Source organism: Manis javanica, chromosome 1, assembly GCF_040802235.1.
Source record: "Manis javanica isolate MJ-LG chromosome 1, MJ_LKY, whole genome shotgun sequence".
In the NCBI taxonomy this organism is placed as follows: domain Eukaryota; kingdom Metazoa; phylum Chordata; class Mammalia; order Pholidota; family Manidae; genus Manis; species Manis javanica.
Window position 1 is genome coordinate 22,812,527 of NC_133156.1, and position 142,690 is coordinate 22,955,216.

The window sequence follows — 142,690 nt, forward strand, 5'->3', positions numbered from 1 at the left end:
AGGTATGTAAAAGATCCTATCTCATAAATGATATATTGACCTATATTTTCCTTTGAACTGTGAAGTATAAAATGAGATGTAACATATATTTATTGTTAGTCTTACATTCTCTGTGAAGTTGGCTACCTCTGTAATGAAAAAGTGAACAGATATGGACAATAGGTTTATGCATTTTAGGCTGTAACAATTATACTCATTCTCACCCATTTCTTTCAAAGGGGGCATTTTCCAGGTATGTGGTTAGTCAGTTCCACAAGTGTATTTTCAAAATTATGTGGAATTTAAATGTCTGCATGGAATTTACATGTCCTGTGACAAGTGCTCATTTAAAAAAAAATTATCTAAAAAGAAACATGAATTATCCTTGTGCAGCCTTGAAATTTCATACTGGGGAGATTTTCTTAGTTTGGGAATTCTGCTGTGATGGCACACCTGGTGATCAGATTTTACCTTGTTTGTAGCTTCAAAATTATCTAGATCTTAGGGATTAAGGGCATATTAATTTATGGTTCAAACAGTTGGCATGAAGGAGAACATTATCTCACATAGATAATTCTGAGAGAGACACAGTTATAATGCACAATCACTGCAACTGGTTTTTTTTTTATAGTGGGAGAAAGTCTTCTGTTTTCTTTTTCATAAATTTTAGCATTATGAAATATAATTTATGTATAAAAATTATGGAATTTGTCACAAAGTTGGGTGTCATCCCTTATGCAGGGGCCACGCTAGTCTCTGTGTCATTCCAATTTTAGTGTATGTAGTGCCAGAGCGAGCACTCCTTCAATTGCTTTTTAAAAGAGGCTCACTGGGAGTCCTTTTTCCTTGGAGTTGGGTTCCAGGTGTTTGCGCAGGCTTGCTAGGGACCTTTTGGGGAGCACCTTGGACTGAAACCAGTAAATAAAAATGACCTCTGTAGTTACTGCGTTTATCTTTCCCTGGACCCTTCATAATCTTTGAGGGGACCCCGGGGTGGTGTTTTTATTCCAGAGTTCACTCAATATTTATTGTTAGGCTTTCAAAGTTTCATTTCTGTCATTTGTAAACTAAAATGCACCTTGACATCAAAAGTGCTTGAGGTGGAGCTAAGCAAAGACACACTGAAGGCATCTTGGAGGGTCCCAGCGCTCCTCAACCTATGAAAAGCCCCGAGATGTCTTGCAGTCTAGAAATTTGTTTTACTGTATTTAAGTCAGCACTTTCCAAATGTATCCAACCAAGGAACACTTCATTTTTATTTTTCCTTCATACCTATTAACATGCTTCAGTGTTGGTGTTCTGTGGGAGTGATGACCTGTAGGAGAGTCTATGTCACGGGTACTAGGCCATCCCACAGATGTGAGCAGCGGCACCTGGCCCTGGCATTCTTGAACTCCCCAGGAAGATCTACCAGCCGTTTCTGCATAGGACGACTACCAGCAGTTCACTGCAACTTCAAACTTCCTAGGCTGGCTGAAGGTAGCGGCTATCCCAGCAGTAACTAGGGGCATGCTCCGGGTTCCTGGGGCTTCTCCAGTAGGTTCAGAGACTGGCCCTCTAGGCCTAGCACTTGGTCTGCCCCAGAGATGATGGAAAACGACTGCAGCCCCCCAAGTCTGAGAATGAGAGTCGTTGATGTGGCCTCCTTTGCCCTTAGATGCTGCTGTGCAGAGATGACGTTCATGCTACTTCTCCCTTCTCCCTCCCCCCTGAGTGGCTTGGACAGGATGGCCTTTGGTAATTAAGTCCATGTCCTTGGAGAGGAAGTCCTTTGACAGCTAATAGTACCGGCAAAATTTTGAGATCCTTGGCATCAAGTTTCAGTGAGTTTTCTTTTCAGGCAATATGATTAGAATTCTATTTAAGACATAATTTAAAAAAGTCAGCGTCTGTTTATATTGCATATAAGTTAGATCTGTTGTGGAGAATTTCATGTTGAATGTTTATCTTAGGAGCCAGCAGAGGCTTTTCAGTAAAAAACTGGAATGCTTCACGTGAGCCTCTCCCTTAGTCGTGGTGGGCCTGGTCGCGTTTATATGTGTGCAGTGGGCGAGTGGCTGGAATAAGCTTTAGTTTCTGTAATTTCTAATGTAATATGCAGTGAAGCTTTACCCCTACATGAGTAACAGTGAGTCTTTAAAGTGTTCCACAGACCCGTAGAATCCTAGTCCAAGGACACGTCGTCACTCAGCGTGCGTAAGCAGCAAAGGGTGACTGTGGGAAGCGGGCAAGCCGTGGGCATTTCAGGGTTGGAGGGACACCGAAATGCATGTGAGAGTGACAGGGGGATAATACTGCTCCAGCTCTAATTTGTTCAGTGATCATCGGCAGGTTCTGATGCTTTAACCAATATGACAGCATGGTTACTTCGTCTATTCATTTCTTTACTCATTCAGTAACAATTTTGGTGCCAAAGGCCTGGGTTCCAGGAAAGCCTTCTTCCTCTGCTCACCTTCCATTTAGCTCAGGTGGAAATGTTCCTGAGCTTGTCAACATAAGCCCGTCACCCTCGCTTCAGGCTGCTTCCTCAGGGAGGGCCTCAGACATGAGGGCGTGCAGAACCTGGCCCCTGGCTCGCCGCTTTCCTGTGTGGCTGTGGAGGAGGTTGCTTGGTGTAAGTTCTGCAGCCCAAAGCATCGACTCGGGCCGGCCTGGGTGCCTGGCGGTGGCCCTGTGAATCCCTGCAGGCTGCTTTGCAGCTCTTTCAAGCCAGGACAGTGCAGGGCGGTTGGGGCAGGGGAGCCCAGGGGACACTGGCAGCGACAACTAAATGCCAACAGGCCCCGTGGATGTTTCCTGCCCAGATGGAGGCCCTGACCCTGAAGGTCAAAGGATAGTAAACACATGGTCACCTGTTGGTGAAACAAAACCCACACCCCTGCAGAATCAAAACATGTCAAAGGCGTGGAGGCAAAGGTCAGGAGACCCGACAAATCGCAGTATTTAGAATCATGCATTCAGGTGTTTGTGTAATCGAGTTAGGGTGCTGGCCCACCAATGTGGGGGCTTCAGAGCAGAGATTTACACCCAGACCCTAGGAAAACCCAACTGCGGGCAGGAGGGGGGCCTCCCCATCTGCTGCTCCTTAATTCTCCTCCCCTCACCTGCCTGCCACAGTGCCCACCTGCAGGCAAGACACAGAACTTTTATTTTCCATCTCTGCCTGCTACCTATCTCTACTTTGCTCTGAAACTTTGGGCGAAACCCTTGACCTCCCCAAGCCTCTGCTGGTTTTCTAGAACATGGGGGCCAAGACGGGAGGCCTGCCCCAGAGTGACCTTGATGGATGAATGAGCAGAGCCAGCCCGACTCCAGCTGGGCTGTCTCAGGGACAGGTGCCTCCATCCTCTCGGCCCCTCAGCCAACAGACATCGGCCGTGACTCCTCTCTAGTGTATTCCCCAGTGTGTCCTCTCTGGTATAACTGTCTGGCACGTCAGCAGATACCCAGTAGGGTAGGGGAAGTGCAAATGGCCAGGGGAGGGAGGGAATGGACAGGTGGCTGGATGGCCTATGTTACCTTGGTTCCAGCGTGCATCAGGGCAGACCTGTTAGCAGTGGGCTCTCTCTTCTACTAGAGTCTTCCTTGCCCCCGCTTGGGCACAAACACATTTCCAGGCTTCAGGCACTTAGCGCCAGGGGCCCTCTAGGCTGAAGCCAGCCCGTGAGGCTACATACCACGGCATGCACCACAGGAGGGGGTTCGACAGTTCCTGGGGCCGGCACACAGACTGGGCGTCTTGGTCCCAGCTTCCCGTACCTCAGGGTGTCCAAGAACACGAGGAGTCCGTACTTGGTCGCTCAAGGCCGGTGCCCTGCCCGGAGTTCAGACATGGGCCCAGAGGGCAGGACAGGTAGCAGCAGGGGAGGTTTCCTTCTCTGAGTTTTAGGGCCCATAGTTGCTTCTGTTCTTGCCTCGCGCCCGCCCCCAGAAGCCACCTGGTGGTGCCTACAGCCGGCTCCAGCTTAGGCAGGCAGTGTCACTCACCCGCATGTCATAGGGAAGCTTAGAAGAGGCAGAAGGGCCAGTGGAGCTCTGCCACCTCATCCTGATAACAAAACCAGAAAAGTACATCACCAGGAAAGAAAACTATGGACCAATATTCTTGGTGAAGACAGATGCAAAAACTCCGAATGAAATACTAGCAAACTGAATTCATCAGCACATTAAAAAGATCATGCGATCGAGTAGCATTTATCCGTGGGATGCACGGATTGTTCGACATCTGCAAATCAATCAGCGTGATGAACCATCAAGCGCTGTGATATATCATATTCTTTGAATGAAAGAAGAGAATCCTATGATCATCTCAACAGATCAGGAAAAGCATTTGACAAACTTCAACACTGACTGATGCTAAAACTTAAAAAATTAGGCATAGAAGGAACACATCTCAACATAATAAAGGCCACATGTGACAAGCCCACAACTAACCCAATGGTGAAAGGTTGAAAGCCTTCCCTCTAAGATCAAGAATAAGACAAGGGTGCCCACACTCACTGCTCATAGTCAACACAGTACTAGAAGCCCTAGTTAGAGCAATCAGGCAAGAAAAAGAAATAAAAGAAAAAAATACATAAAAAATCAGAATTGGAAAGTAAGAAGTAAAATTGTCTCTATTTGCAGATGACATGAATTTATATATAGAAAATCCTAAGGATTCAACCAAAAAATGTTTAGATCTTTTCAACAAATTAAGTAAAGTTGCAGGATACAAACTTAGCATACAAAAATCAGTACTGTTCCTATACACTAACAATGAATTTTCTGAAAAAGAATAAATAAATTGACCCTATTTTACAATAGCCTCAAAAACAGTAAAATACATAGGAATAAATTTAGCTAAGGAGGTGAAAAATCTCTGCTCTGAAAACTGTGAGACACTGATGAAAGAAACTAAAGAAGACACAAGTAAATAGAAAAGTACCCTGTGTTCATGTGTTAGAAGAATTAATGGTGTTAAAAATGTCAATACTACCAAAAGCCATCTACAGATTCAACACAACTTTTATTAAGATTTCAATGGCATTTTTTACAGAGGTAGAAAAACACTCCTAAAATTTATATAGATCTACAAAAGACCTCAAATAGCCAAAGAAATCCTGAGAAAGAAGAATAAAGCAGGAGGCATTACACCTCTTGATTCCAAACCATACTATAAAGCTATAATCATCAAAACAGTATGGCACTGGCATAAACACCACCGAGTAGACCAATGAAACAGAACTGAGAGCTGAGAAATAAACCCAAAGAGACCTAGTCAACTAATATTTGACAAGGGAGCCAAGATTACCCAGTAGAGAAAAGACTGTCTTTTCAATAAATGGATATTTACATATAAAAGAATGAAACTAGAGCCATGTCTCATACCACTCACAGGAAGTAATTCAAAATGGATTAATGACTTAAATATAAGACCCGAAACCATGAAACTCCTAAAAGAAAACACAGGGAAGGACTCCTTGACGTGGGTCTTGGAGATGACTTCATGGATATGACACCAAAGTACAAGCAACGAAGTCAAAACTGAACAAGTGGGATGATGTCAAACTTACAAGCTTCTGCACAGGAAAGGACACCAGCAAAATGGAAAGGCAGCCTACAGCATGAGAAAACATTTTGCAGACCATGTATCTAATAAGGGGTCAATACACCAAACATGAGAAAAACTCACACAACTCAATAACAAAAAACCAAATAACCCATTTAAAAAAAGGGGCTAATGACCTGAAACAGACATCTATGTCTACAAGAAGATAAATGGAAGGGCAACAAGTACATGAAAAGATGCTTCACGTCGCTAATCCTCAGGGAATGCAAATCAAAACCACAATGCCAGGTCGCCTCACACCCGTCAGAAGGGCCACCATCCAGAAGACAAGAAAAGACAGGTGCTGGTGAAGACGTGGAGGAAAGGGTGTCCTTGTCCGCAGTGTGAATGGGTGTGGCCACTGTGGACAGCACTGTGGAGCTTCGTCAAAGAATTAAAAATAGAAATACCATATGACCCAGCAATTCCACTTCTGGGAATATATCCAAAGGAAATGAAAACACTCAGAGAAATCTACACCCCCGTGTTCGCAGCAGCATTATTTATAATAGCCAAGACGTGGGAACAGCTGAAGTGTGCACTGATGGCTGAATGGATAATGAGATTGTGGTATATAAGCGGAATAATAATGAGATATTATTCAGTTATAGAACATGAGGAAATCCTACTCTTTGTGACAACAGGGATGGACCTTGAGGGCATAATGCTCAGTGAAATTAGTCAGAGAGAGGGAGACAAGCACTGTGTGGTCTCCCTCATATGCGGAGTCTGAACACAAGCCCAAATACATAGAAACAGATCAGGTCTGTGGTCGCCAGCGGCAGAGGGCGGCGGAGGGGAAGCAGAAGGCAGGTGCCAGCAGGGACGGACCTCCGGGTGAAGCCCCGCGTGGCCGTGTGCAGCCTGGGGGCCGCTGCTCACGCCGCCGCCCTGCACTGCACAGGCGAGCTGTCAAAAGAGTATGTCCTTGGAGTTCTTATCATAAGGAGAAAATATTTCCTTTTCCTCTTTCTTTCTTTTCCCCTTATTGTTTCTATCTTCTGTAAAAGTTTTCCTGAAGATTCTTACTCACAGGTGACCCTGTTTTTCCCACATGCTGAAGCTCCAGATATGAAAATATGCCTGAAAGAAATGTGGCTCTTATGCCACCGCTTACCGTTGACCGAGTCACGTCTACCTCAAGCCATCTTTCGTGGGGTATTAGTCCCACTAAGGAAGAAAATCTAGGCCAGCCCTGAACCACCGGTGGTGTGGAGCGTCAGACTCACCTTTCTCCCTCGCTGGGCGCCCAGGGCCTGCCTCGCTGTCCTGTGCACGGCCTGCCCCTCGGAGGGCGCGCACTCTGCCGGGCGCTGATGCTGAAGGTTGTTTCTGTCTCTCTGATGCACCACGTCCCAGCTCATCTCCTGTGTCCCGGTCACTCTTAGCAGCCCCAGCTGAGTGCAGGCTCAGTTTGTGCCTCTGTGTGTACCAAACTGAGGCAGCTATACTCCCAGAAATGCAAAAATAAACACACACCAAACAGGGGATGGTTATATTTATCAGAGAGAATTGTCTTCCCAGAGCCGCTGTCCGTGTACTCTCTCCTGCCTGTTTCCCGCCTCACCCTAGAGACGTGCAACTCTAGAAGGCCTCCCACGGTGCCTCCCGCACCCCCCTTGTCCTATGAAAAATGAGAGGTTTGTGTTTTTCACGCACCACAGAAGATGAGAGGGGTCTTCAGGATCGCATTACCTGTGTCAAATGAGGCTGAGTTACAAACCCAGGTCTAATCTGGGAAATGAACTTTGAACTCTTCAATGCACCAAGCATGGACTAAACGTTAAGAAGCCAGACACAGAGCAGAACATACTGTATGATTTAGTGACTGTGAAGGTCAAGAGCAAAACTCATCTATAGAGACAGTGACCAGAAGAGCCCTGGGGGCAGCGGGCCGGCTGACCGGGGCTCGGGCGAACCTTCCGTGGTGATGTAGATGTACGACCCTTTGATCAGGGCGTGAGGTCCACAGGTGCAGGCGCTTGTCCCAGGTCACGGAGCCGCGAGACCAACGAGGGAGCAGCAGGCCCAGCACGGCAGGAAGGCCCCTCACGCCATGGAAGAGAGACGGGAATTCCCATGCCATGAAAGTCCCTCACTCAGATGTCTATGCAGTTGGAAAACAGAGAAAATGTCAGCCAATTTTCCAGACCGTTTCAAAATCCATGCATGTTTTTCTTCATGCACACACTGCCTGTGTCTTATTTACAAAAAGTAGTCCTTGGGGTGGCAGTTGTGATTAGGAAAACTGGCAGTGAAAATTAACACATACCCTAAAAGAGAGATAATTGCTCTGCTGCCATACACAACATTATTACAGAGCGGTATTCACTGAGGAATTCACTTGGTCCGCACACGCTCGGTCTTGTTCTAGGCAAGATCACCCCTTCCTGGTCACCCTGAGGACAAAGATGCCACGGCCTGTGAATGATTTGCCATATGGTGCTTAACACCAGAATCAAAATGAGCTTGTGCTTTTTGTGTGAGAGGCCGAAACTTATTAGAAAATCAGAAAGCCTAATTTTCACCAAGTTCCTGAGACCTGCCATCTGCTACATGAGAAAGAAAATGGATACTTTTTTTTAAACCTTTTACTTATTGTGAAGTGTGAGAGTGCTGGCGTGTTTGCACAATCAGGGCTGGGGGCTGGGGGCACAGAAGAGACAGCAGAGCAGCCCACTTGGCAGGGGAGAGAGAGGCCGCCAGCCGACCGGGGGCTCAGGCTTGGGCAGCGTAATTAGTGCCGTCCCCCATCCTGGAGAGGCCAAACTCTCCATTTCAGAAAGGGAGAGGTGAGGGCTTAAGGACGCCCCAGTCTTTCCGAGGATCAGGGCTCTCCATGCAGGGGGCAGTGCAAGCCAGACCGGAGGGCCGCAGTCACGGAAGCCAAAGGCCTCGATGGGTGGAGGCGGGCGGAGGGGCGCCGGCGCCTCCCAGGGCAGCAAGATGGGAAGGAAGAGTGACCTGGCGGGAAGGGAGAGACTTTCAACGCCGCCTGGGGTCTCACTCTCTGTGCGGGGTGTTGAGGATGGAAAGATAAAAGGCTTTGCACTTTCAGGAGGACACCACAGGCGGCGCCTCGGCCTCTGACATCGTCAGGTCCGTGAGATGCTGCCCTGACCATGAGTCACACCCGAGGGGCTGTCCTGTGCCTCCGGGCAGCCTGGGGGGCTTACCTCTCCCCTCCCCTTGAGTTCATTATGTTTATTTTTCGCTCCTGCACTTAGAGCAAAGCTGGCGTGTCCGGGGAAGTGCTGTAGGCCACACTCATTGGACCTGCTTAGTGTTGGGGGGTGGTTCTGTCCTCTGATCACAGTCCTCAGGAAGCAGGCTGCCAGAGCCTGAGGTGGGGTCATGGGAGGGAGGGGAGGGGAGGTTTGAGGCAACACGAGATTTCACAGAGACCGTTTGGGGTCACGTTCTGGGCCAGGTGGGCCATGCTTGGACCACATCCCAGGAGGGTTGGCCAGAGAGTGAGAAAGACCTCTCAGCAGGCCATCCCATCTGCAGCACAGCCTTCCTGCAGGAGCCTGGTGGCCTCTCCAAGTCCCAGTCTGGGCTTCTAGGGTGCCCTGGGGCCACGGGCACTGAGACTGGCTCCCTGGGAGCTCAGCCCACACGCTTATCACCTGGCATGACCCTGGCACCCTCTGCACCCCCTGAGGGCTCATCACACAGGTAGGGAACAACAGCCATCAGTCTAAGCAGACGAATGGGGACTCAGCCAAAGCTGCCTGGATTTCAGGAGTCGGCCTCCCACTTAAGCCGAACTGGGAGAGAAGGCTTCCTGGAGAACCGGCCACTGGCTGCTCTGAGGGGTGACCAGGTGGGACGGGGATGAAGGAGATTCTGAGTTTGTGGGGAGATCAGATGGGAAGTGAGGGTGAGGCATGCAGGCGGGCTGGGCGCCGCTCCAGGCTGTGTCCCAGCGCAGGGGTGGCTGCCCAGGGCTCTGAGGGCCTGTGACCTCAGGCAGGGCAGAGTGGTGGGGCTGGCGGTGGCCACCTGGGAGAGAAGTTCAGGTTTCAGGCTGCACCCCTCAGGGAAGATGACTCCTTGGAGAAGCAGCCTTACTTTTTTCTCCCCCTGTGACCCAGGGCTGACAGTTAGCTCCCGGCTGAAGGCCCCTGGCACCTCCTGATTTCCCCGGGGGCTGCCCGAGCCACTACAAGATGGGCTTCTTCAGCCAGGTGGCTCTAGAGCTGGTGCCCTGCTGGACCGCCGAGCCAGGAGACGGCTGCTGGGCGACATGGTATGGCCCGGCCCCAGCCCCTGTCCTGACCTCCCCTCGCCTCCCCTTTGTCGAGCACTTACTGCTCAAAATACGGATTGTCTGAAACGGCTGACAATATACCTGTTACCTTATTTACTCCTATTACAACCCTATTACAACAAGAAGGGGGCCATTCTCGTCCCCATTTTCCAGATGAATCAACTGAAGTCGGGAGACTTGGTGCAGGCAGGGCCAGGGTTACGGCTCATAAGATGGGGGTTGGTCAGCAGGTAGGCCATGCAGGTGGACCCCAGAACTGTTACTCTCCACCCCCCAAAACTGTAATTCTAGAAGAATTAGCCCTACTATTTCCAGATTAGGTGTCTCACTGATGCTAGATTCACCGAACATGGGCAACATGTCACCCCACGTGGTGCCCCCAGCAGTGGCCACCGGGTTCCCAGCCTGGGCTTCCTTGGTCACACACTAGGAGCTTTGGCGGGCCGTGCAATGCTCACCTTACACTAGGCCCTCCTTCGCAGGGACCACCAGGGTAGGCAGCTGCTACCTTTGTTAACATTGGGTTGATTTTAAGTGTCTGGAGGTATTTAAAGATTTTCATGAGTTCAAGCTTGAGGGTTCAGTCCAGTACTTGTTTATTCAGTGTTTATTAAGTACCTACTATGTGCCAGGTACCATTTTGGCACATTAGTCAAGTATCGGTAAGTTCCACCTACTTCCTGAACCCGAGGAGCTTGTAATTAGCAAAGGAGAGGGGAAAAATTATATGTAAAAATAATATATACATAATACATACACATACATGTGTGTGTGTGTCAGGGGGCATTGGGTGTGCACATATGCCAGCCAGCTAGCTGAGACATGTGTGTGTGCATGTGATATTTTAAAGCAGTCCTGTGGGGATGAGGATGGGGGGCTGAGGGCTGCATCTGGGCCCCGGGCAGTGCCTGGCCGAGGGTAGGAAGGGCTCTAGACACAGGCCCCCTGCAGCTGCGGCTTGTGCCGTGGGAGGCCTGCCTCCTGTGTTCAGGGCGGGCCAGCGGCAGGTGTGCGCAATAACAGAAACACAAATCAAGACAGTTGTCAAGAGTGTTGGGAGGCCAGGCCAGGGGGCTGTAAAGGGCCACACCTGGGGGGCAGTAGAGCTGGGAAGGATGGAGCAGGTGGAGACGCCTTCCTGACGGCGGGAACCTGGAAGCCCCCCGGGGAGTCCATCCGTTCTGTGCCAAGGAAAGAGCTGCTGGGGTTCAGAGCCTCCCTTTCCCGGCTGCACTGGCCTCTTTCTCCTAAGAAACCGCCACGTGCACAGGGCCAGACTTGCAAACCTCTAGCCTGATTATGAGCTGGGTTCTTCCCTCTATGAAGATACCTTTCCCAAACCCAGCTCCCCGGGTGCTTCCAACTTTCCAACCGTATGAACCGGCCAAGGCCCCGAGCTCAGGCTCCGAACTGTGGAGAGGGGGCGGGGGCGGCCCGCCCTCCCAGCAGAGACATCCCCTTTCACTTATTTTTATTTTCAGCCTGAGGAGGAAGGAAGGACGGCCACAGGTCCGTGAGTGACTTCTCCTCATCCCTGTGTCCTCACTGTCCTCTTTGCCCTCCTGGTATTTCCTTCAATTTCTGGGCACACACACCCCTGGTGCATTTTCATAAAGAAAAGAACAGGTCCTTTCCCTGCCTTTCGGACACGGCAGCAGGCAAGGGCCTTTCCTCCCCACGCCCCTCGCGTTGTCTCCAGCCCCCTACCCCCACCGCCGAACCCCGCTGTGGTTTTGAACTATTCTCACCAAGCAATTCCTTACTTGGGAAATAATCGCGATGAACCCCTTCTAATTCTACCCCGATTTCAAACTGAGCTCTTGTGTTTTCTGTGTGAGCTGGGCGTGAGCAGGGCTGCTAAGGTGAGCCCCCGGAACCCGGGAAGGCGCAGCTCCCATCCCCGGGGCCTGCGGCAGCCCCCTCCCTGCAGAGGCCCCTCCGGCGTCCGGAGGGGATGCTGGGCTCCCTTCCTCACACCCCCCCCTCTGGTCCTGTGTTCCAGTACGGATTCATCAACACCTGTCTGGAGTCGCTTGTGAAGGAGGAGTTTGGTGAAGAGACATGGGAAAGACTGAGGTGAGCACAGGGGAGGCGGCGGCGGGGAGGAGGCCCCGTGCCACGCGCTGACTCCCGTTCTTGCAGGTTGCGGGTTTTCCCTGACCTTTGCATCAAGACAGTTGGTTGTTACTAGGGACGTCAGTCCAGGTACCTTAGGCCTGCCCACTAGATACGGAACAAGCCTGCTGCACCAGAGGGTCCCCAGGGGAGGCATCCATCCCAACTCCCCCAGCCGGCCTTGGGACAGGGTTCCCACGCGAATGATGCCACAGGACTCTACCTTTTAATGGCAGAGGAGGAGCAGCTGCATTGTTTGCACTGCACATAAACGGAGCCTCTGAGACCCCACCGAGTGGGGAGGCCGCCTCTGGGTCTGGCCAGTTGCTCCTTGGAGTTTCCTTAGCTCACGGTCGCAGGTTCTCCTTGCCGCCTCCACCCGGTAAGCCCTGACCCCTGCGTCGGCGTCTCCAGGTAGTGTCCTGTCTGAGTCCTTCAATCTTGGGCTATCCCTCTGCTTTCTTGGAGGCTTGCAGCCTTGAAATGTCAGAGGATTGGGCTGGGAGGGTCTCAGGAATCTCCTGGTTCTGGGAAGAGGGAAGAAGAAAGAGATGGAATGTGATTGGCTTCCTCAGTTGATCAATGTGTGCAAATTAAAACAATTTGTCACTGCTTTGCCCGTTGAATATCCAAAAAATTTAAGTGGTAATAACCAGTTCTGGGTAAGACGGTGCAGAATGAGTAATTGCTGATGGCGTTGTAAATTGATGCAGCCCCTTGGGAAAGCAACTTGACTAGATGTACCAAAAGCTATGCAAATGTTGATATTCTTTAAAGTAGTAATTCCATTCTTGAGAATCTATTCCCTTAGAAACAAACACACCCACAGTACACACACACACACACACACACACACGTACATGCGTGTGCGTGCAAAGAGATGTAAGGTAGCCGTATATTTAAAAAGGAAAAAAGTAAAAAACTGTTTTTAATGTTCAAAAGCAAGCCAACAGACAAGTGGAACAGCAAAAGAATTATGCATCATTATACGTGATCTCAAAGCTCATGAAGCAACCTATACAATTTTACAATAGTCATTAAGTAAAAAAACAAAAACAAAAATAAAGAAACCAGACAGAAACTTACACAGCCTCTGGGTGAATCACACAAATGAAAAGTGAGAAGACCAAACTCATGATAAATCGTGATTGAATTGGGAAGATGACCTGCTGAGTGGCTTTTCTCTAACACCCTAAGTTTCCTTTTTCACTGCTTTTGTAATGTAAAAACAATTGGGGTCGCTTAGTGCAAACTTCCCCTCACCCCCTCCTATTCCCATTTTGCAAATAAAATCCTTAGAGCCGAGCATACAGGGGACTAGGGAGCATGAGGCTAGACTGGGGGGAGCCAGGCCGGCCCCACAACCCGGGGCCCCTGCTCTGCCCCGTGCCACGGTAGCCAACGGCTAGCATGTCCGTGCTGCCCCCTGCTTCCGGAAAGGCAGCCCCAGGCCGTTTCCATAGACCCTCTGGGGTGATTCACTGAGAGTGCAACGAGTCTGGTGAATGGAACCTGGAGCTCTGGCCTCACAGTGGCAAAGTCGCTCATTTCCAGACACCCCAAGGAGGCAGGCACCCTAAGTGGTCATAGCCGACAGAGCTCGCCCAGGGGAGTGCTTGAGAGATGATCTAGCCCAGATCTTCTCATTGCACCGTTGAGAAAATCGAGGTTCCGAGAGGTTCAGGGTCCGGCCCAAGGCTGCACAACAAGTGGGCAACAGGGCCGGGGCGCAGCGTCTGTCCCTTCAGTGCCCTTCTCCCCGCCAAGGCTGCCTGTAGGAGAGAAACATTTGAAGACCACGCTTCAAATGGCTATTATACTGAAAAGGCTCCATCCACTCCTAAGGAGAGGAAGGGACGGCCTCATCTCACGCCCTGTGGGCCAGGTCCGCACTGGTCTCACTAAAGCCCAAGAAGAGATTGAAGGCAGGCAGGCACCCATTTCCCCGCGGAGGAAACTGTGTCCCCGAGAGGAGCTGCTGGCGGCCACACTGCTAAGGAACAGGACCGGGACACGAGCCCAGGCCTAAGGCTGCGCAGGCTCCTCTTTCCAGCAGGTGGCGCTGCCAGGGAGAGGGGAGCCTCTGGGTGGAAAAAGAGGGGCATCTCTTTAAGCGCGACTCCTATAGTGCTTGGTAAACCAAGGATTAAAGATTTAAAGAAGCCGTGTGCCTGTACGGTTTCTAATCTATCAAAACATAACATCTACGCCTGGGGCATAGGTTCACGGCACATGGGAAACTGGGATCATTTGCAGCAAACTGGACAGGAGCAGGTCGCGTGCCAGAGTGTCAGCTGCCCCAACCAGGGTGCAGCCAGCCAGGACGAGGGGAGGAGACGTGGCAGGTGCAGCCAGGCCGTGGGGTGGGTGTTTCAGGTGGGCTGGGCACCAGCTTGGGAAATAAAATATTTGTGCCCTAAGCTGTTGGAGGTGGCTGCCAGTCCCTGGGAATGTGCGGCTGTTCAGCAGGGACCCTGTAGCTGCACCACCTGCAGGCTTGGGACCCCGGGAAGTTCCTTAGCCATTGTGATGTGGGTGTTCCAGCGTAAAATCATCGTTGAAGCAGCTAACCTCCCAGGGGTGGATGCAAGGGCAACGGGAGACACTACAAACAGGGCACTTAGGATAAATGCCTTGCTGGCGGTGGGTGGCCAGCAAATGTAAGCTGTTACTGAGCTAATGCTCACTGTTGGCTTGTCTGTAGGACTCCGGTCCTCCAGCGGGTTGGGAGCAGTGGAGGGGCAGTGAGTCGCGCATCCCACTGGACCGGATGCGAGGCCAGCCTCTGCTGCCTGGGACCGTCTGCTTCACCCCACAGCTGTCCCCCCCAGTGGTAAAGTGGTAATAGGGGAATAATGCGCCTGTCTCCTGGACTGAGGACAGGATCGAGAGGGAGATCCACCCAAGGACATAGTAGCCACTGGGAGTGTCCTTCCCCCTCCAGTATGCAGGTGTGACATCAAGGTCAGGTCCCATTCACCGGCACACTTCGCTGCTGATCAGATAACCAAGGCTTCTGTCTTGTTCCTCAAGGCATCCTCTTCACCCGGAGGAGGCCTGACTTCCTAAAATTTGCATCCCTTGGTGTAGGGCATTGCCCCTGTTCCTCTCTGCAGACCGATCTTGCCAACACCTGCTGTGAGCCATTGGGCAGCCCAGCCCGGAGGAACCCCGCAAACTCCAGTGAGAGGGAGGGAAGACTTGACTTTTGGGGACTGATTTTTGACTCATGATGCTTGTGTCATCTGAATTTCTGGTCAGGATTTTAGCCTCAGTCCAGCTGCTAAACTACAAGAGTCTGTCCTGCCTGGCGGAGGTCAGGGTTCTGGAAGTAACTGGAAATAAGCAGAAATGGCTGCCACAGGCAGACACAGGTGGAGGTAAAACATGTTTTATGACAGGCAACTGAGAAATATTGTGCAAAGGAGGCCTCTTGCCTCCCCTGCACTGTGGAGCAGCTGTGGTATGAGGCTGCCAGAACCCTGATCAGCTGAGATACTCAACCTACCTTTGCAAACCCAAGAGGAATCCAGCTTTCCGTGTGCAGGTGAAAGAGGCTTTTTCCTTTTTGTATCCTTGGTACAACCAAAGGGAAGGTAGCTTTTCTCTTCCTGCCCTAGAAGGGCGGTTCTCATAGCATCCCCCAGTGAACAGGAGGCCCTGGCATCTCCAGGAACTCCCAGGTGACAAGGACATTTGAGTGCAGGTTGCGAAAAAGAGTGTAAGGGAGTCAGAAAAATACGTCTGGGAACAGAGAAGCCAGCAAGGCCATATCCTCAGTTGGTTGACTATGTTTTATCTCTTGAATCGCACAGCACCAGCTCTCTGCTTAGTTGGGCCTCAAAGGATATACCCACATATTCAGCACTAGACACCTTGTGATTACATTGGAAATGCATGTTTAAACCAAAGCAAAGCCTATCTAACAATTCAGCCAGCAATGAAAATTGCATTATATCACAACTTTTTAAACAACAAAAAAGCTATAGTGCAGAAAACTCAAATTAAGGCAAGATTATTTGCTGTATAAGGTATTTGCTTCAGGCTACATTTAAATAACAAATTCCCTGGTGCTTTTAAAATAGAATTTTAGCTGAAAAAGAAAAACCCATCCATTTCCTACATAAATTTTAAGAAGAAATGATTAGGAAATATGAGATATGTCTCCAGACTTTAGGACATAAATTTGATTTTACATGACATAATCAGAAACAGATGTTTCTCCTCCTTTGCTGCATTGTTTATTTCCTCTCATATAAGCTGGACTTCCAGATTTTTAATTAGGAACCACTCTTTTATAACCTCCTGGCTAAAACCTTTATGAAGACTTAACAATGAGAAGCAACTGATAGGTTGGTAGGAGTAAGGCCCCTGGTGTCAGATGAACCTCCACATTTGCCTGGATCATTTATTATTGACCCAGGCAGGCTTATTTATTTAACATGTATTTATTTAGTTTCTGCTATGTGCTGAACAGAATTCCCGCACAGAGGATAGTGGTGGAGGGAAGAGATGATGGCTGGGTTCCCTGGGAACTTGTATTCTGATGTTGAAGGTGTGTGTGTGTTGTGACGGTGGGTCAGACAACAAGTAAATAAAGAATTAAACATAAGTCTTTCAGGTTGTGCTAAGTGCTGTAGAAATATAGGGTACTTGAGAGGGACCGGAGAGAGAAAATGCCAGCTTCCTTGAGGTGGTCAGAAAAAGCTTCTCTGCAAAGGTGGCATTTGAGCTGCAAGGCATGAAGGGGGCGGGGAAGTATGTGTTCTAGGCCGACAGCAAGTGCAAGGGTCCTGAGGTGGGACTGAGTTTAATAATTCGAGGCCCAGAAGAAAATTCAGTTTGACTGGAGTATCATGAGTGAGTGAGTCTGGTAGGAGATGAAAGTGGAGAAGTTGCCAAAGATCAAAATATACAGGTATGTGGAAGGTGGAAAGGAGGTGAAATCTGATTGTGGTGATATCAAGGTCTCTGAGCCTGGGTGTCCTCGCTTGCAAACAGAGCTAATAACAATACTCATCTCACCCGCTTGTGAGGACGGAGGGGCTAATACAGGGCATCTGGCTCCTAGTCTGGGGCTGTGCACGATTCACCACGTGGGCTGATGTTTGAGGAGTCTGAATGGGCCTCCAGGGGTAGAGGACCTATGAAGAGGCTCTGGGTGGAGATGTCATGATCGGCATACTCTCTCTACCATGTGAACAAATGTTCAGAGGCAGGGGAGTGCCCGGATAGTGTGTAAATGTACGGACAGAAGATGAGTGAGTGGCTTTCCGTGTGCAGGTGAAAGAGGCTTTTTCCTTTTTGTATCCTTGGTACAACCAAAGGGAAGGTAGCTTTTCTCTTCCTGCCCTAGAAGGGCAGTTCTCATAGCATCCCCCAGTGAACAGGAGGCCCTGGCACGGTGGGTTTGGGCGGGTGACCACCAAGCGCAAACCCGTCACTTGGCGGGAGGTGGATGGGGCCAGGGACTCCTAACAGGAGGCTGGCAGAGGGCTCGAGAGGGTCTGAGCACCTTTGTGGAAATGTGTGCCTGTGTCTGCACGTGTGCTCTGGGAGGCGGGTCCACGGGATTCATCAGAACTCCCACGAGCTATGACCTAGTATGTTCTAGGATCCCTGCCTGTACATTCTTGGGATTTCTGCTCTTACTATATAAAAAATGGTCCTACCATTCTGACATCTTGGAAAGCACCTTCAGGTACACTGGGAAGTATCTGAACAGAAGCAGTGAGGAGGCCTCCCTCCCGTCCCCTTCTGCTAGGCCGCCTGCTTTCCCCTGACTCACCAAACCTCTTACCCCTTCCTTAGAGAGGAGCGCCCCCTCCCTCTGTCTCCCTCCGTCTCCCTCCCTGTCCCCTAAGCTGCCTCTAGTTCAAATGTAGCTGAAGGCAGAGAGCTCCTGTTTTTAAGCTTTTGTTGAGGAATGCCGTGTCCCTGTTCCTCCTCCATCCCTGGCCAGGAGCGTATTTGTTGACTTATGTGCCACCACAGATGTCAGACCTAGAAGCACCCTGGGGAGTGTCACTTTGGGATTTCTCAACAGAGAGACTTATTCCCCAAAAGGTCATATCAGAATATTCAAGAACTTATTAGCACATTTAAAAAATATACTTAATATTATGACATTATTATATTTAAAAAACAGAAATTGTTTTTCTAATCAAGGCCATTGAAAGTAAAATGAGAAGTATTTTTGTTTAATGGGGATAAATGGAAGATCGGTTTTGCAGGTATTAGGAGGCCTGTAGCTTAAGTAACTTAAAGAGCCTCCTTTGAAAAAGACTCTAAAGCTACAAATAAAAATTTAGCTACAAAAGTGAATACTTCCTTAGAATAAGAAAAACATTTGAAAAGCCAGTAGATAATATAAACATCAAGAGTCCGAAAAGCACCATAAGTCCATTATCACTGTCATGGGTTAACTGCCGACCCACTTTTATAATATCTTCCCTGCATCTTTGGCTTTTGCCCATTTATATGACAAGGATTCACTAAGGTAATTTTCCACAAAGGGAATAGAATGGATATTCCTAGCATGGCTAGCTGAGAACTGTTCTTCCTGTGTTTTATTTTGACTGATCGCTTAGACAAATTTCTTTCTGCACATCTATAGCTTTCTCAGCATTTTCTTGCTGTTTTCCTGGTGCCAAGTCCCAGGAGAATGCCAGTCCCCCATCTCCCTCTACATGTCTCACCCCCTTCCCCCACCTTCCCACGCCGTTTTAGGGCAAGTTCTCTGGGACAAGGTGGCCCCCAGTCAGTTGCCGTTGGGGGGGCACATTCAGATCTGGATGATTTTGAGTCTACTGGGGAAGGTGGCTCTCGGGGCTGGGTGGCCCGCAGTCCTTCCCAGGGGCGCTGGAGATTTCCACCAGGGCATATGGGGGACTCTGCCCCCACCCCGGGCTGGTGGCGGCCCCAAACTGGAGGAGGCTGGGCAGGGCTGCTTCCTTCCCAGGAGCCCGGTCAGAAGGTCCCAAAGCAAGTCCCATCCACTCTGGGCTCCATTAGAACTTCTCATTTTGGTCTTAGGAATCATTTTTACTTTTAAAACTCATTGAAGACTCCAAAGAGCTTTTGTCTCTTGGTATTTACTGTACTGGAAATTAAAACAGAAATTTTAAAAATGGTTATCTATTAATACATCTAAAAATAATATTATATGCCAGCATAAATAACATGTGTTTATGAGGAACGCTATTTACTAAAAAAAATTAGCGAGAAGAGTGACATTGATTGTTTCACATTTTTTGCAACCCTCTTTAATGCTTCTTACTAGAAGATAGCTGGATTTCACCTTCTGCTCTTTGTTGTAATCTGTGTTTTTTTTTTTGTTGAAATATAAAGAAAGTACAGAAGGAGGAGGGACTTTCATACTGTTTTCAGATAATTGCAGAGATTCTTTCAAACCTCAGAAAATTTCCACCTGTGATTTTTCTCCAAGATCAGTTACAATGCTGAGTGTGGAACACCAGTGACCTTCATACTCTGACTTGAAAATCCCTCGGCCTGTGTTCCGCTTTGAAAGAATTCTCTTACCATCACTTTGTGCTGTGGGGTGGTAGTCGTTTGGGAAATAGTAGCTGAGTCGTGCAAATCTTACGAATACTGACATAATGCATTATAAATATCCCATCCGCTTTTGCCATATCACCCCATCAAAGCCTCTGAGAACTGAGAAGCTAAGAGCTCACAATGGCAGATGCAAGTTTTCCAAAATTCCAATTTCCACGTGAAACCTCAAGTTTTATCATTGGCACCAAATTCTGCCAGTTGCTTTCCTAGAAGTGACAGGCTAACTTTGTTCTTTTTAAGAAAATGTGTGTCAAATATCCACGGCTAAGGAACTGTTGTTCGGCTGTCAGGGGCTCCTTCAAGGAGAGATGAGGTTCCGTGGGGACACAGCTAATGCAGCTCATGGAAACGCCCACAGACATGCCCTTCCTTGAGGTGCCCACTCTGCTTCTGTGTAGAGCATGAAGAAATGCTGTATGAGCTCAGTACAAAAGGCAAATAGTCCTAATTTTATTGTGAAAATGGTTTCGACCTCATGGGCCCCTGAAAACATCTTACCCCCCAGGAGTTCCCTGGAACACAGTTTGAGAACTGCTGGCTAAAGTGGCGGGGTGTCTCTCAGTGAATGGCACCATGGGTTGGCTGGGGAGGGCAGAGGGCAGGGCAGGGCAGGTGGACATCAAATCCTCACAGAACACCCGAGTACCCAGCGCTGTCACTGTGACCGTGGGGCAGTGGAGGCGCAGTGAGGTTCGCTCCAAGCCAGCCAGCCCGGGCGGGCAGAGCCGGGGTGAGTCCCCTGGGTCCTGGCTCTGGTACAGCGGGCGTGCAGGCCTCTGCTGCATTAGGTTGCCCACATTTCGTAAATCTCTTATAAATAACGGGTTCCTATTGTGCGCCAGCTGCAGTGCTAGGCACTGAAGATAGGGAACCAAATGACGTTTGCCTGCTCTTGGGAGCTGTCGTCTAGGAGGCCCGTGGGTGGGGACACTGAAGGTTCCAGGGGCAGCCAGTGCAGAGACAGGCGTGTATGGGACTCAGGAGCTCAGAGGAGGGGCCCCGGAATCTGAGTGTGGGTCAGAGTGGCCAGTCAGGAGGGAGGGAGGGAGAACCCGGCAGGGCCTGTTGCGGGAACTGCCCAGTGGCTGGAGGAATGGCCGGGGGTGCGGGGGTCACGCAGGACTGCAGTGCTGCCTCAAGAACAGCAGGCTGACGCCCCTCTGAGTACCGGATGGTCATGGCGCCAGGACAGGCTCCTCCCCCCAGCTGCACGCAGGCCACAGTCACACACGCTGGTCCCATCAGTTCCCTGCCCGCCAGACAGCAGCTCTTGAAGGAACCATCCCCACAGCTTAGAATCAAGCCCGTTTTCTTGGTCTGGAACTTGCTACAAAGCGCTGATCGTTTTTCCTGTGGACCTTGTGGCTCACTCTGGACTCTTAGGACCATTGCATGTTTAGTAACGTCGAGCAACCTAAGAGCTCTAATTCGTAATCGGCTGCCTTCCCAGACTGAATCCTAGACAGTGCTTCTGAGCAGGGGTTTCCCAACCTGGAGAGTAATCTGAGACAGGTGGTTAAAAAAATGCAGATTTCCAGGCACCATCCTCAGGGCCCAGTCTTCTGCATGTTTATTTTGCTTTCTAAATTGTCCTGGAACAGGCAGCCGGGCTCTGGTTTCCTGCCCAGATGTTTTGGGAATCACTAATTGGGACTAACTGACACACATTTAATGGCTGACTATTCCACTTTAATGCTGATTCATCAGACCTGTTGAATATGTGTGTACGTGAGCACCTCTGCGGTCGGCCTTCCCACATTACGTGAAATACACTCCCTGTGTGAGTGGTAGCACTGAACTCTTCATCTCCACATTGCTTTTGCAACCCCTCATCTCTTAAAAATGTTTTTTGATGACCAATTTTCTCCCCTTCTTCTTATCAGAGTTTTGTCATCTCATTACATAGATCAATTGGCTTATTTATTTTCTTTAATCTTTCATAACACTAGTATGCAAGTGTGCTTTCACTCTGGGAAGGGTTCTACGCAAGATCGTGGAGATCAGTAAACAAGGCTGACAGAGCCCGTGCAATCCTAACAGTCTAGGCATGTCTGGCATCCCAGAAACATACAAACCAAATAAATATTTGACACTAAATTATTGTCAGCTCAACTCACAGGAAGGAAGAGGCTGCCAGGCCCAGACAGGGATGAATGTGTGGTCCCACCAGAGAACTGAGGTGAGCCCCAGAATATTAGGTTTCCAAGGGTCCTGGGGGTGATATAATCCCTTTTGAGGCCTTCAGAACAAATTAGGACAATGTGCCAAGTTTAAATTTGGGTCTTACTCATCAAGTTTGTATTTTGCTCATAGGCTTGGAAGCAGGGCACGAATTTTCACAAAGGTTCACAGTCCCTGGAGGGGGGTGGGAAGTGATGCCAGCATGCTGGGGAGCGCCCCACTTGAGGGCGTGGTGATGGCTAACAGCGCCCCTTGTCTGCCAGGCCCAACTCCCAGCTTTTCTGAAGGGCTGTGCTGCGGTGCCTGGAGACTGCTATACGGACCTGGCCCCAATCAGGAAACCTCACAGGCAGAGGGAAATCCAGAGAGCTTCTAGTCTGGCGTTGGCCAACTCTGGGGGCCCCCAGGGCTGTCTGACGATCCCCGGGGAATGTGTGGGCAGGGAGGAACATGCATTTAAAAAAAAGTTTGAGGAACACTGACCTCACCAACCATATCCCTTATTTCTCAGAGGAGGAAATTGAGGTGCTAAGAGGGGGAGTGATTTGTGGCCGAGGGCAGGCTTGGAGCCAGAGTCCCTGACCCCAGCTCAGTCACCACCCGCCACACGGCGCCCCTCGGGTTTTCATGACTCTCTTGCATGTATGCGCAGCTGTGCACGCTCTCCAAGCCCTTTCACCCCAGTTCTCCTTTTTCATCCCCAGTCCTTCTGTCAGAAAGGGCATTAGTGCCCCGCCTTAGTGATTAAGGCAAAGCCCAGATGGATAAAGGGACACTTGCACAGAAAAAAATTAAGATTTAGGAATGAATAAGGATCGCCACATGTTGGAGTCTTGGTGTCTAGAGGCAGGATCCACCCAGTGTGCGTTTCCCCAGAGGGCAGAACGAGTGCCAGTGGGTGAGGTCGCAGTGGGGAGACCTCACTCGCTGGCACTAGGATGCCCAGGACCTTCCCTGTCCCCTGAGTGACGGCGGTGAGCTGTCTCTGAGCATCAGTGTCCTCGACACTAAAGGGGACCATCAGAAATAAGGCATCTCTTTGGCCAAAGGCAGGTGCTCAATAAACAAAAGGTATTATCAGGGTCCAGAAACAGGTTTCGGTTCAGCCTAAGACAGCTTTCTATCGAAGGGAGCAGTGGGTGCATGGAGGGCGCGTCCTCGCAGGGGAGCCAGCCCCTCGTCACTGACGTGCTTGAGAAGGAGCCAGAAGGCCAGATTCATCGGACAGGAAACTGGATTAGGAGATCTCACACCTCTCCCTGTTCCAGGATTCTGGGATGTGCTCTGGGGTAAACTCGGATGTTCTGTTCTCTCCTCGGCTCTCCAGACACTGTCCGTGCTGCCCCCAAGCCCACATCTCTGTCCAGAAGGCTTTTCCTTGCCTGTCGGTCCTCATCTCAGGGAAGCAATCCCTGCTCAGCCTCTTTGCCCTGAACTGCCTGACTTGCTGACCACAGCTTCCGGGTTCACGGAGGCAGCAGGCCCTCTGACTACCAGTGAAGCCTACTCACCAGGTCTGGTAGCTGCTGCAAGACTAGCATCCACCAGGGGCTCAGATGGCCACATTGCAAGACAGTGAGGTTCTGTCTGCTTCAGGGGACGAGGTCCATAACCCTGAACTGCCCTGCGTCAGGTTCTGCACCCGCCCTGGGCACAGAGCTACTGGCTGGGGCTCAAAGGCAAAAATCAGTCACAATGCCCAAGATCTGGGGGTGAGAGTGATGACCTTAAGATCAGCTGGGGAAAACCGGAGCCTCCTGTGGGTGCTTGAGAAGCAGCTGGCATCTCAGGAAGACCTCCTGGAGGCACTCACGAACCCGCCACTGCTTCACGGTCGGGGGGTCTTGCGCCATTCAATCTCGCGGTCGGGCATATATTCTCGAGGCAAAGCTCCAGCTGCTGCTGTTTCACTGTCCCCGTTTACCTTGCAGAGCTTCTGCACAGGTGCAGGAAGGCTTCCTGACCTACACAGTGTATGACGACGTCATCACCATGTCGCTCATCCAGGAGGCCTGCCGGATCCTGGGTAAGTCGGAAAGGACTCTGTAGCTAAGCAAGTGGATCCTCATTGTTCATGACAGTCCTGTTCTAAGGTCTCTGTGGGCCCTGAATCAGCAAACCCTGAGCCATTGCTCCTGGGGCATCTTCAGAAGTAAGTTCCCGAGAGCGTCCGATCACAGCATTTTCCTGAGCAGATAAATGCATGGGCTTGTTGTGTGTGTTTCGGTTTAAAGATACCTGTTTGAATGTGTCCTGGGTCACTGACCCTGGGCTCATGGCCATGTAACACATGCCTGAATGGGCGTTTTCACTGTGTCTCTGAGGCCCGGCAATTGGCCTGCAGTCCTCAGAAGCTGAGGGAAAACCTGGCCTCAGGTGCACAGTGACCAAGCCTGCAGAGATGGGGCTTCTCCGGACTGCAGCAGGGATGTGCAATGTGCCCGTGCCGGGTGAGGCCTTGAGCTTATTCCTCCTTCCTTTGAATTTCAGAGAAATTCTCTGATGAAAATAAACAGTCCCCATGCAGGTGGGGCTGGTACTGTGTGTCTCACGCTCCGGCTCATCTGCTGGACGCCAGAAACCTTCGGGAGTCTGCCTCTGGGAGAAGCCCCAAGTCTCTGAGAAGCTGGGAGTGGGGGGCCACTGAGGCCTGGGGAGGGGAGCATGCGTGAGCAGCACGTGCTCTGCAGCTAGGGGCTGCCTGCTACCTTGCTCCTCTGCTGCACTGGCTGGACTCAGACCCGCAGAGTCAAGCAGGGGCCGGCGGGGTGGCCAAGGTGCGGTGGTGACAACGAGCTGGGGGGAGTCTGGGGCACCGAGGGGTCATCCCTACCACACACACGTGTGTTGCTCCCCTGTCATTTGCCCCCTGCACCTCCAGTAGCCCAGCTGAGCTGTGCCTGAGACAGGACGTAGGCGCTGGAGCGAGAAGCCTGTCTGCTCCATCAGCTCCCGGAGCCCGGCTCTAAGAGAAGCCACGTCTCCCAGGTGCCTGCTAAGCCGGTGTGCAGCCTGTCTCCAGGTGACCCTGGGCTGGGAGGCAGGCCTCCCAGCAATTGCACCATTGCCCCTTCCAAAGAGCTTCCCGGGAGGGTTTCTAGAACCGTGGGCACCTGCTAACCCCACCCTGCCCCGTCCAGCCTGTGCAGGGACTCTCTGACGCAGGTGCCTGGGAGGTGTGTGTGTAGCTTGGTCTGTCAAACAGCTCGTGGACCCAGGCTTTCAGGCCAGGGTCTGACCCCAGCGTGTTGCTCTCACAGCGCCCTGGTGCCTTGGGGGCCGGGGCCTGGACACCTGTGTCCAGACTCGGCTGGTGACCCACTCAGGCTCCTTCTCTACCACAGCTGCCAAAGAGATTTTATGTTTCATTTTCTTAGATGTCAATTTTTAACCTGTTAGTGTATGTGATTACAATTTGGGTATGCCTTTTGAGCCACACAGGCACTATCTTGTTCCGTTTTACATCCACGTATGCAAGGCCCTGGTGTGCCCTGGGCTGGGCAGCCTGTAGGCCTTGGTCCAGAAGGAGATGACAGGGAAGTCATCTATTTCAAAAAACAAAAACACTTTTTAACAGAGTCTTTTACATATGCGTAGAAGTAGACCTGTGCCCTGAAGCCTGCATGCCCCTCACCCAGCTCCAGTAAGCCTTGCTGTTTTGACAATCTTATTTCACCACCACCCTTCTTCTGGTTTCGTTTTTGCTGGAATGTCCTAAAGCAAATCTCAGGTTTCCCATAATTTCACCAGTAAATATTTCAGTATGAGTCTCTAACAGGATAAAGACATTTTAAAACATAATCGTGATGCCCTGATTATACCCAGCAAAATCTGTAGTGTGCCAGGGTCTCAGGGTCCAGCTGTGCCTCACTGGCTGTGGATGGATGTGGTCTTTGAGGTCTTACTGGACTAGATTTCCTGAGGTCTTTTCGGGACAATCAGTGAACACTTCTTACTGTAACAGAATTGCAAACTCACAGAAGGTTTGTGAGAATAGTTACAAAGACTCCCCATGTACTCCTCACCCACAGTCCCCAAGTGTCAGCACCTTCCCACATTAGCTTTATCCTTCTCTCTGTATCTGTAATTTTTCCCCTGAATTGTTAGTGTGTTGCAGATATGATGTCTCTTCATCCCTAAACGTTCTCTACGGCACGACTACCCAACGGGGGAGATGAATGTTGAGATATTGCGACTGCCTGACCTTTAGCGAGGATTTTCCAGTTGTCTCCACGGCCTCCTTCAGAACAAAAGGAAGCCCTTGGTCAAGCCGCTTGTCACATCTGGGCTTCGCCGTCTGGAATAGCCCCTGGGTCCTCGTGTTCTGTGATGCCGATTTCCTTGGAAGGTTCTGGTCAGGCATTTGGAAAGCTATTTGTCGAATGCCCCTCAGCTCAGGATCACCTGGTCCTTCCTCACCATCTAATTTAGGCTCTGCTCCTTCGGCAGGAAGGTCAGCACTTCTGGGGCATGTCCTGCTGTTTGCCCCCGTGGTGGGCGGTGACTGGTCGCTCGGTTAAGGTGGAACCTGCCAGGTCTCTCTGCCGTGAGGTCATTGTCTGTCTCTTTGTGGTTGGTGTCTTGTGAGAAGATACTCCCAGCCTAGGTACGGACCCAGGGGCACCCCAGGTCCCTCCTTTCCCACTGTCACTGTTCCTTGGTGACTCTTGCCTGGAGTGACCATCTTGAGGGTGGTCAAGCAGGGGTCTCCTAAGCGTGCCTTTCCTCCACTGCTTAACGTCTATTCACTGGATTTCTACTTCGCTCCCGCATTTATATACTTAAATCAGTGTGAGCTCTTGATTCTTATTTTTCTAATTGGCTGCACTCTTTACTTTCATTAGTTATCCTGATGCTCAAATTCTCCAAAGTCACCGGCAGGAGCCCCTCCAAACTGGCCCTCGCGTCCTTTAGACGCGTCGCCATCCGTCTGGGCTTGCTCCGCTTTCTGGCATGACAAGGTGTTCCGGATTCCTCTTTTCCTTTCCCTGCTTCAGCCCTAAGATCTGCCATTTCTCCAGGGGAGCCCCAACAGACACGAGCACGTGCTTCACTCTCTGCTGTGTCTGTCTCCCTGTCAGCTCGCCATCTACACCGTGATGCGGTTCGTGGCCCTTTATGGTAGATTTCCTGGTCTCACCCCAGGCTTCCTGCTGCGCTTCCCTGTTCCGTAACTGTAATTCATCCTCACACAGTGAGCAACCTGGTTGCCGTTATCCACAACATACCTGCCTGTATGCTTAATCCTCCAATGTTCAGAAAGTCATTTCAGAATTGCCAACCAGCACCACTGCGGGTTGAGCCTACCAACCACGCTCAAATGGTTGTTAAAGGTGTTTTGTTTTGTCTGTGGTCTGAGGACAAAGCAGTCTAACTGCTGTGTTCACATATCACTGGGCTGACTTTTTCCCGGATACTTCGGTCACTCAAAACTGTCCTGTTGAAATGTTGTTCTGTTACTCTGTTTCTGTATATATTCTTAGTGTTTGCCCTCTCCTTATTGACCTTATTTAAAAAATTTTTAAGTATATGAGTCATTAACATGATTCCCCAAACCAGAGCTGTCCAGAAAGTCAGCTCGGAGCAGAGCCAGGGCCTCTGCTCTGCTGTTCCCTTACCTCCCCCCACTCGCACCAAGGCCTTGTATGTGACCAGCCCCAGCGGTCCTTGGTTTATCCCTCTGGGGCTTAATTCTGCACAAATAAGCAGACAGGTGCATATTTCCAATCATTTGCTACATGAAGGATAGAGCACTGAGCATGCTGCAGGTTCTCCTTTGCAACCTCAGTAAACCTTGGGCTCACTCCCCTTCTGCATTTCCTCACCTTTGGCTATGTAACTCAGACCCTCTGTGACCCAGACTCATGGGGTCCCGGCTTGGCTCACTGAGGCAGGGGAATGACATGATGCAGATGTGGATTTTACAAAGTGACTTTGTCCTCTGGAGCCAAGCGTTCTCAGCCCAGAACCCTAGAAGCACTCCAAACCCAGCCGGATGGAAACCGCCACACCCGACCCCGGGACCTGCGCTGAAGGCCCGTGAGTCTCTGAGCCCACCTGCTGCTCCCACTGACGGAGCTGGGCACCCAGGACCGAACAGCCAGGCTCTGCAACAGGTGATGTCATGGATCTTTGTGGGCTTACAGACTTAGATGAAAAGCCAAGCAGGCAGGCTTTCTGTGCAAGGCTGACCCGGTCATATCACCCTAGCTGCTCAGCCTGTGATGGCCCAGTCCTCCTGAGAGGGGTGCCTGTGAGAAGGGCGGCTCTGAGATCTGTGCCCCCCTGGCAGGTCACAGGACACTGGGGTGCACGGGCACAGCTCTATTTCCTCTGCTCAAACAAGCTGGACTTGGCAGGAAAGGAGGGGTGGAGGGAGGCGGGGAAGGAGCAGCCTGGTCATGTTCTCTTCGCCTCCCAGGACTCACAGGCACTGGAAAGGACTGGAGTGGGATTTATTTCAGTTCCCTTTGGGGGTGAGCAGGTGGCTCTTGATTGCTGCTACAGACAAGCTTGCCGGTGTCCAGCTAGGGTAGGACCGCAGAGGACCGACAGAGGCCAATGACACAGGCTGTTAGACCTCGCCTCCTATCACCCCAAGCTTTGTCTTGATTCAAAAGACCTGGATAATTCACTTTGGGGCTATATGTACTCATCTTTGACAAGATCACCCCACCTCAGTGGGGACTCCATCCTGCTCAGACTGCAGAACAATTAGTTGCCCAATGATACAGCTGTGAACAGTGAACCATAGGGAATCTGCTGCTTAGACCATCTCAGGAAGCAAGCAGAGGCTGGACAGTATCCGCCCGACTCGGTTTGCCTGCCACCCCGGTAGGCATTGGTGGTAGACAGCTCAAGAGATCTGGAACGCCTTTGTGTGAACTGCAGACCCGGCCAATTCCAGGGCATCGTAGGGCCCCTCAAGGATCCAGCCAAGATCCTTGGGGATGGTGAACCTTGTGGGTCTCCAGAAAACCTGGGCATGCCAGGCCTTCCTGCAACCCCAGGACCAACTGTGAGTTACCACACCATTGTAAACCTGAGAATGTTCTCTCACGCAGATGCATGCAGGCCACCAGCATGGATGGGTGCCTGTCTCCTTTGCCCATGGTGAAAACCTGTAAGCAGCCCCACCTTGCAGGAGACCCTTGTTTCTCTGACTGCTTCTCCAGAGGCTAGTGCCGAATTTAGAGTTAGAGTCTCTGCCACCCTGAGCGACTTGGGTCAATTCACAAAGATAACTGTCAGCTTTGACGGGCTCACCTGTAAAGGGGACATGATAGGAAGACCATTTGTTTTTCAAGATGTTGGCAGTGAGTCTAATAACTGCTCACTGCATGTTTCAGGGAGTATAACATATCCTTGCAAACACTTCCGCCTCTCCGGGAAGCGTCCTTCACACACTGTCTGTCCAACCTGAGCACGGCTGGGGCGGGGGTCCAGGGCCCACCCCCAGGCACTCATGGTGCACCAAGTTTGTCTCTAGCACAGGAAACACGTGGAACGAGGTGCCTGCCCTTCAGAACGGTCACACAGTTCAGAAGAAAAGAAAAACGTGGCCCTTAGGAGAACAATTCAGTGGGACCTGGGATATTCAGGCTGTCTTACCAATGGGTTTCAGCCCTGGGCAAGTTCACTATGGATTCAGTGTGACCGAAGAAATGACAGTAGAACGTTCTTGGGGTGAAAGGGTTATACCCAACTTTATTTCCACAGTGGCAGGTCAGTCACTAGAATCCAGTTCACTCAGAGCGAGTCTGCAGGCAGCAAGCCGGTCTCTGCTTCTGGGCCACTCTGTCCATACAGCCGCCCTCTGGGCCTCTGTCCTCAGCTCTGCCATCACTCCAGCCTCTGCTCTGCTCTCCTGCAGCCCTGCAGCCCTGCCACCGTGTCGCCCAGAGCACTGGGCAGGGCTCTTTATACAGAGTCAACAGCGATGTATTGCCTGCAGGTGTGCAGTGAGCTGGTCAACCAGGATCAGGTGAGAATCCTGGCCACAGGAACTCTCATTTTATCCACAAAAAGCCACCTCAGAAATAACTGATCTAGCAACTAAAAACCAATACCAACAAACTTAGATCATCCTGGTTTCCCCCCAAAGATGGTACCAAATGCTTGTGACGACTTCCCCTTTCTGCCTCTCTCATCCTCTCCGCATCCTGACTCCCCTGGGGTGTGGTCTGAAAGACACCGTTTCTAAGTTCAAGTTCAATCCATAGTGAACTTGGATTTCGGGGCTGAAGCCAATTGGCAAGACACTTTTCATCCTGCTTTAAGGCCGTTGTATTTAAAGATATCTAGAGATGGCAGGGAGATTGCCCTGCCCGGAGTGAACCTTGTTCTGGGAGCCGGATTCAACCATCTGACAGCTTCCCGTCCACTTCTGGGCTGCAGAAGAGACTGGGTAGGGTTAGGGGGTCTCGTGTTTCTTGAGCACCTTCCAGGTGCCAGGGCTGCACTGGGCCACTCCCGGTGGCCCCACGATCTAGATGCTGATACTGGCATTCTGCTCTGAAACAGTGAAGCCTTAGAGGGAAGTTCGAGGACCCACCACACTGCCAGGACTGGAGCTCCTTGGAAATAAATGACTGTCCAGGTGAGAACAATCACTCTGTAGGGGCTCTGATCTGGGGGTGTGCTTTGCATCCCACAGGTGTCTCCATGGAGGCCCTCCTGAAGCTCTTTGGACAGCACTTCTTTAAATTCTGCAAGATGTCTGGTTACGACAGGATGTTACGGACCCTGGGAGGAAATCTCACAGAGTTTATCGAAAACCTAGATGCCCTCCACAGCTACCTGGCGCTCTCTTATCAGGTAAGGCTGTCTGAGCCTGGTCTTGATGGCTCTGAGGGGAAGCAAGTGCCCGTAGCAGTCCTGGGCCATGTCCTGCCTCTGCCGAGAGGGAGCAGGTGCAGGCACCTGTGGGCCCCTTGGTGCCAGGTGTCAGGGGTTCCCTGGGGACAGGAATGGGAAAGGGGCCCCTGTTGGCTACATCTATAAGCTGCTTATAGCAGGGCAGCATCCAAGCAGGGCAGATTGGAAAGGTGGGCTTTGTGCAGGGATGGCCTGTTCTGAGAGCGGCTCCTGCGGGTTTGGAATTGAATCTAGAAGATTGATTACAACAGGAACAAAGGCGGGGGGCAATAAGGGCCCTGTGGATTCGCAAAACCTCTCCTCAGGCTCCCTGGCCTGGGAAGAGCTGATAAACAGCTTGTACAGCCAGCTTCATTCATTCACGTATCTGAAGGAAAGACTCAGCAGGGCCAGAATCGGAAACCCGACCCTGAATGACCCGCGGGGGCGCTGCCTGAGGGGTCAGGAGACTGATTCCCCTATTGGGACGCGTCCTTCCAGAGGTCATTCCTTGGCTTTCTGGTTTGTAGAGATCACTGGAAATTCAAATGCCTGACTCCCTTTTCCTTTTTAGAGAAGAAAATGTTTTTTTCTGAAAAGGCAAAGTAGCTTTTACGCATCTCATAATAAGAATTTATTATGTTACACAGAATAGTTTATTTTTAGGGCCCTTAAGAGTTTATCAAGCTCTTTCTCCACCATTTCTAAGTTTAATGCTCACAGCCTCTGCTGAAGGATTGTCATGGGGATAGAGTGGGGTTAGGTTTGCCGACGTGCCCCAAGAGGGTGCACCCTTGTAGGTATTAAATGGGAGGAGCTGGTCTATCCTGATGCTACGGTGCGAACTTCTCAAGAACAAAGGGGGTGGAAAGAGCCCTGGCGCCGGGGTCTGGTGGGCCGATCAGGCTGCAGACCAGCTCTGACATACTGGCCGTGTGATCCTGGGGAAGTCATATGTGCTGTGTTAGGGGATTAGGTGTAATACAAAATTCCCGACATATAGGGGTCAAAACCATGGTAGATTTTATTTTTATGTCTCGGGAGAGAGTGGGAGATGAAATTCTGTGTGGTGTGTTGGGTAAGCTCTGTGGCTTCACCAAGCCTCATAAGCATGACTGAACAACTCATGGGAAAAACCTGCTGTGTCTTTTCATTAGGAGATGAACGCACCGTCGTTCCGTGTGGAGAGAGGAGTAGATGGGAAAACGCTCCTGCACTACTACTCTGACCGGAGGGGTCTGTGCCACATTGTGCCAGGTATGGGAAGGGCATCGCCAGAGCCGTGAGGCCTCAGAGCGAGGTCGATGCCCCGCCGATGCCCCACCGTGGCCGGCAGCCAGCCCCGCTCTTCTGGGGTCTGACTCTTTGGCATCTCGACCGTCACTCCCAAAGTCTTTGAGCCTTACAGTAATTTTCCATAGTGCCAAACAAAGGGATATGTTCCATTTTTATTTCAACATTTTTAATTATGTGAGTTTCTACATAGCTGTGATAACTGCAAATATTATTTTGTATCGACTTGTTTTGTATTCAGCATTGTAGAAAAAACATCCTTCCATGTTTTCATAGTCTTTAAAGTCACACTCAGTGGCTTGCCAACATTTCTTAGTAATTAACTAGCTCACTGCTGGATTTTTAGTTCTCCTTTGCTACTGTAAACAGTGGTGAGACAAACACCTTCATGCAGGCTATTCCCAAGTTCACCGTGTGACCCCGGGACAGATCCCCAAGGGAAACTTTTTAATACACAGTCCTTCCTGTTTTTACAACTGGATTTCACTCAGATTATCTCCAGAGTTCGTTCACTTCCTCGTTTAGTGAGTTAAATATGTTTCTGAAGTGAATAAACAGATAATGAACTAAAAGCAGGAGGCGGGGATATATTTGGAATCCAGCCATGTGCAGCTTAAGCCTCTACCTGAGTCTCACTTTGTTTCTAAACTGGATTCATCTGCCTGTTTGATGCAGGGCTGGGCTGGGTGAGCCCTGGAACATTCACCCGACGTTGTCCCTAGATGGTTTTATGACTTCCGCTCACACAGCTGCCCGGGTCACTCTTACTGAGACACTCACATGTCCTTCTGCTGCAGGCATCCTTGAGGCTGTGGCCAGAGACTTCTTTGACATTGACGTGACCATGGATGTCCTTGGCATGAATCAGGAGGAGGAGAGGACGGGGAAGAAGGAGCACGTTGTGTTTCTGATTGTGCAGAAGCCCCGCAGACAGGTGAGGGGCACAGACAGACAGGCTCCAAGACAGTACATCCAGACACCACGAGGCTGCCACTCTTGGAATAAATTAGCACAATCTGTGCAAAGAGCAGAATCAAATGGACCTTATGGTTACCTAAGGAGGGTTTCTCAGTTTCAGCTCTATTGACATTTTGCACCAGAAAATTCTATGTTACAATGGGCTGTCCTGTGCATGTTTAGTTAACACCCCTGGTCTACCTGCGATGTGCTAACAGCACCTGCCCCCATTCATGGCAATAAAAAAATGTCTCCAGGCATTGCCAAAGGTCCCTAGGGCAAGGGTAGGGGACAAATCTCTCCCATGAGAACCTCTGGGTTAAGATAACTTAGATAAACATTGGCAGAATGTTTTTCTGGGATGGACCTGGCCTGGAACATTTTTACCTATAAAAATATCATTATGCCTGAAATTTGGATCTGGTGCCTTATTTTGCAATCCTCCTAAAATCTACAGACTTTTCAAGTCCTGAGACTCCACCTCTGCAGCTGGTGCCCGTCAGGCCTCTGCAGTCAGCTTAAGATCCTGTGGCTGGCTGCCCCAACTGCAGCCTGCGGAGTGACCACATCTGTTGGGTGCGTGGCTCTCTGTGTCCACGTAGCTTGTACAGATACCAGCTGAGTCTGTGATTCCTGGAGGGCACGATGTTCGTGTCTTAGGGCATTCAAAGCCCCCTCAGGGCGATTCACTGCAGAGACTCCAGCCACGGGAAGAGGAGATATTCATGTATGACCTTCCTGACAGCACCCCCTGACCCCTGAGATTTTGTAAAAAGTTCTTGCTGCCTCTGGCAGAGAAACTGGATGAAAACCTGGGGGCTTACCAGTCTCGCTAAAGGGGATCTTGTGAAGGCCTTGCTGGTCCTCTGGCTCGAGCATCTCTCTCCCTGCCTCTGCAGGCCCTGGAGGCAGCCTTCCTTAGGATGAAGGAGAGGTACTGGAGTGTCTCTGCTGGTCCTGTGAGGAGATCCCGCTGGGAGGCTGTGAGAAGTGCACTCAGGCTTGGGGAAGGTGAGCGGGCTGTTCCCCTGACCTCGGTTTCGCTTCTCAGAGCAGAGCAGCTGCGAGGTGCACACCCAGGGGGCAAAGGCTTTGATGGCTGTGGTGTCATGATTTCTGCACAGCTGGATTGGCAGGCGTGGTTTTTGACTTAGAAATGTCGTTCTCTCCCCTGCCTGCTTTGCCCCTTTTATTCGTGCTGGGCCTCCCCTGTAATCAGGGAACACCCCTGGAGAGGGTCAGTACTGGTCCACTTGGCAAACGTGTACAAGGAAAAGGGGATGGGTGCAGCCACTTACCAAGAACAATGGATTCTCCACAGCGCCTCAGGCCTTCTGGCCCGGGTGCATTTCCAGCCAGCAGTCTGTGAATAACACTCGTGCCCAGTAGTGCAGAGGACACTGGACCAGCAGCCAAGAGAGCAGATTTCAGGCTCTGTCCCTGAGGAGCTGTATGACCATGGACAAGGTCCTCCATCTCCCACCGAAAAGGCAGGCAGCAGGCTCCTGCTAGTGGCCCTGCGGGCCCTGGGCCGGGCTGCGGTTCGGCACACTGAGTCAGAACGAGAGCTCCGGCCCGCTGGGAGAGAGCGCTAGAGGCCTCACCACCCGGGAGGGGCCAGACGACGGAGCCTGGGAGGAAGTTGCAGAGCTCCAGGGCCGCACTGAGCCGCTGGAGCCACCAGGCCATCAAACCTGCAACTGACACCCTTTGTCTATGGGATTTTCATATCAAAACGGCTCTGTTTTGAATCTCTGCCCACCACCAAATAGGGCTGTTAGTTAAACTTTCATGTGCCACCCCAAACTGTCCGTCTAAAAGGCTCCCTGACAAACATCTCTGACGCCGGGCTGGGCACACACGCTCGGCTCGCTGGCTCATTGTCTGGCTGTCACCATCTCAATGCTGGCTGTTTCTGTGGCGAGACCCACTCAGTCGGCCCAGAAACTTTTCAGCAGTGGGCAGAAACTTGGCAGGGTGGGGTGTGGGCAGCGGGCTTCTCAACCTGGTGGTGAGTTTTCTGTTTGTTTTAATTTGAAAGAAAAATTGCTGTGGCCGTCTGGAGATGCGGAGGAGCCCAGGATAGGGGGCAGGGACGGCACTTTGCCTGGGAAGCATTTAAGGTACCGCCCAGAGCTCTGCTCTGTGCCAGGTTGAGGGTGTGAGTTGCCTGTGAACTTGACCCTCTTTTACTACATCCAGGACGTCTCGTGAACACCTTCATGCCGATTTATCCCGAGCGGCTCTGGATTGATGAGAAGACCTTCTGCAGCGCAGTTCCTTTCCACATTGTCTTTGATGAATCCGTAAGAGGCTCTTTCCCTCTGTAGTTTGGACTGGGGACAGGCTTGGGGGAGGCCACATTCTATAGTCCTTAAGGGCTGGCAGGGACTTTCAGGTCCCTGAGGAGTCTGCAGGGTCTGCGAGGCTAGGATTTAGCCTGGCACCACTTCCTTTCCATTGTGGCAGCCTCCATAAACAGAGTGCAGGATCTTGGCAGGTGTGGAAGGCTCCGGACCATGGACTTTGAGTGAGGGAGCGCATGAGAAAGTCTGTCATTAGCTAAAAAGGGAGTGACCCTAAAATTCCCTACACCCCGAGACAAAAGATGCCAACAGGGACATCAGGGTGGAATTCTAAACGAGACCACTCACTGCCCTGTGCTGTCTCGCTCCCACCACACTCCACCCTCTGCCCCTTGAAGGTGGGCAGAGGCCTGTGCCCACTCGGATGGGCTGGCAGGGGGCCCACAGCAGGTGCCATCAGATCATTATCATTTCCTTGGATAAAAAATACATGTCAACTGCATTGATTATGAATTCGCTGAAAGGACAATTTGGCTGGAAAATCAGTTAAAATGCCTTCAGCCCTCGTGATTTTCTCTGATGTTTACTTGAACGCAGAGACATGCTGAATCAATGCTGACCAGTTGGCTGCTGGGTACAGATTCAGCAGCATCATTTCTCATATAAGGTCCTCTCTGCTTGCCATGAGCTGACCTGAGAAATCAAACAGCCCTGCAAGAAACAACCAGAGCATTTGAAAGCGGTGCACCTCGACTTTTCCACAATGCCAGGAGCATATCGTTATTGCTACAATAATATTTAAAATTCTAATCTACTCCTTTTTCAGTTTTGGGCCTAACCTAACAGGGAGCTTAATGATACTTATTCTGTAAAGTTAGGTTGTTTTCTATAGCTTAGCAGAGTCCACATGGCTGCAAAGTTAAGTCCTGGACAGCCTGTGCTGGCTTTGGACACTGGGCAGAGGAAACTCATTCTGCCCTTCCTTCTGTGTGTTCCCTGGGGATGGTGGTAAGGCCTCCTCGCCTCCATGGTGGACTCCCTCACCCAGGCCTGGTGCATTTGCTGGTTTCTTTGCTGATTAATTCTCAAGAGTGGGAGGAGGACCAGGGGCAGAGAGAGCGGGCAGTCTCAGAGCTGGGGAGGAGCTAGTTAGCCCAAGTGGGAAGTCTGACCTGTTCCTTGTCAACTGTATTGATTATGCAGAGAGATGGCTTTTCTCCTTCGGAGGTGAGCCACAGCTTCGGTTTGTAACGTAATTCTTCCACAGTGTTTATTCCATTGCCGGTCCCTCCCTCTCCCCCTGCAGTGAGTCACCCAGCAAGGCCAGGATAGTATTTCCAAGGGAAAGTTGATGGGCAGGTTGCTCCCTAGGCCCCGGTCTTACGCCTGTCCCCTGTGGATAGCTAAGGATCAAGCAAGCTGGAGTGAATATCCAGAAGTATGTCCCAGGACTCCTAACCCAGAAGATCCGATTAGACGAGTGTTTCTCCATCATTCATCCCCAAGTCACCTTCGACATATTCAGCATCTGCAAATTTATCAACAGCCAGTTTGTCCTGAAGGCACGAAGAGAAATGATGCCTAAAGCTTGGAAAAGCCAGCCCACGCTCAAACTCCGAGGTAGTGACGTGCCCTGTCCCATTGCTCAACCATTTGGGTAGCTGGTCAGAAAGGGAAGAGGTGGTTTTCCGATTTCCTCAAGAAACTGGAAGTTAGTTTTTGCGTAGAGTGTAAGGGGCACACATCCGTTAGATGGACAGTTCAGTATTTCAGGTGTAAACACGGGCAGAGGCACCATAGAAGAAAATGCTGTGTTCTGGGAACCCGGGTGAGTCGTAGAAGGGGTGGTGGGGGGTGACACTGGCAGATGAGGATTCAGGCTGCAGACATGGAGGGTCTGAGTAATTCCACTTCTGAGATTATATCCTTTAACAAAATAGTCACATTTATACACAATGACTTACCTGGAGCTTGGCCATTGCAACATTGTTCATAAAAATGACAAAAAACGCATGGTATAATCAATGCTAGCTTATTGCTTTAATAAGATTTAACATAATCAATGTGGCCAGTAAAACATACAGTGCATATCTACACTTAATGCTATGGAAGATTATATCTATTATAAACCTGAAGGGGAAAGTCCAGGTCACAGAGTGAAGACGCCCGGTAACCATATTTTTTGGTAATTGTGGGGTGTGATTACAGGTCATTTTATTATTTTCTTCCACTTTTTCATTGTTTTGCAATGAATGTGTGCTGCTTTTATGGTAGGATAACAAACATACCTACTTTTAAAGAAACATGCACCTGGGTCCATGCAAGCCAAGTTTCTCTGGCAATTCAGATTCACCGCTAGCATGGTGTGGATGCCACCATGGACTGCGGAAGGGGAGAACACCACGACAGATCCCTGGGGAACACTGACATTTAAGGAGAACATTTAAAGAAAATGAGCAGACAAAACTATAGGAAAAATGGGAAGAAGTGGGGGAAATCTCAGAGAGAAAGCAGCGTCAGGGAGGAGGGTCTGCTGAATGTCCTCAAACGGCAGAAGGGCTGGCACGGAAGGGGCTGGCAGACGTGTGTTGGGTAGGGAGCTGAGCGGCCACGGATGGGGGCTGCCTGGAAGCAAGAAAAGCTGCTGTGGAGAGAGGGGGAGATGGCAGCACAGATAAGTCTCAGGAAGTCTGGCCAAACGGAAGGAGGGGGGCCGGGCAGTGGGCACTAGAGCTTGGCGATCTGCTCCGCCGCCTCCTGCTGCTGACGCGCCCCAATGTCGACTTCTCTCCCGGACGGGAAGGCCAGATGATCTGGATGGCGCCCACGCGGTGCATGGTGTACATGTGCTCCCCGAAGCTCCGCAGCCTGCGCGAGCTGGAGGAGCACGGGATGCATCTGTCCGACATCGCCCCTCACGACACCACCAGGGACCTCATCCTCCTGAACCAGCAGCGGCTGGCCGAGATGGAGCTGTCCACCCAGCTGGAGCGGAAAAAGGAGGAGCTGCGGGTCCTCTCCAGGCACCTGGCCGCCGAAAAGAAGAAGACGGAGACCCTGCTTTATGCCATGCTGCCCGAGCACGTGGCCAACCAGCTGAAGGAAGGACAAAAGGTCGCTGCAGGTGGGGCCCTCCTCCCGGGGACCAAGAGGTCAGGGGCTCGGCTCTGAAACCAGGAGGGGCTGGGTTTGAACTCTGGCGCCATCGCTTGTTGGCCACGTGGTCTTGGGCTGATTACTTATGCTGCACATCTTCAGTCTTCTCTCTTCATTGAGAGAAACAGAAAATACCAGAAAGAAATACGGATTAAATAGAAATGCCTGTCAGCCATTTCCACATACATTACGTTCTCTAAGGGTGGAGAGCTGTGTCCTGAGACGGCCTCTGCTCAGCTCTTACAGTGATCAGGTTTCTTCACCGTGAGTGGGACCAACACACCCACATGTCAGCTGAATCACGGGGTGCCCTACAGACCATGCAGGGAGAGCAACAGCCATTTCTGGAGGGAGGGCGGCCTGTTTGGCTGTGCGCTCATTCCCTGTTTGTCATGGTGGAACATTCAGTAGCCAGACGTGCACCGTGAACGTAGAGGCACCATGCTGTCCCAGGTCCCGGGCACCCAAGGGGTTCACAGTCTTGTGTGTCTGACAGATATAAACAGGGTAAATTAACGGGCGGGGTGGACAGAGGGGAGGGAGCCCACATGCAGCAGGGGTGATTATTGTGCTGGGATCTGTGTTAGACATGTCGCATATGCTGTTTTGTTTAATGTTCTGACCATTTCTGTGAGGGAGGTGTTATTATCCAGAACAGCTGAGTGAATTTATGTTTGCGCCAGTTTATGAGTAAAAGGGCAGAAAACCAATCAGAAGTCCGTCTAGCTCCAAAATCCACATTTTTTTCCCCTGCATAAGAAATACAGATGATAGGGAAATTTACAATAAAGAGGTGTCAGGAGAGAAAGGGCCGGGGGCAGGGTGGGGCTATGAAGGCTCATGTAAAATGTACAGCACTTGAGCCAGGCTTTGAGTCTGTATTCCAGAAAAAAAAGGAAGGAACAGGCATCTCAGGAAAATGGTCTAGCAGAGCAGAGGCAGGCAACGCGAGGTGAACATTTTGAGGTGTCGTCCCAGAACATGGGGTACATAGCACAGTGGTGCCTGCAGCTGGGCAGGCAGATGGGATGAGGTGATTAGTGCTGAATATTATCATGGAAAAGAAGTTGCCTTTTATTACAGATGTGGGGATTCACTGAAGTTCCTTGTTTCTTATAATGCAAGTGACATGATTAGTTTTATAAATAAGATTTCGGCTGCAGCAGGGTGGATGCCTGAGAGGGAGGCAGACACCCCTCAAACCCCATAGAGTCACGGTGAAGCCTGAGTTCAGGCGGCATGAGGCAGCATCGGCAGGGTTTCACGACTGCTAAGACGGGGGAGGCAGAGGTGACTGTCAGCAAGGACTGCGAGGCTGCGGGTATGGGAAGACATGGCCCCTCTCCTCAGGCAGAACCAGACAGCAGGTTCGAGGGGAGGGTGGTAAGGTCAGCTTCAGAGCTGCTGAATTTGGAGTGCCTCTGGAGTCCCCACAGTGCTGGCCAACAGGCAGGTGGGGACTGCGGGGACGGCTCCATGGAGCCTTCTAGGCGAGCTGCCGATCTGGGAGGCATTCCAGGGTCGTTGGTTAATCACGGCGTCTAAGAATGATGGATAAGATCCTGTAGGGGTGAGAAGAGGAGAGGGTTAAAGCTTAGGGAACACATATTATTTAAAAAGAAAAAAAAGCCAGTGAAATATATAAAATGAGGAGATCAGAAAGGTAGGGAGAATACGGAGAGAGAATGGTGGGCAGAAGCTGATGGGCAGGCAAGCTGCACGAAGGCAGGCTTGTGGCCAGAGGCACCCAGGTCCAGTCTCCCCGCAAGTGCTTGCTGAGCATCTACTGTGTGTCAGGCCTGCTTCAGATGCGGCACAGGCAGCCTCTCACCTCTAGGAGCTTCTGTTCCAGCGGGGGAGATGGGCCACAAGCAGATGAGCAGTCCTACGTAACATTCGCGCCATGTGAGTCTCGGGGGGCGGGAGCGGCCCTCAGGTGAGGACAGGTCCGGGGACCACATGCTAGAGGGAGGTGTCGGGGCATTCCCACTGAGGTGCTGTGTTTGAGGGGTGAGACACAGCCCCATGGGTATTTGAGAGAAGGGGGAGTCAGGCAGAGAAAGCAGCAGGTGCAGAGGCCCCCCGGAGGAGGAGGCCCTTAACATGCTGGAGGAGCCCCAGGACAGTGTGGTTGGAAGGGAGGTGGTCAGCGGGGGCGCGGGGAGATGTGAGGTCAGAGAGGGGCAGAGACAAGGGGGCCTTATCGGCCCCTGTAAGGATTTCGTGGTTTATTCTAAGTGCGGTGGGAGCCGTGGATGGTCTGAGGCAGAGGGATTGGGGATCTGAATTAAACTGATCGTCTGGCTGCCACATGGAAATCGCCACGAGTGGGGCAGAAGCAGGGCAGCCAGACGGGTCAGGAGGACATGCTGAGCGTGTGGCGGCTCCCCACTGTGCAGAGACAGGGGACACACTGCCTCACGGTGACCGGTCTCTATCGGCCCTGACCCGGGTCTCCCGAAGTTCAAGCTGTGCCTCGGCACCCCCTCCAGGGGCTCTGCCCGGTGCTTTACGATCCTGCCCACGCCATGACCAGCTCACCGCAGGCACTCAGGGAATGCCTGTGGCGGGGGTGGGGATGGGGAATGGAGCCTGGCTCCTCTCCCCCAAGGCACAGATTTGGTGCCAAAGGGCACTTGAATTCAGAATCAGAGGATGATCATCCTACATCCTTGGCCACCCCGACGCCTGGTCTGTGTTGCAGGAGAATTCAAGACCTGCACCATCCTTTTCAGTGACGTGGTGACGTTCACCAACATCTGTGCTGCCTGCGAACCGATCCAAATAGTGAATATGCTGAACTCAATGTACTCCAGGTTTGACAGGTTAACGAGCGTCCACGAGGTCTACAAAGTAAGGCACTTGCATCCTTGGGGTGTGGAGGGGGCCGCGGGGCGGGCGCTGCGGGTGGGTGGCTGTCCCCACCTGCTCCACAGGCAGGAACTCGGCCACAGGTCTCCCTTTGCCTCCATCTCTGCCGGTCTGGCGTGGGTGGGGATGGGGTGAGGGTGAAGAGCTAAGGGAACTGGGGCCGCTGTAGGGATTTCAGGCTGCTAGGAATCCTTTCACAACACCCAGGGCTTAGATGCCTCTGAGGGCACACGGTTTCCTCAGGGAATAGTTCTCCTTCTCCTTAAATTCAGCAGGCAGTCTAACCTAAAAAATATATATATGTGTGTCTATTCCGTAGTGTCATGTGACTGACTACATGGAGCCCCTTCTCCTCTGGGGCTTGTGTCCACTGACAGCGGGGAGCCTTTCGGCCTCTTGGGGTTGTTCCCTGGGCAGTTCTCACCTCACTTCCATCCTGCTTCTCTAACTCCCAGTGAATCGCCACCAGCTTGAACACGGCCCTCCCGGCATATGTGGAAACTGTCAATGCCTGTCAATTAGTGACATCTTTAGGGCACCAAGGAAACCCTCCGAACACCCCCCTCCCCTGCAGGTGGAGACCATAGGAGACGCCTACATGGTGGTGGGGGGCGTCCCGGTGCCCGTCAGAAACCACGCTCAGAGAGTGGCCAACTTCGCCTTGGGGATGAGGACGTCTGCGAGAGAGGTGATGAATCCTGTCACCCGGGAGCCCATCCAGGTAGACAGCCCCTGGGTCCTCTGCCTCCTCCCGACCGTCTCACCAGAAAAGCAGGATTCTGTGTCCTGGCTGCTCAGACGGTGGTCAGGTGTGGTGCGGGGACCAGAGCGGGTGGCTTCTCCCCGCTCTCCCCTTCCCTTGCGGGTGTCCCTGTGTGACACAGATGCTAGTAAGGACGCTGCTCTCCCAGCTTCTCCCGAATCTCAGCAGACGCTCCGAAGCCCAGGACTTCCGTGTGATTCCCTAAACCCTTCGCCTTTGTGCGGAACGCAGGGCAGGGCTGGGCACACTCCCCGGGGCCTGGCTGGGCTCAAGCCATCTTGAAACCAGCTGGCTTATAATTCCTGCACTTTTATTCAAGCATTTCAACGAGAGGTTCAGGTTTATGGAAAAGCCAGTTTTTCCCCCAATAAGGGAGGCTGTGTCTCCACCCTGCCTTCTGACAGGGTTGGAACTGAGGCCCGAACTCCACGGGGCAGTGAGATGCTTGGGAGCACATTCCTCCCACGCGGGCCCACCGTGGTCGCCGGCTCATCTTCTCATAGGGAGCCGCCCTCCAAGGACGGAGCCGCGTTCACACGGTGGGAGATGGGCCATTTGCGGAGGAAGAGTAGGCACCCTGCTGCCCTCTGCAGACCCTCCCCGCCCTGAGACAGCTTTGTGCCGGACCGCTGCTCTTTAAACTCGGACCCTTCCCCGCTCCCGGCAGTCAGACCTTCAGAATAGATTAAACAGCCAGCTAAAAGTAAATACAGACAATTATCAGTGGAATATGATTTTTCCAAATTAAAACCCCTGTGCCGGGGATTCTGAAAATGCCCCCCACCCCCACCCTGCAATGAGGTGAGCTGAGAAATGCCACCGGGCCTGTTACTGCGTCCCTGCCGCCTTCTGGGCAAAAGCGGGCGTTGGGAAGGAGCAAGAACAGTGTGTCCCCAAGAACAGTGTGTCCCCAAGAACAGTGTGTCCACAGTTCTCGCCTGCTGTAATCACACAGACACGTCTGCTGAATAAAACCCCCAGGATAATTAATAAGTGATCGAGATGGGAGATAAGGAGGGTGGGAGAGAAGGTCGGGTGGCAGGTCAGTGTTTCAGTTGAAGGACTCTAATGTAAGCCCCTGAAGAAACATAATTGAAGACATGCTGTTGGGTAAAAAGAGCATATAACGTGGTGTGTGTGAGAGAGAGAGAGAGAGAGAGAGAGAGAGAGGTGTAGCTGCGGAGATGCTACACCAGTGAGAGTGGGATTAAACAATGGGCTCCTGGAAGCTCTCATGGTGGGTTTACCAAGAAGAAAACAGGAAAAGATGTTCTCAAGTCAAAGCTAAGATAAGGAGAGGAACACGGGAACATCATTAAATACCCACCAGACCAGCACATCACGAGGGTTTGTCCAAGGAAAGTACCTGAAACCTTCCCTCTCCAGAGCATTTTGCTGCCATGTCGACCGCTTTACAATGAGTGCCCTTTCATTAGTGTCTCATTCACACAGCCTTTAAAATACATTTACTGAGGTCCTGCTGTGCATGTGGCAGTATTACTGGGTGTTGGACAGGCCCCCTTTCCTAGAGGGATTTGTAATCTTAGTTCAGGGAGAAGAAAATCTAGCATGAGAAGGTGACTGAGTCTGGTTGGGAGGCTTCTGTTCCCATACTGGTGGTCTAAAGACAGAAATCAGCAAAGAAATTGAAATGAACTAAGTTCCAGAAGGTGACAAGCCTTTTTTCAAGGGAGATGCCCTGAATTATATTCGTCTCCAGCAGAGCAGCCCCAGAAGGGATCCACCGGAGGCCAGGGCAAGAACTCAGCCTAAATTTCAGGGAACTTTCAGTGGCCACACAGAGACTGGAATGGAAATTTCCTATCCCCAAAGGTCCTGTCTTTGATAAATTCTGGGCGGAGCCTGTATGCACCTACCAGGCCTTCCCACAGGCCACCACAGAGTGTGCTGCGTTCTTCAGCAGAAGGCTGGGAGAGACCCAGTCCCGGGATGGCAGGACCTCCCCAGGCAGGGCATGGCCCATGGGAGGGAGGAGGCCCAGGGGGCCTGGGAGACCCCGCTGAGGAGCTCTCGGCCCTCATCAGGTGCACTCAACCTTTCTACTTATTAAAGAAAATAAATACACAAATCCACAGAATGGGAAAAATCTTTGTAATACATCTCTCTCTCTCTCTCTCTATATATATATGTATACATATATATAGAGAGAACTCCTATATATTAACAATAAAAGATAACCCTGTTTTTTACATTAACAGAAAGCTTGAGCAGACTTCTCACATAAGAAGTTACATGTATGAAAATCATTAGCCTCAGGGAAATGCAAATTAAAACCAAAATGAGCTATCATTTTCCACCAACTGAAACATCAAATGCTGTGGAATGCATAGTAATGGAAGTGTCACATTGTTGATGGGAATGTAAAATGATACAAAGACTTTAGAAAACTGTTGGGCAAAGTTTTGCATGCCTGTGTGTGTGTGTGCATGTGTGTGTGTGTAGCATTAAATATACATCTACCTTGTGATCCAGAAATTCCACGTCTAGTCTTACCTAGGAAAAAATGAAAATATTTGTCCACAAAAAGATCTGTGTAAGAAACTTCAGAACATCTCAAACTGGAAATAGCCCATGTGTTCATGAAGTGAAGGCTGGATAAATAAATTGTGGTATAATCTCATGGTATAATCTCACAATAGAAAAGAATTCACAATAAAAGAATGGGTGACTCATACATGTAACAGTATGGATGAAATCTCAAAAATATTAATTTGGATAAATGCAGCCTGATACCAAACAGAATAGAGTGCTTGAGGGCATCGATGTGAAGTTCTAGAACGGGCAGATGGGTCTTTGGTAGAAGAAATAAGAAGGCAGTTACCTCTGCAGGGAGGGATGCAGCTTAGCTGGAAGGGCAAAGGTGATTTTTCTAGGTAATGGAACAACTGTGTGTTTCACTCTGGATTGTGGCTGCAGGGATATATGCTCCTGTCAAGACTCACGGAGCTAAACACTTAAGATGTGTCTTTTTCTTTTATGTAAATTGTACCTTAGTTTAAAAATAAAAGCAGGAGTATTCAATGGTCCCTTTTCAGTGAGATTCTCTCTCTACAGATCAGAGTGGGTATCCACACAGGACCAGTCTTAGCAGGTGTGGTTGGGGACAAGATGCCCCGGTACTGCCTGTTTGGAGACACTGTGAACACAGCTTCCAGAATGGAAAGTCACGGGCTGCCCAACGAAGTGCACCTCAGTCCTGCCACCTACAGGTAGCCGTCCCCTCATCCGCGTCTGCCTTTGTCCTGCCCTCCTCCCAGGATGCCCAGAGTCAAGCAGCCATGCGCTGGGGGAGTGGAGGAAATGGGTGTCTTTTTCTCCCATGCCACGCCAATTTATAGAAGACGTTGTACCAGACAATACAAAGATAGATTTGCTCTCAAGGAGCATATGGTCCAATGCAGGGATTGGCAAATTATAGCCACAGGCCAAATCCAGTCTGCCGCTCGTTTTTGTAAGTAAAGTTTTATTGGAACACAGCCAAGCTTTTTAATTTACACCTGGCCTAGGGCGGCCGTCATGGTACAAAGGCAGAGGAGCCCCTGTGGCCTGCAGAGCCCAAAAAACTTACTACCTGTTCTTTTATGAAAGAAGTTTGGTGGAAGAAGGACAAAATATTCAAATAATTACTTTTTTCAAAGCAGGATAAGATGCATAAAAATACTGATGGTTTCTTGGGAACCTGTAAGTCTTTCTAAAGTCTTTTGAATATGCTGGTTCATTTACTGTTGCAATAGCTCCAGGAAGATGTGCTGTTACTACCCTCATCTACAGGTAAGAAAAAGTCCCACAAAAGGGTTAATAACTTGCCTCGGGTCACAAGGTTGGGAAGGAAAGGAACCTGCACACAGCCAGGGGGTCAGGCTGGGAGCTTCGCGGAGCCCCGCTCTGCATGCTCATGTCTGCAGGAGGCTAGCAGGTGCTCTGGGGACCCATGCAGGGCCGGGCATGCAGCACAGAGATGCTCTCGGAGGAGGACATGCCTGGGCTGTGTCCTGAGTGAGGCTCTCCCAGCAGGGCTCAGCCGGGGCCGGGCTGGAAGCGAGAACCAGGCAGCAGACGCATAGATGCAGGGTCAGTGCCCCACTACAGACAGTCCAGTCGGCGTGGAAAATAGCAGCAGAGCATGGAGGGAGTGGTGTGCGCCCTGCAGCGGGGCGAGGGTGTACCAGGAAGGCAAGGAAGGGCCCTAAAGCATGTGAGACCCGAGACAATGGCCAGGTCAGGGTCCCATCGGACACGACTTTGCTCAGGCCATGGAAGGACAGACCTGAGCACCAGGAAATGGGACAGACAGCACCCCCATGGAGTTCAGTTTGAACCGGGACATTGGTGGTGGGATTTGGGGGAAAAGTAAAATCAGCAAAGCTTAGTAATCGCTGGAAATGGAGAAAATAAGAAGGAGGGAGGACCCTCGAGTGCCTCCCAGTCTCCACCCTGGGCGACCAGGGCCTGAGTCTGTCCACCTGAGAAGGGACGCATAGGAAGCATGCTGTCCCCAGGGGCAGACCATGTGCTCAGGTTTGGCATCGTTGAATTCGAGGGACTGCGGAACATGTAGGTGGAGGTGCCATGAAATGGGTGGATGGAATCTGGCGTCAGGTTGTTGGCTGGGGGTCCAGACTTGGAGTAAGTGACACACTGGTGGTAATGAAGCCACGAGAGGTGATAAGATCACGGAGGAGGGCAGTGCAAAAAAGTAATGCGTCAGTGGTGGACAGAGGAAGTGAGGCCGGTGCTGGAGTCACAGGAGACAGAGGGGAGCCGGGGACGGGCAGGGTGATAAGCACCCTGTGCGCATTTTTAGGCAGGAGGGACTGAACAAAAATGTCGAGTATGGTAGCAAGGCCTGGGAAAAGTTCGCCAGAGGTTTGGGGACATTATCGGAAGTGGTGGTGCTAGGACGTGGGGTGGGCTCTGGGTTATGCAGTGACGATAAAAGGAAGCGAGCGTTTGTGTGGGATTAAGGCACAAGATGACCATGTGGGAAGTTTTTTGCTTCTGTTTAGGATGGAAGCGACCTTAGCCACCGGGAGGCTGACGGAGGCTGCAAAGGGCAGCGAAGATCGGGGAGAGGTAGCTGAGGGGGCCGGGCCTCGAGGACGTGGGGAGGGCGCATGGATGGGTGCCCTTGAACCAGACACCTCATTCTCTGCAGCGTCTCACTTCTAATGGGTGCAGTTTGGTAGATGAATCAGGTTACAAAGCACAAGGCACGCTCAGCAGCTCCAGTGAGGACAGCAGGTGCCAGTGTGGGACTTGGGGCGCGTGGTGAAGGTCTGAAGTTCCCTCAGAACTGGCCACGGACAAGGGAAGGTTGAGGGCTGTGAATTTGAAGCGTTGCTGGTCGGCACTGTTCTGTGGGTTTTCACGGTCCTCCTGAGGTCTTCCCCTTGGGTTGGCAGCCAGAAGTCATGGAGTAAGTAGTTAGGATGAACACATACTTGGGGAAGGTGGGAAGCAGGTGCCGGTATCCAGGGAGCCTCCTGCTCAGAAGCACGGGATGCTGCACACAGTGCCCAGGAGGGGGTGGCGGCAGTGTGAGGGCTGTGCCAGGAATGGAGTGCTGGAGGGGAGTGTGGTGATGGGGTCCCAGGGTTTTGGTGGGTCCCTGTGCATCCCACTACCTTAGCACCTGCTCCGAATGTCTGAGCTTCCTGCCTCCTCTCTATGGAGAGGGGTCTCGGAAGCACCCCCTCCCCCATATGTGCCCTGGGTCCCCCCATGTGTGCCCTGGGCACCCCCCCACTGTGTGCCCTAGCCCCCTCCTTCCCTCATATGTGCCCTGGGTCCCCCCGTGTGTGCCCTGGGTGCCCCCCTGTTGTGTGTCCTGGCCTCCCTCATATGTGCCCTGGGTCCCCCCGTGTGTGCCCTGGGTGCCCCCCCATTGTGTGCCCTAGCCCCCTCCTTCCCTCATATGTGCCCTGGGTCCCCCCGTGTGTGCCCTGGGTGCCCCCCTGTTGTGTGTCCTGGCCTCCTCCATATGTGCCCTGGATCCCCCCCGTGTGTGCCCTGGCCCCGGACCTCCCGGTCACCCTTCCCCTTACAGCCCACTCTCAAGTTGCAAACCTGTGACCTTTGCTGTCTGGTGTGTATTTCTCCCTGTGCAGAGCCCTGGAAAACCAAGGGTTTGAAATAATCGAAAGAGGTGAAATCGAAGTGAAGGGTAAAGGGAAAATGACCACTTACTTTCTGGTCCGGAGCCTGAGCGCCTCCGAGGACGAGGTCCCGGGCAGGCCTGCAGCGCGGCTGGACAGCGCTGGTGAGCCGGCGGGGGGCGGGGTCGTGGGTGTGCGTCGAGGGGGAGACAGACGAACCGTTCAGTGGTCCTTGTGCATGTGGAGAAGCAAAGGCACAGAGGGTGTTGTGTGACGAGCGTTCTGTGGCCCTTACTGCTGATGCGCAGCGATAGTCCAGGAGCAGACGGCTTCGCCTTCTCAATAGCAACAATTGCATTTCTATCGGTAATCGTTTGCTGCGACGCAAAAGCAAAACTGACCTCAAACTTTCCAAACACACTGTCCTTATCAATTATCCTGCTTGTTTGTGTTTTTGGAAAATGCAATTCCTTTTAAAATTATAATAGTGATTGCATCTCAAAGAAAAACAGCACCTCCATGAACGCTGTGATTCAAACTGCAATGGATCAAGAACCTGTGGAATAATAGACACTGGTGGAGAGTTAGCTAAAGGCAAAACAGAAAACCCACATATGAATAATTAACAATTTCCAAAAAGCATTAAATGTTGCCCAGCATGATTCTGTCTATTGCGGGGGGAAGGTGGGGGAGGATGTGCTCTGGGGCCGAAACGAACGTGGAGCTGACGACCTCTCCACTCACCCAGCTCTAGTTTGCCCATACCCTTAAAAATGCCACATTTGAGGGTTTATGAACCTCGGCTTCTTGCTGGATTAGTCCCAACTTACGCATGATGAGCTAAATCCTCCTCGGGCCCAGAGGTGGTTCTTTCCAGGGCTTTCTCCCTGACCTTCTACTTAGACATGAGAATTGACATCTTTGAGTCTGTGCTCCGCTTTATGAGTATGTTAATAACTTTACATAAATCCTCTAACTCAGTTATCACCACAGCCTGGTTTAGGAGCAGTCCTTATTTCCCCACTTTTCTGATGAGGGTAAATGAGGTCCAGAGGGGTTAAAGGACAGTGGCCTTGCTGGGTGTGAGCATCGGCCTGTGTGATGGGCCCAGCGGGTCGTGGTCTTGGTGCTATTATGTGAACTATGCAGAGTAAAGATTTGGTATGTGACTGACAAGATGACGCAGTGTGGGATGAAAGAAATGACGTGGCCACAAGGTGGAGGTCTGCGTGCTGTCTGGGCCTTTCCGTCCTTGGCTCTGAAGGTGTTCTGCAGCAGGCAGGGGAGGTGCCCACACCGTGCTTCCTGGGGCCTGGCTAGACAGGAGGCCCCCTGACCGCAGAGGCCCGTCTGAGGCCGGACCGATTGCTTCACCCCATTGTTCTATTTCAGCTTCTGACGAATCAACACCGGAAGGGATTCCGGGGGCAGGACCGGACTCCATGGAGGCGGCTGCGGGACAATGGTCTTCAGCCCAGACGAAGACGCACCCCTTTCCCACTGACACTCTGCCTTCTGGTTTCTGCGCTCTGTTGTAACCCGGGTAAAATGAACCCCTCAGCTTAGTTTTCCCGCTACTCAGTTTTATGGCCACAAAGAAAAGTGCCTTCTTGTCATCTCTCAGCTCAAAACTTTTTAAAGCTATGTCTCTTCATCACTGTCCCTTTGAGAATAAAAGTCTAGAAACGAAACACAGTCCTGACAGGTTTGGACAATGTGCTTTTACCCCTTCAGTTCAAAGCCAGCCCCCCTGCACTTTGAGACTCGGGGTCTTGTCTGTTCTCACAGGTGATGTCAGGCTGTGGGCCTTTTCTGTTTTCTTGCCACAGGAGTGAATGTTTTTCATGCTCTCATCACTTTGGTTCCACTGAAACCTGCCTCCAAGCAACAGCCCCAGGGGCCCACTCGAGGGACACCCTGAGCTTGGAGCTATTTGTGGGCAACGTCTTGTTTTCAATGATGGTGGGAGGGAGGGGTGGAGGGAGGAGGGGAAAGAGACCCAGACCCCGCAGTTTATAAATCACCCCGTAACACAGCAGGACGCGGAAGGCACTCAGCCAAGGGCTGTGAAAGGAAATGATTTTCATTCCCAGCCCTGGGAATTATGTGGAGCAATAGAACAAAAGCTGCACTCCCCAGAGACTTTCTGGAGGCAAAATGGGGGTAAAATGTGAAAATCACAGGAAAGGCGGAGTTAGGAAAGAGTGGGAGGCAGGGCAGAGTGCAGCCAGATGCCCAGGTCCTTCGGCCGGCTGCCGTCTGTCTCCACGCTGCCTCTGGCCGCAGGTGTGGGGGGGCCTCTGCCGCGGGGTGCGCCGGGAATGTTCTCAGAGGCTTGGGGTGGGTGAGAGGGGAGGCAGGGAAGCCGGTCTGGGTGCGGACTGTGCTCTGGCATTGGCGATGGCGGGAGAGTAAGCTTTTCTTAACCCAGGTAGCTAAGAAAACCTGAAGGACACACATACGCTCATCCCTGCTAGGACCTTGTCTCCCCCAATCCCACAGGCAGCAGAGGGGGCAGGTGACGGGAGCTGAATCCCACGCTCCGTCCTCATAGACGGCAGCTGCGTCTGTGTGCAGACGGGCAGGTGTGGCCGGCGGCTCAGCAGGGCCACGCAAACCAGGATCAGACTGGGCACAGGGCGTGGTGTCCAGGGATCTGGGTTCTTGTCCAGGCCCCGCTGCTTGAGGTCTTGATGCCACGACGTCTCCAGCTGTAAAACGGGGTGAGTGACAGCTGCCCCACCTGGCTTACGTGTTGTTGCTGTTAGTTTTTTTGTTTTTGTTTTTGTTTTTGGTGAGGATTCAGTGAAATACGAGAGCACAGAAATGACGACTAACATTATTCACCATCAGCCATATGCCAGGCACTGGTCTCGCATGCATGTGACATCTTCCCCTGGCAATGAGCGGTAATAAGACAGCCCCTGCAGTTTCCACTTGACAGACAAGGAAACAGACTCAGGGAGATTCACTAGCCCATAATCACACGGCCGGTGCTGACGGTCAGCTAAGCAGGACACGTGCTGGTCGGTGCTACTACCCAGGGGAGCTGGATTTCCTGGCGCTGTGGACCCTGGAGCCAGGCGTGACCAGGTCAGGATCCGGGCTCTGCCACTTACCAGCTGTGCCAGTTTGGGAGCGTTGCTTAACCTCTCTGTGCCTCAGTGTCCCTTCCGTAAAATGGGGTGATCAGAGGACCTGCTTCATCGGGTGTCATGAGGTTTGCATGAAATGTACACAAGCACGTAAAAGAGCTGCTGGCACTGAGCCCTCTTCAAATGCAGGCGATTTTTAATTTTAAAATGCTCCCATGAAATGGTCTCCCTGCTAACCTAGGGGCAAGGAAAGATGGCCGGCTCGCAGCTCTTGCTGTTCCCTGTATGCCTTCCTTCAGGCCATTTAGCTCAGCTGTGAGCAAGAAGCCAGCCCAGGACCCCTCACGCTGTTAGGCGGCAGCATTTCCCGAGACGCTAGCTTTTTGTTCTGCTTTGGAAGGAGAGCGGCCCTGGCTTCCCATGGGCAGCTTGGGCCGCCTCCCGGGCCCCGGGGCACACGGTTCAGTGCTTGGCTGGAAGCTGTGGAGAAGAGGCCGAGCCCTGGTTGACAATGGAGAGGATTGTGTTCGATGTTTACTGTGATTGGAATAATCGTTTCCAGCTGTAAATGAACACCTACACCCCACATTTGGTGTCCCCCTGGAGCCTTCTATCTCTTCTTTGGAGTAAAGAATAGGCGAGACAAACTTCAGGTGCCTGGGAAGCTTGAGTCAGGCTGAGACTGCTCCCTGAGCCCCTAAGGGGACAGGCTTTCTGGGAGGCACGTGCCTTACCAGTGGGTTTCAGCCCTGGGCAAATTCACTATGGATTCAGTGAAACTGAGTGTAGGGAAGTTGGGGCTCCTCTGGCCAGGATCCTCACTGAACTTGAACCACCTGATGATGTGACTGGCCTGTTGCTAGGCTACCGCTTCCACACCTTTAGGCAATGAGCTATTATTGGGCTATATAGCGAGCTGGGCCCAGGGCCCTGGGTGGAGGCAGATGCTAGGGCTCCACCTACACCGGGAGAACAAGCCAGGTAATAAACCCTTTCACCCCAAAGAACGTTTTGCAGTCAATTTCTTTGGTTACACTGAATCTCTAGGGAACTTGCCCAGGGCTGAAACCCATTGACAAGATACCGAGGGAATGACAATGGAATCTTCTTGGGGTGAAAGGGTTTATACCCAACTTTATTCCCACTGTGGCAGGTCAGTCACTAGAATCCTGTCCACTCAGTGCGAGTCTGCATGCAGCCAGCTGGTCTCTGACCCCCGGGCCTCTCTGCCTGCACAGCTGTCTCAGTCTCTGTCCTCAGCACTGCCACCACTCCAGTCTTGTCTCTGCTCTCCTACAGCCTTGCAGCCATACCAACGTGTCACCCAGAGCACTGGGCAGAGCTCTTTATACAGAGTCAGTAACAATGCATTGCCCACACGTGTGTAGTGAGCTAGCAACCAGGGCCAGCTGAGAATCCTGCTGTAGGAACCTTCACTTTCTCTGCAGCCCGTCTCTGGGTCGGAGCCCTCAGGAGCCTCCAGGCCAAGCTGGGGTGTGTGAACATCCGCTCAGAGAGCAGATTAGCTCACGGGACGCCTGACCTACACTACTCTGCAGCATGCTCAGCTGGGGCTCCCTGATATCCGGCAGCCGCACTGCCTGTCACTCCCGATACCAGACTTTGGCATCTGAGCAGCGAATGCTGTGCCCGGCAGGGAGGGCAGAAAGTCTCCAGGCTGAGCCACGACCCGCCTCAGAACCTTCCAGGAGAGGAGCCCGCCCACACCGCCCACCTGGTAGGTCTGGCTCCAGCCCCCAGCCCCCTCCAGACCAGGGCCCAGCCGATGGGCCCAGCAGACTGGGATCCATGCAGACGGCTGGCCCACTTCCGACCTGGCCCAGCGGGCCAAGGACCATTACGAACTCACTGGCCTCCAGCCCACGGAGAGAGCCCAACATTTTCATTAGTAAGAATTCGAAAACACTGTCCACCATCCTTCCCACTGAAGCCCAGAGCCAAATTCCTCTGCGTCTTCAGCATGCCCTGCCCCCTCCCAACCTCCTGAATGCCAAGCAGCCCTCTGAGAGTTCATGGATGTGGGCGGAGGGCACAGTAACAGGCCAGGAGGTCTCCTCTGCCTCCCTCCCTCCTGCCACCTGGCTTTCTCCTGGAGCCTCTGTGCTGCTGCCCGCCCGCCAGGGCCTGGCCAGGGGCTGTCGCGTCTCCCCTCCTCTGGACCATGACCGCCTTGTTTTTCCAGCAGCCAAAGTCCTACACCCTTTCTTTTCCACCCTTTCTTCCTTTCCAACTTTCCTTCAGCTCGAGTTGTGTGCGAGAGAAAGACGGCGAGCCATGTGCCCGGCCGGGGATGAAACCACTTCTCCCCACTGGTAGCCGGCCCACTGCCTGCCCATCGGGGTGACGGGGAGAGCGGGGCACGTGATCCCCACAGAGCGCCATCTGGCCCCACCAGACTCCCACTGATGCTGATCTTTCGGTCGCTTTTTCCTTATTCTTTGTTTCTCTCTCTTTTTTCTTGTTCCTGCGGAACACTTCATCTGTGGCTATACACCCAGGCCCGGCCCCTCTGGAGGGAGCCTGTTCGGGACACGGATTCAGCACGGCGTATGCCCCCTGCCCCGTGTCCCCCTGTCGTTGTGATGTCAGGGCTGTACTTTCAGATGGAAATCAGGCAATTATGCTCCGCATGGAGCAACCTGACAGCTGACGCGGTTTTATACTGCTGGCCGTGTCAGGAGGACAAAGGCAGCCAGTCTGCCGGGGATGGTTAAAAAAATAGAATATGTTTCAAGAGTGAAGGAAAATCCAGGAATAATTAACCGCGTGATGGGAGTTCAGAGACCCTGTGGCTGTTCCACTTAACAATGTGATGATGACGTGCCGACAAGCCGTTCCTCGTCCCTCGGAAGGCAGCCTTGGAAAGCCGATTACACTGTGCGTTCAAGCAGGTGGACGCTGCGTTTCACGTCTGTTTCCCAGTTTCCAAAGGCAAAGCCTCAGAATTCTCACTTGTTGGGCTCCCCTCGCGCGGCCCCAGCTGGCTTGGGAAGAGGGGCGGGCAGCTTGCTGTGTCACAGAGCAGCTTCTGGCGCTGGGTGCTGGGCACTGCCCATCAGTCTGTCTGAGGAGACCAGCATTCCGGGTGCCATTGCTGGGGCACGCCAAGCCCCAGTCTAGTGCTCCATCCTGTAGGATGTGGGTGCTTGTCCGGCCCGTGGCTTACAGATGGGGAGACAGGGCAGAGGCAGGTGCCAGAGCTGGGCATCAGGGGGAGGCCTGCCCTGCGCTGGGCTCAGTGCTGGTCCCTGGGTTCTGTGCTAACATTTCAATAGTGGGCAGAAAGACACGGACTTGCTTGGCACCCTTTATAAATGGCCCTGCGCAAGACGCATGTAATGAGTGACCTGACTGGGAGAGACCTACATAAAAGTTAAAAGTGAATCTTTCCCCTAAAATATACAGCTGTTTAAACAAACGATTAGTTTGGAGCAGTGAGATTAAACACTCCATGGGCACAAAACTGGGTTTAAGTTAGCAAAGCAGAGTGTTACCACTGCTGGCCGTGCTCCGTCCTGTCACAGAGGAAAGAGCTCAGAGCTGACCGTGGGGCGCGGCTGTCAGGTTTCAGCGTCCCTGAATTTCCCCTACATGCAGCTGCCTTGGCCTACACTAAGGCTGTGCCAATTAGAAATGAGGAAAAGGGCAAGACTTTATCTCTCAGAAAAAGTGTTGTTTGAACTAAGCTGGTGACAAAATAAGTCGGCGGGTGTGCAGAGCAGTCTCGGTGTTCTCTCAGTTAAATGAGTGCCATTTGGAAAGTCCACAGGCCCCACTGCAGAGAGAATGCATTAAATAAGCAACACCAGAGGATTCAGGAGACAAAACCTCTCTAATTTGCCAGTGAGCACTCCACACAGTCAGTCGCGCACAGCACCCTCTGATCGCGACTGTAACTTACCCACGGGTGGAAGAACATTTAAGGGGATTCAAAACTTGTTAGATCATTAGCTTTGTCTTAAGCTAGAAAAAAAAATTGGATTTCTGCTTATGGAAAAATTAGTTTTTACTTTTTTCATGTTTATGAAACACGTTTACTTGAATATATTAGAATAATAGGCTTGCGTTCCAGACATGAGGAGTAGCGGTAAGGTAACCTTTTCGATAAAGATCTTAATTAAAAGAATTGAAAACACTGGTGAAAGGCACAAAAAAGACCGACGTCACCAGTCGCCCAAGAAAGGGTCGCTTAGGGACTTCCCGGGCAGCCTGGACACCCACCACGCCAGCCAGATCTCTCTCCGCAGAGACCCGTCACCAGCGACCTAGGGCGGGGACAGCCTGGAAGGAAGAAGATGGGAAAGCCAGTTGGAAGTCAGAGATTTTTAAATCAAGAACAACTAAAAAGATAGATTCAGGAAAGTGTTCAGAAAACCATTCAAGAGCCTTTAGGCCCTCACCTTACCTTATGATAGAGGCTAAACAAACAAACACCTCTGACCGAAGAGGAATTGGATTGGCTTTTTTCTTCTCTTTAGCCCATTTATTTGAAAATAGTATAATTATTGTGTGATTGTTACTTTTTCAAAGTGATTATAATTGATGAATCGACATTGTTTTGGCCCAGCTCTTCCAAAAAATGGTGTATGTGTGTAAAAGTAAAAAGTAAAAACCAATTTTTCTGTATCACCATAATAGAGAAGCATTTAAGAAAAGCAAAGCAAATTGTCCACCAATGAGAATGCAGAGATCCACAGGCATGCGACACTGCAGGAAAGGTCTCCATTTGTTGTTCTGACAGAAACAGTAAATGAGCCCTGAACACTGTGCCCTTTACTGTATTAGAAGGAATGAAATGAGACAGTGGGAAGACAACAGAAAAAACACAGGTGGCATCCTTCATACCTTTGAGAAAACGTTTTCAGACTGAACCACAGTTACTCATGGAAGTGAGTCACAGCCTCCACATGGTCTGGGGTGAACAGGTGATGTTGATGGATTTTCAAATGTTGTACCATCCTTGCATCCCTGGAATGAATCCTACTTGGTCATGATGGATGACTTTTTTGATGTATTTTTGAATGCGGTTTGCTAATATTTTGTTGAGTATTTTTGCATCTATGTGCATCAGGGATATTGGTCTGTAATTTTCTATTTTTGTGGTGCCTCTGCGTGGTTTTGGTATGAGAGTGATGCTGGCCTCATGGCATGAGTTTGGGAGTATTCCCTCCTCTTCTACTTTCTGGAAAACTTTAAGGAGGATGGGTATTAGGTCTTCACTAAATGTTTGATAAAATTCAGCAGTGAAAGTATCTGGTCCAGGTGCTTTGTTCTTAGGTCGTTTTTTGATTACCAATTCAATTTTGTTGCTGGTAACTGGTCTGTTCAGATTTTCTGTTTCTTCCTGGGTCAGCCTTAGAAGGTTGTATTTTTCTAGAAAGTTGTGCATTTCTTCTAGGTTATTCAGTTTGTTACCATATAATTTTTTATAGTATTCTCTAATAATTCTTTGTATTTCTGCAGTGTCTGTTGTGATTCTTCCTTTCTCATTTCTGATTTTGTTTACGTGTGTAGACTCTCTTATTTTCTTGATAAGTCTGGCTAGCGGTTTATCTATTTTGTTTATTTTCTCTAAGAACCAGCTCTTTGCTTCATTAATTCTTTCTATTGTTTTATTCTCAATTTTATTTATTTCTTCTCTGCTCTTTATCATGTCCCTCCTTCTACCAACTTTGGGCCTCAGTTCTTCTTTTTCTAGTTTCATTAATTGTCTAGACTGTACATTTGGGATTGTTCTTCTTTCCTGAGGTAGGCCTGTATTGCAATATATTTCCCTCTTAGCACAGCCTTTGCTGCATCCCACAGATTTTTTGTGGTGTTGAATTATTGTTGTCATTTGTCTCCATATATTGCTTGATCTCTGTTTTTATTTGGTCATTGTGTTTGTGGGCTTTTTCATTTTCTTTGCATAATTTATTTCTAGTTTCAGACCTTTGTGGTCTGAGAAACTGGTTGGTACAATTTCAATCTTTTTGAATTTACTGAGGCTCTTTTTGTGGCCTAGTATATGATCTGTTCTTGAAAATGTTCCATGTGCACTTGAGGAGAATGTGTATCCCTGCTGCTTTTGGGTGGACTATTCTGTAGAGTCTATTAGGTCCATCTGTTCTAATGTGTTGTTCAATGGCTCTGTCCCCTTACTAATTTTCTGTGTGGTTGATCTGTCCTTTGGAGTGAGTGGTGAGTTGAAATCTCCTAAAATGAATGCATTGCATTTTATTTCCCCTTTTAATTCTGTTAGTATTTGTTTCACATATGTAGGTGCTCCTGTGTTGGGTGCGTAGGTATTTATAATGGTTATATCCTGTTGTTGGAATGACCCCTTTATTATTATATAATGTCCTTCTTCTTTTCTTGTTACTTTCATTGTTTTGAAGTCTATTTTGTCTGATACAAGTACTGCAACTTCTGCTTTTTTCTCCCTATTAGTTGCATGAAATATCTTTTTCCATCCCTTCACTTGTAGTCTGTGTATGTCTTTGGGTTTGAAGTGAGTTTCTTGTAGGCAGCATATAGACAGGTCTTGCTTTTTTATCCATTCAGTGACTATATCTTTTGATTGGTGCATTCAGACCATTTACATTTAGGGTGATTATCGGTAGGTATGTACTTATTGCCATTGCAGGCTTAGATTTGTGGTTACCAAAGGTTCAAGGGTAATTCCCTTACTATCTGACAGTCTAATTTAACTCAGTATGCTATTACAAACACAATCTAAAGGTTCTTTTTTCCCCCACTATTTTCTTCCTCCTCCATTCTTTATGTATTAGGTATCATGTTCTGTACTCTTTGTCTATCCCTTGACTGACTTTGGGGGTAGTTGATTTGATTTTGCATCTGCTTAGTAATTAATTGTTCTACTTTCTTTACTGTGGTTTTATTTCCTCTGGTGACAGCTATTTAGCCTTAGGATCACTTCCATTTATAGCAGTCCCTCAAAAATACACTGTAGAGATGGTCTGAAAATACACTCAGCTTTTGCTTGTCCGGAAATTGTTTAGTCCCTCCTTCAAATTTAAATGATAACCTTGCTGGGTAGAGTATTCCTGGTTTGAGGCCCTTCTGCTTCATTGCATTAAATACATCATGCCGCTCATTTCTGGCCCATAAGGTTTCTGTTGAAACGTCTGATGATAGCCTGATGGGTTTTTCCTTTGTATGTGATCTTTTTCCTCCCTCTAGCTGCTGCTTTTAAAAGTCTGTGCTTATCCTTGATCTTTGCAATTTTAACTATTATATGTTTTGGTGTTGTCTTCCTTGGGTCCCTTGTGTTGGGAAATCTGTGCACCTCTATGGCCTGAGAGACTATTTGCTCCCCCAGATGGGGGAAGTTTTCAGCAATCACCTCCTCAAAGACACTTTGTCCCTTTTTCTCTCTCTTCTTCTGGCACCCCTGTAATGCGAATATTGTTCCGTTTGGATTGGTCACACAGTTCTCTCAATATTCTTTCATTCCTAGAGATCCTCTTTTCTCTCTGTGCCTCAGTTTCTTTGTATTCCTGGTCTCTAATTTCTATTCCATTTACTGTCTCTTCTACTACATCTACTCTGTTTTTAAATCCCTCCCTTGTATGTTTCATTTCAGATACGGAATTTCTTAATGATTTAATCTCTGTCCTAAATTTGTCCCTGAGTTCTTGAATATTTTTCTGAACCTCCATGAGCATGTTTATGATTCTTATTTTGAACTCTCTTTCAGGAAGATTGATGGGTTCAGTTTCACTTGGCCATCTTTCTGGTGTTTATGGGATTTTTGTCTGAACCATGTTCCTTTGACGTTTCATATTTGTATATGGTGGCTTCTAGTGCCCAGAAGCTCTACTCCCTGGAGTTACTCAGCACCTGGAGCGATGTTGGGGGAGCGATGTCGCAGGGGAGCGGAGCTGGTGCCTGGGGGGAGGAAAGAGCTGTTTCCTGCTTCCCAGCTGCTGTGCCTGTCTCCACTGTCAGAACCAGTGGGCCAAGCACACAGGTGTAAGCCTCTGTGCTTTGCATTTGTAGGTGGGGCCTCCTAAATCTTTTACATTTAACCTTTAATTCATTTGGAATTTGTCCTGATGCATGCACCTGCCTTAATTTTGTCTAAATTGCTACTTGTCTTAAAATAATTTATTGAATGAATCAATTTTTTGCTTCTGATGTAAAATGTTACTTTTATCGTATACTAAATTTTAGTATGCATTTGGGTCTAGCTGTGGTATTTGTACTCTGATTCTTTATCTGTCTACTCTTCAATACCATACTCTTTAAGTTTTGTAACTTAAGAATATATTTTAATACGTGATATGGCTAGTCTATGCTTTATTATTCTTGTTTTAAAAAATTCTTGTGAATATTCTTCCTAATTTATTTTCTCATGTGAACTTTAAAGTCAACTTTAAAGTCAATCAGAATTACAAGTAGGGAGATTTAAATAGGAAGAGCTGATATCTTTATGATATGTCTTTTACCCAAGAATATGGCTTTGTGTTTTTTAAAGACTGCACTTGTGTCTTTCAGGATCAGTTTAGAGATTTTTTTCATATAGATCTGGAATATTTCTTAGGCGTATTCTCAGTCAATTTAGCTTTTTTGTTATTACTGTGTAAAAATGATCTTTTCTTCCACTATGTCTTCTAACCAGTTGTTTAAATATATGAAAGCTTTTGAAAACTACATATTGATTTTATACTAAGCCACTTTTCTGAATTCTTATTTCCATAATTTTTTCCAGATGATTCTCTTGGGCTATCCAAGTATACAAATATATAATTTGCAAATGATAATTTTACTTCTTTTAAACATTTTATGTATGTCTAATTTCTCTTTTCTGTTCATAACATCTGTCTTATTCCTAACTTTAGTAGCATGCTGTTGTTATTTCTCCTTTAAACAAATGCTGACTTTCAATTTGGTTTATGTTAGGGAAGTACACATCTGTTCCTATTTCATCGAGTTTTTGTAGATGAATGATGGAAGTTGAATTTTACTAATCATATTTTAAGCATCTAAAGAGAAATACATATTTTTTCTTTGATCATTAATATGGTGAATTCATATAAATCGACTTCCCAAAATGGAACCATCTTTACATTTAATAATCCCACTTTGTCATGTTGCCGCACCCCCTTAATGAGTTCCTTGAGACTACTTGGTAATGTTTTGATTTGTAGTTCTGCAACAGCACTTTTACAAGTTTTTAAAAACCGTACAATTATTACCAGGCTTTCATATCAGTTATGTTCACTTTCTCTGTCTTGTTTAATACATTTTTCCTATGCCCATATCCATTTCATTTTTCTTGGTTTCTCATTCGATTCTCTAAGGTCCTTACTGTGCTTATTATGGTCTATTTTCCCTTCCAACTCATCCTTGCTTCTGTGATGATTCGCTTTTTTCTCCCATTTATACCCTGGATCTCACCAGCTCACATGTCATCTCCTGTCTTGCTTTCACTGCCCATGGAGTCCTGTAACTGTGCATTGTGCCCAGGCATGGTAGGGGTAACTGCTTCATTTCATGTCTTACATTTATAGTAAAGTACTTTTTATTACTTTCATCTGCTCTTTGGCAATGTTTTACCTGCCATTTATTTTTTCTGATCTTTTTCTTGTTTTATTTTTTGAACTTTTGAAATGACTTAGGTGGGTTCCTTCTGATGTCTCACTTTTAAGGCAGGACTAAATATTTGCAGGGCCACATCTCAGCCTAGTGTGAATTTTATGAATCACAGTCTCATGTGTGGATTTCAGATCTATCCTCTGTGGTCAGTACAGACAGGCTGCTACAGGGCTTTCCGAAAAGCACCTCTTCTTTTCTGTAGTTTGCCAATAGGGCATCCCCTGCCAATGTGTGATTTTCGTTTTTAACCGTCACCTCTACTTTTCACAGCTGAATTGGGTCCAGGAGAGTTCTTGTTGCCCTTACTTCTGCACTGTTCCTTCTGTAGGAGGCATGGCTCTTAGATGCTGCTCCTTACCTCCTCCTCTCTCCCCTTTTACAAGTGTAGTTCACAGACTCGTTCTGACTTCTGCAATCATGGACTTTCCTCTTCCTTCTCCTCTAGGCCCCCCTCCCTTTTTGCAGCCCTTCCATCTATTTTGTTGTTTGTGGTTTTAACTTCCTCTTGGTTTTGCTGAAAGTGGAAATTTTATTTTATTTGTTTCCCACAACCTTGGAGAATCACAGATTTCCACCTTTGTCTTCAAACCACAAAAGTACATAGATTTAACATTTCGAATCTCAACGACTGTTTGCAAGGCTCTGTGCTAGGAGCTGTGTGTGTATTACTATTCCTGGGAGCAGGCGTTTTATCAGCTCCACTTTAGTCATGGAAACTGAGGTTCTAAGAAGTCAGACAACTTACTCGGGGTAGCAGAGCCAGAACTGAAATCCTGGCCCAAAAGCCTCATGTTTCAGAGCAGTTTTCATAGGTGTGCAGGCCTGTCCTGCCTGAAACGCACGGGCAGTGGTAACGTTTCCCGTCACCCCGGTCCTCTGCCCCTCGGCCTTCCTTTTCATCTCCATGACAGCTACTGAAAGACCATGCCTCCTACGTTCATCATATGCTATAATCTGGAATGCAGCCCATGTAACTGGAGCCCCTATGAGCAAATCCCGTGCTGAGGTGACCACCTGCCACCGCTCCCGCGGAGCCTCCACAACCACACCCTGAACCACAGGGGATCGATCCTTTACTAAGACCTTCATAGAATAATTTCAGGCAAATCGTCCATTTTAAAAATAGACCAAATTATCTCTGAAGCTCCAAAGGCATCTTTTAAACCCAGATCATTTCTTAAAAACAGGACAAAAGAAATAAAAACCCACTGGTGCTTTTGTTCACATTTTTAAAAATAGCATACTGCATTTTGACCATTTTTCATTGTTCCCTAACAAAATCAATGCATTTAGCTCTCATGTTTAAAAGAAAAAAAAAGGTCAAAAATTCATTTTCTAAAAAATATATTTCCTTAGAAATTCTCTTTACCTTATGAACTTGCGTGGCCTTATAAACCTCTCAGCAGAGAGAATTGGGAGCCAGTTTCCTGCAACCGTAACTCCTACGCACCCTTTTTCACAAGTCTTTATTCTTTGGAAATGAAAACGCTGTGTTGAAAGCATTCACAGGAAGATAAACGCACAGCAAAGTGATCGGTGCCCATTTAGTGGCTCGCTGGCTCTCGGGGGGGCTTGGACGATGGAAAGCTGGCTTGAAGGGCTTTTTTGGAAGCTGACGTCATGCCTCGCCCCTGGTAAGTGAGGTCTCCTGGCTTCACCTCTGCCCTGCCTGAGCCTGCCCGACAGGAGGGACCTGGACAGATCGCCAGGCAGCCTGTGTGGTCTCCCTGGGGCAGAGCTTCCAAGCACGGCTTATCTTGGAACGTCCACTGCCACTGTGAGGCCACAGCACCAGGCAGAGAAAAGTGAGATTAGATCCCAAAGAGCCCCTCTGAGCCGAGACTGCGCCTCCCGGGGTCCCATTCTGAGCGGGGCGGGGGGCACACAGGAGGTGCCTGCTCTGCTAATTCCCTTGGTCCCCCGAGCCTCACCTCAGGTCACACCTGCCCAAATCCTGGCCGTTCCTGCTCAGACCCACCTCTCCAAGGGCGTCTGGTCTATAGCAGGCAATCCTGGTACCCCCCCTTTTATGGCTCTTCTGTTCTGCTGGAGAGACTCCATTTCCACCCATTTAAAGCCACACCCCTCTGCCTGGCTCTCGAGATCTGGATCACCTTACCTAGCCGCCCACTGCTCCTGGGTTCCTCGGCAGCCACGCTGGGTGCCTCTAAGGAAAGCTGCCAGCTAATGGCCGGTCTGCTGTCTTCCCCAGAGAGAGGTCACAAGGTGGCACGTGGAGGGTGTACATTTGCTGGAGCACATGCATCCTCCTCGGGGACAATGTACTCTTACCAAATATCCAAGACCAAATTAGCCACCTTCCTCTCCTATGCAGAGCGAAGGGGGGGCAGCTGTGGTCTCTGGTCATTGCTCAGAACCACATGCTCGTGGACAGATGCTTTGTTCCACACTCAGGGTGTTAAGAGTGATCCATCCCGCGCCCGCCCCGACCTTTACTGTTTTGAGTTCTCCTACCTGCTGGCCTAGCCACTCCTGCCTTCTTGTCTTTTGAGATAAAAGGTGTCATTTGTTCCTCTTACCAGTGTGCCTGCCTACTGGCTGCAGCAAACCAGAGCACAGAAATTTTAAGAAGTCTTTCAAAAATAAGAAACAACTGGCCTCAAGGGGAAGCCTGGACCCTGTGAAATATGATCATTGGATGGGGAGGTTGAGGGGTAGGGGGAGCGCAGGGCAGTGGGGCTGTGCACTGGAGTCCAGGTGCCCAGACACCTCACACCAGCTATATCTGACTGGGGCTGAATCCTCTAGGACTGAGGCCCCACACCACTATTTTATGTTTGCAGATGACCGCCTGGGTACAGCAAAGCTGAGATGCATCACTGCTCCTGGGCCGAGCATCACTCTCAGTGGCTGAACTGGTGGACGCTGTGAGCACGCGGTGGGAGTGACAGTACGGTAAGGCCCGGGAAGCCATGTGTGGCACAGAGAAGGCCAGCCCACCCCATCACTCCCAGGACCCCACATCCAGACACAGAAAGCTCATCTGTGTGACAAAAACATCCTCATGGGCTTTCTTGAATCATTTTTTTTGGAAATCTGTACATTTTTTATTTGGGTCATTAGGCTATAATCGATGTTATAATGTTTCTTAATCTCTTGAGAATTTCCACAGGGTAGATTTAGCTCTAGCCTTCTGAGGCCATATTCATTTTCATTTCAAAAAACAGGTACTAAGCCACTTGTTAAATGTCAAATCCTGGCCAGGTCCTGGGTCCACTCCCGTGTTTGGATGCTTGCTGTCAGGACTCAGGGGGCTTGGCGTATCATATTCAGCTAGGATTTATTGCAGCCACACAGAATCATAGGGGAAAAGACGCAGGTGGCGTCTGGAGAAATCATGTGTAGGCTTCCTTACATGCTGTCCCTGCACAGGCGCCCAGCGTGCACCCCAGCAGCGGCGCTGTGACGACACGCATGCAATGCTTCTGCCCCAGGGAAGCCCACTGGACTCGGGCCTGTGGTGTTTACTGGGTGCTGGTCACGGCAGCAGCCTCTGCCTAGAATACCCTAAGTTCCCAGAGCCCCAGATGGCAAGCTGTTAAACCACAAGTTGTGCACAAACAGTTCAGGTGCGGTGGGCCCCTCTGCTCACAGCATGTAAGGAGTGCTTGTCCGCCAAGTCCCCAGACACTGACCAGCAGTCAACCTGGGTCTGAGGCCGGTGGTGGCAGCCGTGCCCAGACGCTGAGGTGAAGTGCCTCTGCCCTCCTGAAGCCATGACTGGGGACAGACAGTCACCCTATAGCCACGGACGTGGACACGTCTCCGTGCCAGACCCAGGCACAGTCATCTGCCCTGGCCCGGAAGGTGGGGAGCCTCCGGAGGCTTTCCCAGGACAGACAGGGAAGGTGGGCCCTCAGGGCCCTGGGCTCTGGCCACTAGACTAGGGAGGGGCTGGCAGAACGTTCCGGGTCTACAGACCAGGTGGCCAGAGCATGTGTGGACACCCGGGGGTCTGCAACGGCAGGGGCGCAGGCTGCGGGGCTCCATCCTTAGAGTGGCCACTGGAAGGTTTGAAGTGAAGTGTCATGGTCATTAAATAGCCAAATATCCAAACAATTAAAAGTCACTGTCATTATAAAAGCATAAAGAATACTTCAGTTGCCTAGAAAAACACTCGCAAAATGATATTGTCAAGAAAAAGGTCATAAAGTTACTACTCTAGATCCTTTAAAAAATTATCTTCATAAGAAAATGCACCATAATATCTTTGGGTATTGAAAAGTTGGGAGATCATAATTCTTGTTTTATGCTTTTCTCTATTTTCTAAATAGCTTTAAAAGATTTACAAGAAGCCACAGGTTTTTAAAAAGTGGCAGCTCATCTGATAGTTTTCTCTGATTTCTCTTAGTGTATTAAAAAACTGTATTTTTGTAGTCACCATGTGGCCAAGCAGCACAATAGGCACACACTCTAATATTGTCATGTCTGTTTACTGAGGAAGTTGTGAGGCTGAGGTTAATTGTAGGCAATTGGTTATCTTTCATTATGTCAAACAAGATTCCAGAGGCCACAAGCCATGAAGTCACAAAGTTACTTTCCCATAGTTTGTTCAGGAACAAAAAACAAATGCTAGAAATAGTCAAGTGAATCTGAAAATTGCCCTGTTCCACCCCCCCACCCCGCAGGGTTCCTGCAGGGTCAGGAAGTCCAGTGTTGTGGAGGAAGGATGAGGAAGGAACATAAAAGGCAAATAAGTTTTCTAGATTTCATTTTCAAAATTTCACATCTTTCCAATTTTTTTACTTTTTGCACCAAAAAAAGAATCAATACTTCTCATGCCCCTCTTGTCAACTTTAGCCAAAGCCTTCTGTGCTGCTGTCATTTTGCTATTTTTCTGTCAAGGAAAAGAAGAGAAAATTTGTTAAAAGTGCAACACTTAAAATCATGGATGCAGATCAAGCAAGACTGTGTCCCAAAGTTCATTAAAGCAAGTAAGCATTTGCTGCTAATGGGCTTCATAAGGGAGTGATTATTCTTAAAAGTTCTGATTTCTACTCAGAATTCAGACCTAAGAGACAAAATATGTTAAAAGAGGCAGGAGACAAAACTGCTGCATCCAAGAAATGGAATGTCCCTCAAGGGCAAAGAAAAGGTGCCCAGGTCTTGATTCTCACATCGTGTCACTCACAGGCTTACTTTCTGCCTGGATGGCGACAACTGTCTCTTTGAGGCAAGTCACCCCCTGCATTTAACCGACACCCTGGCCCAGCCCCTTATCTCGCTGCTGCCCGGTGGGTGGGAGATAGCAAGTGGCAGTGAGAAAGGTGGGTGCAGATACTTCTCCGAGAGAACACGGGAATCCTGGCTAATAGCAAGCGCCGACATAACCAGCTAGTTAGCACGTCTCAGGTTGGACCATCTCCTGGCAACCCGAGCTCAGATAAACAGGCACACGGGGTCATGACGACATTTATAAAAAACAGTAAACTCTCGGGAGTTATGTGTTGTTAAAAATCTAACTGGAAGTTAACTTACTTGGGGATAGGTAAAGTTTTTCTAAGCACAGAAATCATAAAAATCATAAAGAGCATAAAGGCAGTTCTTATATTTAATCCTCAAAGAACTTAAAACTTAAAAAACCAAGTGAAAAGGCCTAAAAACAAATTACAAAAGTATGTGTACCCCCTATGCCCCTATGTGAAAGTGTCCTTAATCTAAAATGAGCTCTTACGGATCAACAAGAAAACCACCCCAATATAAAAACAGGCAAGAGGTGTGAACTGACAATTTGCAAAAATGCTAATGGGTGATAAGCATTTGGAAAAACAACTTTTGTAGCTAAAGAAACGAGGTCTAGTTAGGCAAAAGTTTGTAAGGAGAATATACATCAGCAACAGTGACTGGAAGTATAACTTTCTACACTTTTAGAAAGCATTTCATATATATATCTCAATAATCATGGGAAGAGCTTGTGGTTTCTAAGTCCTGACTCTTTGTTCTAAATTGTGTCTAATGAAATAATCAGAAATACAGACTATAAATAAAAATATTTATCACTTCGTTAAAACAAAAAATAAAAAAAGGCAGAAATAACCTATGTGTCCATAGGGGAATGATTAAATATATTATATTCCACATGGTAAAATAACACACAATTGAGTATCATGAAACCATTAATAATTTTTCAAAGAATGCTGATATGTGAACATTTTCAGAGAATAGTGCTAAATGAAAAGGGCAAAACTCCCACCTGTATATATATTACAATGCCAATTTTAAAAGCTGTGTATGTATTGACAATGCATGTATAAGATAAAATTTAGTGAGAAATGTCACAGAAGTTTTTGCCTGGGGTGACTGCTGAATAGCAGGGTCATTAATGACTTTTGTCATCAACATAATTTTTGGGAAGCTTCTGGCAGTGGGGTTCACCAAAATTTCCATGTGCAGGCTCCCTCCCTCCCGCCCACACCATCACACTCTTGCTAAGGATATTGCCTTTCTTTGGTTCACAAAAAGTTTCCTTGCTTTACATTTTCATTGTCATGCACAATTCTGAATCACTTAGGAAGCCACGGAAAGGCAAGGTGGTAACTCTTGGTGGTTAAACTGCAGAATCCCACGGCTGAGCTGCAGCCATTCCTGGATGTCCTCATGCAGCGTATGCACCCAGATTCAGGGGCACGCGCCCCTAACACCTGGTCACACATACCTTCTCAGTCTTCAGATCTGTGGTGTTAAACTTAGTGTAATCTTCTTTCGCTTCCACAGGCCCATCTGACAGCTTTACTTTCTGCAATGTCAGAGCAGTGAAGTGGCGTGAAACATCACCTTGGCACTTAGCATCAGTGAAAAGAACAACACACACGATTCAGACCCACATCCAGGCCATGGGAGCAGCAGGCCCTGCAAAGGGCTTACTTTTCACGAGCTCCTTCACATTTTGCCAGTTACCTAGGGAACTAAGTCATGCATCCCTCTGGCACCAGCCCTGGTGATGGGCTCTGAGGGACTCTGGCCGGCAAGTCCATGCCCCAGCCCCTCTGTCGGGACGGAGGGCTTAGTTGACTGCTGGCTTCCTTCTCTTCTGAGAAGAATCTCGGGGTGAGTGAGGGCACAGAAGTCAAAGGTGAGAACTGCCTTTAAGGGGGCCGCTGTCCAGCCAGGAGCCCCCTCCATTCACTTCCTGAGGGGGTATTATGTCCATTTAGGGGACTGGGACAGCATCATTCTAGCATCACCATCTTTGTGGGTCTTCACATTCTTAACCTCCTTTCAATTCAATTATCTCACTTATCTGCATGAGAAAAACCTTACAAAGAGAGCAGCAGGCACAGGGAAGCAGCTGGAGGTTAAAGGAGTAGCTTAAGGCCACTCAGTAGGGGACACGGGAGTGAGGCCCAGTGTAACCGCCACCCTGGCTTCATATTTTCACCTTTCACAGGAGCATTTTGCACCAACGAAGTGAGAGTCTTGCCAAGCACCGGTCTGGTGCCCTAATGTTGACACAGCTACTATGGAAAAGGCACACCGTGGGGCAGGTGCGTCTGGACGTCTAACACAGTGACCAAAACTCGGATCTTTACAGGCCCTCAAGCTCCCCACAGAGACATCAGATCGACAAGACCCAACACAGACCTACCCCAGGAAACCCCGGAAAATGCAGACCTGGTCCCCGCTTCCCTCTTCACACCCCACAACTGCAGTTGGTGCTAGAAGGCGCCATAGCACATGTACACGGGGGACAGAGCCACGTGTCTGGGAATCTTTACCATGAAAAGCAGGGGCATCCTGGGAATATACCCCATCGTGTGATATTCCGGGATGTATTTTGAGGCCAAACGGCGACCTCTAGCAAAGGCGCCTTCCAAAGCAGAGGATGAGTTCACCACGCATGAGGTCCCGGCGAGCCGGGGAAGCATGCACGCCAGCGATTCTCTTACGAAAGCATGTTTTCACTTAAACTAAGAAAGTAAAGGGTGTCTGGTGATGCACATTTTTACTAGGAAGTATTTTCGACCAGGAGAGTTGACTCACAGGTAGGAATGGTGAAGGCTATGGTAGTTTCAAACCTCAGAAAGTTTAAAATTATAAGGATGTTTGCTTCTCTGTGGCAAAATGTTCTAATACAGAAGTCATCATCAACACGTGGGTAAACTCGCTTTTTACTGGTAAGTCAAATAAAAAATGCTCACGGCAAGAGCTTAAGACGAAAGTTTCTTCCTTATAAACAAAACATTTTATAAAGTGATCGACCTGTTCAGGTGTTTGAATGGCTCCCTGTCAAACAAGACACCAGTTACACACACTTATAAAGAAGAAAATGATTGCGCAGCCACTGCACGTAACTAGCTGTGTGTTTTTCCCAGCCCTGTTGTGTGTTGAAAAAACCACAACTGTTATGCTTGCTTAGGCTGGGGGATGTTTCAGGAGAAAGCAAATGGCTGGGGCAGACCTCGGGAGGGTGAGCCCACGCTGCAGCTCTGGGAGGGGAGGAGCCGGGAACAGGGCACCCCAGGGACCAGCGCCGGCCTCACTCCCACAGAGCATTCATAAGACAGAACTCAGGAGTATCTCCAGACCCACTGACTGCATTCAGCTTAGCTACCTGACGGACAGATTCCAAAGACGGAAGGCATGAGGGCTGGGAGCTCAGTTCAGACAGAGGCGAACAGATGACAGTAAGAAAACAATTCAGGCCGCACTGAGGACCGCAGGCTCCATGCCATCCATCACAACACGAGGACCACTGGAATGTACTTCCTGAAGACAATCAACTCCATTACTGTAAAAATCAATCAACTCCTGGGCAACAGACAAGGGAGCTGGCAGAAGACACTGTCCTACGCTTGTCTGAACCACGGTAAGTCACCGGGCGCAGTCTGCAGTGGGTGCACCGGAGCCACAGGAAGGCCTAGCGCTGCGGGCGCCCCAGGAGGCAGCAGAACAGTCAGGGGAGGTGCCGAGGGCCATATCAGGGCTGGCGGACGGGCCGGGTCGCATCCAGCGGGCGCCCGTTTTTATGAACGGCGCTTTCCTGGAGCGCCGCGGGGGCTGGCTCGCTTATCGGGGCCTGTGGCTGTCTCTGCGCTACGACAGGAGAGTTCAGGGGCTCAGCAGAGGCCACCCGCTCCACGCAGGCTAAGATATTTACTCTCTGGCCTTCACAGAATAAGTTGCTGACCGCTGATCTAAATCATAAATTACGAAATCACAATCCACTTAAATTTTGGAAATTAGGAAAACAGAAAATTGGATCAGTGAAGAAGTGGCTTATGAAGCGCGTCACCCCAGACGGTATCAAAGGCTAAACTCCTCAGGAACAGATTTAGATCCATTCATGGATGATCTAAGGAAGGCAGATGTTTGGGAGAAAGAAATTGGCTTAGTTTTGGAGGGAAATAAATAAATGTGTCTATCCTCTTGTAACAGAACAGTTAAGTCTCTGTCTCCAGAGCTCCTGTAACTACTGGCTGGAAGGGACGCAGGGTCCAACCCGGGATGACCTCGGGTCCACGCAGCCGACTTCTGCCGGGCACCAGTCCCCCTGAGATCTGTTGAGAAGGGCCCACAACTGCACCAACACACTTCTGATGTTCCATCTTTTTCTACCAGTCACAGTAATGAATGTTTTTGGAGCCGCCACCTCCAAAACAAGACCTGGTCCGGGACTCCTGCGCCCTTCGGCCACCTTGGAGGCAGGGCAGAGGGCAAGTCGCTTTGCACCTCCGGGCGTCCCCTATTCTGCGGGCAGGGCAGTGGCCTCGCTGACAGGCTACATGCCCGTCTCTGACAGGCAGGGCCAGGTGTGGCTCATGACCGGCTTCCCCGCCCTCCGCGTCTGGGAGACACACGCACTGCCATTCCCAGCACCGTGTGCCGAGGGCGCGGCTTCGGGAGCACATGGAAGGGGAGAGGTTTCCCGACAGGTGGCACACAGGTACGGCACACAGGTGGCTCACGTACGGAAAAAAGCGTTGTCATCTGTGCTCAGAGGATTCTGTGCAAAAACATGCTCTGTACACCTCTGTGCCAGAGACTGTTGGATTCAGCAAAATGAGTTTTAGTTGCACATACAGTATTCCTGGTGATTAATTACATTAATTACAGGATCTGTAACTCAGGGAGATTTAATTTTAATTACCTGTCTGTAATGTTTCCACACAGGTATCTGGCTAAAGCCAACTCTTCCTTGGTTTTTACCTCACTTCCTTTATCATTCAGGTAAAATCTACAGGAATAAATATCGACGGAGAGCCCATTACAACCTCTATTCCACGTGACCTCACTCTATGCACGGCAGACCTAGAATGCCTCACAATATACTAGAACACACTAAACTTACATGGAAAAAGTGTAAAGTTTTTCCAGGTCCCCCAAAGATACCTGAGTCACACAGCTCCTTACCTTTGAAGGAGGGATTGGCAACGAAGGGGAAGGTTCTGGAAGCCTAAAGGGTGAGAAATAAGCGTCAGGGTCAAGGAAACAGAAAGACCAGGCCCACATAAGACTTAAAGTCCCACCGCCACCTGACAGCTCCGCCTCCACATGTTTCACTGTGTAACCACCTCAGGGTGAAGAAGGAAATTTCTCTAAATGAATAAATCTTTGTTTCATTACTAAATTCCTTGTACTGGAATTGTTGAGCTAAAAATCAAAGTCAGAACTCATTGCTGAAATGGAATTGCTTTTCTGTGGCCTCTATAAATTTGGGTTTTGCAGTTATGCTTTTTCTTTGTGAATGAGGAATCTTAGCACATTCAAAAGCGAAAACTATTCTGTTGACAAAAAGTCCTACAAACTTTGTTTTCTTCCATTAAAGAAAAGTTTAACTGATATATCTTTCTCCCTAAATCTTTAGCCAAAACTTAACCCTTAAACTTTAAATTGTAATAAAAAATTTTGGTGGAAAGAATCTAAAAAAAAAAATACTGGAGTACAAAGACATACAGTCTCTAACAAAATAATAAGAAGGTACTAAGAAATCCAGGGACGTATTAAACAGAAGGACATGGTTATCAACTTGAAGCAGGCTTTCAACACGTTTTAACTACTACAGAAACCAGTTTCCACTTATTAAAATGTTTTTTTGAAGCAGGCTTTCAACACGTTTTAACTACTACAGAAACCAGTTTCCACTTATTAAAATGTTTTTTAAGGAAGACAATTTGTTAAAAACAGCAACTCTATTAAAAAAGTCATTTTACTTTCATGTATCAGGGAAGACAGCCATTATAAGGATCAGGAAAAGCTATTAAATCAAAACACGTAAAATCTTAGCCACAGTTGCTAAAACCTAGGGAAAAAACACTTTTTTTCAGCCTAAGGCACAGTCTTTATATTGTATTAAAGATCCTTATGAAGCACGGCAAGCAAATGAAGTCATTCCTGAACCCTTCAGCCACCCTCAAAGGCACAGATGATGTCTCACCCTCCTTGAGTTCCAAGCATAACAAAGGTACTCAGGGAACACCCAAGCACAGTGGAAATGGCACAGAACCCTAAACCTTCAAAAATATTCTACAGTCATCTACTCTTTCCTTTCCACCTTTATTTCTCTTAAAATGATCACAAAGAGCTAATGAGTCAAGTCTAACTGGGGATAAAATTTTAATACAGTTACCCTCTAAAATCATACCAACCCATAATTCCAATCCCAACCCTTTTGAGTTCCTGCAATCAGGACCCACCAAATCAATTCATTCCAATCAATCAATGTCCATTAAAAATCACCTCCCAAACCTAAAGTCTATGACATAATTCAAGAATAACCTCTTAGCAGAAGCCGTGATGTTGTAAGCCATAAAGAAGTCAAGAAACACAAAGGCATTTCTTAATTATGACAGAGGATGAATACTTACTGTAAGTATTTAGATAAATCATCGCTTAATTCTTTAGGGATGTAATCAGATATCAGACCATGAGCATAACGAATATAATCCTCTGAAACAGAATGGAAAGTGAGAAGGAGAAAGTTAGTGACAACTATGGCAGTTTTACAGTCAGATCGACCAGAGTTCAGATTCGGGCTCTCTCTGGCCTTGGAAACTCACGTGAGCTCTTGCTGAGTTCCATTTGTAAACTGGGGATGCTGGTATCCGTCTGTCAGGGAGTGGGGTGATATGACGGATGAGATATGAGACAGATGACATCAAAGTCATGACGGGATAATGTAAGCGCAGCACAGAGGGTGCCCACTAAATGACAGTTAAAGCACAAATTCAGGGCTGTTTTCTTAGTTGAGGCCCTTGAATACAAATCAAGTTCAAACACAAACTGCAGCAATATGAACTATTCATGTCTTTTTAAAAGACTAACCTTTCTGTTTCAATATACAGTAAATGTAATTATTTGAATAGTAATGGGTGTGCTCACTTAAGAGAAATTATATATACCTATTAAATACATGCTTTATAACAGTCCTGAACATTATGTAAACTTTAATAAAATGCCTTAAAAATAAAAAAAACTAAACTCAGTGGGCTGCAGAATCATTCATTCTAAAGGATCTGGATCCTCAGCACTGTACTGAAGCTCTGGTGCCAATTAAATACAGTTACATACGACAAAATTCATTTGAAAGCCTGTTTAATTCAGTTTTTTACATGGAATACTAGAGGATAGTCACACTTAATAGACAGGATAATCCCATCGGATATGAGCTACGAAAGGCAGCACCCCAGGCTTGTGGCTGGGGTGCCCACCCATCTGTGTCCTCTGTCCTCTCTCTTCTGCCTTCAAGGTGACAACCTGCCTCAGTATCAGAGAGTGACCTGGGCCATGTGATCTCAGAAAGCCTCCACTGAGAGGTCTCTCCCTGCCACTGCAGAGCTGGAGGTATCACAAGGCCCATATTAGAACACACTCGTGTTTCTGCGGTTCTGGGTGAGTAAGGATACGAGGAGTCAGGCAGAGACCCAGAAAACCACTCCAGGAAGCCAGCATACCATTATTTGCTCCCCCTGTAGCGTAGCAGCTAGAGAACTAAGAAAGGAGGTGGGAGGGATACGATTCCTTTATGGGTGGGGCCTACATGGCACTGCGGCCAAGCCCAGGCCCTATTTACAGATCGGTGCACACACTGGCCTCAGAGCAGGAGACCTGGCCTACTAGCTAGGCTGGGTGACCAAGGATAAGTCATCTGCTTCTCTGAGACCACAGTTTTGTATTTTTAAAATGAGAAGATCTGTGTAAATAACACTTTTCCAACTTAAAAAAACAATCTATGGTCTTATTCATCCATCCACCCACCCACCTACGCATCCATCCATTTGATCCAATCCTTTCTCTTCTTTTGTTAAAGCCAATCAGAGGTACTGGTACTGGTAACTCCATATGGCAAGGGCTGTCCACCCCTACCAGAGTGGCAGGAGCCAGGGGAGGTCTGCATGTGGGATGTTTTTAAAGACACTTCTGCGATTCCAAGAAAGCCTGAATCACTATTGATCAGAAACAGGCCACTGCTCCTGGTTTTATTTTTCTAATGATAAAACTCCGATGTTTCTGAGCTGTATACCTCCACAGGGGAACACCGAATTGGTGCTAAAAGCAGGGTAATTTGTCTCACCATTTGAGAATGTTAATGGAGTTGTATACATATAAAAATCAGAGGACACACAGAGGAAAAAATCAAATGAATGGACTTTAATAACCTAAATGTGATAAACTGCCAAATGAATCATCACCCAAAATCATAACCTTAAGACCTACGGGAGGAAACGCACGTCTGGCAGTTAAGAGGCAAGCCATGTAGCTCAACAGGGGCCCTGCGCCCAGCGCAGCCCCCCTGGGAGGCTCAGGCTGAGGGCCTAGCATCAGGCGCGGCTCCGGCCACCAGCCCATGACCGACACAGCCCCAAGATGCTCGCTGTAAACGGGACTCACGGGGAGGCTTAGGCAGGTAACGTGCGTACACTCGTAACTCAGTCTGGGCTCTGGCACACCCCCAGCAAGGGCAGCCCGAGGGGTGAGGGCGCTGATCCCTGTGGGTGCAGAGCAAGTACTTGCTAGGTGGATGGGGTGAGTATGAGTCAGTGACAGACGTGACCTACGGTGGAAATGATGTGGCTCTGAAATAAAATGTGCATCTGCCACAGATCTATGAGAACACTCTGGCGAGGGTTTGATGCTCCTGGGACAGTAAGATTATAAAACAGGCAATTATACGTGAGGAACTTACTCCAGACAAAAATAAGTTCTGATGCAAAGATTCACTTACCTTCCTTGTCACCGGAATTCTGGTCACGCGAAAGAAATGCAGCTGATTGCACCCGGGCCCCGACGCTCACGTTACTGGCTTTTAATGCCGCCATTGTCTGATGGACCTACGAAGTCACAGAGGGGAACGGCAGGGTATTTTCAACTAACTTTAGAATCCATGACTTTCCAGGTGCGCCTCAGTCCACTTAAGGTCCAGGAAGAAGTGTGTGAGGACTGAGAAACATCCTCAGGGGATATGGAAGATGAGCAACGGCTGCATATTTGGAGAAAGGTGGAGCAGTAACAGCATCTCAGGATGACCCCCACACGTGGACTGCCTGTGGCCCAGGCCACGCGACAGTACTGGCTGCAGCCGGGCTGCGGGGTCTGCTTTGTGACCATGGGCTAGTTGCTTGACCTCTCTGTGCTGCTATCTATGATATGGGGATAAAGCTACTGCTTGCCTCATAGTGTTGCTGTGAAGACTGAATGAGTTAATATATGTGAAGCCCTTAGAACAGAACCCAGTGCAAAGTTTATGTGTAATAATTTTTTAAGAAAATAAATAAGATACATTTCTCACTTCCTGAGAATTTAAGAAAGGAAATACAATAAACACAAATTTCCCTTTGCTGTTCATGTCATTTCACGTGCTAGGAGCAAAAACAAATGCCAAGAGTCTGCCCAGCACCTCCCCTCATTCCACCCACACAGAAAACTCCTGCAGGCGAGATGCTGCCACTCGGGACACTTTCTACAGTCTCTCCACTTCTTCGTGCCGCAGGAGACAGGTTAACTGTGCAAGAACCATTTTCATGCTCCCAGGCTCCCAATGTGCCCAGAAACAGGCCACGACAAACATGTTTTTCACATACAGGACAGAAGAGAATGTTAGGAATCAGCGCTATGCTGACATCCACTGAACTTGCACACTTTCAATCAACAGATCTGGTTTAGTGGGAGTCTTAATCAGTGTGAAAGTACATGATATTCTGACAGTGGCTTCCAAAGTGTTTTGTTACCACACCCACAGTAAGAAACACGTGGGGACCCAATACTCAAACATACACATGAACACCTGGCTCACGGAGCCGCACCTGATGCTTGCACTGACTCGGTCCTGTGTTCCAGTGCATCCTTGCTTCTCCCCTCCTGCCCTATCCCATTCCACTCATTTCCATTCCAAGAGAAATACTGGGGGCGACCTACTACACTGATTTGAAAAACACTGCCCCAGACGTTCTGGCCAGTCTATTGCTTAGATCATTAGGGTATGGGGCTTGCCTGGAAAAGGCCCCTTCAGCACCCAGATGCCAGCACTCTGCGCCTGAGCCCTGGCTGCCTCTGTCCCCCACAGGGCGGGATGTGTCAGAGACTCTGACAGCAGCAAACACGCATGGGCCTGGCACCACCCCGCTGGGGAGACTCAAATCTACAACAGCAAACAGCAAGCGCTTCTTACTGCATGGTGGGGATGGCAGGAAAGCGGGGAAACATCACCCTAACTCCAGAGGCACCCTAATATCAGGAAGATGGGCAGTGGAAGGTTTCTTCTCAGATTTGGGATCTTATGGCTTGTCCCTTCCAGTTGGATATACACGATGGTCTCCGGATCCAGGCTTACCACCTTCTCTGCAGATCTTTCAGAAGCCCTGAACTTTTTCTGCCACGAGGTCTGGGGGAGGTACTTTACCTTTTTTTCCAGCCACTTTAATGTCTTCTCTTTGCTGTACTTGTAGTATTTCTTTTTGTCTATTTCTGGGTTAAGTTAAAAGAAAAAAAGATTCAGCACAGTGGATTAAACAAAAAATAGATTCATAAGGCTTTGTCATACACAATTCAAAAACATTTTGTAATAGTTTATATTCTTGAAAAACTCACTTAGAGCCTGAGAGTATATTTGACATGTTAAAAAAAATCCCCAAACGGAACTTGGTACCTCAGGTTTCACCCAACCATTAGATGAATGGGAATTTAAGAAAATCACTAAATTATACAAATAGTTCCCAACTCAAGGAGAAATCTTTCTTTTCTCTTTATTGTATCTCTATGAGATGACAGATGTTAACTAACCCCACTGTGGTAATCGTGTCACAATATGTGTGAATCAAACCATCAGGCTGTGCACCCTCAGCTTACACAGCGATGCACGTCAATTATTTCTCAATAAAACTGGAGAAGAATTATACAAACATAACTGTAGACGAGGTAGGTAATTGTTAAAACTCAGCAAATTAGCATGCCAAGCAACCTTTATTTTTCTGAATAATTTTAAGCTCACCTCCATGTTTTCAATGAAAAACTTCTTCTAAAAATAAAAATGGAAATACCAATAAAGAAAATTGAAACTAAATGCAGGTGCCTATGAAGGCATTTCATTGCAGACATTACGAAGAACATTTTTGTTACTACTTAGCACTGCCCTGTGGGATGAGGGGAGGAGATCTTTCTTCTGATGTATCAGTAATGCAACCCTAGCTATTCTGGAGGAATCTGGATTTTTGATAGACTCAGTCCGCCTTTTCCTGGGGATGAAAGCTCCACCTCTTATAAACTATACCTCCTCTTGTGACAGTTCCGCCTGTTCCATACATTGTGACGTCACCCCATATCGCCTCAGTTACACCTTATTCGTAGGTTTTCTGCTCTGTGCATTTCTGTGGAGGCAGCACCTCCACTGCCCCCCTCTGCCCACCTCCACGCAGGAGTTCTCTGTGCCCACGGGAAACCCCACGGCCAGATGCAAGTGCATGTGGCTGCTGGAGCGGCCCAGGGTGACGTGTTCATCTCCTCGGTAATCGTGGTGGGAAATGCAAACTGCTTATCCAGGACCGTTTTCTGCAGTCTGTTGGACGCTTGGGTTCCGCTGAACAGTCTATACAGGACGGGCGGGCCTTAGCTCCCGCGCATGTCCTCCCCTTTCAGCCTGCGGTCGTCAGTGTTCTGGGCAACAGGCGGCAGGATGGAGTGGGGCTGGACCTTCGCACCCATCTCCTCAGGGGGTGTCACTGGGGTAACGAGAAGGCGAGACAGCTGCAGACAGCACAGTCAGAAGGCTGAGGACTCCGAGCCGCCCCGTCTGCCACCCTGGAGCCAGGACCCTGGAATCACTCAGTATGTGCACGCCGCTGAAGGGACTTGGAAGCTCTGCCCACTGCCTGAGACAACAATCCCCACAGAAGCTCATGCCCAGGTCCATCCTGGAAACCCTGCCTTGACCGGGCTTGTCCCTTGTCTCTTGCCTCTAACCCCAAGTTTCCGGGAAGAATGTTCTGCCCATTTTCTCGCTCCCTCCCACTCCCTGAGCCCCGTGCAGCCCCTCCTTCCCCCAAGAATGCTCTTTCAGAAGCAGCAGACCCAGCGCACAACGTTGCCTCACCTCGGGAAGTCACCTATTAGGTGAGGTGATAGATACAGATCTGACCGCACTGCACCTGGCACACAGCAAATACTTAATATTAGTTGAGAAAAAGTGAAGTGTCACCTTAATGACAGCAGATTCAGACACGAATGTAGCAACGGCCTGTGTCGGGTCTTTAAGTGCATCTCCTCATTGCTGCTCAACACGACTCTCGGGTAAAAACCACTTTTGTTCCCAACTTAGAGCACTGGGTCTGAGTGAGGTTAGATACATTGTCCAGAGTCGCGCAGCTGGTAAGCAGGGCCTGGGCACTCACTCCCACTCCAGGGTGACTTCAAAGCTGGGGCTGTGACGTCCGTCTCCCAAGGCCGGTCAGGGCCTCGCCCTCCCGGCACTTCCGACCCTGCTCTTTCTGGGAGAACCTCTCCTGCGTGGTTCTATAAAACCTCTTTCCATTTTTCTGTGCCTGACGACTTCTCTGATTCTTTTCCAGCTCCAAGACCAACTGGACCTTTCGCCTGCGGGGACTTAATCCTGCTTCAACAAGACGAGAAAACCCAACTGGAAAGTCTGGTGCCCTGACCTCAGGCTCTGGCGCCTAGTCCGCCTTCCTCCAGGCTGTCCGGGGCACCCAGAGCCATGATCGCCTTGCCCCCGTCCCACGTTGCATCACTGGATTCCGACGTCACCTCGCGGGGGGCGGTGGGGGAAGGACGGAGGTACCACGTCAGAAACAAGAAGGCTTAGCTTCTGTGCTGGATCAGGAACTATTCATTATTTAAAAAATCATCTGTATTTAAGAATAATGTTCGTATGATTAATACACCCATTTTAAGTGTACAATTTGAGGAGTCTGGACACATGTTTACATAAGTCACATGACCCTCATCTCCAAAAGGTCCCTTGCGCCTTCTGCAATCTTCCCACGCCCCCCTACTTCGGGTCCCCACTGAGCAGCATCACTGTAGTGCTGACTTTATTCCAGAGCTTCCCAGAAATGGAATCGTACACTAGGTCCTTTCTTGTGACCATCTTTTTATCTCAACATCATTTCTGAGATTCATATATCCTGTTGGCACTGCAGCAGGTCCTTCCTCTGTGTGACAGAGCACCCCGTGTGTGGGCACCCCATGTCTTGTTTACACACTCACCTACTAAAGGACACCTAGGTTGTTTCCAGCTTGGGCTACCTGGAAAGAGCTGCTACGCCGGACATTCTTGCACAAGTCTCTGCATGGACACGTTTTCAGGTCCTGGGTAAACGCCCAGAAATAGCATTTCTGCCTCATGAGAAACTGTCAAGTGGTAACACTGGTAGGCTGCCGCCAGCCAGGTAGGTGAGTTCCAGCTGATCCCCACTTTCTGTCTTTCTTATTTTAGCCACTCTGTGGATACTAATATTTCCTTGTGATTTAAATTTACATTTCCTGAGTGATTAATGATACTGAACACCTTTTCATGTGCCTATAGGCTATTCATAAATCTTCTTTTATGAAGTATCTGTTCAAACTTTTTGCCAATTTTTTTACTGGGCTGTATGAATATCATATTATTATTGTGTTAAGAGTTCTTTATATATATATTTGAGATACAAAACTTGTATCAGATTTATGCCACATAATCATTTTCTTCCAACTGTGGCTTATCTTCTTTTGTTTTCCTACTGGTTTCTTTCAAAAAAGAAGACATTAAGTTTAAGGAAGTGTAATTTATAAATTTTTGGTGGTTAGAGATTTCTGTATCCTAAGAAATCTTTATATGTCTCCAAGGTCATAAAAGTTTTTTCCTATGTTTTCTTTTAGAAGTTCAACAGTTTTCATCTTTGCATCTGTTAGTGATCCATGTTGAGTTAATTTTTCTGTATAACTGGGAGGTGGGGAGAGACACTTTTCTACATGGATATCCAATTTCTCCAGGCCATTTGTTGAAAAGACTCATTTCTCCCACTGGATTATCTTGACACCATTGAAAAAAAAAAAAATCATTCGACGGTTTAAGTGTAGGTCCATTTCTGGAATCTTTGTTCTGCTCCATTTATCTATACATTCTCATTATACCAACACCACACTTCCTGAATGATAGCAGCTTTATAGCAAGTCTTGAAATCAGGTTGTGCACATTTTCCAATTTCATTGTTCTTTTTCAAAACTGTTTTGCCTACTGTAGGTATTCTGTATATATTCTAGAATCAGCCCATCAGTTCCTACCCATCCTCCAAGAAAACATTACATTAGATCTATAGATCAATGAGGAGAATGGACATCTTAACAATACCGAGTCTCCTGATTCAGAACATGGCCTATTTAGTTAATTCCTCTTTAATTATTCTCAGTAATGTTTGTGATCTTTAGTGAACAGGTCTTGCACATTCTGTGTTACATGTATCCCTAAACTCCAGGATCTTTGATGATATTACAAATGGTACGGTTTTTATAGTCCATTGTCCAGTTGCTCACTGCTAGTATGCAGAAATACAATTGATTTTTGCATATTGACCTTATATCCTGAGATCTTGTTTATTAGTTCTAGTGGGGTTTTTTTTTTGTAGTTCCTTTTGGGCTTTTTCTGTACATGACCATATTGCTTATGAATAACGACAGTTTCTCTATTTACTTTCCAATGCGTAAACCTTTTATCTGTTTCTTGTCTTACTGAACCTCCTGGCACCTCTATTAAAATGGTGCACGGAATGGTCAGGGCAGATACCCTAGTCTGTGCTCAGTCTTAGGGGAAAAGTACATTCAATCTTTTACACTGAGGTGTATGTTAGCTTAGGTTTGTTACAGATGCCCTTCACCAGGCTAAGGAAGCTCCCTTCAATTTTCTAATTTGCTGAGAAAATGTATTATGACTGAATTTTGTCAAATGTTTTTCTGCATCTATGGAGATGACCATACTGTTTTTCTTTTGCCAGTGTAAATTTGGTGAATTATGCTGAAAATACTCATTTTCTAATGTTGCACATAAGATCAGAAAATACTGATCTTATGTGCAACCAACTTTGCATTCCTGAGATAAACTCCGCTTGGATATGATGTTATTATCCATTTTATATGTTTGATTTGCTAATATTTTATCAAGGATTTTTCAATCTATGATCCTAAGGCATATTGGCCTAGTTTTCTTTTTAAACAATTGTGACTTTGGTATTGGGACAATTCTGGCATCACAGAATGGGATGGGAACTACTCCTTCCTCATTTGATTTCTGGAAGAGTTTGAATGAGTATTGTTATTTCCTTGAACATTATTTATTTCTTCCTTAAAGTCTCATAGAATTCACCAGGGTAGCAGCTGGGCCTGGAGTTTTTTCCCAGGAAGTTTTGAAGTCATAAATTTATCTCTAATTAAGCATTCCCTGCACAAGAGGATCACTAAGAAAATCCAACGTGAATATCCCAGAATCCACCAAGGAACAAATGCATAAACTACTGTTTACTTCTTAATGCATGAATTTAGATAAGCAAAGTTTAAAACATTCACAAAGGCCACAGATTATCCACAATTACGAAAAATACCGTAACACACTCGTTCAGGTCCTAAATATTTGCAAGAGTAGGGAATTGGATAATACATGCATATGCTGGAAAGGTTTCTTTCTCTCGTGTCTGGTGCCTGTAAAACTGGTCTCAAACATCTGGACAGAGCAAGCTGACAAAGTAAAGATGGAATAATAGTGAGCCCAGAATTAAGTAACATGTCCAGCAGCTGATCGGTTCACAAACCTGAGCGTCCCTGATTGTTGAACAAACTGCCTTCGGCACATTTTCACATCTACTTCCTACTTTTCGGAAACAGAGCGACTCACGTGGCCTCTTTCTTTCCCTGCCCCCTGGGGACAGAAGTTTGGCAACTGTACTTGGGGCATTTAACCAGGGTAGTTTCCTGGCACTTCCCATTAGCCCCTCCGGACAGCGCAGTGCGGCTTTTGCTTGCAACGTGACACAGCGTCACCCCTGATGTCAGCTCCTTTCTGTCGTCTCTCCTGCACGCGAGCTTCCCTGGCGAGAATCGCACTGAGCCCCAGAGCTTGCAGACACAGACACGTGGTCTCCTTCGCCAGGAAAGCAGGCAGTGATCTGAGGTCTCTGTTGTCGCCATTCAGGACACAACTGGCCCTGGCTGGATTTGTTCCACAGGAGGCAAGGGGGGAAGGTTCTCATAAACCTCACGGGCTCCCCCAGATCATAATGCCACAGACTTCGGAGGCAGCGCGTGGAGTCTGGCGTCGACCCAGCTGCCTGGGGAACTGGAGCGTTTCAGGGCCCCTCTATCTGCACAGTGTCGGGGAAAAGGATGATGTTTAAACAACACCAGCTTTCTTACCTTTGCTCCATCACAGCTGCCGCCTGCCCACCCCTTGACTGTCCTCTTTGCTTAAAATCCTAGCAGTAAAGTATATGGGATGGAACCAAGCACCAACTTACAAATGGTAATTGGCCAAACTCAAATAGCTGCAGTGCCCAAGGCAGTTCTAAAACAGGGTCATGAGGCGCTGAACACGGAGCTCACTGCGCGGCTGGGAGCCGACCGTTCTTAAGCCGCAAAGCCCTCTAGGCCTCCCTGCCCGTCTCCCGTTTTGGACATGTACAAGTTTTTTTTTTTAAACTAAGTTTCTGTTTTTATATGAGCCAACGTAACAACTCCAGCAGTATTCTGGAGGCTCACGCAGTTGTAAGAAGGAAGGCAAGAGCTGCTGTCAGATGGACAGGGGTTCAAATCCCACTTCAACGACAAGTTCTGCAGGTTAGCCAGTTGCTAAAACTCTCAGAGCCTCTGTTTCCTCATTTACAAAAATGTGAGTTATAGTAACAAAGAAGGGAATTTTGCAAGAATATAATAATTATGTAAAACAATAAGCAGAGATGGCACTTAATAATCTCTCATATGGTAGACAGTTTTCTTATTGCCCGATCATCCCCTCTCTCCTACATAAGCCACTTGAATATATATTTATCAATGGGCCATCAAACAAATATGTACTGGTCACTTAGCAGTGTATCTAGTACTTAAACATCAGCAAAGAATTAAAAATTTCTAATTCAGAAGACTTACTAGCACTAAGCAAGCACTATATATCCAGTATTTTCTGAGCATTGGTTACTTGTACATCATTTAATTCCAGTAGCATTTATATATATATGCTAGATACTAGATAATATTAACTGCAATACTTAAGTAATGTTTACAGGCTGGTCACTCTGAAATTTCAACACTATAGAGCTAAGGGAATGGAAGCTTTATTTATGATTCAGAACAACTCTGTGAAGTACGAATTCCAAGGTGTGGCAGAATACGGGGCATACTCTCCACTCTTCCTCAAGGATGCTGAAAAGTTTGAATGATTTGTTCTAAACTATATAGCAAATATATGTTTAATTTTCCTTGTAAGCCATCAGATTCTGAAATTGGATTACCAGATGGCCCTAAAGGAGTCTTCCCCCAAAAAGATATGAAGCAAATGTAACAAAGTATTAATATTAGTATTTGTTGATCACTGTGGTTGCATACAAATATCTATAGCTTTTCCTGAGTTTTTCTGTACCTTAAAATTTTTATTTTAAAAAATTGCTTTACCTGCTCATGTACTTTAAAGCAGATATATTATCAGCCTTTATACACACACACACACACACACACACACACACACACACACACACCAGTTTTCTAAACTCCCTAGGTTTCAAATTTTTCTTTCTTTTTTAATGACAGTAGGCAAAATGTAATTCAGACTAACCCTACAGCCTGCCTCTAATGCTTAACATATGCCTCTTAGGAGTGCTCAGTAATGTTTCTTGAATTAGCAAGGTATGAGTTTTATATAATTTTACAAATGGGAAATCTGAGGCAGGGAGCAGTTAAGAGTCTTACCTAGTCACAGACTATTTCAAAGAACTGAGGCGAAAGCCCAAACCTCACGCCTGGGCCCCGTAGGCACCAGGACACCACAGTTCACTGGCCGGAATGTTAAAGACCAAAGACCCCAATGCAACAGAGGACGGTGCTGGAGGGCAGCAACGAGCTGAGTGACAGCTCCCCACGGCCCGCGGGTGGCCCCATCTCAGCTGCCCAGCCGGTTTTGCAGCCAGAGGCCCGATTTCAAAGGCCACATACTATACCTTTGTCCTCTGTCACGTGTCGAAGTAACTTTTCAAGTTCAGGAAGTTTGAGCAACAAGGTGCAATTTGGAAACATGTCATCCACCACAACCTGACACAGGGGCTGAAACTTCCCCTGGAAAAAAAACTCCAGTCGGTCAGAATGCCAGCGCCCCAGGGTCAGGCTCACCCGCTAGGGACGAGAAGACAGAGCGCCTCCTCGTGGAACATTTAGGCTGAGCTCCAAGCCGCTTGTTGCACCTAAGGAATCCCGAGCCCGGGACAGGCTCCAGCCCTGACCTGCAACCGCCTGATGGACGTGCCGAGAGCCCTGGGTTCCAGGCAGCGTGACTCCTGCTGCCAGGTGAGCCAGCAGGGGACACAGGTGCAGGGCTCTGGAAGGGACTGGGAGGCCCGACCACCCCCACCCCCGGCGTCAGCCCAGGTCAAGTCCAGGGAGGCATCCCTCCCACCTGGCTCCAGGACTGAAGAAAGTTAAAGCACAGCTCAACGGAGGCCGCCAGGTGAGCTGCCTCCCGCAGGGCCACCAGGCAGACCCTAGCGGGCGGGAGATGGTCAGAGGGTGGGCACAGGGCCGCGGGCTCCCCAGTCAAGTGCAGGGGGCTGGCAGCCATGGGCCAGAGCGTGGGACACAGGAGCTCAGAACGTTCTTCTTCCCACTTAGGTCTATTTTTTCTTCACTTCACTAGAGCCAGAGATGTAGACATGCCTAATGGTGAGCCCCCGCCTTGGGGAAGAGCGGACTTTGTAAAAGGCGAGGGTCCGGCCCATGTCCCTCTTCCAGCGCGTCGGGAGCCGGCGCTTAAAGCTGTCACTCCCTTTACACTCACAGCCAGGGGGCCACAGTGACCCAGACGTGGATATTCGGCAGAACTCAGTGAAGGGAACCTGTCACTGCCTGTCACCATAAAAATTTTAACTTTCAGTTAAAAACTGGAATTGTAGAAAACCTGTATCTGCCACTGTGGCCAATTCCCAATAGTCAGAGTTTTCTGATGGTAACAGTGGTGACATCGATGAAGGTGAGTGTGTGTGTGTGTGTGTGTGTGTGTGTGTGTGTGTGTGTGGATGAGATGCGTCAACATTCCGAAGACCAGCATAATTCAGTGAAACAATATTACAAAGTCATACATTGGTAAAAAAAAAAAAAAACCCATTCTCAGTGCGAGATGGACCAATGGATTTTATCAACAGAGCGTGGGACGTTCACTGCAGGCTCCAGGTTGCACGTGGCAACTGCCTTTTAAGGAATCAGCCCTGCTGCCATTTGTAGTATTGAAGAATATCCACAGTTGTCTGAAAAGGCTTTTATAGACTCTCCTTTTCTGACTCAACATCTGTGAGGCTGCACATGACTCAGATACTTCTGTCAAAACAGAATACGGAACCGGACTGGAACCAGAACCAGACAGGGGAACCCAGCTCTCTCCTGCTAAGCCAACATCAGAAAGGCTTGCAAACATGTAGAACAGTGCCACGTTCTTCTCTGAATTTTACTGTTTTCATTAAAAACATATCATGTTAACATGTATGGGGCCTTGTATTATTATTTTTATATGAATTAAATTTATTTTTAAAGTTCTCAGTTTTAATTCCTAATGTAGTAAATATTGATACGCAAACTTCACAGCAACAAAAACTCCTCAGGATCCCTGATAATGTTCAGGAGTGTACAGGGGCCCTGAGACCACAGCGCTTCAGAAGGTCTGTCTGAAACTACTATGAAGCACTGCCTTTTTATTACAAAGGCAAATTCTATCTCTCTGGTATTCCCTAAGTTGCAACCAGACCTCCCCCAGCGAGCTTGTCCTCATTAGGCATGCCTAGTTACCTATTTCACAGTTTCTCACAGAGAAGAAAACGAGAGTGCAAGTCTTCTTTCTTCTCCTAAGGCCTGAGGCCAGTGCCTTTACACCTGTAAGATATTTTAAAACTAACAGGTCCCTAGTGGTAAAATGTTCATTGCTTCATCCAAAAAGCAAGGTGCATAGCACAGCGGGTCACGCACTTCCCAGGAGTTCCGGGTGGATGGCCCAGGGTCACGTGCTGGTGCTCAGGGACGGACCTGGTGCGCCCGTCCGTGCCACCTGCTCTGGACCAGCTGAATTAAGGTAAATCTGACCTGTGGGCCATCTACACTTGGGTCAGGAAAAGAAAGCGAGGGGAGATAAAGCAAAAACATTCTACCCTGTTTCCTTGCTGTTAATACGGTGAATGGAGAGACTCACCTCTTTATCAGCCTTTATGAGGTAGTGGAGAAGCAGAAACAGAGGGTCCATGGGTGTGACAAAGTGGAGAAGACCTCCTGGAGATGAGAACAAGAGCAAAGGGAACTAAATGTACCTGGAAAGACAAGTGAGTCATTTCATCTTAATCCCAAAGTGAAACCACTCATTGAAAACTATGGGAAACTCCAAATTCAGAAGCTCTTACAACAGACCCAAATTCTATGTGATTCTCTCAAAGGCAGAATGTGGTGCATGAAATTTTACTCCAAGGAGCCTCAAATCCCTGTGTGGACAGGGCAGCCAAGATGCTGATACTGACCTTTAACTTTCCTTTTAATTTTTCTTTAGAAATAATTTTTAACAGAGGTCCTCCCCACTGCCCCCAAAAGCAAGGGTTGGAGGTAATACAGACAGAATGTGAGCCAGGCAAACATCAGCAGACCTGTATGAGTCTATCTGGAAACCTGCAGTAGATTTCTGTGCTTTTGAGGACGACACCATGGGAAGCAATATTACTCTCTCCAAATACTCCCCATCTACAGTTGCGGGGTCTGCGGGATCACAGCTTTGAACTGCCAGTGCCTCTAAGCTCAGGAGGTCGCTACCCACCCCAGACCCTCTGCCATCCCCCAACCCCAGAAGAAACAGGCAAAAGGGCGGGAGTCTAACGGGATGGAACGTAAGAAACAAAGCCCTGCAGTAGGAACAACAGTGTTGCCAGGATGCAAAGGGAAAAGGTGGGGCGACAGAACGAGCTGTGCACCCCACCCGCCCCCACCACGCTCCGTCCCAGCACCCTGACTCCTTCCAGGGAAGGGAGCGAGAAGAGGCTCCGTCACGTGGAACAGAGACATTTTTCTGCACGGTTGTCATTCTAGCTTCAGAGACACACATGCCGACTTCTGTTCTCCAACAGAGCAACCAAGAAATTCTGACCCTAACTGCCTACATGAGTCCATTTCATAGCAAATAAAGAAAAAATTAAGGAAGTGATTTCATATTTTGACATTAGTTGATTATATTTTAAAAAGTAGAAGAGAAATTTATGAAAAAAAAAGCATCAGAAGCTCTAAGCTCATTTTACATGAGTCATCTGTTAAATTCAGAAACGAGGAATGGGTTTCTAGGTCTGAAAGCAATATTCTGCTGCCCATTCTTAAAAACAGCTCTTTCTTCAAGGTGAAGTTCAAAAAGAAGACAACGATGAAAAAAGCAGGTATCTTTGCTGTGAAAAGATTAACTACTCTTAAAAATAAGGTCTGTTAAAAAGAGAAAAGCAGGTTCCAAGTCAGGGCAGGAGAGATGACGAATCCCCGGCCCCCAGTATTTTCCAGGGTTTCACCGTCTCTCTGGCTAAACCCAATGGCAAGTGGTCGCATTAGAAGTTGGAAGGCTCCTTCTTACCAATCCAGCAGGCAGAGCAGCAGAAAGGAAAGCAAATGTGCACTTTCCACCCGCCAGGCTGTACACAGACGGACGCTGCATTTTGGCAACTGAAAACCACTTCAGATCTCATCACTTAGGTGTGTGAGATTTATCACCAGCCGTAAGCCCTTCTTCTGGACTGTCTTGGAAGAAAGACAAGGGGGCCCTTCCGCCCTAGCCCTGTGGCGTCCACACGGTCAGCAGGAAGCAGAGGGCTTAGAACTAGGAAGCCCTCTAGGAACAGCAGGACGGGCTGGAGTGACCGGGCCTGGCTGCCCCAGGACGGCCAGCCCCTCCCAGCGCCATCTGAGCAGCACACGGGGGCCTTTCCCCACGCTGGGGGAACATTACAGAAATGGGACTCTGGGCCTGGGCAGGGAGGGGTGTGTGTGTTAGGGGGCTGGTGGGGGGGGGGCAGCAGTAACTCATGTGACAAACCATGAAAAAGTCTGTTCCATTCTGTCCCATTTTAGAAGCTGTATCATGTCCATTTGCAAGGGAACATCCTCAGACGTGGCTAACAGAGCAGAGTCCCCACTCAGCACGATGGGCACTGCGCAGACAGAGGCCCTTCGATCCTGAAAGAGGATGTGCCAGGGTTCAGGGGACAGAGCCTTCAGTTTCAGATCGACTACTACCTAAGGCACACAGGCACTGATTTAAACGCTCAAATGTCCTTTCCTTTCTCCTGATTAAAACCTGCTCTGATGTCAAGGTGGCTGAACCATGGGCCATACTCCAAGCCGGGCAGAGAGACCCGTCCCCCATGTACAAAGGATGGAGAGGCTAGAATACATGTTTAGTTAAAGAAAATACACACCCCAGTCACTTACCTGATTGAACGGACTGATTTATGAACCAGGAGTGGTGCTTTTCCTTGAAAACTTTTATTTCAAACAGCTGCTGCAGACACATATTGAACAAGTAAATGGCTCCTTCTCCTGTTAAGACAAATCTGTTTTTTATTTGTTAGTTTTCTCATACACATACACACACACACATCAAGCCTATCCAATGGGTCTGAGGAATGTTCCTAATTTGAACATAAACATACACAGATATATTCTATACACTCTGCCTCTGAGGAACGCTGACAGCTATTACACAGATGCCTGTTTTCCAGCTCTACAATCCTCACTAAACTTAAACCAATAAATAAAAGTGCAAATCACTTATCTTAACTGGCACAAAGCTCTCACTGAATCCTTCATCAGATCAAGAGGGAAAACCCGCTCTTGAACTACCCAAGCCCAGTGGTTTGGCCAGGGGCACCAGGCAGGCCTCCATGTGGTTCCCCACACGCAGGACCCGGCAGGGCACCTGCAAACCCACCCCGCAGGCCCGCTCTCGGTGGGAAGGGCCAGGGCTCACCGATGAGTGGGTTTTCCCTAAACAGCCGAGCTCTCTGAGTTGGCACCTATCCCTGCTGCACGCTGGGCACGTGCTCTTGGGAAAGCTAAGTAAGCCTTTCTATGCCCGTGTCTGTATCTGCAAAACGGGAATAACACTGACCCTACCTCCCAACCTTCATAAGGATTAAAAAAACAGAATACAAATAAAGCTCCTCAGACAGTGTACTTGGCCCATGGTAAGCGTCCAGCAAATGTCCACCTGTATTTTTCTCCAGTTAATGTAGCAAATAAAGCATTTGCTCCTCTGTTGTCTGTGACATATAGATAAATGGAAATTTTACAAGAGGCTGACTTTTTCTGTACCTTTACTTTTGTTAAATATTTTAGAACCTTTACTGCTCCCTGAAAGTTCTCTGAACAATAATCTCAGCCTGACACAGTCTTATGCATCATTCACAGTTCTAAATAATACAGCTGACCAGGTGCACTCAATTCCATTTTGAGGAAAGAAAACTGGAGAAATGCAGGCATTGTCGTCTCCCTCGTTGCTTCTAACCATCAGTGAGGCGCCAAGCATCGGCTTCCCCCTGCCTCTATTCCACCCACCCCACGGGGATGTGTCCATCGTCAAGTGTCAGGTTTGCTAACTACTCAACACCTTATAAAATTAATACTAACCTTATCACATAAATCTTGTAAAACAAATTGATGGAAAAACAGTTCCACGTAAATGGTATCGCCAATATTACTACATATTTATAGTATTCTAATATTTTTGCCTAAAAATTAGGAAACAAAATGCACTGGATATACAGTTAAAATAAAATCACTTCCAGTAAACTATGTGTCTCCCCAATACGCAATGCTCTCCACCAAAAACAACAACAACAAAAAAACACCCTTTGGCAGGGGAAAAACTACCTCTTGGTCAGAATAAAATAAGAAAAGTGGAGCTAGAAACAAAAACTACACAAAATCTTGGCATGTCAAGTAAAAGGCTTCTTCTCTTCCTCTGCTGATTTTACGTTATGACACAGGCCAAACATAAATGGAGACTAATGTTGGGTGACTGGTCTAAGAAAGCCAAAGAAAATTCATCTGTTCTCAGAGAGAAGTCAAAATGCTACTTTTGTTTGCCAGCATTTCTGATGCACGAACAGTTCTGCGGATGAAAACAAGGGGGAAAGGAACATGTCGGGTGGTGAACCCCCCGGAGGAGCGGTCAGGTCACCAGCGCGTGTCTGCGATGCCGCCGTGCCGCTAAGAGCTCCCAGGGAAGGAGGAGGGGGTAGGGCGGCTTACCCGAACCCGGGTTAGGCAGCTTCGCAAAGAAGAGCCCACTTCTCGTCTTCTTTGAAGCCTCTTGTAAATGTTCTGGGGAGAGATGACGAGTTTGTAAATTAGGGTATTTATTGCTCGCCTTCTTTATTTCACCCTTTTTCTCTGCTTACATGATTTTTCTTTCTAAAACTCGCTAACTCAATTTTCCTGCTTGCAAACTGTGTGACCTTGAGCAAATCATGAATTTCTCTGAAAGCTGCAGTGGAATTTTAGGTAGTTTTAGTTTGTGGGATGTGCTACAGGGCAGGACTATAGTCAGATGGCCTGAGTTATAACAGGGATTCATCTGCCTGCACAGGCCCCGTAGGTCCTCAGTTGTCACCCTGATGAAGGGATGATGAGAACATGAACATGAGATCAGCTAAGCTGTTGAAAGTTCCTAACATGTTTAGACACATAGCAACCGATAGCTGTACTATTTTTTACTGCTATGATTATCCTAAGTAGAACATCCCTAAAATAAATGTTTGTTTGTTTGCTGGGCGTGTATCTTTCTTGCCCCTAAATGTGGCCACCTGACCACGTTCTCGGCCAACCTTCAGCGGGGCATTCGCCTTCCTTCTACTGCTCTGTGCGGTGTCTTTGTTCAGGAAGGACATCAACTCTGTATCTACTGGGCTTTTTTTTGCCGAGTGGAAGACAAAATCTTTGTGCGCTCATGTCAGTATTGTCCGTACGGCTGCTCCTTCTGTGTCCATACCTCTCTTGTTCAAATTGCATGAATCGCCTACATGTTCTCCTCATGTCTTTAGCTCGCACCGCTAACCTATCTGGATGCACCCGGGTGTGAGAAATGAGGAGATCCACCCAAGACATTTTTCCAGGAGTTTTCCAGTTGTGCCAACACCACCTACTGAGTGACCATCATTGCAGCGATTCCTTTATGCCGTGTTCAGACATTTAAAGTGCACCACGGACAGTCTATTTTGTTCCGCCAATCTGTGTCTGTGTTGCACCCTACTTCAGTATTTTAATGACTGCAGCCCTAAAAGGCACTTTAATATCCAGTGAGGGGAGCCCCTCATTATGTTTCCTCTGCAACACTTCACTGCCAAAGTTTGAATCACGCAGGTCAAAGCATGAAGCCCCCCGACAACTGCACTTATACAATCAGAGCTAATTCAGAGACTCTGCAAAAGGCAAGGTGGGTTGATGGAGCTGGAGGGGGAAGGCAGTGCACCCTGGACTTGGTTTCTGCGGCCCCCACGCCCTCCCCACCGCTTCAGAGCTTCATAAACTTAAACAGAGCAAGCAAAACTAGAGACTGGCTTACTCACCAATGGTTAAAATACAACTTTCTTCTTAAAATACCCATGGTATTAAATACATAAAGAAAAAACACCCTGATTTTGAAATTCCCACTTGCAACCAAGTGAAGTAACAGGAACCCAATTTACCCCCTCATCCAAAGCAACCAAAATAAAACCCTAAAATACACAACACAACTATTTACATGACACGGGACATGGAGCACGCAGGATGGGGAGAGGCGGGAAAGAGTTGCACTGAGCCCCATGAACGCCCAGAGCACAGGACGGCGGAGCCTGGAGGAGGCCTGGCGGGCTCCCTGAGCCGAAGGGACAGAGCCCAGAGGTCTGGAGGCACCAGGGCTACAGCTCACAGGTCGGCAAACTGAAAGCAGAGTGCTACCAAGAAAGAAATCTTGTATCTGCCGAGGGAATGGCTTTGTATTCCACGAGCACTGGAGCCCCCCGAGGGCAGGAGCAGCCCCTCTGAACAGAGCCCCCTGTTCACTCGGGGCCGGAGCCAGGCCTGCTCCCAGGTGGCCGGGAAGGCTCATGGTTCAGAGGGCACAGGGCAGGACTCAGGAGGGTCTTCCTCAGAGGGAGGGAGCTGCCAGCCCACCCTAAATGCTGCTCTGATCCCACCACACTCATTTTAAAAGCAAGACCCAAAGGGATGAAACTGCTCCCAAGCACTTTCACTGTGTCCCAGAAGGAAGCTCAAGACTGTTTGTAGGAATACCAAAATATTCGCCAGCCAAAAGGGTGAAATTCACAATGTCTGGCACCTAATCGAATATTACTAGGCATTCAAACAAGCAGAAAAATATGGCCAATAATGAGAAAAATAAGGAATCCAATTACTGCGAGTGGGTTTTGCTATTAGACACAGATGTTAGAACGAGCAGACAAGGGCATTAAAAATGGTATTTCTCATGCACAAAAAGTTAAGTAAAGACATAGAAGACTTTTTTAAAAGACCCAAATTGAGGAAAAACACATGAGATGAAATTAGTGGCAGAAGATTAATGAGCTTGAAGACAGCAGCAGAAATTACCTAAAATAGAAACACAGAGAAAAAAGAATTAAAAATAAACAGAGAGTATCCATGAACTGGGGATGATTCACACATCCTAGTAAAGTGTGCAAAGCTGTGGCTCCTGAAATGAGGCCATAGGACACTGACAGTGTCCTGGGGGAAGTGCGGATGGATGTCCTCAAATTTGATGAAGACCATAAACCCAAGAAGTTCCACGAAGCCAGGGCACAAGAAACAGGAATAAACTCTATACAAGAATCAACAGCTCAAAACTAGGAAAAAAAGAGAAAACCTTAAAAGCAGTCAGAGAAAAACACCTGAAGTATAGAAGATTGAAGATCGAAGCTAAAAATGGCAGTGGATTTCTTGTCAGAAACAATGAGGGCCAGAGGTAATGAAGGAACGAACACCTTTCAAGTATTAAAAGAAAACTTGACGAACCCAAAGAAAATACCTTTGAAATATGAATGTGATAAATATAGACTTTTTCAGACATACAAGGGTTGAAAGGAACAATCACCAGTGGACCCTCAGCTCAAGGAGATGAAGGCAGTCCTGGCAGGCAGACTGGGACACCAGGTGAAGATATGATGGTAACGGGGACTTCACGGTACACAAACGAGGATTTTTTTTTTATTATTTAAATCTCTTTAAAGACCATTGGCTAAACAAAAAGAACGTTTTAGTGCAGGGTTTACAACATGCCTGAATAAAGGGACCGACAGCACGGAGGCCAGGAGGGGAGGATTGAGCGCACACCGCGGTTTTTATGCTGTCCAGGGAGGGTTGTGGATCGCTTGGGGTGGACGTGGTCGATCAACTTGTGGAATAAACCCCAAAGCGGCCGTGAAAAATAAACAAAGAGTGCTGTCACTAATAAGAGAACAAAGGGGCAGGCGCAGACTCATGAAAATGATTCTCAGCCCAAAAGAAGATAGGAAGGCAGTAAAAAAGGTTCCGGACTGGATGAGACCCCAGACCACACACAGGAAGGTGGCCGACTAACCAGGCGCAACAGCACAGGCAGTGACGTGTGTGCCCAACCGGAGGCAGAAACTGTCGGCAGGGTAAAAGTAACTGCATGTTGCACATGGCCGCTGGCCGAGCTGGTTTACAGGACCGGCCAAGCCTTCTGTTCCCTTGACGATCTTCTTCCTCATTGTTTTAACCATATTGAAAATGGGTTATTGAAATCACCCACTCTTACAGTTCAATTGTCCATAACTCCCTTTAATTCTGTCTGTTTTTGGTTCATGTATGTTGAGCTGTCATTGATGTATGTATATTTATAATTGTTGTATCATCCTAACAGACTAACCTTGTCATCATTATAAAATATCCCTCTTTGTGTCCAGGAACAATTTTGTCTTGTTAAAGTCTATTTCATCTGAAGGTGGAGGGCGGAGTGTTTGCAGCAACAGCTGAGTGGAGTGTCGGAACACAAGTGCACTGTGCACCCCACAGCGGGAGTGGGAGGGCCCGGGGCTGGAGCAGCAAGGAGGGGCCATTCGCAGGAGGGCTTCTGGCACAAGCAGGGTCCTGGAGGCCTGGGAAAGCAACAGTCTTTGCCACTTAATTTATTTCATGTGCTGGACAGATTACCTGACTTCTCGGAGTCTTGCAAAATGGTGATGATGAAGTTTGCCTTGATTACTTTCCAAGGTCACAGCGAGGGTCAAATACAATTCCGTACGTCAGTGTACTGCACAGGTGTAAGAGCTAGAGGCCACGGGCCCTCAGGGATGGCGCCTTAAAACTGACATAAGCTGTGGGTCATGGAGGCATAGTTACAGCCCAAATCCAGTCGTGCACACAGTGAACTTCGGCCACACCTGTATGCCTGTCAGAGACCAGTAACTGAGAAACTCAGAACGCTGGGCCGGCCAGGAGACACGTGGCTTGGGCTCCCGGCCCCGTCTCGCAGGCTGAGCCCCTGCAGTGGCTGGCTTTCAAGCCGTCCATTCTCGTCCTCTGCTTCCGGAAAAGCACTCCCTCCCCACAAGTCCCCCACCAGCCTTCCCCACTTGCTGCAGCTAACTGGCACTGGGGATACATGTGATCACAGGGGGGCCAGTCAGCAGGCTGTCCTGTTAAAGGTGAGAACTAGGCGGCGGGCGGTGTCTGCCAGCAGACACAGGAGGTTTGAGGGGGACACCGTGCAGCCCGTTTTCCACAGTTGGGAGGAAGTTTGTTTGAGACGCAGGAACCCTGGGCCTCCCAGTGCTGCAAGAGCCCAGCTCCACGTGTCCTTGCACGCGCTGCCCCCCACCCCTGCCCCTGCCCGACTGCTGGCTCCTGCTAGGAGTATGGGTGCCACTAGGGAACCCCCGGAGGGGTGGAAGTCAGATTGGTAACACACAGTTAGGATGCACTGACCCCACATTAAAGAAACAGTAATTTCCACACTAAGGCAGACTCGTGGTCCATTCAAACTGGCCTCCTGCAGGAGAATAAACAACAAACCTTCCAAGAAGCTGAGCTTAATTATTCAGAGGTTGTCTAAGATCAGCGCCTAGAAGGCTGGGTTCCCTATCGCTGGCTAAGTGCCACTTTCTCCCACGTGAACAAACCCATCAGTGCGGAAGGAGGCTTTGGACCCACAGGGGCTATTTCCAAACATAAACATGCACTCCAGGCAGTGTTGACAAAAGACAAAACCTGCTCACGTATTCTTCTGAGACTAACCATGTGCCCTTAGGTAAAGGAGGAAAAAGATACACACACACACGCGCGCGCACACACACACACACACACACACACACACACACACACACACACATATACTGTTTTTCAGGGTCATTGAAAAGTAATTGAGGTAATTTAGTTCTTCCTTTGCCCCATACTTTAAACTTTTACCTTTTTTCCAAACAAAGAGGTGTTTCTTGTGGGCTTATTACAAAGCTACAAGACTCCAGTCAGAAACAATATTACTATACATTTTCTCCATCATTGAATAAGATAATCAGTTTTTCCTTTTAAATCTGATTTTTTGATCCTTTAATTAGAACACAGTTCTGCAGCTTGCATTCATAAATGCTGTCAATGCCATTTTTGCATTCCATTTGGAGAGACAAATCTGGCACTGTTTGCGATAATTACAGCACCTCATATAAAAGCTTTATTGTTCTCTTGGGAAAGTCTAAATGTCTAAGGTATAAGAAGGCTTGGCATTCTTATCTCCCAAAAAGCACCCTGCCCACAAAACCTGGCATTACTAAGGCTGGCAATGGGGAAAATAACAAATACAACTCTTCCTAAAATACCTTTAACACATCTTTTCATGAAATAAAGGGAATAGATTTATTGTCAAACTTTATAGTGGAAGATGTGATCTTAAGTCCAGTTTGAAATGAGGGCTTTTTAACCAGAGGTCTGACTGAGGGATGTTTTCAGCCCGAGGGCCCAAATGAGCTCCGGTGGTCTGGGGATCATTCCTGTCCTCCCTTTTCTTCCTCAAACAACATCAGGGTTTCCCAAGGTTCTAGGCTCCGCGGAGATGGCTGAGCAACGGGATCCGTCATGGCAGCGACGGCCCTGTTCCCAGCCGGCCTGCACACCAGTAGAGCCGACAAGCACACAACACTTGGACTAGAGAAAAATATGAAAAATAAGACTTAAACATTTACTGTCAGGGCATCAAAGAGAGACAGAAATGTCTACCATATTCCAAAAAATAGAGTTGTTAATAGTCTCTTACAGTAACTGAAACTGCGAACAGGCTAGTACTCTAGGCCACCTCGGGGAGACACTTCAGACGGTCCCGCACTACAAGAGCTTGTGCCTCCGAATCACGAGGCTGACTGACAGCCTGAAAACCTGGTCCTCGAGTGGGACCACTGCCCGGTCCCCCTTCCCAGTTCCAGCTTTCGTTTTCCGAGATATTTGAAAATGAGAGGCAACGAGACCTGAAATAGTCCATCTGAATATATCCTTCAGGATGGTACACAATGCAGGCCACTCGGTAGGTAACTCGAATTAAACTCTGGAAGCCAGTGTCCCGGAGGGCTGGTAGCTTTGCGTCCACTTCGCGGACACATGTGTGAAGGCCTGTGGGTGAATGTGCTCACTTTTTGGTGCCCAGAGCAAACTCTTCAGGTTCCAGGGCCTTTCTCACACTGAGGACACACTGCCTCTACCTTAGAAAACACCTCAGAAAAACCCTACGCAATACTTGCCTGCTGTATCGAGGGCCCAGCTTCACCAGCTCTGGTGCCACCCAGACAGGCAGGTCTCCTCCTAAGTGCATGGCTTACTGAGGCCAATTTCCCACCTGCTGGACACACACACACCTGCGAGGACTGGCCTTGGACCCTGTGCTGATGGGGGCTCCCCAGCCCACCAGACGGCACAACCTGTGGAGGGCTGTTGCTGCCTCCCACTCGCCTCCTGGGGGTTTGTCCCACTGCAGTGGTTCTGAGTGGGGTCCCTGGACCGGCGGCACCACCGGGAATGTGCTGGAGACGCACATTCCCAGGCCCCATCCACCCCTATTGAATCGGAAACTCTGGGGCAGGGGCCCAGCTCTCCAGGGGACGGAGGCCCTTCAGTGTGAGCAGCCCCGTATACGCGACAACTATCAAACCCCAGTGTTTGTGCACTGCACACCTGCAGATGGCACTAAAGGCCCGAGAGAGGAATTACAGGGGTGGGAAGCTCCGCCTGCCTTAGGAACCAGCAGGCCTGCCTGCCCACAGCTGCAGTCCTAACAGGGGCTCAGCCTCCGGACCAGGTCAAAGGTCACAAGACATCGCAGCTTTGAAAGGGGCCGGACTGAAGTTCCCACAGCCCAGGAGGAGCCACATTACCCACACTTTTCAGGGATGCAATCAATATTTCACTCTGGTAAAGGTTTCTGTGTTTAATACGATGAGGATACACATTTAAGAATCAAAATGTCAATACTGATCAAACAGAATAAAATAAGACACCAAAATTATCCCCAGCTGAGTATCTGAAAAATGATAATACACTAGGTTCTGAAAGAATGATTAGAGTTCCTGCCCTTAAAATCTCACTGAATGTGACAAAAGCCAGAAGAGGGTTTATTTAGGGTAAAGCATGTTATACAGATAGTCCTTCGACGGCTCTGGCAAAGCTCTGAACTTTGCATTAACTGTCTCACTACACACACATCTCCAGTGAGGATGCGTTTCCATGGGGACGCCCACACAATGCTGCTGGGAGTGCAAATCGGGACAACCAGCTTTGAAAACAGCTGAGCAGCATCTACGGCTGAGCACATGAGGGCCTAGGACCGGCCATCCGCTCCTGGGGGTCCACTGGGACCGGCCGTCCGCTCCTGGGGGTCCACCCCAGAGAAACAAGTACCTCTGCCCACCCAGGGCCTTGGAGAGAATGTTCTTAGAAGTGTAATTCACAAATGACAACCTGGAAACAATCCAAACGTCCCCGCACAGCAGAGGAGGTAAACGCCGTGGATATGCACACAATAAACACACAGCAATGAAAACACACACCGACCAACAAGCCAAACCACCGCTACGCACAGATCGGACGGGTCTGGAGGGATGGGGAGCGAAGCAGCCGAGGAACAGGGTGTGTGTTCCTCGCTGCGCGCGCGGCGCACCTGACAAGGGGCCAAAGTCAGCCGCGCACAGTGTTCTCAGCGGGCTGTCCTGGAACGACTTCCGACGTCCGCCCCAAAAACCAGATGACCGAGCAACTACCCCGCCGTCAGTATTACTTTCTGCGGAAATAGTGCGTTGACTGAGCTGGGTCTCAGAATCAAAGAGGGCAAACAACGGATTTTCCTTACTGCCGACGCCACGCTACCGGCCTGGGGCTCGTCCTCCAGGCGGGCCGGACCTTTACGACCCGCACTCCGCGGCCCCGGCTCCCGCCCATGGGCCCGGAGGCCCCGCCCCGCCGCCCCCCGCGTCTCCCCCGGCCCGTCCGCGGCAGCGGCCCCTGGGCCTCCGGCTGCCGGCTCGGACGCGGGGCCGGGCGGGCGCGCTTACCTGGGAGCAGGAGCACGTGCTGCGCGGCTCCAACAGCGGGCCCGCCGCCCTGTCCGCCCTGTCTGCCCCCGCCGCCCGCCATGCGGCTGCCGCTCCGGAGCCGCGCGCAGCCTCGCCCGGGCGGGGGCGGGGCCGTCCCGGGAGCGCAACGCGGGCCGCGGGGCGGGGACATGCGGGGGCGCGCGGGGCGGGGCGCACGGGGGCGCGCGAGGGTGGGGAAGATCGGGGGCGCGCGGGGCGGGGCGCACGGGGGCGCGCGAGGGTGGGGGAGATCGGGGGCGCGCGAGGCGGGGGCGCGCGGGGCCCGGCGGCAGCCTGCGCCGCGAGCTTCCCGTGGCTCCCGGAGCCCGCCCGCAGCTCGGGCTGCGCGTTTAGGTTTCGCGCTGGGCCGAGGCGACCGCGGGCTGGCGCGCCGCCCCCCGGCAGGAGCAGGGCCGCGGCCCGTGCTCCCCCCACCGTCTCCCCGGGGGCGCGGGGTCCCCGGGACGCAGCGCCGCCCCCCTCAGTCCGCGGCCCCCGGGCCCCGCGCGCCCTCCGCGCTGGTCGGAACGTGGCGCCTGCGGCCCCGCGCGGCCCTGGTGCCCACGGAGCCTGACGCCCAAAGTATTGACTTGCTGATTTTGAAGATTCTTTGTGACGAGTTAGAAATTAAGACATTGAAAAAGCGATCTTTAAAAAGTGAGGGTCATGAAATTTGTGATTTAAACTTTTAAAAATAAACCTTTGAAAAATTGATGTTGGTATAACTTTTTGAAAAGATAATATCTCATACTTCACAGAGTGCGCGTCCGCCTGTGCCAGGCCCTCCCCAGGGCGGCGCGTGGGCAAGGCCCGCGGCTTCTCTTTTTGCACAATTGCACGAATAATATGCATGACTCTTAAGGCACCCCTTTTCTTGTTTGATTTGAACCCAGTTAAATTCGGCAGCCGCGCACCTCTCTCAGCCCTCTGGACGATTTTTACCTTCATTCCTGTTCCCGTGAGGGGAGACAGGCCGCTGAAGCTGACTGCAGGGCCTGCCTGGAGGAGAGGAATCCCTTCTGGCCCAGGAGGGGCGCCCAGATGCCAACCCTGGGACACTGCTCGGATCTCTTCCCGCCCCCAAGATCGGGTTCCGGGGTGCAGGCGGATCCCCAGCCCCCCGCGGTCCCCACTTACAGCTGCAAGAGAAGCTTACCACAGTTCCCTTCCTGTTTTCATTTTTCTTTGATCCTTTCCGGCTGTATAAATATGTATTTTTATGTGGTTGTTTGTACAGTGTAAAGACAGTTTTGTCACTTTTCTTCCTTAACATTGTCACCAACACGTTACCTATGGCATCCAGAACTACTGTCGTTAATGCAGGCGTGTTATATTCCACGCTGCTGATGCCCCATCCCCTAGTGTGCAGTATTTAGGTTACAGCAAACTTACAAATAATGCTCCATGTACACGCATATGGACTATGCAGCAGCAGCACACTATGAACTAGATGTACACAGAGCAACAGGACTGCCTCCTACCAAGAAAAAAAAAAGACTTAGGAAGAGATTTATAAAAGAATGTGTCAGGTAAATTAAAAACACACATGGAACAACATTATGTATTTTGCAAGGATATGCATGTTTAAGGCCATGTATCAAACAGATAAATGAGTGTCTTTCGAATGGAGGGGAAGGGGATCGGGATGGATGAGGAGTGAGGGGGCGAGAAAAATCAGATGGCAAGGGATGGCCAAGCGTCACTATGACCTATGAAAAGTATAATGAACTCTCTGACCTTCAGGTCCACAGACAAAAACGGTTTTTTTTAACTGTGCTGCAGTGAACATCTCTAAACAATTTCCTTTATCCACTTAAAAAAATTTTTTAAGTACTTTCTTGGAAGGGGGACCAGCGGTGGTACAGGCTGGCCCCAGGCTCCAGGTCCCTATTGTCCTTAGGGTGAAGTCCAAGGTACTAAGCTTTGAACACCTGGCCCTTTGAGATGAGATGTGTTCCTCACTTAGCCCTCCGGCCAGAGTTCCTCCACCTCCCTCCCTCCCCACCCTGTGCACACTCTGGCCACAGGAACTGCCTTTGTCACGTCCAGCCCTTGACACTGTTTCCACGCTGGGGCCTCCTGGCCCCCAACTAGCCCTGGGCTTCCACCTTCTCTCACATCCATGGCCTTCGCCTGGACAACTTTTTCTCATCCTCCAGGTCCTATTTAAACAATGCCTGCCTCCCAACACCCTCCCTGGGAATGAATGAGATGCCTCCAGTCCTCCCAGTACCACGCTGGGTGGTGGGGCCGGTTCTCAGTCAGTTCCTTGAGGAACTTGGGGCAGCATTGGTGATTCAACACTTTATCCTCCACACCCAAGGATGGCTTTCACTGACTCTGACAAGCACTGTGCTAACCCCCCGAGCCAACTCTGGGAACCTCGGTTCCCTAACCTGAGTGGATTCAGGAGCACAAGTTCAGGCCCCCATCACGCCAAGCAAATTACTTTTCTCCCTAGGTTTTATGCTGTAAACCAACCAACTCCATCACTTTTTTTCTGACCTCCTTTCCTATTTCATTTTCCACGTTGGGTAAGTACATAAGTTCCGCAGAGGTACATGCTGCGATGGTTTTGCCTGGATTAGCTGTCTTAAGTCTGTAAATTGTAACCAGAGGCTCATTTTTAAACTTGGGCTACGCTCCGGGGATGGATTCCTGGAAGTTAGTGGGGGCTCTTACTCTAATGTCTTGCAGAGCCGGACTAGAAGAGGGCCCCGTCAGGGAAAATGCAAAAAAGAAGGGCTGCTTCTATGCAAAGTTAGAGGTTTTTGATAAGAGGTGGGAAATAGCCTAAGGATGCAATAGCAATGTCCTGGTAAGTTTCTGTATGGTGCTTGGTCCCATAGGGAGAGAGGCAGGGATGTGGGTCAATCTACCTGAATTTCACAATGTTCATTCACATTCTGAGCTGCAGCCATCAAGGACACGGGAGGGGGCTGCGAGCAAGGTGGGAGGTGGTGGGAGAGGAGGTTGGAGAAGTGAGCACCTTGCCCGCCCCTGGAGGGGGAAGCATGGGACCCGACAGAGGCCTGGCAAGGGGTGTGAAGAAAGAGTAATAATGCCTAAGAGGAGAGCTCTGATCCACAGATGACCAAGGCACAGCCAGAGAGCAACCGAGGGCGGCCGTGGCCAGAAGCATGACCCTAATTACTAAATTTGCTAATAGATTTTTGTTCATTATCTCCAGACCAATCTTTACATACATTTGTTTTTAGAAAGCAGTGCAAATTTTAGAACTGTACCTCTGAATGCTTTGAGAGTTTCTCCAGATGTGTGGAAGCAGATTCATTTTATGAGAATATTAGCACTGGTACTTTCTTAGCTATTAAATTGTCCTATCAGAACTCAGGTCATTTTCAACTAGATTATAGTTTAAAATAATTTTTTTTTCACTGCAAAATGTTCTCCAGCTTGCCATTGGACTGACTCAAGTTTGACAGCACCCTCGAACGGTCCCCTCCAACCCACTCACCGCACGGCAGAGCAGCCAGTTTTTCTAGCAGTGGAAAAAGTTCCAGCAATACAACAGAACTTTCTGTAGCAATGGAAATGCTCTAGGTTTGTACTTTCTGTTAGGATGGCCACTAGCCACGTGGGTGGCTTCTGAGCACTTGAAATGTAGATTGTGTGACTGAAAGACTGAATTTTGTTTATACCTACTTTAAATTTAAATAGCAGGTGAGGCTAATGGCTGCCATATTGGACAGAGCTGTTTCAGAAGAAAAGCTGAGCAAATCACTTCCCTGTTCAAACCCCTCCAAAGGCCTCCAGCCACCTTCCAAATAAAATTTTAAAGCCTAAGTCTGGCGTGCAAAGCCAAGGAGAGCCAATCCCTGCCAGCCCCTTGGGTGCTGCAGCTCCAGCCCCCGGGGCCCCCTGCGGTACACATGTCTCTCCTGGTCCCGAGGACCTGACCCAGGCTGCCCACTCTGTCCACCTGACAGCGCTCTCACAGCCTCCTTTCCCCTGGCCAAAGCCTACTCATTTTTTAGGGCTCCTTCTCTTATTGATTCACTCACGCACTCATTCATTCATCCAGCAAATACTGGCTGAGCTCCCACTCTGAGCCAGGCCTTGTGCTAGGGGCTGGAGAGAGACAGCAAGGACAGTAGAATGAGATAGACAGGCTCTCTGTCTTTGTGGAGCTGACCGTCTGGTTAGGATGAAAGACTTTTAAAAACAAGTAAAGAAAATAATAGTACATTGTGATGGCATCTCAAATCAGGGCTCTGAGCTGACCCAGAGAATAATGGCAGGTGGGGAGAGGACTCTCAGAGGATATGGCATCTTCAATGAGACCCTGAGAAGAAGGAAAGAGGCACATGTGTGAAGGGTAGGTGAGGGGCACGGGTGGGGGTGGCACTTACACAGCAGTGGTTAAAGCCCGGCCCTGGGGCTGCGTGTTCATTTAACGTCTGTAAGCTCTGTGAAGGCAGGGACTCTATCTTGTCTCATTCCCTCATAACACAGAGCCTGGCATGTAAGCACCGCTCAGCAAATTCTTGTTAGTGGATAAATAAGTAAATTTGTTGAAGTCTAAAAAACAGACCAGCTGCTGTAGACTAATTATAAAAGGAAAATCTATTAGCGATGATTAACTATGGTTTACTTTGGCTCATAAAGGTAATTTTATCCAAAGGTTTTGAATCTGTGAAGTACAACTTATAAAGTACAAATAATAATTTCTCAAGAATCAAGAATTTGTTGATATTCCATGAATTCCCAGTATGTCTTATCGAAGCACCTATTCTTGATTCGCATCTCAATGCCTGAATTTATTACTGAATCAAGCCAAGCTGAGGCCGTTCTTACTATTCTTGCTCCAGTCCCCTCTTGGCTGTTCAAATAAAGAACATGTCAGCTCAAGACTGCTGTTCATTCATGCTTCAAGTCCCCATCTACACTTGTCCAAGTAACATTCATTGATAAGCTATAAAAATTGAAAAGGTGTTGGTCACGTTGTCAAGTTGGACAAGTGCCTCCCCGAACTATTCGCAGAGAGGAAACACGCAGCGAAGGGGCTGGTGCTGCAGCGCCGCCGGCTCTGGGCTCAGAGCAGCTGGGGCTCCCCTGAAGTGGGTCCAGGATTAAAGTCACCCTGTGTGGGACAAGCCAAACGAGGGATAACGGGACGTGGGTGAGCAGACCGCGCTGCGCCGGGGCCTCTGCAGGACCGTCTGCGTCTAGTTGACGAGACCTTGGGTCTCTCCAATATGACGAGGGCAGGAGCCCCGGGCTACAGAGGTGAGACTCTGTTCTGAGTTGGCAGCTGGGTGGAGGCAACCACAAAATTGCCAGACGAGGGGGAACAAGCGGAGCTGGAGGTAGGGGTGAGGATGGCAACAAAAGGGCACCCTTCAAGACAAGCCTGCCACCTGGAACCCCAAAACATGAGGTTGAGAACGGTTCCTGTAGGAAGCATGGCCCCAGAACCTACAGGGGGAACACGATTTTCTCAAGATGCTGTGAGAATAAACAGAGCAATCTGACGCTGGTGTTAAAATTAATGTTTCAGAGCCCCAAAGGGACAAAGGAATTCCCATCCCAAAATGGCAAGAAATTATAAAATAGAAATAGACAGAAATTAAGTGAGAGCACGGGTGGGTTAAAGAACAAATGCATTTAAAATTCTCAAAGTGGAAAGTAGTCATGGAGTAAATGCATAGGGAGACGAAGCTGTAGTCTGGCCAGTCAGATAGAGATGGAGGCAGAAACGTGAGGGCGCTGACTGCGAACGTGGCGCCAGGCTGAGGGCTCCGGGGCCCCAGATCGGCTGTCGCACCGGCGAGGGCTGAGAGGCCAGGTTTGGAGAGAGGAGGGCCAAGCTTGTCAAGCATCATCAAGGCCCCGAGTCCCCACCGGGCAGCCCCCAGAGTCTGTCCTCACCCCCGCCTCCCCAGTTCCCGCGTCTCCCAGCTGGCCCACTGCGACCCTCCAGCCACTCTCTGCCTCTGCCCCGGGGGTCTCGCTCTAAGGCGAAGCTGATCCCCGAGGGCGGTGCTCTCCTGGGAGCCCCCGGGGGCTTCTCTCTCACACCACCTGGCTTTGAGGTGCGATAAATGCTCTCACTTCTCATCGGTAGGAAGAAACTTCTATGAATTTGAAATAAGACAGAAAAAGCAAAAACTATGCACAAGAAAAGACTGATGCATTTGATGATATTAAACAGTTTTTTAATGCTATAAAATATGACCCTTAAAGTTAAAAGACAATCCAGACTGGGAGAAGATGTTTGTAATATTTGCCACTGACGAAAGATTAGAAAATAGAGTGTATATATTTTTAAGGCCTGCAGAATGGACATATGGGTAGATCTCGCAGATAGTCAACAGAGGAGGAAATACGATTATTCAGTAAGTATGAAAATTCATTTAGCCTCATAAACAGTCAGAGAAATGACAAGTAAGGAGTCGAGATACCAAGTTTACAGCCATCCAACCAGTAAAATTTTAAAATTCAAAGAGCATAAAGTTGGCAAAAGACTCTCAGAAACATGTAGTGGATGTGTGACTTTCATAGGCCATTTTAGAGAGCATTTTTATTATCTGGTACAATTCCAGGTGCACATATCCTGTAACACAGCAGTCCCACTTCAAGTACATCCTAGAAAAGCTCTCAAGTATGTGTTCGCTTAGATCAGTACATGTATATCCAATACACAGCTTGTCATGGAGGAAAATGGGACCCTACTTCAATGTCCATCAAAAGAAAAAGTAAATAAATTATATCATTGTCATACAACAGAAAACCAGTGAGTGAAATAGATCTACATTGTCCACTTGGAGAAATATTAGAAACACACCCTTATATGTAAGCAAATTCCAGAGTGATACATAAACTACAAGCTGAAATGGTGCATATTGTATATGGTATGTATACGGGATGGTCGTGTCTGTGACGTGTGTCTGTGATGTCTACATATATGTGATTAAAAGCTGGACAGGAAGAATACACACTTAGCTTCAGGGTAGTCCTCACCTTTCTGGAAGAACAATGGTACAAAGGGGGATCAGCTATACCCATGGTACCTTAGTTTTTTAAATAAAATATGCAAAGCAAATGTGACAAAATTTCTCTGTACTTTCTGAATGTTTGGAAATTTGAAGGACTTGCCTTATTTATTATTAGCACTGTAGATGGTCATTTACTTTAAAACTGGGGCCAGATATAAAACCCAACACCACATCCTTAACTGGTCAAGAAGAGAGGTTGGTAAACACACTTGAAAAAAATCAGTTATATGGTGTGGACATGGTTTTCAGCAAAGAAAGCTCCAGTCCCTGCTTCCACTTGGGATCATGATACAGGGAACAGACTGGAGTTGCAGCCAAAGAGATTTCGATTGAACATTAGAACTAACTTCAAGCCTCTGCAAAGCGTTCAAGGCTGCCTAGGGGTTTCAAGGGCTAGAGCTTTCTGAGGGAGCTTAGCTCCCAGCCTGCTTAGGACTACGAGGGGCTTTCTCCGTCACAGATGTCCTCTAAAGTCGGAGATTCTGCCCACCAGCTCTGTCGGTACGAAGATCTGAAGCCATCTGCTCAGAATCTGCAGCGGGCAGAAAGGACGTGGAGCTCAGTCCTGAGTCATCATCGGCACCCATCCTCACGTGGGGAGCTCGGCATTCCTGGACCAGCGGCAGGCAGGGCTGTGGGGGCCAAGCTGTATTCTGGGTGATTCTATGCATCCGTCAACAGCACGGGGGAGCAGCCTTGGAATTCTGTACTGTGCAAGGTGCTCCGCATAGCCGATTTAAGAAAGAATACCATCATTCTTAAAAAGTGTACAGATCTTGAGGAGAACCACGCTTTTGACGTGATTAGAAAAACATCCCACAGCAAGTAATCGAGGGCTGTCACTCCTGGATGTCAGGGAAGGTCAGGGGCTGGGCTCGTGTCAGTGGGGAGGGGTTTACGAGGAGCCCTGCGGGTGAGTGGAGCTTCAACAGTCTGAAGAGTCGAGGGCACTTCAGATATTGGCTAAATTTGAGCTCAGGCCCGAGGGATCCGTATCTGTGAGTATCCGGGAATGTCACATGGAAGATCCTGGCTGGAGCGCAGATGATTTGGAAAGCACAGGAGATGATGGCGTGAAATAGTCCCTAGTGGCGTGTTGTCACGGAATGATGCTCTAACAGCTGCCGGGATGTCGTGGCTTCAGGACACTGGGAGGAAGCCAGTGGGCCCACGAGGAGGGTCTGGGGCATGTAGAAAACCACTTTTCCAAGGTTTGCATGGCAGGATTCCTTACAGTCAAGTATTTCTTATCGGTTAGGTATAAAATAAAAAGTCTGCATGCCTTTTCTGCTTCTTATTCATATTGAAGTATAGGATTTTTGCTGTTAAATGACCGCTCTTCATTCCTTCGGAGCACACTTACTGGAAGCGCCCAGGTACAGCCGGCCGCCTTGTACTCGGGCAACTCAGGCTGAGCCTGAACGGGGAGCTTAAGATCCTTCCCCAGCGTTCGTTCCTTGTCATCTCTCCTCGGCGCCTCAGCTGCTTCTCAGAGAACAGCACCGCGTCCACGGCTGGCCCGGCAAGCCGAACAAATCCAGGCCTCCTTCCCAGGAGCCTTATCTCAGAGGGCCGACAGGTCTTCCACGAGGCCCGCCTGCCGCCGGGACAGGGCGCTCCGGGGGGCGGGGGGCTCGGCGTGTTGAGTGGCAGACGGGGCTCTGTCCCATCTCTGTGTCTGTTCCGTCGTTTTCCTTAGTCAAACGACTTCCCAGACTAGGCTTCATCCCAGATTGACAGAGATTAAGCTGGATAGACTCAACAAACACTTTCAGTTTAACTGCATATAAAAGTGCATTTATTTATGGACCAGAGGTTCCAGCCTCAGCCTAGCCTGGCTTATTTTAGGGCTTAACTGGGTGAGTTACACACATACTTGGCAGACGGGTAGGAGAGTCCCGTTGCATGAGGATAGGATTCTCCTGGGAAAATGACCCATTCTCAGGGTCAAGCACACTCAGTTGGCTCAGAAACATTTTTCTGGTCCAGAGAATAGAGACAATACGGAGCATACCGTCCACTATTGAAGGCCTCTGGCCCAGCTGCGGTGGAGTGGTCATTGAATTCTAGGAAAAATCCAGAGCCATGGAGTGAAGTCGCTCAGCAAACCCTCAAGTCAGTTCAGTATTTCAACCGCTAGGAATCAACACCCTTGACTCAAACTGGTGCACATTTATCCAGATTGCAGGTGCCTGCAGGGGAGCCTGTTGGATCCGCCAGGGCTGGTGCTGCGTGCTCAGTCTGGCTGCTGGCGGCAAACGGGGCTGCCGGCTCCCTGGTTTGCACCGAGGCAGGAGGCGTGGCCCTCCTGTTCATTCTGCTCGCACCGTCTCAGACTGCGCGCCCATCCCTGGTCGCAGGGGTGGGGGTGCCGCTCATCCGAGCAGACAGGTGGTGACCCCGGCGGTCCATGCTGTCGTGGATCCCCCTGAGGTGTGTGAGGAGGGTAGGTTTCTGAGAAGTACTCTGGTCTGCAAGGTGCTAACGAATGTTCTGCGGGTGAACAGCTTCCAGGCTCTGAGCTAGTGTGTGGGGAGGTGGGGAGTAAGCAGAGAGCATCTCCTGGCGGGTGGAAAATCATGCCTCAAGGGCACCACAACCCGGAGGCTATCGACTAGCAAGGGTCTGTGATGGTCGTGTCAGAGTTGAAAGGATGCACATTCCTCAAACTAACAGGCCATCCAGAATGTAGTCTTGGAAATTCCGATGGTTGCTATTCTTTACTGTGAACTGGGCTTCTCATTAACTGCGGCTCATTTTGGGGCAGAAACCACATGTTCCATGCAGCTGGAAGGAAGTTGCCTAAGAGAAGTTATCAAACATCTGTGGGGATTGGAGGCTATACAAAATATACAGACAAGGAACCTGCTGGGCTGGGATTCAGGATGAATGAAAATTCAAGAAATGCATTTGGATGACCTGTAGGAATTTTGCTAAAGCAGAGAATGGGAGCTATTTTTCTTAAATGTTTTTTTTCTTGATTCATGATATGATTATATGTTAGATCATGAATACAGCACATTTCCTGATAGGTGGGTTTGAACGACAGAAGTTTTATCCAGCTTTTACTTCTGCTGAGGGCATCACTTAATGTAAATGCCACCTGGTATATACCTTCTTTCTTTAGCAACAAGGCCTCCTTGGGTTTATTAGAAGGGCTGTTTCCTACGTATTCTAATGCATCTACTCTGCATGTAAGCGGGGAGCTTAGCTGTGGCCTAACTGAATTTCTAAGCACAAAACTGTGGTTTCCTGATAAAGAACATGAAATCCTGACTCCATGTCATTTTGAGTCTAACGTGCAGTCCAACTTTTTTTTTTTTTTAACTGGTATATCTGACTCACACTGAGTGATCCTGGGTCTACGCTGGAAGAAAAAAAGTTAAATTTATGTTACATGCCTGTAAGGTATTTTAAAGTTAATCAGGCCCTTTGGGTCTAATTTAATTTGTGTAAGATTGCTGTTGATGATTAGAATAGCTATTTGAGATTTTTGTTACCGGTCTGTTACACAGATTTGATGGAAACAGTCTAAGAGCAGCCTGTTAACTCTCGCTGTCAAATTCAGGTTACAGAGCCTCCACAGACGTGAGCAGACATGGATATGAAAAAGGGGGTAAAGCACAAATCAAAATCATAAGTGTACTCCAACTGCCAAGATTGAGCTTTGGTTAAAAACATCTGTCACATGAAAGCAAACAGTCAGGGCTATCGCGTCTTGTAACAATTGTCTTTATTTTTCATATCTTCGGCATTTTCATCATTTTCTGTTACTGCTCCCCCTGGATTTTTTTTTTCTCTAAATAAGTGCTTTTTTTAACATCACTGATTTCTGCACACAAACAGCCTTTGTAGGGCTCTGGTACCAACGCTATAAAGTGAGAGCATCAGCACAGTCAGAATTCTGATGGTCTCGGGATCAGAGACGCCAAGTGTTGCAGAGCAGAGCCCTTGAAGGAAGCAAATGCCTTTCACGCGTACCGGCCCAGATTAAACCAAACGAGCTCCTTCATTCCTCCTCCAAGATTATTTTTCATCATTTACAATGTTACAATTCTGATCTTTACAGACATAAAATGATCACAGGGAACACTTTGGTCCTGTCCTTCTCTTTTGTTTACAACCCAGGAGATCTCAGGATACTTGAAGTCAGTCTATTATTTGTTGTAATCAGACTTTTTTATGCCGATGTAAGATTTGAGTGCTGTCCTTCCCCCTTCAAACAGGGAGAGGTTCTCTGAGAGGATGTGAAGTGTCCTGTGAGCTGTGGCTCACCTGCCACCCGCCAGCAGCAAGAGCAGGCAGGCAGGGGCCCGCAGCCCCATCCCTCTGCCCAGGAACACTCCCGGCCTCTCGTGCAGAGTGGGAGGGCAGGGTCCGTGCATGGCAGCACAGATGCCAAAGATTACAGGCAAATGTCTGAAAATAATCAGGTCACTCTTTTGGTGGGAAATGATTGGACCAAAATGCTACCCTTTATTTATTCTTGGTGACAGGTTATGATATTGGGATTTATACATTATAGTCAATCAGGTGATCGAGAAGTTGAAACGTGTGTGGAAAGCATTATCTTGATAGGCATTTGGCTGGGGGTTCAGCATAAAGTACTTTATCCTAAAGTAATTTTTAAAAATGTATTTATTCATAAGAGTGGAATATAAGATTTAGATGAACCCTGTTCCTTAATTTAGGAAAGGAACCTCCATTTCATAGTGTTTTATTTAGTGGGTAATTGACATTAAGAAAAGGGATTTAAAAAGAGCTAACAGGAAAGGTTGTGGGTAACCCCAACTGTCTCCAGGCCCCCCTCCCTGGGGCTGCCATTTGCACCACCTACGGGATTGCATCGTGTCCCCTTCTTCACTCAACAGAGTGCCTGGTGAGTGGATGAACGGTGGTGGAAACGTGTAACTGTGAAGTGACCTTAATGCAGTTAACCTTCCCCACCCAGAGGAGAGCGGCCACACCACACAGTCTGTTGAGAATCTGTCTCCCTCATCCCCGCAGGCACAGGGGCATCACACACTGAGGCAATGCCCACTCTAGATCCCAACCCACGGGTCTAGAAATATTTGCATGATAGTCGTGTTTTATCTGTAACGTACAGGCAGCCGGCTGTGGGTCCGCACATTGTGCGCATGACCTGGAACTTCTATGGAGTCTAGTTTCAGGCCCAGTGCTCCTTGATTCCAATGCGCATGGCACACGGGCAGTTGGCACATGGGCCCAATCCAGCCTCTGCCTGTGTCTGTAAGTGAAGTTTTATTAGAACACAGCCATGCTCACTTAGTGACCTGTTCTCTCCGGCCGCTTTCACGCCACGTGGCCGAGGTGAGTAGGAGTCGCTGTATGGCCTGCAAAGCCCAAGCTGTTCACAGTCCAGCCCTTTAGAGAGAAGCCTGGGGCCCCTGCTTCAGCCGGAGAGCCGAGGCCGTGTGAGTGAGCATGACTTCACGTGTGACGATATGCTCCGCGAGCACTACAGGCTTTTGGGTCAAGCTCTTGTTATTATACCTAAATCATGCCTACCACAAAATGCATTTTTTCTACTTTTCATAGTCTCAGTAGTTAAATGAAAAAAAAAATGAATGCAGCGGTAATTCAGGGTGTTACTATTTTTAGCTTAGCTCTTCACCCACTGTTCTTCTCTGTCAGACACATAACACTCTTAAAATTCACTTTAATTTGTATTAGTAACTTGTGTTAGTTAAATTATTCAGGATTGCTTATTAAGTGAGTGTTATTATCCATATTAAATCTGTCACCAGTGAAGAAATTACTCACAGAGAGGAATGTAGTCCCCTCATTAGCCCGAGACCCCAGGGCGCTCCTGAATACGCACAGAGGCCCTGAATACTCCGCTTTCCCGGTGTGCAGCTCTGACTGCTGCAAGATGTCTAGAAACGGATGCAGTCGGGCAGCTCCCTTCTGGCTACACAACTGTACAGCGCTCAGAAGCGTTGTTTATTTCAGCAGAGATCTGGAATAAATCACCCTTAGTCATTTGGCTCCTGAAATAGCTGTTTCAAATGTTAGACTAGGGCGGACTGCTCAGTGTGGGAGCGCTCACATCTAAATCACGATCCTTTTGTTTTTGAAGAAGTTCACTCGAAAGTGAGCTCCTCTGGACTTTTCACCATGTCTCTCCAGGCCTTGAAATAGTTCTTAGGACCTTGTAGGTACACAGTAAACATCTGTTGAGTAAATAAATTATTTGAATTCCGTTACCAATATGGGAGATCCTACAGGGTATTTTTGAAGACCAAGGAAAGTTTAAGCTCCTTCACATTTAGTATGCATGTTGAATTTTGAGGCTTTAAAGCATTGCTTAGCCATATTTTGAAGTAGTTTATATGTATAAGGTAACTTTGTGCCCTCTCTTTTATCTATATACTTAGATTATATATCAGTTATATATATCCTATCATCTATCTATTTATCATCTATCTATCATCTATCATCTGTCTATCTATCTATCTCTATCTATCTATCTATCTATCTATCTATCTATCTATCTATCTATCTATATCTATCTATCATCTATCTCTATCTCTGTCAATATCTATGTCTATCTATCATCTATCTATATCATCTATAACTATCTATCTATCTATCTATCATCTATCTATATCTATCTATCATCTATCTATCTATCTTGTATATCCTACTGGTCTTTACTCTGGAGAACCCAGACTACTATACAGTCATAGGTGTTTACCCAGGAAAAATGAAAACACATGTCTATACAAATACTATACACAAATGATTAGAGCAGAGTGATTCATAATAGTCAAAACCTGAACATAACCCAAATATTTCAGCAGGTGAAGACATGAACAGAACATATCATAGCTACTCAATTAAATACTACTTAGTAATAAAAAAGGAGCTACTTACATTCACATGTACAGGACAAATGCCACAACTATACTGATGAGTAAAAGAAGCTAAGTATAAAAGGTCATATAGCATATGATTCCACTGATATAAAGTTCTAGAAAAAGCAAATTAATCTATGGTAACAGAAAACAGAAAATTCATTAGCAGAGGGAGCATTGGACTGCAAAGGGACATGAGTAAACTTTTGGGGGTGGGGGTACTATTTTATGTTTTGGTTAATAGGGATGTACGTCTGTCGAAGTCATTAAATCGCACACTAAATGGACGCAGTGGTGTCTGAAATAACATATATCTCAGTGAAGGCATTTTTTAGTATGGATCTATACCATTATATATATGCAAGTGCCTAGAAAATAATTTGTATGGGTGCATATTTTTGAAGTGTAGTAGGAAATACATTTGTTGTAAAACTAAAAATACAAAATAAAAAAGTACAGTTTCATAACAAAGATTGGGGAATCATAAAAACTTTTAGAAAAATTACAGATTATCCAAATTCTTATCACTCAGAAAGAGCCTTAGTAACATTTTGCTTCAATTTAAGCTAATATCATGTGCGTGTGTGTTTGGGGGTGTGTGATTGCACAAATGCATGAACAATTGAGACCCTTCTGTGTGTAATTTTTGCATCTTGCTTTTTCTTACTGAATATTATATCATAAGCATTTCCAAATGTCTTTAGCTATTGTTTGAAAACATGATTTTTATGGAAGCACCGTAATTTATTTAACCAATGCCTTATTGTTGGATATGTGGATTATTGTCTATTTCATGATTATACATAATGCCTTAATACTTATATGTTACTTGTAAGTTAATCATTTCAAGCTTCCCTATTTATTATCTCAAAATAGATTCTTGGAGGTGGAATTACTGTATCTGAAGCAATACAGATGCTCCTCACTTTCCAAGGCTCTGGTGTGACTGAGTTTCCGAAAAACAGGCACAGTGCAAAAAAGAGGACTTTCTGCATCAGTAAGGTCAGTGCTGCATGTGGCCACATCGCGCTTCCAAAACCTGCACTGGTTTACATTTTACTAGCAACCTATGGCACATCCCAGCCAAACCTGGATAATGTTAGTTTTAAAAATCTTTGATAATTTGGAAGGCAGAAACACAACATCAAATTTGTAATTTATTTTTCTCTTATTATTTTAAGCGTGGCTTAACTTCTGTCATGTTTATTAGTTATTTGCATTTCTCCTTTAGTGAGCTGCAAACTTTTAAATTTTGAAGGAAAATGCTCTGCAAAGGCAAGATGGAATTTTAAAATAAACTTCATATCTCTATAATAATCCCTTGATTCTCTAAAAATTCAGATTTTTAGAATCACCACAATATAATGTTAAGAACATATCTTGGATGGTATGAAAGAATGAAAGTGGTGGAGAAATAAGCCTGGCAGACAAATGCTGGCCCAAGAAAGGCTGAAAGAGGAGCGTGAGTCGTGAATCTCAACACCTTCCTTTAGTTTAATCTCAAAGCTTTCAAACCCACCAGTCTGGGTGGATTCAGAATTCAAATGATTCCTTAGACACACAACTTCCCATTTCCTATAAAAATAGCCTCCATTTTGTTTCCTACAATAGCTGCTGGAAATAGAAATGTTTCAGATAATAATGTATCGATAATATGTGAATTTCCACTATTAATGTAACAAAGACCTGTTTGAAATGATGAAATTTGTCACTAACAAAGGGCATATGACTGGTCTGCAGCGCGTCTGTCAAGATAATAGGACACGGAATGCCACAAACTCGTCTCCCAACACAGGGCTGAGTCCTTAGCAGGCACTCAATTAGCTACCCTAGAGGAGCCGGTGCTGACTGGGTGAATACTCTATCTACATCATGAGGACTGCATTGAATCTGTAGATTGCTTTGGGTAGCATGAACATCTTAACAATAGCACATCTTCCAATCCATGAACATGGGATGCCTTTCAATTTATTTGTGCTTTCTTAATGTTTTTCAGCAATGTTCTGTAGTTTTTCAATGTATGATCTCTTACTTCCTTGGTTAGGTTTATGCCTAAATATTTCATTCCTTTTGTTGCTATTGCAAATGGAATTGCTTTCTTAACTTCCTTTACAGATTAGTCATTGTGAATGTACAGAAACTATCTTTCATTAACAGTATTAAAATGGAGAGATATTCATATAACATAAGCACAGAACACCAGCATGACTTCTAACAGAAATCAGGCATGGAGCACAGCCATCTATCAGCCAAGTACTTTCCTTTTATAAGCTATCTTTCATGTAATACTCATGGGAATTCATGTATAGGGAAACTATGTTTGATGTGAGGAGCAGTAGAGGAAAGATGTGCAGATACCTGAGCTAGAAGAACTGAACTATAAACATGATAAACTGAAAATGGAACTTGAGTATGCAGTGATATTTTAGATGATGTAATAATAGCCAAAACTTACGGAGAATTGCACGTGCCAGGACTGTTCTCAGCCCGCAGCCTATCTTAACTCATTCACCGTGTATTTTCAAGTTCTAGTAGGTACCCTTGTAATGGGATAGAAAGAGAAGCTTGACTTGGGTTGACAGATTTAAGACTTTTTTAAAACCAAACTCCATCTCTTTCCTTACATCCATCCTCATTCTTTCATGTTTTTTCCTCCAGAGGTCCCTTTCCTATGGTAATTGGGATAAAAAAAGGGGCCAGGAAGGGGGATGAGGGATTGTGGCTTTTGCTAAAGCATCACGATGCCTATTTTCTGTGAAGTCAGAACTTGATACCGGGAGTCCCCAGCTCTTAAGCCCTGAGCGCAGCGAGGGAGCTGGAAACCAGGTTTGAGAATTGGATTGTTTTGAGAGCCCCCCCACACTGGCTCTCTGTGCTGTGAAAACAAGAGCGGCCAACAGCCTGCTTCTTTTATTTGTCTGGTCATTTGAATCACTTTGCTTCAAAATATTATTGAGAAGGGTCAGAAGAGTTGAAATAAGGTAAAAGCCATTTTAAAAATGACGATTTGTTGAGCATGATTGAAATGACCTATTTTTTTCTTGCAGGAAAAAGATAAATATTTTACAACTTATGTTTACCTAAAAATATGACATTACATATTTTAGCATGAAGAATATCTAGTTCTCATCATCTATGTCTCTCTTCACTGTTAATTAGCAAGTGAGGACTTAATAGATGTTAATCAGACCATGAAAAGCAAATGGTCCATAAAAGTGAACAGATTTCAAGCATTTGTTAAAAAAAAATCATGTAAATTTTATTTGGTCTGTACTTCCCATTTGAAAATTTTTAGGGAAACATAAATTGGGCACAACCACCTGCTAAATGTACTAATTACTGTAGGAAAGGGATCTCTGGAGAAAGATCAGAGAGAGGAGGACGTGAGAGGGCGCATCAAACCCCAAAATCTGTCAACTAGGAAGCCTGACGGAGGAGACAGTGGGGAGCAAGAGTGGAAATTCCTTAGAGGGAAAAAACATGAAAGAATGAGGATGGATGTAAGGAAAGAGACGGGGTTCGATTAAAAAAAAAAGTCTTAAATCTATCAACCGAAGTCAAGCTTCTCTTCCTGTCCCATTACAAGGGTACCTACTAGAACTTGAAAATACACAGTAATCGTGGAAAGCAATGAGGCCGGTCACATTTTTTTTTCCCACTAAGATTACAGAACCTGGAAATAGTTCAGGAAATCAAACAGCTTTAAAATTTTTCCTTCCCAGGGAAAAGATGTTCTTTAGGGGTGACGTTCTGTAACCAAAAAGGGCGGAGAAAGCCCAGCAAGGCCGCCCGGAAGCTGTGCAGGCAGCACGAAACACACGTCCGTCCTGTGGCTCCTCAACGTGGAATCACCAGCCAAAGCTACGAGCTCAGCAAAAAGTGCATCGACACTTTTAAAAGTCCATTTTGTTTGCTGATGTCAAGAATTCCTCCTAGATGTAAACTTACTTTTAGGTCAGAAGCAAGTGAAATGGCTTATCTGTGCAGAAGGAACTGCATTTTGTGTGGGGGAGGTGGATTACCCGTAGGTTATGTCAGCACAGGCAGGTGAGAGCGTTTCCAGCTTCGTCCCCTCTTTGCTAGAATCCCCCGTTTTTCTCTGCTTAGTTTCCCTGAGCGTCCCTGAGCTTCCCCGGCTTCTTAGGGTCTGGGCAGGCAGTGCTTACATGACGTCCTGAAAACACACCACCCTGTGTAAACAATTGTTTTTGGCAATTTGGAGGTTTAACGGCAGGATTGCCTTTTTTTCTCTCTGAAAATCAAATGTTTGGGCCAAAGTTAGAATCGCATGAGCATTTTTATGACTTGGCACATTCAAACACCACAACTGTATGTTTAGAAAGGGAATCTGGTAGTTTTTGCTCTTTGGGTTTCCATTCCTTCCCAGTCCCATCGTTTTCTCTCTCAGAGAACGTTTCCACATCTCGGTGTGTCCCTCCCTGCGTCTGGTTCTCCTCAGCCATAATTTTCATACAGGGGCAACAACCCTTGGGTCTCTCTGGACATGTCGTGTTTCCCCCACCTGGGAACCTCACCAGGGTGTGTTGAAGGTTAACAGCTCCATTCTGGAGTTCTCTTGGGTCCCTTTGGAGAAAAGTGCCAAAGTACATAAGGAGGGCTCGGTGTGTCTGGGCCCTGCCAGATCCTGGGAGGGAGGCCCCGTGGAGTGCGCCTCCCAGCCGCCTCCTGCGCTCCCTGCGCCCGGCTGCTTCACGAGTCCACAGAGGAGCTCATGTCTTGGCTCACGTGGGAAAAGAACTGGATTAAAGGACGCAGCAGACACAGGCTTATCTGACAGCACTCTACCTTGCCTATTAGGGCAGAACACTGCTTCCCCCGTCCCTTTTCCATCCCACATCACTGGGGTCATGAATGTTTCCAGCTTCTTCTCCAAGGTCCTCATCAATCCTCAGGAAGGACCAGGATGGCTCAGAGAGCTTTTCCCACAGCTGCTCAAAGAACAGAATGATTAGACGAGCGACAGAAGCATCGCTGCAAGTGTTGGAGGGACCGTGCAACAAGGTTTTGGCAGAGGGGCATTGGGTCACAGGTCACACCGTTAGCACCTCATCTATCCTGCAGTGTCTTGTCAAGCACTTTGCTTTAGTTGTTGCAGGAGGCAGAAAACTCAACCCAAAGTGGCTCAAGCAGAAAGATGTTTTAATGGCTTGAAGTACTGAAAAGCTCAGAGGTGGGGCTGTCTTCCTGGGAAGTAACTGTGGGGGTACAGATGGTGTTATGAGGCCACCTGCTTCTCCCTATAGATCTCTTGGCTTCTCCCTCTTTAGTGTCAGCTCACTCATAGACAGACTCTCCCCTCATCCCCTCAGACTCACAAGATGGCTGCAGAAGCTCCAGAACTTGCATCTTCTCAGTTTCAGTTCCATAAAGGGTCAGTGAGGTCAGCCATTTGATGGTGGGAGGATTAGCTGCACGAAACTGGATTTCCAGTGTCTCTGGGAAGAGGAGCCCTCCTGGCAGTTAACCCACCCAGAGGTATCCTACCTTCACATATGTGATCTGAGAAATAATTTATTCTTATTGATGAAACTACTTTATGTTAAGTTTCCTTGTTAAGAGGGAATTTATCTTTTTGCTGTTTCATCTTCTGGCCTGCACTTCCTTCTAGATCCGTAAGTTCCTCTGACACTATGTGCTCAGCAGACAGCATCCTGAGGGATATTGTTGGGTCACGTGCCCATTCCTGTCCATTCTCAAGGGCAGTGAGATGGGTGATTGGCCTCATCCTACAGGTTGCAGTTCACTTCTGCAGGGGGACTGTGTGAACCGAGTGTGGAGGAGGGTATCTCCCCAGAAATGAGAGCACTGCTCCCACAAAACAGAGACACAGAAACCTGTGCTGCAAAACATATCAGGTGCTCAGCGCACCATCCTTTAGAACGTGCCTTTGCTTTACACAGCGGCCTCGAATTGTCCGTATAGTGAGTAGGGAGAGTGGAATTAATTTCTTGTCTGGGAGGCCAGCCTATCTAATTTAGCAGGTGTTTTAGCTCCAAGGCAGATTCTGCTTTGCTACTGACTCATCTCAGCCGTCTCTGCGGACTTCTCCCTACGTAAGGCCTCCTATCTCCGACTTGGGAACATAAGGGATTTTCACAGTTCTGGGAAAGGAAAATGTGGTCCATGGTCCAGACAGACAAAGCCTGGAGCTGCTGGATAATCAGCAGTCTCCGAAGGACACCAGAAAACCCCAGGCAGCTGTTGAAGCCCAGAGGGTCTCATGGATCTCAGAGCCTGCCTGGCAGGTACAACAGGGGGCCTCGGGCCAGGGGGTGTCTAGGGATTTCATTTCTGCTGTTGCTTGGAATCCCTTCCAACAAGATTTTGCAGTGAGCCGTTTGGTAGTGGAAGAGGCAGCCCATAAAACTGGATTTCCTGGTGATCTGGGAAGAGGGGCACCGCCGGAGATGCGACGTGCTCGGTGAACATCAGGGGTTCGTCTCTGCTGAGCCTAGTGTGTTCCCATATTTGAGGATTACCACCCCCCCCCGCCCCCACACACGGAACGCTCCACTTCATTATGAACTTAAGTAACTTCATCAAGAGAATCTAATCAACGTTAAACTACTTCCCTCCAGTGTAATGTCCTCTCTGTCAATGCACAGGCACCATTTTTCCTTAGCAGTATTTACGCGAATATTCGTTTTTGTTTAAGAAAGGTTTTCTTTACCTTGGCATTCAGATTTGTTTTCATAGGCAAAGAAAACAGTGCGAAGGAGAGAGAAGTCACCGGAGAGGTAGGAGGGCTGCCTGGGGCCAGTCATGCCAGAGTCAAACCTCAGGGCCCAGGCGCTGCCCAGCCGCGGATGCCCGCTCTCCGGGGCCCCCTCCGCGGCGCCCCGGGCAGACACTCCCTGCAGGAGAGGGGGCTCCAGGAGAGGGGGGAGCCCCCCCCCGCTCGGTCTTGGGCCTGAGCCCTTACCCTTGCCCCCTGCTTCCCTGTGGGCAGTGGGCGGTGGGCGGGGAGGCGCTGTCTCAGTGGCTGCGGCCCTGGGACAGTCCTCCACACCGCACCCCCACCCCCAATCCCCTTAGGAAGTGGAGCCACACCGCGACGGCTTCCAGTCTCTGGGCCCACACGTCTGCCAGGCCTTTCCCCCAAGTCAGGGAAGTAGCCAAGTTGGATTTATTAAATCCAGCAACGATTTATACAGCTGCGCTGCTGGTTCATGGCTCCTGGGAGGGCGAAGCTTCAAAGCCCGTCGCCTAAGTCCTCCTGGAGCTTTGCACAAACCCTCTGATTCCCGTCCGGGCAGCGTCCGGCCCTGCTTGGGGAGCTGGCCGCTCCAGGGGCGCTGCCTGGGGGTCAGGCTCAAAGCAGAGAAGAGAGGAACCTCGATGCCCAAGCGCCCCGCCTTCGTGTGGGGCGACAGAGGCCTCCAAGAAGTCCCCGAAGATTCCCCCGGGGCTGGGGCAGGGAGGGGCAGTCCACGCGGTCTTACTCTGGGAGATTTTCTCTGGCTGGCCACACTTTCGCCCGGTGGGGCTTTCGCGCGCCCACCCCGGACCCCCAGGCTGACCCGCCGGGCAGGGGTCCTCGCGGCCGGGTGCCCGGGGCGCACGCTTCCCCGCGGGGGGCTGCTGCGGGGGTCCGTGCGCACCGCGCCCGCACCAGGGGAGGCTCCCCGGCGCTGCGCCCAGGGCCGGGCACTCGGGCGCGCGGGGCGGAGGCCGGGGAGCCGCCGGACAGGAGTGACCCTGGCGACCCCCACCTGCCCGCGGGTCGCGCGCTGCTGCCGGCAGAGGGGAACGCTCGCCCGGCGCCCTCCGGGGCCCCCGTCTGCCGCCCGGGCTGGCCCTGCACACGCCGCGGCTGCCGCAGCCGGAGTGGAGCCCGGGAAGGGGGACCAGGGGTCGGGGGCCGGGGCGCGTGGGTGCGGGCGGGGTTCCGGGCGCCCCCGGGTAGCGGTGGGGGGCGCTGCGGGGCGCACTGGACCTTGCGGCGGGCCCGCGGGGAGCGGCCGCTGCGCGTTCGGCAGGAGCCGGCCCACCTGTGCAAGGGGAGTCCGGCCTCCACCGTTCCCCGGGGCGGGATCGGAAGCGGGGCTGCCGCCGGGATCCGGCCCCGGAGAGGGAGTGGGGGCCGCCCTGCGGACTCAGCTCGGTCGGGCCGCCGGGACCACCCGGCGTGGGACGGAGACGCAGGGCCGCCTGGTCCAAACCTTCCCCCGGAGCCCCTTCCTCTCTCGCCGCCCCCCGCCCCCCCATCCAGAAGCCCCGCCTGCCCCCCTCCGAATGAGCCCTCCGGGGCCCCGAGCGCACCTGCGAAGCCCCCTCCGTGGGATGAAAGCACCCAGACCTGTTCTGGTTCCTCTACACTCGTGAGTCACGGCGATTTCCGCACAAATCGGATTCCCCCCCGGAGCTCAGGAGTCTTACGGGGCAGCTGTTGAGACGACGGAGGCAAGACGGGCGTCCAGACAAACCGCAGGAGGCCAGGCGGCCACTGGGGAGCCGGTGGGAGGGCCACTGTCCGCGGGCCCGGCCCCAGGGCGCCCCCGCCCCCGCCCCGCCTCAGGACGGCAGATGGCACAGGGGGCTCAGGGGAGCCGCCCGCGGGCTCGGTGGGCCTTCCAGCCCCTTCTACCCGGCCGGCCCGAAACGCTTCCCACCCTCCTCAAGCTTTCTTCACCCAAACCTCAAGCCTCACCCCCTTTCTGGGAAAATAGAGGCCTCTGGCACAAGCATCTTCCTTTCTACTTAAAAATTCATTTCTACTTGTGTCTTATCAGGAAATGCTGCTTTCCCAGGTGAATTCTTTTTCTTAAGTACTGGAGCGAATCCATCACCCACCCCGGCCTTTTCCTATCAACCCCTCCTCTCTCCTCCTGCTTTCTGGGCCTCGCCCTGCGGCCCCTCGGCCCCCACACACTCTCACCCGCCCCTCGGGGCACAGTCCTTTTCTTCCCCACCACGGGCAGACATGCAGGCCCCTGGGGGTGCTGCTGACAGTTTCTACAAGTGTCCAGAATGCCCTCTGGGGACAGGGATGGTCAGCTTTCTTTCGATGGGAGTCTGCTATCCGCCTGCAGGAGGGTGAGGGGTTTGAGGGAGCCTGAGAACAGCCATACCTCATTTTTTCCGAGTCCGCAAATAAGTGAACTCTCTCTGACTTACTTCACTTAGCATAGCACCCTGTAGGTCCATCTGCACTGTCACAAATGGCAAGAGTGCCTCTTTTCTATGGCTGAATAGTATTCTGTTGCATGTATATATACTACAACCGTATCCATTCATCCATCCATGGACACTTAGATTGTTTCCATATCTTGCCTTTGTGAATGATGCTGCCGCAAACATGCCCAGGACTGACTTGGAGGTGTTGCCGTTGAGCGACTTACTGATCACACCACTGAGGATTAAGGAAGTGAGATTTTTCAGGCATGAAGGCCGAGAAACTCCAGGTACAATAATAATGAGTATTTTCATATTTTATTCTTTTCTAAAGAAGCCAACACTTAATATTTCTTTTGAACATTTAGAGATTATCAAAGACATGCAAAAAAAAAAAAACTGCATGAAATAAGTTTCTTCACAGTGAATAAAAAATACTCAACCGTACTGAATTTTGTTGAATTTGATAGAGAAGATGGAGTTTACCAGTTTGACACACATTCATTACTGGAGGGTACTGAGGAATTCAGGATCTTGTAGTGGGAATGATGGCTCATGGTTCAAACACGGCTTTATTTGACTCTTTCTCCCAAACTGCAGGGCTGGCTCATGGGCGTGTTATGAATCTGGCAGGGCCTGGGTGCATATGCTATGCTCTGCGCATGACTTGGGTGCAACATGGAAGACTGGGTATTTTAGTCAGCTTGGGCTGCCCTAACAAAATGCCACAGACTGGGTGGCCTACATCACAGACACTTACTTTTCCACTATTCTGGAGGCTGGAAAGCCCCAGATCAAGTTGCTGGCAAATTTGGCTTCTGGGAAGGGCTCTCTCCCTTGCCCACAGACAGCCACCGTCTGTGTCCTCACATGGACTTTCTCCATGCATATGGAGAGAGGTCTTAGGTGTCTCTTCCACTTCTTATAAGGACACCAATCCTGTTGGACCAGGTCCCCACCCCATGATCTTATTTAACCTTAATTACTCCCCTAAAGGCCCCGTCTCCAAATGCAGTCACATTGGGGGATAGGGTTTTCAGTGTTTGAGTGCTGAGGGGACACAGTCCAGTGCAAACACTGGGGGATTTGAATGCCTCTTTGTGTGATGCCACCTTACAAAGGGGCAAAAAGCACCAAGTAAATGTAGGAAGCTGTTAACAAACCAGTCATGCTGGCAAGGTGGCTTTAGACCCTTACCACCCAACAGAGCATAGATATGTGTGCACCAGAAGGAAGTCAGGCTAGAGTTTTTAAAACTGCTGAAAATGACCAGCTCACGTAAAGACCACTAACCACGCCAACTATGAAGCACTTTGGTTGAGTCTCTGCTGAATACTTTAAATAGTTCCATCTCAGCTTGGGCTCCAGATTTCCCGAGAGCATATTTTTCTTTTCTTTTCTCCCCTTCCTCCCCCTCCCATCTTTCTTGCTGACCTTCCATCTAGTGGATTATTTAGTCATGACCTCAGATGGATGGAGTGCTTATACATACAAAGAATTTGCATATCCATGCGCTCATCTGACCTTCACAGCCTCTCCATGCGGTAGCTGTTACCGTTTCCATTTTATAGGTGAGGAAACTGAGCATCCCACCCATCAAATGTCTTGTCCACAGGTGGCATATGAAAGGTGCAGAGCCACTGAGCTCCAATGGCAAGTTCGGTGCTAGTGAAGGAGTGAGCCCTGTGCCCCAGGGGCCTCTGAGCTGCCTGGGGGCTGCCCATCCCGGCTGACACCCGTAAGGCCCCTTTGCCATGTGGAGTAGCATGCTCACGGGTTCTGGTGAAGAGGACACGGACATCTTTGTGGGGCTGATACTCTGTCTACCACAGGGCAGACTTCAGTTAAAAATGAGGAAGAAGTGTTCTAAAACTAGAGCTATGGGCTTCCTGTGAAGAACACAAGTTTCTCTAGGGTGGCCAAGCCGACTTTGGATGCCCACACCTCAGGTGTGCCGCAGAAGGGATGCACAGACCGGAGCGAGCTTTGTATGAACCCTGGCAGTGCTCAGATCATGAGTCCGTGTCTGCTCTTCGACAGGACGGGGCTTCTGTGTTTTTACTGTAGCCTTTATCATGTTTCACTGGACCTTTGGATATATGCTCTCTGTGTCTAACTCCCCACTAGGTTAGAAGCTCTTGGGGGACTAGGTAGCACGTCTTTTATCTCACTTCATGTCTTACTGTCTTTTATCTGGTGTAGTTGATCATATAGTGGAGAGTCGATACACATTTGAAGTAAATTCAACTGATTTATCAATGAAGTCGAAGACTTGCTGCCAGGAGGGTAGCCGAGGTACTGTCTCATCTCAAAATGTAAATGCTGCCGTCAAGTCGGGCCATTACAGCAATTCATACATGTCATAACCAGAGTCTGAAGTGACACGAGGCATCAGAAATTCCAACACCTGCTCGTAGGTGGCTGGGCCACAGTGGTCTAGTTCTGACAAAGTGCTCAGAGCCCCGTGGAGGATGTCACCTCATTTCTGGAGGCATCCGGGACTTGCTAAGTAAAAGCCGCCGGGAGGACAGGCTCTGTCATTGAGCGGAAAGCACGGTGGCTGAGATCGTCACCACCACCGACCGCGTGAGTTTCTGCCAAAAGCCCACCAGCCATTGGTGTCTATGGCCTAAATGCGGCGGCGTGCGGCCCCCACCTCCCAGGGAGGAAGAGAGGGGACCACCTGCTTGACTTTTCCCTTCCTCTGGCTTTAGGGTCCCATGGAAAGCCTATTCCTACTAACTTGTTTTCTTTGACTGTTAATATATTTGAGAAGGGATTAAAAGGGAATACTGTACTAAATAGTAAAATAAAGAGACTTTGCCAAGCTTGCCAGAGATCCGAAGTTTACCTGGGTCCTCAGGGACCAATATGGCCCTGGAGTGGAATTTTATTATAAGTGTAATTGCCCCAAATGATGCCTTCTTTGATTCTTCACAGTAAAGTGAAATTGCCATCAGGTTTTAGGCCCACACATAAACTTTAAAGGCATCTATCCTTATGTGGGTGATGAAAACCTTTGCAGACTGGCCAGCAGGCCCACGTCAGCACCCACTTCAGCGGGTCCCATGTTCCGATTTCCCTCTGACGTTGCCGCTGGTCCTACCACTTTGTCGTTAGAGCTGGGTTCCTTCTGCAAAGCGGGTGAGCAATGTCCCTCGGTGCGGATGGAGGGGAAGTGGTCCGGGGCAGTCAGCTGCCACTCCCCACTCCTGAGCCACCTGTTGCTGCAAGATAGGTTGATCTAAGTACCCTGGTGCCTTCTGAGCAGAAGTGAGCAGCACGTGAAGGCACGAACACTTTAAAGAGAGAAAGCAAGAAGCCAGGGGGCCTTGAGCGCTCTGAAAAGGGCCTCGTTGTGTTTATCTTTCTGCCCCAGCAACCAGCCTGTGTGAGTCCTGTTCCTTCCGCGGTTTGCTGAATTGAATAGTTGCATGTTCTGTTTCTTGGAAGCTGTTCTGTAACAAACACTTTGCCAGATGCCCAGGCCCTTCCCACCCACATGACATGAATCTTTGTTAGGGAGAGCGGCTGGTCCCTCCGTCCACAGAGGAGGGAAAACTCCAGTTCCTCCACTTTGGTTCAACGTTCAGCTCTGCCATTTTCTTGTCGATTCTTATTTCTCTTTCCCTCAGTTTTGAGCTGAATTCTTAGCTCATGGTTTCTCAGTGATTATTGTTTACTTACACAAGCATTTAAGTCTACACATTTCTCAATGTAGTTACATCCCACAAATTTGTGACACAGTATCTCTACAATTGTTCAGTTCGAAGTATTTCCAAACTTCAGTTATTTTTCGCGGACCCATGAATTATTCAGAAGTGGGTTTTTAAGTCGTACCTGTTTTGGGAAGATTGCCTGTGTTACTGATTTCCCGTCTATTTGCATTGTGATCTCTATGACCATACTTTCTGGTATTGGTTGACACTGGCTTTGGGCGTATCATACCATAGCCAACATGCGGTGGATCTTTCAGAGTGATGTGTGATTGCTGATCTCCACAGGGCCGAGCCTGTGGCTGATGTTTCAATCTTTTCCTTCCAGGCTGATTGTTCTGCTGTTTGATCTGTCAGTTCTGAGATGGCTGAGTTAAAATCAGTTTTTATGTTTGCAGATTGAATGTGAATTGAGGTTATCCTGTCAGGCAGACACAATTACAGAATTGTATCATCTTCTTGGGAAATAGCTCCTTGTATTAACTGTGGTATTTTTGTATGTATGTTGTTTTTGTTGTTTTTTTTTCCAAGTATGTTTTGTATGTGTGATTTTTCTGACTTTATTTTGGCTTCTCTTTGCTTGGTATGTATTTTAGTATCCATTTACTTTCAATCTTTAAATGTTTTCGGTTTTAAATATATTTCTTATAAACAACATAATAGATTTTAAAAATCCAACCACTGTATTTTGAAAGGTGTCTTATTTGGTGTCTTCTATTCACTTTGATTTATGTTTATATATATTTCTTCATTTTTTTCTCTTCTATCACTAGGATCAATAAAGTTTTAATACATCTTTTCCCTCTGATTTTGAATTTTTATGTATTATTTGTCCACTTCAATAATAAGCCTATATTTCTCACATGTGTACTTAACACGTCTGAAATTTATCAATTTTGACAGCTTTCTTTTGAATAAATACAATGCCTTAGAGTGCCACCCCATCCTACATATTACTGGTATTCCGCATTTTAGAGCCATCTTGCTTTGGTAACCCCAAATTAGCTGTCATAACTTTTGTTTTGAATAATTGGTTCCTCACATTTACATCCTGTTTTTAAGTTGTGCCTGTTCACTGCTGCCTCTTGCATCTCATTCTTTCGTTCTGAATTGAACTTCCCCTTTCTGAATGACATCTTTAGGAAGATTGGGCAGTGAAGGTCTATGTGTGGAAATTGATTTTGCCCTTTAAAATCAGGGTATATTTATTTTGTCCTGATGCTTGAGACATAGTTTAGTTGAATTTAAAAAATTCTAAGTTGACAGTTATTTGAGGATATCATTCTGTTCTTTTCTATCTTCAATCATTGCAGCTTAGAAGTTGGCTGGCTGTCTTGTCATCCCTGAAAACCTCTGACTTTTTCTGTCTGGTTTGTTTGAAGATAGTTTTGCCTTAATAGTTTAGATTTGGGTCTCATTTAACTGAACTCTGCTCAAGGCTTGGTTGATTTTCTGAATGTAGGATTCATGTTTTAGATCAGCTGCGGACGTTCTTTTCTGTTATTCTCTTTAAATGTCACCTTGTCCCCCGTTCTCTCTCTAGTCTCTTCTGAAGATGTGTTCATTGGACTTTGTCTTTCCGTCACCCTGTGGTCTAACTTCTCATTTATATTTCCCGTATTTCAACTTTTCATCTTGTTTTCTGAGTAGTTTTTTCGTATTTATCACCCAGTTTACCATTGCTCACTTAGGTATGTTTGTTTAGGTGTGTAAGCTGTCCATTGAGTTTTTATTTGGCAGGATTGTTGCCATTTCTAGAAGTGGTCTTTGGTCCTTTTTCAAGCCTGTTATTTCTCAAAGTGTTTTTAATTCCTTCTTTTATTCAGTACTTATTTTAGGCATTTTTTATAGTTCCTATCTGAAATTCTAAGTGTTTAATCTTGACTTGCATTATATCTGCTGTATCGTGGTGGATCATACTTTAAATTTCATTTTCTAGTTTGTCTTTGATAGAGCTTCATGGTCATACCACTGTGGGCATGGGTCATGCATATGTTCCTATGAAATAGGCTTTTTGCTTGCTTTTCCATGCATCTATGGATATTTCAGCCCAGTTCCAATTTTTAAGTTGACTTTTTAGCATGAGTGTCCCCAGAATTGTATATGGCATACGGGGTGACACCAAATTTAAACTGCCATGTAGTACAGGTATACAGTTACACAATCTTGGGGCAACTTTACCTTCCACCCCAAACCCAGCTCAAGAGAGACCAGCATTTTTTTCTTAATGGGTATAAGCAGGCAGCTAAAGCAATCTACTTTTCCTTTACTTCTGGCCCTGGAGATTCCTGTTACTTTCTTACAATCTCAGAAAGGATGTTTGTTCTATTTTATTTAGAACTCAGTAAGAAGAGTTTTGGGGAAACCAAGTGTGCCGTGTTACCAGAACCAGTCAAGGGAACTAAATTAGTCCTCCCAAAAATATGAGTGGATGAGTGAATGGGTGGGTGGATAGACGGTGGGTGGATGAATGGGTGGATGGGTGGATAGGTAGAGGATGGGTGGATGGGTGGATGGGTTTTGGGTGGGTGGATGGATAGGTAGAGGATGGGTGGATGGGTGGGAGGATGGGTGGATGGATGGGTGGATGGGTGGATGGGTGGGAGGATAGGTGGATGGATGGGTGGATGGGTGGGAGGATGGGTGGATGGGTGGATGGGTGGATGGGTGGATGGATGGGTGGATGGAGGGATGGGTGGATAGGTGGATGGGTCTTGGGTGGGTGGATGGGTGGGTGGATGGGTGGATGGGTGGGTGGGTGGATGGATGGGATGGGTGGATGGGTGGATGGGTGGATGGGTGGATGGATGGGTGGATGGATGGATGGGTGGATGGGTGGATGGGTCTTGGGTGGGTGGATGGGTGGGTGGGTGGATGGGTGGATGGGTGGGAGGATGGGTGGATGGATGGGTGGATGGGTGGATGGGAGGATGGGTGGGAGGATGGGTGGATGAATGGGTGGATGGGTGGATGGGTGGGAGGATGGGTGGGTGGGTGAATGGGTGGATGGGTGGATGGGTGGGTGGATGGATGGGTGGGTGGATGGGTGGATGGGTGGGAGGATGGGTGGATGGGTGGGTGGATGGGTGGATGGGTGGGTGGGTGGATGGGTGGGAGGATGGGAGGATGGGTGGGTGGATGGGTGGGAGGATGGGTGGATGGGTGGGTGGATGGGTGGATGGGTGGGTGGTGCTTCATAAACATTGGCCCTGGCTTGAGACTAGATTGGGCTGTAGAGGACAGCTAAACACACATGGAGTCAATTTGTAGTTATTTCAATTTTTGTTTTCAAAATGCATTTCCTAAACACAAGAGTTTTGTAAAACCTATTCAATGTTCATATCTGGAAATTCTTCTAAGTTGGTAACCTCTAGGTTGGAAAAATGACTACCATCAAAATCTTCATTTAAATAGTTAAAGTGAAAGCATTTTCTTACCCAGGGCTGATAGAATGAATTTCCATACGTGGGCTCCTCTCCCGAACTCATATGACAAATATCATGAAACAAATATTCCCAAGCATGGCTCTGTCATTTTAAGTGACTTTCCATACATTCACTTCACAAGAGACCCCTTAAAATATATAGTGGTGACAGTGACCTCGCTCAATACTTGCAGAGCCAGCCTTTCCCATTTCCAATGTATTTTTCTGGACTTTAAACTAGACTGTAAAATATTGCTTATTTGATCTCCTACCAAGTGTGGCTGGTAATACTTTGCTAATTTAAAAACCTTCCATGTTGAAGTTCAATCCATATTAAAAACACATATTGCTTAAAATACATAATGCTTAAAATGCCATTTTTGTGTTTTCTTTTTTGTTATTCTAGATGGGAAGTATGCAAGTTCAGGTTCTTTAATATAAATTGGTTCTTTAGTCCAAAGATCAGAAAATGGCATTTGCTATTTCACTTTAAAATAGGTAAGACTGACCTTATAGAAAGAAGTATCTCCTAGAAATTCTGTCACTCTCATTAGAGGGAAATTTGGCATAATTTATATAAAGTAAAATAAAAATAAAATCATGAAAAATAAATAGAACTTAAAATAGTACATGTCTCCTCAGATGGCTGAACCATAAAACAGCACTTACTGATTTTACAGTGATCAACAATTTAGTATTTAAGCCAAAACCCTCTATCATTTACCTGAAAGGCTTTATATATTGGATATAAAAATTGCAAATAAATTACAGAGACTTCTTAGTTATTCAAGGGAGGATATTTACCTGTGAGTTCTTCTCCCCAAGACTTTCAGTATTTTTGGAAAAACTCAGATACATCAGTACAAGCGTGTATTTCACCTGACACAGCTGTCAGACCACTGCTGGGAAGGTTCTGATACCTATCGGTTACTCAGAGAAAGAAAGAAGAATTTACCTAGTTTTCTATCCCTTTAGAACATCGGTTTTTCATGGACAATGGCAACAACTCAAAGTTTGAAAAGAAGTCTTAATTTTAAGACATTTATTTCCCCAGTTGTTTTCATAGCTTTTGTTACATCCACGTCAAGATTCTCTTCCATTCCTTGAAATATCTGTTTATCTGTGAACTAGACTTATACTTAATAAAGCTTTATGTAACTGTTCACATACATCAACCAGTTACACTTGAATCCTAGCCGGGACTGAGTGAGGGCGTTTGTTTTACTCATTAGGCTGAAGTTTACGCCTTTCCCCCACGTGACTGTCGGCGTCGGGTCTGTATGGGACCTCAGCACCTCCGTCAGCGCTTTCCTCGTGCTTCCTTGGGAGTATGTTATTTATCTTGCCATGACCTTTCTTGCCTTCCACCTACATCTCTATGTAGAGGCCACATGTAGACCCCCAGATAGGTTTCCATGGTCTAGCACAGCGTCAGCAGCTGTGAGGGCCAGAAGGATGCCAGACCCACCGGCCTCCGTGGCTGGACCACCAGCTCCTAGAAGAGGTGGGACGGCCAAGCCACAGGGGCACCTTGGCTCCAGGTGCCCAAACACCCCCTGAGCACCTCTTACATCAGGCCAGCTTCATGGTTGTTCATTCATATCAGTTTGCAAGTAGCATTTCTATTGAAAACAGTATTTTGCTGCGAAAAAAGATTTTTTAAAAAAAGTACGCTAAGCAAATGAATAAAACAAAACTGAAAAACACTGATAAACACCAACTTTCTTCACCCTTGAAAACTTTAAATATGAAGCTAGGGAACTTAGGCGATCTTTCCATGATCACAGAGACCTGCCCGGTTCCCCAGCTCCTGATCCAGCCTTTCCTCTGGGCGGCCCCCGAACCCAAAGCCCACAGACCGTCAGGGTAGCTGGTCCTCCCCACTCAGCCCGGCGTTCCCAGGCGGCTGGGGCTGGAAGGCTGCTGCTGGATGGAAAGGGGGCCCTAATGCCACCCCCACTGGACGTGTCTGTCTTCTCCCTGGGCTGAATCCTGGCCAGGAATGTCCTGCAGGTGAGAAAGCAGTTCTCTCGGAAATGCTGATCATTACAATCCTTTCTGGAGCAGAGAGTCTCAGCCCATCACACCGTTTCTGATAAACAGGGGTGCTGCGTAAGGGGGAGCCCGTGGGCTTCTGCTCTGCCTCAGCGTGGGGGGCCGAGGGCTCACTGTAGGGCGCCCACAGTGTCCTCTCGGCGTCCTCTCCCCCTCACACATCTCTGCTTACTGCCCTTTCTAGATGCTTTCTCTGGGTCCTTAACGTTCCGTTTCTGCCTACATTCTTCCAACCTGCCTCCTTCACCTGTTGGCAGCCCCGACAAAGGACCAAAAGCCTGGACCTGTCCATGGATCACAGCAAGTGTCACAGAAGCAGGGTGCTGGCCGGCAGGTGCTTCCAGGGCCCCCTCCGCACACATGCGTATACACGCGCACACGAGGCACACACCTTCCTGAGTGAGGGCTGTGTGCTCTCCCTGGGGCCACAAGCTGTCCTGAAAATATCCAGAGCCCTTTCTACAATAACACTACTTTAAACATTAATTTCTAGGGTCAAGTTTATCAAAAAGAAAACATCGTTAAACTCTTTGAAATTCCACTGGGCTTTAAGGATTTAAGACTCTTGGGTGTTTAATATAAATTTTGCCTATTTTTAAATAAACTAAAAAGCTCCCAAGAGTGGAATCCTCCAAGGCCGCCGTAAGCATGTCTAGGTTGCTGAGAGAGGCTTGATGGTGGATGACCAGAAAGGGCGAGCCTCAGACAGCATGGACAGAACCCTGTCCCTTTTCACAGCCCCTGGCACGGGTGCTCCCCGTGGCCTCACCTGCCGTGGCGGTTTCCAGATGCCACTGCGGGGCAGGGCTGGTGTGACGTGGTCTTCCACTTGCAGCAGTGAAATGAGAAGGTCGTCCCTTCTGGCTAAGTGCCCCATGGAAGGCTCTGCCCTTTATTTTGAGATGATTATCCTGGCTTTCCTTTCTTTTCTCTTACTGCTTTAAAAGGTTCATTTTTTTTTACAGAAAGTGAGGGTTAGAGTGGATGATGGAAATATTCTGTTTTGTTTGAACGACCCTTCTTGATAAGATTAAAAGATGGCTTTAAAACCAATTTTAACTCTGTGCAATTTAAAGTCTGGGAAACATTGCCTTAAGGCTGGGTCACATCCCAGGACCGGAAGGGAATCCCCACAACCACTGGAATTCTTAAGAGAATTTGGAAACTTCTCTTCTGGAAAGTACAGACAATGAGGGTGATGAAGGATCCGTCGCCCAACTTCCCACCTGTCCCCAGCATCCACAGAAGGATAGGTCCTTGTGAAATGTCAAGCCAAAAGTGGGTAAGAAAAAGCAGAAGAGCCCCCTCCAGACGTTCCGAGAAAGCTGCCTGCACGCTTGATCTGATTCCCATGCTGGCTGGGCCGGGTGCTCATGGAGGGTGACACTGCATCACAGACAGAATCTCCAGTGTGTTTACGTTTCCTGACAAATAGTATAAATTTTCTTCTTGTAGTGAACAAGCATTGTTTATTATGCAACTGTGATTTCTGAAATGAAACTAACTTTCTACCCCAATGTGTCTTCATTTCAAAGACACTTAAGAAAAGCTCTCGCCTGGCATTGGGAAGGACTTTTTGAGCAAGACCTCCTGACCAGGGACCATCATTGCCACAGCAGATTCACTGAGAAGGGGAAGCATCCTAGTTAAGTGTTCCCATCTTGGGTCATGGGCTTCCTCTAAAGCAGCTTCTCCCCCTGTCCTGAATGGTCTTTGCTGTGAGACTGGAGGTGTGAGAGAAAGCTGGCTGGCCCAGGGACAGGTGGAGAACAACTCTCAGGCAAGCTCAGCCCTGGGGCAGCGAGTTCCCACTTCTCTGCGCCCAGCTGGGATCATTTCCCCACTTCCTTCAACTGGCCAGATGATAGGTTGACTGATGGGGTTCTTATGTCCAGTGCAAGTAATTTCAGATAGAAAATTATGCATTAGGTAAGACTACGGTTCAATTTTCATCACCGCCAAAGCATACGCTGTCCCTAATGTAATTGCCTTTGGGCTCAGTGTCAAGGTGGCTGTATTTTTTGAAGTAAATTGAGTGAAACCTCTTCCTTGCTTCTTTTTTTGACCTAAACACATGGAAATGAATTTCTTAGGTTTCACTTTTTAAAGGCCTGGTGCACGGTATATACTGCAGTGATTTATTTCCTATGGGGCCAGTGGTCGGTGCAGCAAGTTGCTAAAACATTTTCACGCTTAGGTCAGTCAGCAGGTGGACAAGCTCCTGTCAGTGGCATCACCTGGGAAACTAGGAACTGATCCCAGTTTTGGAGAAATGTCTTTACCACAAAGACTTTTGCTGAAGTGCCTTCAAATTTAAAATGTGCCCCAGGACAGTACAGTAGCTTTTCTTTGTGGCTTTTTATTTCCCTTGTTATTCTGTTTTTTTTCTTTTGAAATGAAGGAAGAATTTTCATTTCATGACTTGATAGAAAAGCTCAGTTTGCTAGAATAGCAGCAAATTATCGTTTGGATATCTTATGTTATTCCCAATTGCTAGAGTTTAAGTTTTGCCCCCTAAGCCCAATTGGTTAATCAGTCACCCTTTCATGCCTGCCCACCCCAAGCTGCCCTCTTCCTGGAGTGCCTATCTCGTGTTTTGGCACCCCTGCCTACTCCCTGGCAAGAGAAGAGAAGACCAGTGGTCAGAGGGTCTCCCATCGAGCCATTCAGCCTGCACGTGCATGTGGGGTGGCTATGGTGGGTCAGACACTGTGCTAGGGACTGGAGGTACAGGGGTGTGTGGAACTCTGCTCTCACGGCAATTACATTCAAACATACTTCTTCCAGAGACAGTCTCTCCCTTCGTGGACATCCTCCAACCTCATATAAATGTATAAATTTAAATAAGTATAATATATTTTGATGTATTGTATGTTTAAATAAATAAAGACACAAAACAGATGTTCTCACAAGAATGTCTAGTTTCCTTCAGTTACCTCTGGTACTCGCTGAGCAGAGTGGACGTGCTAAACAACTTGATATGGGCTGGCAATGCTATGGTCCCATCAGAGGAGGTTAGATGTTCGGCAGCTGATTCTTTTAGATTTAGATGAGCAATATGCAATAAAAAATCTCCATTCCTGGCTAGTCCTCTTTGCCTTGGTGCACACTGAGAACTGGCTGACTGACAGCCAACCTAGGACTATGGAAAAAGACTTCTCTTTGTTTCTGATAAAGTCCTATTTGCTGGGTGATCCTGTCTTCTCGATCTTCTACATCCCTAAAGGGGGAACCACTCACAGTTTGATCCCTAGCAGTATAAGTCTCCCCCTCCCCTCAATGGAAAGTGTTCTCTTGGAGGTCAGCAGTCAGCCTCTCATTGCCATGAGCCACTCTTCAGTTGATCTTCCTAACTCCTGGACTTTGCCATGCTAATCGGTTTACTTAGAAAGGAAGTCCCATCTGTCAAGCATTACCTCCTTTAGGAAGCTTTCACCGACTTCCTCAGTCTGTGCTAGATGCTGTTTTCTATGATAGCACTTGCTACTCCCCACAGACTGGAGAACAATAAGATGCAGGGGAAAATGTGTGAGCAAGTGATGTGATGCCTAAATTGGCCTTTTGCCTATATGATGAAACGACACTGTATCGATATATATTTTCCATCTTCTTCCCCTTACTTTAAGCCTTTCAGGGTTCCTGAAATGCCTTTTTGTAAATTAAAGAAGAATGCCTATGCTTTTAAGGTGAACCTGACTTCAAGATTTTCCAGTCAAAATGTCAGCATCCTTGAGAAGAATAATATATTACTTAATTTTTTTAACTCAACAATCAAAAAATGATTTGTATCTGGGAACAGGCTTTGCAGGTAGTGGCACCTGGAATCTGGTGCTCGGAAGCGGGAGGATGCGGGAAAGACTAATCTCATCACCTTATTTTATTTTATTTTTGTTTTTGACAACTATCTTCAAAAAGTTATAAATGCCACACATGAATTCAAGGAAGAGAATAAATCAGGATTCTGAGAAGTAATGAAAAGCTTCTTGAAGAAGCTGGTGTTGTATCTTTTATATCTCTGCTCAAGTGGCAGTTTATTGAAATCTATTAATAATTAGAAAATGCATTCATTAAAAAATTTGTTTAAATTGACATTTTAAGATAGCAATCTAAGCCTCAAGTTAATTTAAATAGATATCTTAACACCATTCAGTGCTTCACTAAAGTGTGCAGAAGTAGACGACTCTTAAAAATAAAAAACGGCAAAACAAAGGAACATAAAATATTGAATAGTATAATTACAAGTAAAATTCTGCTTCGTTTTAAAAATTACACCTCTAAGTAAAAATGTAGTTAAATCTTACAAGGATATTTGGACACTATGGTTTTGGTAAATATACAAATATACTGAAGTTCTGAAAAATTTGGTTTAACTTAAAGATAAACCCAGTATGTAACTACATGAAAGACCTAGGTAGCAAAAGGTCTTGAAGGTGAAGCCGGGAGTGTCTGAAAGCAGATGATTTCCATCTACTTTTTAATATGCATAGATGGACTTATTTATGGCTACTTGTCAGATTTTAAGTACTAAATATTACTCTGAACTCTCTACTATGAGCCAGAATTTAGTGCATTGGAAAGTAATAAAGCTGCAATTGCCCTTTACTAATTCATATATATTTTTAATGCTGTGTTCACGTTCTCCACTGGGAACTAAATCATACCTGAGAAGATTATAAAAATCATTATTAAATTAAGGAGAAAAATCTACATATCTCTAGGACAAAGGCATTTAGCATGCTAGCAGCTCTCTAAAATGGCCAAGAAACAGTCAATCCAAGGAGGGAACAGAAGACCATTTTGGGGGCTGTTGGCGGGACTCTTAATATACGGAGCGAAACCAGCATTTCCCCATTCACGTCTCAGAAAGACCACCCAAAAGCAGAAAGGCAAACAAGAAAAGCAGTAATGCAAAGCCCACCCCTTGTAAAACTAGGAAACAACAGAGACTCCAGAAGAAAAACAAAAGGCTTCTAAAATCAGTGACGTTCAGGCTGGGACACAGGAAGCCCCCCCAGAGTGAAGGGGCCCACGGACGCTGAGCTCAGTAAAAGCGTGAGAGCCTCAAAGGTCACATATTGAAATGTAAGCCCAGCTTTTCACAGCAGGGTCCGGCAAACCTTTTTTTAAAACAGCCAGATGTGAGTATTTTAGGCTTTGTAGCTCACATTGTCTCTATTACAACTACTCAGCTCGGCCATGATCAGCAAGTAAACAAACGGGTGCTCTGGGTTTAAAGGGTATATAGTCAATATTTCCCGACATGTCTCCAGGAAAGGTAATGGGCTCACATTCTTTCCAGGGTGCAGAGGCCCCTGTGGACTTGACCTTCCATCTCTCCAGAAAACCCTGCTCGGTTCCAAACCCTGGCTGGTCCCCACGAGGAGAATCACAGCCCATCCTCGGTGTCCCCGACCAGCCCCTGGCAGACAGCGAAGGCACAGGGTGAGTCTGTGGGTGAGGTTATTTCACCAGTGGAAAATGAGCTAACAATTGCCAATTTGAGTTTAAGGCATTTAAAGGATAATAATAAATGAGTTGACGACACATTAGTCATTAATACCACAGAAGTCTAAGAATGACTTAGATTTCTCAGATCCCTGTGAATTCAGCCTGAGTGTCCCAACCTGCCGCAGGCAAAATGGTGCATATCCCGTTTCTGTTTTGGGGCCGTGCAGGGGTGCGGGACGGCAGCGGGAAGTACTGAGAGAGATCTGGGGTCCCACAGCTCAGTGTTAGACCTGAGATTTTCGGAATCCACGTGCATAACCCTTAGAAGGTGGATTTGTAATTATTTTAAATTTCAATCAACACTAAAGTGCTGGCATCTCCGTTCAAGGTGACCATGGGCGTCCCACCCAGACTGAATCTGGGCGAGGTTTGTAGAGCAAGGGGCTGCTATTTCCGTGCCAACCAGTGGAGGGCGGTGTTGAGTCACTGATCTGTCGGTTTAACTGGATGCAGAAGTGGCCAAGGCAGGCAGGTTCCTGCTCAGAAAGCAGACAGAGGAAGCACCCTCGGGGATGGAGACAGTGGGACTGTGACGCACGGCGAAGCGGGGGCAGCGGCTCCGTGCTGCCGCGGAACGGTCGCGGGCAGGGGCTGGCGCCGCGGAGCAGCCTCAGGAAGAGGTGCTGTGCAGTGACAGGGCGATGGAGGGGTGACCCGTGCGAGAGCTGGCCTCATGTTCGGAACTGACAGCTCCCCAAATTCCTCTCTGCTGAGAGGTCCTGGGATCCAAAGGGGCATCCTGGTCTCTTGTTGTCTGTGTGAGTTTTTAAAGCGAGGGGAGACTGCAAGATGCTTCCCAGGAGAGTAAAGGGAACTTCTTGCAGGCAACATGTTCTCGGGGTCACGGCCCTTGTTTCTGGGATGTTTACAGAGCCTCCTCAATCATTCACTCCGAAAGGAAAGTCAACCCCGTTCTGGCTGCTAGTGGTGACTCTGGGGGCGGGGGGTGCCTTATCAATCTCTAGTCACTGCACAGGTGGGAAAACTTGCAGGGGGAGGGGGAGTTTGGGGTTTTACGTGTCAGAATGAACCCACTCACATCAGGAGACAGAAAACTCCATGGGACCATGGAGAGCTCGCTTCTCTCCTCCCTTAGGGTCGGTTTTTGCTCCATCATTTGAGAATTTGAGGGCATAAAGAACTGAGGAGTATTTGTCCAGATGGAATACTTAAGCTGCAGGGGGTTCACTCAGCATGGCTATTTTGATCTTCACTATTAACGTGAAATGCAGCAAAGCCTGCATTATATGCTTTAATTTGACATCCTTGTTGATAGTGGTTATATTTTCAGATGCTTATGTTCTTCATTAAAGGCAGCTAAGGAGATTGGAGGCCTCTCTCTCTGTTAATGCTTGGGGGTGTAGGTAGCAATGAGTAACATAAAATTCTACTTAGTAGAGCACTCTTTATTTCTCCAAGTGTGTGGTTCCTGTTCACAGCTCTGATGAGCAAAGGACACCTTTTGAAATAGAAGGAGATGGAGTGCTTTCTTGGCTTCTGAGTTTGGTATTTTTCTTTACATTTCTGTGTTTCTTGTTTAAAGATTTTCAGCTTCCTTTTCACACTCCATCCACCAGGGCTGAGGACTAGTCATAGATGTTTCTTTTCTGAGACAAGTACCATGGACTTTAGTTACCAGAAATGCCTCTGACCACAGTCTCTCATGCTGCTATGCCCTCACTCACGTACTTTCTATTTGTCACACTCCTTTCCTTGTGCTCTTCACAGTCTGCCCCCCTCACCCTGCATCATTTATCCCGAATGGCGAAATCCGATTCATTCTTCAAACCTAGTTCAAATGTCACCTCCTGCATAAAGCTTTCAATGCCCTTTGTCAATCCTTTTTTTTCCCAGGCAAAATTAATCTTTCCCTTCTGCATCCTCCCAGAGTGTTACATGTATTACATATATTTTGATCATATATACACCCAAATCTGTGGACATCAAACAGCTAAATAACAGAACTTCAGCAAAGTAGGAGAGAGACCATCAAAAGCCCTCGATGCTGCCATGTGAAAATGGAGTAAATGCTGAGCAGAAACCACAGAACAAATGACTCCAATAATGGGAGAGGAGAGGAGATAGCTTTTCTAGATGGTCTCTACAGAGAAATTTTTCCAATTGCTGTCCCCACATCAGAAGAGACTATCCTGCCACTGTCCTCCACAGTAGTGCAGATGTAAGACATTTTGTGGTACTCGCTTTATAGACCCCCTTTTAGAGGAGACTCAAGTCTCTTCACATTTCTGCATTTGCTCAGACCTGTGCAGTATCAGCTAGGAGTGGAAATAGCTAGTGCTAGTGAAATGTAGCTGTTAAAGAATCTAAACTTCAGAGTCTAAGCTGTAATGTCAGACTTTCTATCACTCTGATAATAACTAATCTGACCAGTTTTCCAGGTGAAGCTGGGACACAGATGAAAATGGAACAGACAGTAACATCAGCAAATAACACAAGATGGTGGAGACAAATATAGGAATCTAGACAGGGATGAGGCGAAGGCTTACATGTTCACCCACAGTGCAGATTTTATCAGTTCATTAGAGAAGGGGAGCATTTAGAGAACCCAGCCTGTGGTTATCTCTGTGTGATTTGGAGACTGGGTGCATGCATGTGTGCACACGTGTGTGGTAGGATAATCTTGTTACATCTCGACCTGTCTCTTGCCCTTCCCCAGCCAGGCCGACTCACTGTTTGTGGTTTGCTGACTCAGAGAAAGGCCATGTTAACCAAAAGCTGAGAAAGGGGAGCCCCTTCTGGCTTTTGAGTTTAAAAATAAAAGCCCTTCAAAAAAGCAGGGATGACTAAAAGCAAAAGCAAAGATTCCAGCTTGCAGAAGAAAGGCAACTTCCCCAGCGTGGGTGGACGAGACGCCGACGGGAGTGAGGAGCGCTCGGGCAGCCAGCTTCCTGCAGGCGGAGTGCGGGGAGAGGACGCCCACACGGGGTGCTCTGTGCTCTCACGGAGCTCCGGCGCCCCACCGTAGGGAGCCACTAGTACAAGGGTCCTGCTCAGAGGCCTGGAGGTGGGACTGAGCAGCCAGCAAGGCTTTTTCGTGCCCTGGTGCAGTTAGGAAGCAGCCAGATGTCTCCCACGAGCTCCAGAACGGCCCAGGAATAGCGTGAGGACGCCCCAGGCCGGACGAAGCCCCACACGTGTGACCGAGGGACTGTGGACTGGGAACCGTCCCAGTGGAAGCCCGTATCGTCGGGAGACAGTGAGAAGCAGTGCTCCTGGGCAGCTGGTCCCCTTGCGCGACCCCGCACGGCCCTGGGGATAGGGTTTGCCTGGGCGTCGGTCTGTATCCCACTAGCTGAAAGGGGAACCAAAAATATAAGAAGACTTACTTTTTTTGGGGGTGGGGTGGGAAAGAAGACTTACTTTTTGCACAGCTGATTTTGCATTGGGTTGCGGGGTTTTTTTTTTTGGTTTTGTGCAATTGCTTGATTCTCCATCTACCCGCTTGCTACACTGAACTCCTCAGTCGTCGTCTCCCTCAGCCCAAGTGGTGTGGCCCAGAGAGGGGTGTGATAAACATTTGCTCGGTGAATTAAAGAATGTGCCTAAGGGTAAGGGGCAGCAATTCATTCTGATAACTCTTTTGTGTTCCCCAGATTCTGGCAGACTGGGGGGCACAGAATCAAGGCGCAACATTCAGTGAGTGAATGAACGGTTTGTTCAAAAGTGAGATGAAATATGGGACCCCAAAGGGCTGCTCAATGTCCTCGGTGAATCCGCCTGCTCTGTGCACGCTCTAGGTTCCATGTCTAAAGGTCCTCTCCTATCTTTTCCTGCCCCGAGAGTGAACAATCGCTATTGAACTCAAGACCTAGCAGGCAACACACATGCTTTTTAACCACTACTGAGAAGAAACTAGCCCTACTCTTTTCTGTTTCCCATTTCCACTCAAAAATCTTTCTGATTCCTGTATGAAAATGTAAAACCTTGCAAAGGACAAAAGACTGCGTACTGAAGTGTTGATTAAAGTCTCCAAAGTTTGGTGCACGGCTGCTGGGTCTGGAACCTTTGCTGTGTTAGCATGTTTCAGAGAAAGATTAGATTTCTCCCAAGATTGACTCTGGCTGAGTTCCTCTCTTATGTCCACTTCCTCAGTGACTAAGCTTCCTGCCCTGGGATCCAGGCTGGGAGTCTTACCATGGGGCCCCAGTTTCCAGGAAGATGAATCCAGGCACACTTTTTATGCCATCTCCTTTCCTTGGGTTGCGTCCAGGGTCGAGACCTACTCCAGCCCCGGCCTGCGTGTCCCAGAACAACCAGCTCCATTCTGCATGCTCTGTGTTCAGGTCTTACCTCCCTGCAAACTGGATCACGTCCCAGGTCAATTTCAAAACCTGGAATGCATCGCATTTTCATTCGCAGAATTTTCCTTCTGCTGGTAGGGAACACACTTTGTTCAGTGGGCTGGTCAGGATGAGCTAACTGCTGTAACAACCTGCCCCCAGTGTGTGCTGGCTCAACATGACCACGTTTTAGTTCCTGCTCACAACACAGTTTCAATGCAGGCCAGAAGAGGAGCTGGGGTTCTGCTCCCTGGGGTCTTTTAGGGACCCGTTTTCCTTCCATCCGGTGGCTCTTCCTGTTCTAGGTCTTCACAGACCTTGTCATTCAAACAAAGGGCAGTGGAAGAGCAAAGTCCGGATTTGGGGGGTTTCTATGAGCCGGACAGACAGAGGCCTCCTTCATGCCCATTCACATCCATTGGCCAGAACTCAGCTACATGACCACCCCGAATGGAATATGTAGTGTGACTGCGTTGAGAGAGGAGAGTACACAAAGGGGGCACTAAACTGGGTCACAATTGTGTGACTTTCTCCACTGAAGATGCAGAGTTCCTAAAACTTTAAGGCCAAAAATGTCTATTGGTAAAACAAATTATACACTAACTAGATCTGGTACAGTGATCCGGCCTAACTTAGTTGCAGTCACACTCTTTTTAAACCATGAGAATAAAGAAATGAGTGAGCATAGATCGATCATAGTAATCATACTAAATTATCTTCAATTTCCTGTTTATGCATCTGACCTCAATTCTGTAACTTGCTTTAAAATAATTTCAGTATGAGTTAACATTTTATATTGCTGATTAAAGAACATTTAAACAGCATTTGCTATTTATCAGTGACTTCAACAGGAACTCAAACCTGTATAACACACTTATAGTATGGAGTGGTTCAAAATGGGGATTTTTAATATCTTAAATGTCACTTCAATTGGGAAACACTGAAGAAAAGCAGGTAAGTGTCATGCTCCCTCCCAATCTGGCCTCCACCCACCCCCTCGGCACCAGCCCCACCTCCTCCCTCCCAAGGAGAGGACTGACATCTGGAACCAGGATAATACAGGTGAGAGGCCGCATTTCCGCCCTCCACTTTCTGGAAGATGCATTTGTTGACTGAGGGCAGGCAGGGTGCATGCACACGGGTGCGAGGTGAATTTGTGTCTCACCTCACTGCAGTCCCTAGGCTCATAGTCAAGAGTTCTCGGGAGAAGGCCACTGCAGCCCAAGAGGGACTCTTTAGTTTAAAATATATATTATCCACTTTCCAGGAGCTGGTGTTCTGAGGTCAGCCCACTTCTTAGGAAAGCACACATAGATTTTTTTATAGTTGATGAGACCTCCTAGCACATGTCCAGCTTTGGGTCAGTAATGGCAATTCGCAAAGCCAGCCAAGGATGTTGCAGCTGGGGATCACTTTGTACAGGTTTTGAAACCAGACCCGTGGGTGATAGAATGCTTAATTCCTAATTAGATGGAGATCATGTGTTGGCTCAGCGTTCACCTAATATTGTTTTTGATAACTGTATCCTCAGTTCCCGGCTCAGCTAGTCAGTTTGCAAATGTGGGCTTTAATCTCAAAGGGGTTTGTGTGTGACCATCGTTTGCAGGGGTAAGTCTGGGTGTGAATCCTGTATTTGA

The 142,690-nt window shown here is 48.3% G+C and overlaps 2 protein-coding genes, 1 long non-coding RNA gene and 1 other non-coding gene across 7 annotated transcripts; 2 read left to right on the forward strand and 2 right to left on the reverse strand.

The window, feature by feature from the left end:
* Positions 1-674: 674 nt before the first annotated feature.
* On the reverse strand, positions 675-779 carry LOC118971397 (U6 spliceosomal RNA). Its single transcript, XR_005059811.1, has one exon. It is a non-coding gene; the product is annotated as a U6 spliceosomal RNA (small nuclear RNA).
* Positions 780-6,461: 5,682 nt separating this feature from the next.
* Positions 6,462-49,802, forward strand: LOC108401443 (guanylate cyclase soluble subunit beta-2-like). 3 transcript variants are annotated; one of them, XM_037011588.2, is made up of 16 exons: positions 6,462-9,821; positions 11,324-11,351; positions 11,845-11,918; positions 23,648-23,742; positions 30,373-30,533; positions 31,730-31,829; positions 32,663-32,799; positions 33,722-33,833; positions 35,025-35,128; positions 36,532-36,748; positions 37,932-38,252; positions 40,989-41,137; positions 41,730-41,843; positions 44,994-45,148; positions 48,047-48,198; positions 49,427-49,802. In XM_037011588.2, the coding sequence occupies exons 1-16, from the start codon at positions 9,742-9,744 to the stop codon at positions 49,570-49,572; spliced, it is 2,145 nt and encodes a 714-aa protein (XP_036867483.2). In that variant the 5' UTR covers positions 6,462-9,741; the 3' UTR covers positions 49,573-49,802. The 3 variants fall into 3 exon arrangements, with proteins under 3 accessions (XP_036867483.2, XP_036867475.2, XP_073086241.1); XM_037011580.2 differs by having other exon boundaries at positions 41,730-41,876; positions 49,427-49,800; XM_073230140.1 differs by lacking the exons at positions 6,462-9,821; positions 11,324-11,351; positions 11,845-11,918; positions 23,648-23,742 and adding an exon at positions 26,110-29,700 and having other exon boundaries at positions 41,730-41,876; positions 49,427-49,797.
* A 573-nt stretch (positions 49,803-50,375) lies between these two features.
* On the forward strand, positions 50,376-79,518 carry LOC118971135 (uncharacterized). Of its 2 annotated transcripts, none has more exons than XR_005059431.2 (4): positions 50,376-50,757; positions 52,578-52,867; positions 63,555-63,666; positions 78,768-79,518. It is a non-coding gene; the product is annotated as an uncharacterized lncRNA (long non-coding RNA). The 2 variants fall into 2 exon arrangements; XR_005059432.2 differs by lacking the exon at positions 78,768-79,518 and adding an exon at positions 68,159-68,299.
* On the reverse strand, positions 65,466-99,186 carry RNASEH2B (ribonuclease H2 subunit B). Its single transcript, XM_037011556.2, has 11 exons — positions 99,000-99,186; positions 90,700-90,771; positions 88,879-88,986; positions 86,621-86,697; positions 84,393-84,507; positions 76,607-76,671; positions 74,933-75,038; positions 72,576-72,657; positions 71,122-71,164; positions 67,427-67,507; positions 65,466-65,608 (listed from the first exon to the last, which is right to left on the reverse strand). The coding sequence occupies exons 1-11, from the start codon at positions 99,169-99,171 to the stop codon at positions 65,495-65,497; spliced, it is 1,035 nt and encodes a 344-aa protein (XP_036867451.2). The 5' UTR covers positions 99,172-99,186; the 3' UTR covers positions 65,466-65,494.
* Between the last annotated feature and the right edge of the window lie 43,504 nt (positions 99,187-142,690).

Bases quoted from the DNA above. Each gene is read 5' to 3' on its own strand.
- LOC108401443 (XM_037011580.2), top strand. From the start codon at position 9,742: ATGGGCTTCTTCAGCCAGGTGGCTCTAGAGCTGGTGCCCTGCTGGACC. The intron at 45,149-48,046 runs GTAGCCGTCCCC...CTCCCTGTGCAG, and splicing joins CTCAGTCCTGCCACCTACAG to AGCCCTGGAAAACCAAGGGT. The intron at 48,199-49,426 runs GTGAGCCGGCGG...GTTCTATTTCAG, and splicing joins AGCGCGGCTGGACAGCGCTG to CTTCTGACGAATCAACACCG.
- RNASEH2B (XM_037011556.2), bottom strand. From the start codon at position 99,171: ATGTCCCCGCCCCGCGGCCCGCGTTGCGCTCCCGGGACGGCCCCGCCC. The intron at 90,772-98,999 runs GTAAGCGCGCCC...ATCTCTCCCCAG, and splicing joins GCACGTGCTCCTGCTCCCAG to AACATTTACAAGAGGCTTCA. The intron at 65,609-67,426 runs GTATGTGTGACC...TTTCCTTGACAG, and splicing joins CAGATCTGAAGACTGAGAAG to AAAAATAGCAAAATGACAGC.